Source organism: Manis pentadactyla, chromosome 3 (genome assembly GCF_030020395.1).
Source record: "Manis pentadactyla isolate mManPen7 chromosome 3, mManPen7.hap1, whole genome shotgun sequence".
NCBI lineage: Eukaryota > Metazoa > Chordata > Mammalia > Pholidota > Manidae > Manis > Manis pentadactyla.
This window is the reverse complement of record NC_080021.1, coordinates 21362375-21506553: the sequence shown is the minus strand read 5'-3', so window position 1 is coordinate 21506553 and position 144179 is coordinate 21362375. Positions and strand designations below refer to the sequence as shown.

The 144179-nt window shown below is 36.8% G+C and overlaps 2 protein-coding genes and 1 pseudogene across 5 annotated transcripts; 2 read left to right on the top strand and 1 right to left on the bottom strand.

Moving 5' to 3' along the window:
• Positions 1-27383: 27383 nt before the first annotated feature.
• LOC118922864 (transcription initiation factor TFIID subunit 10-like) lies at positions 27384-28103 on the bottom strand (annotated as a pseudogene).
• A 3259-nt stretch (positions 28104-31362) lies between these two features.
• LOC130683078 (serine/threonine-protein kinase TAO1-like) lies at positions 31363-86615 on the top strand. Its single transcript, XM_057499324.1, has 15 exons — positions 31363-31494; positions 36825-36896; positions 39513-39614; positions 40882-40927; positions 41490-41586; positions 43102-43215; positions 45348-45480; positions 57587-57754; positions 59612-59854; positions 63198-63434; positions 71463-71591; positions 74148-74351; positions 76303-76542; positions 80826-81008; positions 86289-86615. Exons 1-15 carry the CDS (start codon positions 31363-31365, stop codon positions 86613-86615), a joined length of 2427 nt encoding a protein of 808 aa, XP_057355307.1.
• A 17179-nt stretch (positions 86616-103794) lies between these two features.
• On the top strand, positions 103795-131653 carry LOC118907545 (cullin-3-like). Of its 4 annotated transcripts, none has more exons than XR_008996202.1 (6): positions 103795-108318; positions 108986-109077; positions 110294-110462; positions 110990-111097; positions 114644-114768; positions 129719-131653. XR_008996202.1 is itself a non-coding variant. In XM_036876268.2 (3 exons), the coding sequence occupies exons 1-3, from the start codon at positions 111029-111031 to the stop codon at positions 115562-115564; spliced, it is 387 nt and encodes a 128-aa protein (XP_036732163.2). In that variant the 5' UTR covers positions 110970-111028; the 3' UTR covers positions 115565-115728. The 4 variants fall into 4 exon arrangements, 1 of the variants encoding a protein (XP_036732163.2); XR_008996201.1 differs by having other exon boundaries at positions 103797-108318; positions 108901-109077; positions 129695-131653; XR_008996200.1 differs by having other exon boundaries at positions 103798-108318; positions 108901-109077.
• The last annotated feature ends 12526 nt before the right edge of the window (positions 131654-144179 follow it).

Sequence of the window (144179 nt, the reverse complement as noted above, 5' to 3'; positions counted from 1 at the left end):
CATATGCATTGAGAAATATTGGGAAAAACGAGTCTGTATTGTTTTCCCCCACTGTTGTTGGAGTAAACTCTGGATGAGCAATTTTTCCTATAAAGAACTGTGGTTTTTCTAGTGGTTTTTATGAATCTGGACAGCATATAATTGATGGTTTTTCAGTTATGAGGAGAATTAGTAGTATGTACCCAAACACACTTTATGAGGGTGAGAACATTTAAGCAGACTTAGTAGAAAATTAGGAAATCAGAAATACAATAAAGAGGGTAGAGGAAGAATTTGCCTTCTTAACATTTAATTTATGCACAGTTTGTAGCATGCTTTAGTTTTTTTATAAGACTTGATTTTTTTTTAGAGTAGTTTAGGTTCACCAAAAAAATCAAAAGGACAGAGATTTCCCTTAAACCCAGAGCTTCCACCAATGCATAGCCTCCCCCATTACCAACATCCTCCACCAAAAGGGTACATTTGTTACCCTTGTGTAACTTTTATTGACACATTATAATCATCCAAAATGCATAGTTTACGTTAATAACTCTTCATGTACGTTATATAGGTTTGGTTAAATGCATAATGACATGTAACCACCATTATAGCATCAAACAATGTTATTTTCATTGCCCTAAAAATCCTATGTTCCACCTATTCATCCTCCCTTCTCAACCTCTGGCAACCCCTGCTTGTTTTACTGTCATCATAGTTTTGTCTTTTCTAGAACATCGTATACTTGGATCAAGGATAATTTGTAGCAGGGCTCAGCCACATTAAACACTAGATTTGGGAGGAGGGTTAAGCAATCCACATGAATGCCTCTTAGAAGTTCTAAAACATGTTTGCAGTTTTTTTTACACTTCTGCATTTGAGAGAGAATTCCTTTCAATTTGGGCTACCCTAAGTGACTCACTTGTTCTAGCAAAATGTACCGCAAATGACACTGTGTAACTCCCAAAGCTAGGTCAGAAAAGGCTATAGTTTCCACATGGTTCTCTTGGAGCACTCACCTTTGGAACCCTGAAACAGTCTGTAGAAAAAGTCAGCCACCCTAAGGCCACCTGCTGTAAGGTAGCTGAAGCAAGAGAGTCCACTTGTAGGTGCCCCTCCTGACAGCCCCAGCTGTGGTCCCACTTGACAGCATCAGCCACCAGCAATGTGAATTACGATACCTCCTGATAATTCCAGCCCCAGTTGTCCAGTCACTCCTGGCCTTGAGTTTCTTCAACTGAGGCCCCAGAGATCGTGGAACCCTCTCTGAATTCCTGACCTTAGGAAGCTTGCAGTTAATAAAATGGTTGTTCTATGTCAAAAAGTTTTGGGGCAGTTCATTAAGGAACAATACCAATGGGAATGGTTGACAAACTCTCTTCCCTCCTGTTCCTAACTCTTGTTTTAGTGATAGGTTAGGTGCTTAGGGAAGTAATTAAATTATTAGCACATCAAAGGGGGATCAGTGTACTCTTAGCAGTAGATATTCAGTAAGGCCTTATTGAACTCCATAGATGCTATAGTGGATCATGGCTGACTTGGGACGTATCAAGTAAAAAGCAAGAGTTTAATATTTGGGCCACAATTTCCTTCTCTACCACATATACTTCTGATATTCTCAGGGCTGAAGAATCAGTGCAAATGACCCTTCCAGCTCTATTCTAAGGCATCTTTACTTACCCAATATTCCACTTACCATATCGTCATCAGGAATCAGTCCACACCAGTCTCTTCCAGCTTTCACAGCTACATGTTCTTCCACCTCAACCTACTATTCCTTGTCTTTCCATTTGTTTCTCTGTCTGTCCCCTCCTGCCTTCAGTTACGTTACTAGTCAGCCTAGACTTCATGGTTAATCATTGACACAGCTTGAATGCCAACTGTTGGACTCTTTTATTTCTAAAGCACCTGGTTTGCAAAATAGGACCCTAGATCAACCCACCATCTGCCTTCTCACCTCCTCCGACTGGGCTATAAAGAAAACTGCAGGAGAAGAATCACTATATTACATGAATTGGTGCCACTTTAAGTGTATGCTTTTTCAACTTCTCCCAAACCTTCATCTCAGCCAATGAGTCCATCATTTCACTATCCTTAGTCATGCTCCATTTCTTTCCCTCTGCAAATGTTCTAAAGTTCACTTCTTTCCTAAACCAAGCCATCGCACTCCCTTCCTTGGATGTCCTCACCTTCTACACCACCACTAAGATGCACAAATCCTCACTTTGATCTCCTTACTTAAAATTTCATGTCATCTGTATAACCCAGTGTCAGAGGAGGAAGTATTCTGTGTGCATGGATCAAGTTTACATTTATAATCTTATCCTATCTCCACTCATGTCCTTTGGTACTAGCTCTGTACCTGATTTCTTTTTTTTCTATATAATAAGCCATTTTAATTCTACTGGCTCTTGCCCCCTGTTCTCTAGCTTATCTTATCCCAAAAATAATTTCATAAACTTTCCCTTGATTCTGATCCTAATACATTCTTTTTCTCTCAGCAGTTCTTTTATTAAGATGTCACTGATATTCAATTTTATGAAGGTTTCACAGGAGCAGCATTGTGGTTACTACAATCACACCTATTAAGTGCCCCTGCCACCCCCTCGCAGTCACTGTCCATCAGTGTAGTAAGATGTATAGAGTCACTACTTCTCCGTGTTATACTGCCTTCTCCGTGACTCCCCTACATTATGTGTGTTAATCATAATGCCTTTTAATCCCCATCTCTCTCCCTCCCTACCCACCCTCACCCACCCCTTCCCTTTGGTAACCACTGTTCTCTTCTTGGAGTCTGTGAGTCTGCTGCTGTTCTGCTTCAGTTTTGCTTCGTTGTTATACTCCACAAATGAGGGAAATCATTTGGCACTTGTCTTTCTCTGCCTGCCTTATTTCCCTGAGAATAATACCCTCTAACTCCATCCATGTTGTTGCAAATGGTAGGATTTGTTTTCTTCTTATGGCTGAATAGTATTCCATTGTGTATATGTACCACCTCTTCTTTATCCATTCATCTACTGATGGACACTTAGGTTGCTTCCATATCTTGGCTATTATAAATAGTGCTGCGATAATCATAGGGGTGCATATGTCTTTTTGAATCTGGGATCTTGTTTTCTTTGGGTAAATTCCTAGGAGAGGAATTCCTGTGTAAAATGGTATTCTATTTTTAGTTTTTTGAGGAACCTCCAGGTTGCTTTCCACAATGGCTGAACTACTTTACAGTCCCACCAACAATGTTGTGCCCCTTTCTCCACATCCTCATCAGCATTTGTTGTTTCTTGTCTTTTGGATGTTGACCACCCAACTGGTGTGAGGTGATATCTCATAGTGGTTTTAATTTGCACTTCCCTGATAATTAGCGATGTATAGCATTTTTTCATGTGTCTGTTAGCCATCTGAATTTCTTCTTTGGAGAAGTGTCTGTTCAAAACTTCTGCCCATTTTTTAATTGGCTTATTTGCTTTTTGGGTGTTGAGGCATGTGAGCTCTTTATATATTATGAATGTTAACCCCTTGTCGAATAGTTGCTTACAAATATATTCTCCCATACTGCAGGATGCCTTTTTGTTCTAGTGATGGTGTCCTTTGCTGTACAGAAGCTTTCTAGTTTGATGTAGTACCATTTGTTCCTTTTTGCTTTTTTTCCATTGCCCTCAGGATATGTGTTCAGGAAAAACTTGCTCATGTTTATGAGCATTCTTTGCCTATGTTTTCTTCTAAGAGTTTTATGGCTTCATGACTTACATTTAGGTCTTTGATCTATTTTGAGTTTACTTTTGTGTATGGAGTAAGACAGTAATCCCGTTTCATTCAGTTTTGCCAATACCAATTGTTGAAGAGGCTGTAATTTCCCCAGTGTATATCCATTGCTCCTTTATCATATATTAATTGATCATATATGCTTGGGTTTGTATCTGGGCTCTCTATTCTGTTCCATTGATCTATGGATCTGTTCTTGTGTCAGTCTCAAAGTTTCTCGGTTACTGTTTCTTTGTAGTAGAATTTGAAGTTGGGAAGCATAATCCTTCCTACTTTATTCTTTCTTCTCAGGATTGCTTTGGCTATTCAGTGTCTTTTGATCCTATAACTTTCCATTCCCTGTAGATTAAGCCTCCTAAGAATGTCTTCTAACATCACTATCTCTGTTTCACTTACCATTCATTCCTCCACATTCATTCATTCCCATTCATTTACCCCATCTTAAAATCTGAACAAACTTCTGTTTACCATATTTGCTCTGCAAACATGTCCAGTTTCTTTAAGCCCATTTATATAAACATTCCTTGAAAGGGTTGTTTCCAGTGAGATTCTCATCACCACCATTCCAGTGAAACCTTTTTTGTCAGGTTCGCTAATTACTTCCATATTGTAAAATCCAGTTGTCAATTTTCAAACCACAGCCTGATGTCTTGATAGCATCTTACATATTGAAAATCAGTCCTTCCCTCCTTCTACATATATATAGTCAGCTTATAGACCTCCATGTTTTCTTGGTTTTCCTCCTTTCTGAGTCTTCATTCTGGCTTAGTAGTCCTCCTCTCATCTATTCTTGCCGTGTTATTGATCTCAGCTAGTCTCATGGCTTAAGTACCTTCAATAGCCTATGACTCCCAAGTTTATAGCTCCAGGCTTGGTCTGTCTCACAAACACCAGACTCATATTCCAACCACCCTCCTGAAATGTCCTTTTGAATATCTGGGTTTATCTCAATCTTAATGTATCCAAAACAGAATTCTGTACTTCCCCCTAAAATCTGCCCCTCCCTGTAGCCTTTTCCATCTCAGATGATGGTCATTCCATTTTCCAAGTTTCTTTGGCTAAAACAACTCGAATCCTTGACTGTTATCTTTCTGTTACACCTGCATATAATTTACAAGGTGATCCTATTGGCTCTACCTTTAAAATATGTTAACAATTCAATCAATTCTTAATTCCTCCATTCTTACTACCCTAGTTGGAGCCAGCATTACCTCCTGCCTTAATCGGGTTCTCACTGGTAACCCTGTGTCTGCTTTGGCCTGCCCTATAGCTTCTTGTTTCATTCCTGTGCTTCAAACTCTGCCCTGGCATCCCAGTTCACTCAGATTGAAAGCCAGAGATAAGACAATGGCCTGTAAGCATCTACATGACCCTCTACTGTCACTTCTTTTACCTTATTTCTCTCAGTCCTCCACTTTCCCACTCTATCCCAAGTGCACTGACCTTGTAGTCCCTCACACTTTTTTGGCATTTTCCAGGGGCTTTGTATGGTATGTTTCTTAGGCCTGGAATAGCCTTCTCTCAGATACTCACATGGCTAACTCTTTAAATTCTTTAGGTCTTTATTCAGTGTTCACCTCCTTAATGTGGCCTCATCTGACTATGTTATTAAAAAGATTCTCTACTCTCTTGACATTTCTGGCTTATTTTATAGGCTCTTATGTTTTCCCCTCAAGTGTTGGAGTATCTGAGGACTTCATTCTTGCCCTATTTCTTTTTCCTCTCTTCATGCAGTTTCCTGATGCCTCCCAGATACACATCTCTAGCCTGAACTTATTTCCTGTGTTTTATTTATATGCTAAGCATATGAAAAGATCTTTAAGGAGAAGTTTGAATTAAATATCCTTCTATCTTCTCTTTCTCTTTCATCTCTATTTTCTACTGCTAGACCACTAATATCTATGATTCCTCCCTCCAATCAATTTGTATCTAGCTTATCTAGCTGAAGTCATCCTTCATAATACAGAGAGCCTCTCCTGAGAAGCACTTGAGGCTGTGCATATCAAATGGGAGATCCTTATCCTTATGGATATGTGGTAATATTGGAGCTACAAAGAGCCAGAGCATGACCTTGACACATACTCATACAGCATAAGTTATTCTCAGGTGCTGGTGAAAAAGAAGTCATTAAAATAGTATTTCTATATTAAAACAGACATAGCAGGTGAATATTGTGCCCAACAATCCTCTGAAAGAAAATATTATAATCTGAGGAGTACTTCTCTGTAGAATTAAGAATAATGGAAGAATAATGGGCTTGTGCTGTTATCCCAGCTGGGGTAATGTGCACAGTAACTTGGGATTGCTATAGAATAGTACACCATGGAAACAACATGAATAAATCTCCATGGTGAAAGAATTTTAGGTGCCACAATTAGAAATGGAAGAGAAAAATTTAGAGTTTTTTCCACAAAATTTAGGACCCAATTCTTCCTCTGGGCTTATATGATTGGCACCTAAAAATAAACAGCAATAAAATAGTTTAGGAATAATCCTAGAGCCCCCTTTCTCTTTCTCTTGTACTCTCTGCTATACTCTCATCCAACTCCATGTCTTTGGTGTCTTTTCCCTGTCCTCTCCTGTCTACCCCCATTGCTGCAGTTTGCACCCAAGTTTCTTGGATTTTCCCTGAAACACTGCAATCATCTCCAACCTCTTTTCTCCTTTTCCAGCATCATCTACTCTAATTTATTCTCCACCTTGACCCAAAATAGCTTTTATAAAATGTCAATCTGACCATGTCGCAGTTCCTTGAAAGATCTCTCTACGTACAGCATAGATGCAGTCATCAGTGTCACATACGTTTGCTCCATGATCTCGTCTCTGCTGTCTCCTTCACATCTTCGACCTCAGCCACAGTGCTCTGCTTCATCCATCTGTTTTGCGGCCGGGCTTCTTCTCATTTGCTTCACTATTCACATCCTACTCATGCTGTCTAGAGGGTCCTTTCTTCCTCAGTCCTGTCATTTCACTCTTACTTTTCAGGGCTCATATCAAGCATCCCCCTTTTGTGGCATTAACGTCCCAACTGACTTGCTTTGTACCCTGACAGAATCGCATGTGTATCTTTATTATAGTAAATATTGCTCAATTCTATGGTATGTGATTTTATTTGTGCTCTCCTGGACTAGAGCTATCTGAATTTAGGAGCTACAGTTTTCAACTCTGTACAGGTAGAGCTTAGTGCTGTAATAGCCTAATAAATGCAGAGGCCATATACAAAGGCAGGAAGGTGGGAAGGAATAAAGGAAAAAAAGAAAAGAAGGAAGAAAAAGATGTCGGAAGGGGGAAAGGAAGGAGTGAACAAAGGTAAAGAAGAGTGAGGAAAGAACAGGGAAAAGTTTTATTATAGAGATAATCATGAGAGTTAAATAACTGTGTTCTCTGATCTGAGCTTTTCTGCAGATAATTCAGGCTCCTGTCACTTTACTACTGTGGCATATGGATTTTTATCTGGATAATAGAGATGCTGCAAGGAATTCTTTGGCTTCGGTAGTTGTGGTCATTTCTTTCTAAACACGTAGGAGAGGAATGTCAACTGCTACACTGTTTGAAGTCCCTGGTGAGGGGATGCTGGATTCCACAGTGGCAATTTGGGGGCCACAAAGAATTGTTTGCTGAACTTGATGTTCTAGTTGGCAAGTTTCACACGTACTCTACTCCCACATAATTGGAATTATGATCACATCATACCACTAGCCCTGCCATTATTACAGAGGGCTTTTTTCATGGTAAGAAGGCATGGGTAGCTTCCTTACAATTATAATTTGGGCTAGTTTCCCTTTTGCTTAGGCTCAAAGTAATAGTGACATGTTTGAGAAGTTTATTTCACTTAGTTTTTTTCTAGGTTTGATATTACTAGCTTCACATCTGCTTAAAGGAGAAACATTGGTTCCCCACTTTCAGCTTCTTGCTGTGGGAAATTCAGTCGACTTATAATCATTTCATTATCAGAAATATCTTAGTGATATGAAACATGGAGAGGTAACACTATTTATTCTATTTAGAGTAAGAAAACTTAAAGAAATTCTGAACATTGCCTGGTTCAAGTCCTAATATTACTTTTAAGGGATCCAGAAAGCAGAGCAGTTCAGTGACCTGCCTGTAGACACACATTACTTAGCAGAGGAGCTGAGATTAAGTTTCCCAAATTTTTGCTCTTTTCAGCTCTTTGTGTTATAGCCAAAGCTTGTTTAAAACACTCAGTGTTTTCTTTTCTTCCCAAAATAAGAATATTCCTTTATAATCCAGTGATGAAAATAATGCATGCCCATTGTAGAGAGATGTGAACACACCTAATGAATGACGATTGAAAGAATGAAGCCACTTTTGAAGATGGGTTCCAGTGATGTGATACAGGGTTCCATCCTTAGCCTTGTTCTGTTTGACATCACTGGCATTATCTTGGATGAAAGCATGGAAGGTGTGCTTATCAAATATGTACAAGATATTAACCTGAGAAAGGGAGGCAATGCTATGGTTTGCTCTAAATGAGAAGTCAATCAATAGGTAATGAGTAGCTACGATGAGCCAGGTATAAATTAATCTCCAAAACAGCCCTATAAGGTAGGTATCCTGTATCAGTCATACTCCAGTCAGGAACCAGAACCAGAAAATTACATTAGGTATTTTGATGGGAAGAATATTGGGAATTGGGAGTCTGCAACAGCAAAAAAGGAAACTCTGAGGTCACATAAGAAGCAGCTTCCATCCCTGGCTAGGAGAAAAAGGGAAGAAGTTGGAGTTTTCAGAACCTAGAAACTCAAATGCGAGGCCTTGCAGAGCCAGGATCTCCATCTCTGGGGAGAGGAAGCTAACTGGTTGGTACCACTTGTACTCAGGAGCTCACAAGAGTCCCTGTGGAGCTAAGGACTCTGGCCTCTGGGGAGGGGTACCCCCTGGCTGATGTTGATTCCTCAAGGGCTTGGAGGAGAGGCCTCACAGAGTTGGGGCTGCTGCTGTTGAGAGAAGGGTTGAATGGGACGGCAAGCTCAAGGAGGAGGCGCTCTCCCCTCTCCCCCCCTCCAGCTCCCCCTAGTGTCCCCTACTGATAAATCCTGTATGAGCCCAACAAGCAAAGGAAAAGGAAGCTTTCACAGTCTCATCTGCACAACACAGCATAAAATGTAGAAGGGAAAGGCGTTGTTGTTCACTTGGACTTTCAACACATTTTGGTGCCTACTGTGGGCCAGGAATCACCCTTGGCCCTATACTACAACGTCAGTTTCCCATCTGTGAAATGGGAATAATCATGCCTGCCTCAGAGAGAGAAAGATTAAATGATAGAAAATATTTGAGGGCTTTGCATGGTGCCTGATAACTATTTCTACTGCAGCACAATGAAATGCATCAAGTCCTTGATGTTCATCAAATATTGCTGATACTCAAGATACAGTAGACCTCTATTTAATTCCACCATGATGTTTAAATGCTGTAATTCTGAATTTCACTAAATGGAGAATTCACTCCAGTCTCTGTGCCTCCATCTCTCCACATTGCTAACATCTTGCTATTTCACACATTTAATGCTGGCTTTCAGAGGCTTTTGAGAATTGAGGATCTGCTCTAGAAAGTAATTCCATACTTTGTCTCTTCCCTCTCAGGAAACTATTTCCATATTTGAACAGTGTTGGTTATCAATTTTTAAAATTCCTTCTTACTCCATGTATATCCTTTTCAACCAGTGGAAAATTAAGGAATTGCTCCTACTCTCTTCAGTAGAATAAACCAAAATCCATTGAGTAAAAATCCTGTCAGCATTGTTTTTTGTAAATTTAGAGGTAACAAAGAACTTTAGCATTTTACAGTGTGTTTAAACATGAATTTTACGTGATTAGATTTGAGTGTGGTAATAGCTCTAGGAATATTTTTAGAAGTATACTCTTTAAATCTTTGCCATATTGTCAATTAATATTTAAATGCTGTCTTGCCAATGGGTTTCAGCCCCGGGCAAGTTTGCTATGGATTCAGTGTGACCAAAGAAATTGATAGCAAAACGTTCTTTGGGGTGAAAGGGTTTATTACCCGGCTTGTTCTCCCGGCAGTAGGTGGAGCACTGGCATCTCTGCCTCCACCCAGAGCACTGGGCCGAGCCCTCTATTTTAGCGCAATAATAGCTTCTTGCCTAAAGGTGTGGAAGCGGTAGCCTAGCAACAGGCCAGTTACATCATCTGGTGGTTTAAGTTCAGTGAGGATCCTGGCCGTAGGAACCCCAACTTCACCACAATACCCTGTGGCCCAAATATGTCATTCCTACATTGATTTATTTGGGAGCTGATCTCTAAATTCTTGGCCACTGAAATCATGCTAATAAAGGACTGTATTGAAATGTTCTGTTCTTGTATTTTTGAGAATTTTTGTTAGTTATTTTTATTTAGGAAACATTTTCTAGAGCAATGAACCATAGAATAATCAGGTGACCTGTAGTTTTAATGAAAAATAAAATGCTTCCAGATGGTGTTGGACACATGGAAAAAGATGTGTTATTCAGCCTAACCCAGAATGTTCTTAAAAAGCCAGTTCTGGTTTTTGTAAGGCAGTGTTTCCATAGTTGCTACCTGTTCCAAGCATAAGGGGGACAGGCTTATAGGGTATGAAGTGGCTAAGTATTGGGAACAGCTGGGACTAACTAGACACTATTAACAAAACAGATTTAGCAGATCTGTGTGAGAAGAATCCTGCTGTTAAAATAGGCTAACCAGTTCATAGATCAAATTGGGGGAAAGCAGGTGCAAACCTTGGTTTTGAGAGGTTTATGCCACAATGGGTCTCTATTTACCTTACAGAGGTGTCCACAATCTTGAGCCATTTCTTGAGTACCTGAAGCCATCTTGCTTCTGGAACTCTACTGGCCACAATATGCAAAAGTAACTTTTTAAGAAACAAAATGAAACTCTCATTATCAGGGATTGAAGAAATAGGTAAATCAAAAGGTGCAAAATTCTCCAATTGTACATTAAGTCTTGTGCCTTTAGGTCAGTTGACCTGTTCCCATTCCTTAAAGCCCACACCCAGTTCAAGAGCGAACCCATGCACACTTGACTTTTTCCTCATAGTCTGTATGCTAATAGTTTGCTGCCTTCCAACTGTCCCAATTTACTCTGATTCCAGAAGTTTCTGACTTTTTCAATGCCTGTTCTAAAATATATATTTTTTCAATCACAAGATATTCATGGCAAGTATTGGTAGCAAGATGAACATACCTTATGCTTTTGTAACATTACAATACTTGGATTGCAGGACTCCTGGAATTCAGGGTACTATCTATAGAGATAGGATAAGAATGAGAGAAAAAGACTGAAGTTGAACGTATTGAAAGAGATTATTGAATAAGAGGATGGCAAATGCTCAAATCAAAGTTGGCAAACACTTAAATTTTTCCAGAGCTCTCTATCAATAGGATTCTTTTTGGCCATAGCCCTGATTCGGGGTCTGTTGGAATAGATGACATCTGTGGGCAGAAAGCACTGCCATGTGCCCCAATCAGCTAGAGATGGTCTGAGATTCTTTGGGCAAGATCAGCCAAAATGCTTTGAAAAATACATGAGAGAAATGGAAAACAGTTTAACTATCCTTCTGTTAACTCTGGTAGAGGTTGCTTGTTACCCCTGTACACTGCGTTACACCCCAAACACCTCATACTTCCTATAGACTGTTTGGGGAAGAGAGTTTTTGGGTCTAATCATGCCACAGAGAGCTTTTCCACTCTCACCTGGCTACCTACCACTAACCACTTGATCTCTGGATTGATGTGCATTGTGGAAAACTCCAAAAGTACTTTTTCTTAATATGCTACTTTACCAGCATGGTGGCCCTGGTAAGGGAAGTGTGGGGATGGCTGCATGACTGTCAGTGGAAGTGGTTAACAGTGAAGGTTCAGGTTCAAATTCCAGCTCAGCTCTTACTAGCTATGTAACCATGGTCAAAGCATGCAGTCTCTTTGGCCCTTAGTTCCCACAGGAAAAAACATGGACATCATAAAAGCACTTACCTTCTATGTTTGTTGTGAGAAATATGTTGTATGTATTTACGTATGCTTAGGTAACGTACATCATAGATGAGTACAGTGATCAGCACAGCGTGAGCACCTGGTAAGTTTTAGGTATTAGAACTTGCTGACCTGTTCTGTGTGTGGACAGAGCTTGTGAAGCACGTCTGATATGTGTGATCGACTTGCTTATGAATTTGAGGATGGCGTAAGAACTTCACAAAATAGAAAAAATTTAAATGTCAGTATTATATTATCATCTCTTCCAAAGTGCAAGTCCCATTCCTCATGTAGTCATGCAGGCCATCATTGCCCCAGGCCTACTCATCTCAAACTTCAAACTCCTCTGTCTCCGAGTGTCAAATCAGTGATCCCAAGTTCTCTCTTTTTCTACCTCTCTCTCCACTTAAAATGCAGAGAAAACAAGAGAACAATAACAGAATATCTCCATGCAAGTAAAACTCCAGTTTGGTTTATTAGGTGGATAAGTTTAGCTTCTACACTTCCCAACTCCATGTTAGGTTTCCATAATCTAAAAGCACATTGATGAATTTTCCCAAACCTAACAGGACTTTACTACCCTCAGAAAATGCTGTAATTATCCTAAATGAAAGAAACTGGCAGTTTTTATGATACCTATCATTGATCTTTCATCTCCTTAGAAACTGGAAAATATAAGAAAGAAAAAGAATTTTAAAAATATTAAAATCATCCTTCAAACCTTAGAACACTATTCGTATTTTCCTGGCCTTGAGAGATTACTATGAGCTTTGGAGTTTGAGAGGCCAGAAATTGAAAAACTGGCTCAGTTATTTATGAGTTATGTGTTGTGGAGAAAAATCCTTTCCTCTTACCCTGCCTCAGTTTCTACTTCTGGGGATAGTAATTCTGACTTCACTGGCTTGTTTTGATAACCAAACAATATAAAATGTGTAATTCTCATGCAGTAGATACTCATAATATTCCTTTCCCTCTAAAAGGGAGAATTGGTTTTATTTTCTGCCCTTCAAATCTACATGTTCATGAGATCATATTTGGGTGTGTCTCAAATTTAAATTACATTTATACTCGGTGTGATTGAACCCAGTTGACATAATGACGGTTTGTTGTGTTAAAAACATATTAAAAAGAGAAACACTTCAGGGGATCAGACCCAAGATTCATCTAAATAACACTTCTGAATATTTGGATATTCAAGAGCATTCTCATTCTCCTTAAAACTCTTTCTGGGTGGTTTCCTTTACTTTGACCTCAGTAAAGTTTAGGAGAAATGTCCCATAATATAGATCATGATCATTAACTGGAGTATTCGGTAGAAATTCCATTCTATACCTTTAATTTACCTCTCTTAATATTCAAAATTTTATTTAATTCTAGTTATGTGGCATGTAGCAAAAGTCCTGGGAATCATAAGTGGTTATTGAATGGATTAATTTTATTTAGATACTTCCACAGAACCCCTTCAGTATTAGAACACAGTGGAGAAGAAATGGAGCTCTTGGCAAAAGGAGAACTGAGTTGGCATCCCTCCTCTACTGCTCACTGGCTGTTGAACAAAACCATTTTTGTGGCTTTTCCACGTATTACTTTTTGTGACTATCAACTGGAGGGAATACTAGTGCCTACTTTTCAGGGTTGTTAGGATTATGTGAGCTATGCATGAGGCAGAGAGCTTTGGGATGTTAAGTTTGTCTCCTCCTCCTCCTCCTCTTCCTTCTTTTTCAGTCATCTTTCCAAATAGAAGGGCCGTGTTATATCTTTTGGCCCATACAATGGGCTCTTTATGTTGCTGATCATTTAAGTTCTGATGATTTCTTTCTTGAAGGAAGTGTGTCTGGCCTCCGTGTGGTATTCCAGAAGAAGTAATAGGGTGAGAGAATTTTATGCAATGGGTAGATAATTTCTTGTGCTCTATTATGATCAGCTTCTCTGTTAGAATGTATAATCTTGCCATTCCTTTAAGGAGGGTATCCTGTCACGTTGCTTTGATTTTAATGAGATCTGTCCTGAAGGTAGACCCTTTTGAGGGTTGTTTTATGAAACACCAACCCCAGCTGTTTTATATTCTGCAGGTGCTATGTAAATGTCAAATATTAATGTTTTACTATCTAGTAAAAGAGATGAAATAAGATTTCTTTGCTGCTTGTTTCATAGGCTGCAAATAAGACTGGGTCATTGTCCTTTTGGTTATTCAGCTGCAAAGTCTCTTGCTTTAAAAAAGCACAGTGAAAATAACTGGCAGGAATTATATTGTATTAATGCCAAGAGTTCACACAGTTAACTTTTAGGTACCAGGACCTGTACTAAAGCCTCTATGGATTGTATCTTCTCATCATCACAAAACCCTATGGGATGAATAGGAGTATTAACTTCATGTTGAGAAAAAGAAACTCTCAGTTTAAAACATAAAAGGACTTGGTCGGTAGTATAAGCCAGTGGGTGTCTAAGTGGAGATGTGAGTCCACATCAGTTTGATACCAATATCTATCCAGTGCTGCCTAACCCGAGATCATTTTTCTACTTAGTCAAATTTAAGACCAAGAGAATTCCATAAAGTAAATTGTAAGATATTGTGATAATGGAAAAAAGGGACAGGGCATGTCTTGTAGGATGACAAGTGTATTTATGAAGATGTTGGCTCTTGGTGAGAGACAGAGTATGGCAGGGTCGCCTATGCAAAGGGGACAATTCAGACAACTGAGTGGGGGCAAGATAATTAAACTGACAGCAAATTATCCAGTATGGCTAGAGTAAGGACTTGAAGTACAGATATCTACAGAAGTTTGATAGGAAATGAAAGGGAATAAGGCTGGTACATGCACAGTCATAGGAAATGATGGAGTCTTCAGGGAACTGGAGATGGTCTGACTTTCCAAAGGGGGCCCCTGCTGCTTGGTGATACTTGCAAATATCATCACACAAGAATGAAGACTCAGTGTTACCAGACATTCTGAATTTTTTAAGGACAGAAATCCAGATGTTCATGTGCTGTCTTCTGGTTTTTAAATGTTGACAACTTAAACGACACTGAGTAGTACTAAGTAAATCAAAATACTTGAGAAACAGCTCAGTCTATAGACTGTCTATTGCTTTCCGAACTTAAGTACAACAAACTGAAAAGTCACTTGGGTCCAGATGGTGGAAGACACTGAATGCCAACCAAAAGACTTTTCTTAAATTGTGAGACAAAGAGAAGCAGCAGTTTAAGGCTTTTGAATAGAAGAGTGGATGGGGGGTGTTGCGTCAGAGAATGATTAATTTGGCAGTAGTCTACTGTGGATGAAACAGCAGGCAGGATAGCCAAGATGGCAGCAATTACATGCATTTGGGGAGCTGAATGTGAGCAAAACACAAATAATGGTGATTTTCACAAATAACACATCTATCACTAGTATCAGCTATTTAATTCTGTGTTTCAGAGTAAACAGAAAACCAAACCAAAACAAAAAGCACTTCTGTAAGAACAGGGGTATCCCACTTTGAGAGGTTCTTCCTAATCTTAATCAAATACTGGCTTATCAAAGGTCTTAGGATTCATTTCCTGCCTGCACATCTTCCCTTGGCCTGATGTGCTTTCACAGTTAGACCCTGCTCTGAAAGCCACATCCAGGCCTTGTTACCCGGGCCTGACTGAAAATCACTAAGGGAGAGGTCCATGCTCTCCATGTAGAACTTGCTATGAAAAACGGAGATACAAGAAAGACGAAAAAGCTGCGCACACCAAATTACCTCACACAAAGACAATGGGATGAGATTTTAAAATCATACCCAGAAAATTTAAGCCTTTCTTTAAAGTGGAACATGTCAGACTCATTTATAAAATTATATATTTCATCAAGTGACTGTATCGTGCCAGGCACTGTGAAAAATATGAATAAGATAGAGACCCTGCCTCACAGGGAGCATACAGTTTAATTATCTGATTGTTTTTTTGGTGACATTATGATGTGGGAATAAAGTACTATGATGCAAAGGAAGAAGTGATACATTTAAAAATTGAATCTAGATGAAATCCCGTTCCTGTGCCTTTGAGTGGAGGGACAGATTAAATATGTAGAGGAGAATTTAGGGAAAGCTTTAAGTAAGAAGAGATTATTTAACATGGACTTTGAAAGATAAGTAGGATTTAGACATTATGGGAAGATGAGGGTAACAGCATTCCCAGTAGGAGAAGCACAAGCGTGAGGCCCAAGGAGGGCATGTCTGGGGAATGTTCAGCTTGTCAGGAACACAGGCTAAGAGATGAGTAGTACTGGGATATAAGGTTGGAAAGATGGGTTGTGTCTCTAAAGTCTAGTCAAGGTTTTTTATTTTGTAGGCTTGGGGAACTCTTAAATTACTCATTCAGAAAGGTGATATTCCAGAAGCTGAACTCTTAGAGTATTAGCCCCTTACTCACTCTAACCTTGTTTCCCAAAATGTGGGATACATCTTTGGTGGTGTATGAGATGATCTCCGGTGGTTCGTGAACGAACATTTATTTAATAGACCCAGATATATTTTAATATGTTAAATTCAGAGGTACCAGGGTATTTATACATAAAAATAAGAGTAAGAAAGAATAGGAGGCCAACAATCGGGATGTCTAGGTCATAGAGGTTTGGGAATGTGGAGAAATGCAACCTCCCTGTCTCAGAATCATTCACATTTATGTCTCTTTACCTGAAGAAGTAATTTCTTTGTTGCAAGGAACCACTGCTTCTCTCTTTGCAGAAAAATGTAAGACTTTCCCTCATTTCCCATCTCATATTTCTGCTGGACCTTCAATAAGAATCCCAATTTCTATTACAGATGGTCCCTGATTTATGATGGTTCAACTGAGGATTTTTTGGCTTTACGATGGTGCAAAAGCTATGTGCATTCAGTAGAAAATGTGCTTCGAATTTTGAATTTTAATCTTTTCCCAGGCTAGCAATTTGTGGTATGGTCCTCTGTCATGATGCTGGGCAGCAGCAGGGGGATGCAGCCCCCAGTCAGCCACGTGATTACATAGGTCAAGAACAGATACACTTACAACCATTCTGTACCATATGACCATTCTGTTTTTTACTTTCAGGACAGTATCCAATATATCACATGAGATATTCAACACTTTATTATAAAATAGGCTTTGTGTTAGATGATTTTGCCCCATTGTAAGCTAATGTAAGTGTTCTGAGCTCATTTAATGTAGACTAGAATGAGCAATGATGTTTGGTAGGTTAGGTGTATGAGATGCATTTTCAAGTTAAGATATTTTCAACTAACAATGGGTTTATCAGGACGTAACCCCATCCCAAGTTGAAGAGATATTTATTTATAAAGTTTCAAGCTAGGTGCTGGGGTAAGCAGAACCTGGCATGCCCTCATGGAACTTCTAGTCCACTGGGATTAATATGCATTAAACAAAGAAATGGAAAAGACATGTTAATTTGACTCTCAGAGTGAGGCATACAAAAGAAGATGGTCCAGTGATTTTATATACAGGAAAATTTGTGTTAGTCACAGAGACAGGGAAATTTTTCCTGAGAAAGGGACCTTGAGCTGAGGTCAAAACCTGAGGGTGGAACAGAAATGTGGGAAGGAGGCCCTTAAGAGCCTTACTTGTAGGGAAAACAGCCAGTGAAGAGCCAGGATAATCACAATACTATGAAAAACTGCGGCTGGAGTTCCTGGAACAAGCAGGAGTGTGTTGAGAATGCTAAGGAGGTGGATCGGTAGGACATGCCCTCACAGGTTTTAAAGACTATGTTAAGGAATTTTTTGGTGCTAATTTTAAAAATTAATTGTAATTTTAAAAATTTAGTAGCAATGTTTTGTTTACTGTATGGTTTACTTCTACTTTTGGCTTTCTCTTTATAAGGAAAAAGTCATTTTAAACGAATTAATGACATTAAAATGATGAACTATTTAAATAAAAATGTAGTTTCACACACTTCCTGCAGGTGGCCTATGAATGACTGATATTTGGGAAACATGAAACTGTGGCTTAACTGTCTTGTCAAATGATGACATGTCACAACTGCAGTACCCGAAGTCTGGAGAATGTCTCGCCAGGCCAGTCCTCATATCAGAGGCTGTTTATTCTAGCTGAACTCTGTCACAGTCTCTTCCAAACAATGTTATCTGCCCTTTGTCAAAATGAACTCATATTAAACCTTTATGTTCCAAGTACAATGGCCTATTTTGTTTCAGGCACAATGGCCAATCTTCACCATGGTCGGTTATCAGTATCTCAGTTCTTCTAGAACGTGAACTTTATCCATTGTTATGTGGAACAAGATATGTGATCAGGGACCAGAACAACAGTGATCCAAACATCATCATACAGATAGCAATTATAGTTCATAACTAAGAAATTCTGATGTTTACACTGGCAGCTGAGAAACTTCCTCTGAAGACATGAATTTGCCATGAAGAAGAATTTTATGAAAACTATTGCTTTTTAATGTGTGGAATCATACAGCTTGAGAAAAACAAGGTTTGTCCAGTCTCAGCTCACTTAATTTACAAATGAAACACCTGAGACTCAGAGAAATGACTTGCCCAGAGTCATTTCTGGGCAAAATCATTTAACACAAAGCCTATTTTATAATAAAGTGTTGAATATCTCATGTGATGTATTAGATAGCTCAGGTCCTGCCTGAATCAGCCTTCCATTTCAAACCATATCAGGCAAAGAGAGTCTAGCAGAACCTGTATTCTGGGAAGACATGTATGGAGTCAGCATCGCCAGCCTTGCCCCGCTCACTGAATCCTGTGCTCCATAACACATGCACAGCCATGGTCTCTGGCCCATGCTTCAAAAGGCTGAAACACTGGGACAACTTCCTGGCTCCAGAAGAAGTGAATGAAAACAAAGGCATACAGTAGTTAAACGTTTACTTCTTTTCTGGAATCCCATGCACATTTGGCCATCTCCACTATCTAGCCACTGCCATTCAAGCCAGACTTCATCTAGAAAAAGGGTGACCTGTAGAAAAGCCGTCTGGCTCTACTTATTAATTATGGAGAGCTCCATTAAGAAGTCATATTCAGCTTTGAGAAGAAACCTCATTTGATTCCCAAGATGCTAATGATGTGGTCATTTAGGCCAAAAAGCAAAATATGTTTCTTATTTTAAAAAGCACAGAAGAGAGAGTCCTTTGAGATTTTTTCCTCTATAAAGTATTTAGATTACTTATCACTTGAATTATGATGCAGACACAACCAAACTCCTGTGGCAGGAAGAGATGAGCAATTGGTTTTTCCCAGGAGCAGTCTTTTGTCCTGGAGCAGAGAGAGAACACTAGCTTAATCACAGTATCAATTATTTAATTCTTCTATTTTAGGCATCTTTTTCTTAAACAGGAAATATCTAGAGCATAATGCCCTCCAATATAGTATGTAACCAGGAAAAGGCACACTGGTAATGTGTGATAATAAAAAAGAAACATCTCTTTGTAACAACATGAAGTGAGATTAATGAAGCAGATGATAAGTCATATTTACAAAGGATTCTTTGTCTAATGGAAGAAATCACATTTTCACTTAATTCATAAGCTCTCCTAGTGTGTTAAAAAGAGTCTTAGTATTCTAAATCTCCATTTACAGACAACCGTGCATTCAATAAGACTGAGCAACAAGGAGATTTCTGTGCTTTTCTGTTGGATGAAAGCAACTGCATTTTCCCCAGGCCTCTTCACTTCACCATATTTGAGGGCCAGTCTGTAGAAGTCATCTGCCTTTTGGGCAGACTAAACCAAGGAGGAGACTTGCCTGCCTCCCAAACCTACTACCTTTTCTTCCTGACTCCTTTGAGGAAGTCAATACACATTTCATGATATGATTTTGTCTGTGTTCTTGGTAATAACTGCTCAAAGGGAAAAGGCATTAAGGTTAGATGAGCAGCTGACATTTTGGAAGATCATTTCTTTGAGCTTCTTTGCATCCAGAAGGTTGGTGCCATTATCGAGGGTTCCAGTGATGAACTTGGGGCTTTGGCAACAAGCACACCTGGATCAGGGGGTCCAAATTCTGATTTCCCCACTTATTAGCTGTGTTATCATGGGTAACATACTTAACATCTCTGAGCCTCTGCGTTTTTCATTCATAAAATCATATAATTGCTTCTCTGCAGCATTTTCCTGAAATTTAAATAGGATTAAACAATGAAAGAATAGCTAGTAAGTTTGGAACATAAATAATAGTTGTGTAACAATTGATAGTAACTGTTTCAATTAAAAATATTTCTGAAATTCCAAGTTTGTCATTCCTGATAACAATAATTTAGTTTTGTATTCTCAATAGCACCTAACAAACCACTTTTGTACAAAATTGTGGCCCAATAAGAATTTGTTGCATTCAATTCGATTTCCAAGTCTGTATGAACAATAAAATTGACACATGCTGTGTCTGCCAGGAAGTACACTGGCAAGGCTCAGATTGTTCCCATGTGTTAGCTGGAAACGGCCTAAGAAGAGAGAGAAGCCAGGCATTTAAAACAGCACTTTGGAAGCTATCCAGACTCCTATTAAATTGACCATGCTGTCAGAGAGTGGAGCTGTCTATGGATTATTGTTATTATTATTTGTTTTCTAATAACCTTTACAGGAGGAAATGGGACAAGAGATCATTAAGTTTGCATGCAAGCTGATAAAAGGATTGGGCAGGAGATCTTAGCAGAAAAGCACAGGGAGGGAGACTCCGTTTCTGAGCCTTTCGGTAGCCTTCATTAAAACCAGTGTCCAGGAGACTGGTCAAGGGTCTATTCTGCAGAGTGACTAGAGCTTGTTAAGTCTAAATCTTATCACAAATAAAGAAGGCAGAGTCAAGAAAAGTTCTCTCTTTCAATTAAATAATCCATACAAAGTGTTACTGTAAATAAATGAAAATAATGATTCTTACATATTTAAAAAAATAAACATAACATGTATCTCTAAACAAGTGTCGTTAGGTACTTGAATCCTTTGGGGGATGGTAGGAGACAAATGGTTCTCTCAAAGTGGATTATTTGAAGAGGATCTAACAGGATATAGGGAAACCACAAGTTAAGAGCATAATGTCTCTAGGATGGTAACATCAAAGAGCTGTTACCATCTTAAACCAGTAGTCACGGAAATCTGGAATGAGTCACATGGGGAGGGCTACCTTGACAAGAGCTGTGGCTTTCAGTTGAGAGATACAGTCAACCCCTTGGCAATCATTCAAGAAAATGGTTCAGCTGGGGGGACTATGCCCTGATCTCAATTCCCTTCCAGTCCCTGTCGGTGTTCCCATCTGGAGCCAGAGGACGGAGCACCCATCAGTGTTATCCATACAAGGTCACAGGGTAGGGAGGAGAAAATGGAATGCAGGTTTGGAAGGGCATATTAATTCAAGCTGGTTCTTCTACAACTGACTATGGAGTGGCTTGAGAGGATGCTATAGACTGAATGTTTGTGTTCCCCCCAATTCATATGTTGAACCCTAATATCCAATGTGATGGAATTTGAGGTGAGGCCTTTGGGAGCTGGTTAGGTCATCAGTGTGGAGACTTCATGACTGGGGTTAATACCACTTTAAAAGAGGCCCTAGAGAGCTCCCCTGCCCCTTCTAGCATGTGAGGTTACAGTGAAAAGACAACTGTCTGTGTGCTAGGAAGAAAGCTCTCACCAGGCACTGAATCTGGCAGCATCTTGGTCTTGGATTTCCCAGTCTCCAGAGCTGTGAGAAATAAATGCTTGCTGTTTGTAAGCCACCCATTCTGTGGTATTGTGTGATAGCATTAACAAAGGTGGTAGTGAACAGCTCCCCTTTAAAGTGAAAATGCCCTTGTTAGGAATTCTGGTGTATTTTCTTTCCTTTGCCTCCTACTGCAGAGATTCAGAATAATGGCAAGTTGCTTTTCCTTCTACAACCCTACCTCCTCCCCATCACCAATTCTGTACCCACCCCTACTCTGCCAAATGTGAATTTCTGATACTTATTACCCAAGCTGAGTTGGCCAAGTTGGAATCCTTCCCTGGTATAAGTTGACATCATGTCCATATTTGCAGGGTACATATCACCTACCTTTTTTCTTTTTGCTGCACATAGGTATTAATTGAGGTAAAGAAAAATGATTATTAGATAAAAAATTACTTAATAAATGGAGAGAATGTGATTTAACTATGTGGTTAGTCCTTAGGAATGCACTACATAGTAATAATACTATTTCATAGCATTTTAGAGTTTGTAAAATGCCCTTCATACTATTTTTGCTTCACTTCTAAAACATGAGGACCCAAACTTAAAGAGGTTAGGTGGCTGGCCTAATATCACAGAGCTACTATGTAGAAGCATCAGGACTTGAAGTCACATACATATGCAAATGCAGAACTGTGTCTACTACACCATATTGGTGTACATCGTGTGGACTGAGGATGGCTGAGCATCTTCTTGCAGTCTACAAAATCTCTCACTTTCATGTGTCCACTTATATGTTTCTTTGAGATAAGGTCTTGAAGACTCCTATTAAATTGACCATGCTGTCAGAGAGTGGAGCTGTCTATGGATTATTGTTATTACTATTTGTTTTCTAATAACCTTTACAGGAGGAAATGGGACAAGAGATCATTAAGTTTGCATGGAGGCTGATAAAAGGATTGGGCAGGAGATCTTAGCAGCCATAGGATGATTTTGTACCCAGACATCTTGGGGAGCTTTGATCAATGAAACCAAAGGGGATCGACTCATCCTGGTTTATCTGGAACCTTTGGATTTTAGACTGAAAGCCCCACATCCCAGGAAAACCCTCTTACCTAGGTAAACAGGGATGTTGGTCACCCTACAGCTACGTTCTCTATAATTTGCTATTTGCAGAGCATTACTTTCATGAAGGAATCAGCACTTCTGTGTGCATTTCCCCGCACAAAGCATATCACATGGACTCACATGGACTTCATATGCTGGGTTCAATAATGTAGAAATAACAAGATCATTCCACTGGGACCAGCAAAGGTGAATTTGGCTAAGGGTAATACAATTCACCATGGCTGGTAAGTTGTACATCTCATGAACCAACCGAGAGGGAGTAAGGAGAAAGCATGGAAAAAGCCTCAGAGCTCTAACTTCTACCTGTCACGGAGTCCCAGGTTATTAGTCACCTGCATCCTTTACCAGAATGTAGATTTGGTTTTAGAACTGAAAGGGACCACAGAGAACATCTGGTTCAACCCTGTCTTTGGACTGGTAAGGTGTGACTATCACTGTTTTAAAGGTGAGACATCTAAGGCCCAAGCAGGTGCATCCTTAGGGTGTTCTTGACAGGGAGTAGTAGAGGTAAGGGGGTGGCCCAGTCTTTTTTTTTTATAATCCCTCTTCCTTTTTCTGTATTTACTTTTCCATGGTTTTGAATTTGGCTCAAGGTCCTTTTGTTACTTCTCCAAATTTATTCAATAGTTTTCACATTTAAAGTGAGGCCAGCAATATCAAATCTCATCAAAGTAAATAGCCCAAATTATTGCATTCCAAGCAAAGCTGTTTTTTTGGCTTACTTTTCTTAGTTATCCTAGAGATTTTACATGTGAAAACATGACATGATTATGTCATTGGGGTCATCTCCTAGTTAGTATAAGACACATTGCCCCCAAAGAAATGATACCAACTATTGCCCTGATGTCATAATTGGCCTTAGGCATAAAATTAAATATTGGATATTGCATGAATGTTTTGTTTAGGTATCTCACTTTTTATTGAAAAAAGTTCTCCAATTGTATTGCCTTGAATTAGATCCAGGGAAGGAATAGGAAACTCAGGTCGTCAGGACAGAAAGCTATTGTGAATTTCTGAATATAAAAGGTCAGGAGAGAGAAGAAAGGCCACTCTTCCATCCTCTGGGCTAGATCTTCAAGCCAAAATAAGATAGCATGCTTACATAATTGGCCTTCAATGTCATCCAAGAACCATGGAAGATATTTTCAAAGATAATAGCTAAGAACTGTATCATTCTTAAATTAGTTCCTTTTTGATCAATTTGGAAGCTACAGTGACACAGCGGGAATAAATGACAAACTATGTACTAATAACAGCCCCCAAAGTCTTCTGCCTGCTTACATATTACTGGTTCTCATACCCTTCTACCTGCTCTGATTCCAATTCGTTCTTTAGTTTTCTTAAAACATTCCCTTGCCAAAGAGCCTAATTGGCTCTTGATTTCATTGTACAATAAAAATAGTATCTATTCTTTGTGGGCTTTGAAACCCTTATAGCTTAATCTCACCCTACTTATCTATCCTTTATCTTGGTGTAGGTAGGAAAGAGTGTGTGTGTGTGCACGTCTGTGCTTCATCCTGGTCTCTCTGTATCACTGCCCTCCACACTAGGAGAACATAGCCTTACCTTATTTAGTGAGGTTTTGGAGGGTCTGGCATTTATTGAGCTGAATTCCATGTGTGTTCAAGGCCTCAAAGCCAGTATGGTTCAGGCAGTATCCAGTCATTACATCTGGGAATAGAGACGTGGAAGCCTCCAGCTGCAATCAGGAAGTCCACTAGAGGTGTGCTGAACACCGTCGGCCTCACTGCAGTGTTGAGCAGTGGATAAACCCCATTAGACACGGCCCCCTCTGAGGATGCCGCACCTCCCAGTGACAGCTTCCCCGCTCAGCTCAGCCAGCTCTCCAACCTATGCCGCCATGCGTCCCATGCCCCCTGCTGCGCCTCCAGCCACAGACACGTGTACTGTCACTGTGCCTTGTTCTTTGGTCAGCAGTGCACTGAGGGCCGTGCTGCAGGGGCTGAGGCAGTGGAGGCCGGTGCCTCCTTGAGGTCTGAGCCTGAGGCGCTACAGTTTGTCATCTGGGTGGAGAGGCAACTCTCTATTCCTTCGTGAGTGACTTCTGGTATTTTATAAGTACCCCAACAAGTAATTTACCTATTTCAACTATTTTGTCAAATTTATGAGTTTAGAGTTGTTTATTGTATTTCCTTATTCTTTTAATGTCTTTAGGAATATAGTGATATGCCCTCTTTTAGGGTTATTTACTCTTGTTTTCTTTTGTTAGCTTGGCAGAGTTCTTTCAGGTTTATTGATTTTTTTTCCCTACAAAGAACTAGCTTTCAATTTAACTGATTTTCTTGTCTAGTTTCATTGATTTCCATTCTGTTCTTTAGTATTTCCTACTATATTTAGCTTTGGTTTTATTTGCTTTTCTCTTTCTAGATTTTTAGGATGGGAGCTTAGATTATTCATTGGAGTTTTCTTTCTACTATGGTTTAGTGCTTTAATTTCTGTGCGAGAATCCTGTATATTTCGTTATATTTCTATTTTCACACAAGTCATATTATTTTCTCTTTGCCCTTGAAATGTCTTTTATCGACCCATGGGTTAACTCAAGGTGTATTTAATTTCCACACTTGAGGTCCTGTTTTTTCTTTTAACTGTTTTGTTACTGATTTTAAGTTTATTACCCTTTTATCAGAAAACATTTTGTATGAATTGAAATTTTTTCACTTGTTAAGTTTAGTTTTATGACCCGGTATATGATCTCACAGTGTATGTCATAATGCACCCTTGAGAAGAATGTACATTCTGTGGCCAGGCTGCATACTGGAATGTCACTAGGACCTGTTGGTTGGTAGTGTTGGTCTGTGGTGGTGGTGTTCTAGTTACAGACTTTTCTCTTTTCAGTTGTATCAATTTTTGCTTTGTGTAATTTGAAGCTCTTTTGTCAGGTGAGTATACATTTAGAATTTGATGAATGGAATCATAACATTATGTAATGTCCCTCTTTACTCCTTGTAATTTTCCTAGCTCTGAATATTTTGTGTGGTAGTAATATAGCCTTTAGCTTTCTTTTGTTTAGTATTTGACAGTTCTGTTAATGGAGGTCAGATTCTCTTAGCTTTCCATCATCACGTAAGTGTCTCTCTCTCTCTCTCTCTCTGTCTCTCTCTCTGTCTCTCTCTCTCTCTATTATTTTTGCATTCATTTCACAAAACTTTTGCTTAGATAAAGGATTCTCTTCTGGGTTGGCAGTTCTTTACTTTCCTCACTTTAAAGATACTAATAAACATTCTGTGACCTCTATTTTATTTTATGAGAATTCTGTGCTCATTCAAATTTTAGTTTATCTTCGCTCTTTAGCATTATGACATGTTTAGGCTTATCATGCCTAACTGTTTGTTACTGATTTTGAGTTTCCGCCTTATTGGGCCTAAACTCTTTGAATTTGCCGTGTTTGGGGCTTGTTGAGCATCTTGAATTTCTTAATAACATTTTTGTCAAAGCTGAGATATTTTCTGCTTTTAGTAAGAATTCTTTTATCTAAAAAATCAGATTTTGTTTTCTTTTACAGAACACCTATAATGTGAAATTTAGACAATTTGATACTGTCCCACAAGTTTCTAAGGATGTATTCATTTTTCCAATGTTTTTTCCTGTCTTTCCTTCAGTGTAGATAATTTCTGCTGCTCTGTTATCTTCAAGTTCACAGATCCTTCTATCATCTCTGTTCAGTGGTTGAGCCCATGCAATGTCTATTGTAATTTTTGGTAATTATTTTTTTCAGTTCTAAATTTCTCGACATGGCTCTTTTTTTATAGTTTTTATTTTTCTGCTAGAACTTTAGTCTTTCCAATTTTTAAGAGTATTAAGCATTACCATATTTAGTATGGTTATAATAGCTGCTTTAAAGTCTTTATGTGATAATTACGACATGAGACATCTCAAAATAGGCATCTGTCCCCTTTTCCTTGAGATTTTGTCACATTCTTCAATGGCGTGTGTATGTGTGTGTTGTTTGCTTTAGCATGTGCAGTAAATTTTGGATTTTATTCTGGCCATTTTGAATATGATCATGTCATTTCTGAGTCATGTTTGTGTAAGTGCATTCAGACCATTTATGTTAAGGGTGATTATGGATTGGTATGTACTTATTGCCATTGCAGGCTTTAGATTCATGGTGACCAAATGTTCAAGGGTAGCATCCTTACTATCTAAGAGTCTAATTTAACTCACTTAGTATGCTATTACAAACACAAGCTAAACGTTCTTTTATCTCTCTCTCCTTTTCTTCCTTCTCCATTCTTTATATATTGGGTATCATATTCTGTACTCTTTGTCTATACATTTTTATTACCTCTGGTAACAGCTATTTTACTCTAGGAACACTTCCATCTATAGGAGTCCCTCCAGAATACACTGTAGAGACAGTTTTGTGGGATGTTAATTCTCTCAGCTTTTGCTTATCTGGAATTGTTTAATCCCTCCTTCAAATTTAAATGATAACCTTGCCAGGTAGAGTATTCTTAGTTCAAGGCCCTTCTGCTTCATCGCATTAAATATATCATGCCACTCCCTTCTGGTCTGTAAGGTTTCTGCTGGGAAGGCTGATGACAGCCTGATGGGTTTTCCTTTGTGTGTGCTCTGTTTACTCTCTCTGACTGCTTTTACTAGTCTGTCCTTATCCTGGATCTTTGCCATTTTAATTAGTACACGTTTCGGTGTGTTCTTCCTTGGGGCCCTTGTGTTTGGAGATCTGTGCAATCTGTGCACCTCCACGGCATGAGAGACTATCTCCTACCCGAGATTGAGGAAGTTTTCAGAAATTAGCTCCTCAAAGACACACTTTGCCGTTTTCACTCTCTTCTTCCTCTGGTACCACTCTAATAAGAGTGTTGTTCTGTTTGGATGGGTCACACAGTTCTCTCAATATTCTTCCATTCCTAGAGACCCTTCTTTCCTGTTGCTCTTTCAGGATTAGTCGTGTTAATTATATTTTCATACTATATGTGGTTTTGGGAGGAGGCCTCTGTCTCACCTCTCACACTGCCATCTGCAAACCAATCCTGTCAGTAGTGTGGCTTCTTTACACTGATGTCATACTCACTGAGGGCAGCGGTCAACTCCTCCATGGTTAAGTGTACTCCCTTCATTTTGTGGTGTCGCAGAGCATCATGGGCAATATCTGAGATGAATTTATGGGCAGCTAGGGAGATGAGCTGAATTCCATGTGTGTTCAAGGCCTCTCTCTCTATTATTTAAAACCAAATAAATAGAATAAATAAAACCAAAGCCAGCATGGTTCAGGCAGTATCCAGTCATTACATCCGGGAATAGGGATGTGGAAGCCTCCAGCTGCAATCAGGAAGTCCACGAAAGGTGTGCTGAACACCGTCAGCCTCACTGCTCCATGGGCAGTGTTGAGCAGCGGGTAAACCCCGTTAGGCACGGCCCCCTCAGAGGATGCCGCACCGCCCAGTGACAGCTTACCCGCTCAGCTCAGCCAGCTCTCCAGCCTACGCTGCCATGTGTTCCATGCCCCCTGCTGCGCCTCCAGCCACAGACACTGTGCCTTGTTCTTTGGTCAGCAGTGCACTGAGGGCCGTGCTGCAGGGGCTGAGGCAGTGGAGGCCGGTGCCTCCTTGAGGTCTGAGCCTGAGGCGCTACAGTTTGTCATCTGGGTGGAGAGGCAGCTCTCTATTCCTTCTTGAGTGACTTTTGGTATTTTCTAAGTAGTAATCTACCTATTTCAACTATTTTGTCAAATTTACTAGTTTAGAGTTGTTTATTGTATTTCCTTATCCTTTTAATGTCTTTAGGAATACAGTGATATGCCCTCTTTTAGGGTTATTTACTCTTGTTTTCTTTTGTTAGCTTGGCAGAGTTCTTTCAGGTTTATTGATTTTTTTTCCCTACAAAGAACTAGCTTTCAATTTAACTGATTTTCTTGTCTAGTTTCATTGATTTCCATTCTGTTCTTTAGTATTTCCTTCTATATTTAGCTTTGGTTTTATTTGCTTTTCTCTTTCTAGATTTTTAGGATGGGACCTTAGATTATTCATTGGAGTTTTCTTTCTACTATGGTTTATTGCTTTAATTTCTGTGTAAGAATCCTGTATATTTCGTTATATTTCTATTTTCACACAATTCATATTATTTTCTCTTTGCCCTTGAAATGTCTTTATCCACCCATGGGTTACCTCGAGGTGTATTTAATTTCCACACTTGAGGTCCTGTTTTTTTTTTTTTAACTGTTTTGTTACTGACTTTAAGTTTATTACCCTCTTATCAGAAAACATTTTGTATGAATTGAAATTTTTTCACTTGTTAAGTTTAGTTTTATGACCCGGTATATGATCTCACAGTGTATGTCATAATGCACACTTGGGAAGAATGTACATTCTGTGACCAGGCTGCATACTGGAATGTCACTAGGACCTGTTGGTTGGTAGTGTTGGTCTGTGGTGGTGGTGTTCTAGTTACAGACTTTTCTCTTTTCAGTTGTATCAATTTTTGCTTTGTGTAATTTGAAGCTCTTTTGTCAGGTGAGTATACATTTAGAATTTGATGAATGGAATCATAACATTATGTAATGTCCCACTTTACTCCTTATAATTTTACTAGCTCTGAATATTTTGTGTGGTAGTAATATAGCCTTTAGCTTTCTTTTGTTTACATTTTACATTTCCCTTAATGGAGGTCAGATTTTCTTAGCTTTCCAACATCATGTAAGTGTCTCTCTCTCTCTCTCTCTCTCTCTCTCTCTTTCTCTCTCTCTATTATTTTTGCATTCATTCCACAAAACTTTTGCTTAGATAAAGGATTCTCTTCTGAGTTGGCACTTCTTTACTTTCCTCACTTTAAAGATATTATTGAACATTCTGTTTCCTCCATTTTATTTTATGAGAATTCTTTGATCATTCAAATTTTCACTTATCTTTGCTTTTTAGCATTATGACATGTTTAGGCCTTAACAGACCTGTTTGTTTTTGTTTTGAAGTTTTCACCTTATTGGGCCTAAACTCTTTGAATTTGCTCTGTTTGGGGCTTGCTGAGCATCTTCAATCTCTAAATTTATGTTTTTGTCAAATCTGGGATCTTTTCTGCTTTTAGTAAGAATTCTTTTTCTAAAAAAATAAAATTTTCTTTTCCTTTATATAACACCTTAATGGGAAATTTAGACAATATGATACTGTTCCACAAGTTTCTAAGGGTGTATTCATTTTTTGCAGTGTTTTTTCTCTCTTTTCAAAATTTTTACAAAATTTTATGTAAAGCCATGCTTGTAATAAAGGTACTATATTTTGATAATTCAAAGTTCTTAAATAAGGTCTTAGGTACATAGAAGGCTTTTTGTTTTTGCAGCTGTGTAAGTTGAATAGGAACACTTAATATAGAATTTAGTTCGATCTCCTCATTTTAGGAGTGATAAGTTAAATGACTTTCCTGTTGTCACATATTCTTGCAAGAATTGTAATTGAAGAATTGTTCCAGGGAACTAACTTCCAGAGCAGAGTGATTGGTAAAATTGAAGAATGTGGTGCAGCCTTGAAAATGTTAGAAAAGGAATACAAACTAGTAATTTGAATTTTTAGTGCAATTTAGTATTAATTTAGGGAAGTGCAAAAGATATGTAAATGTGTTTTATGTAGTTCGAAATTTAATAACAAGCATTATAATTTGTTCAGTTGACTTCACTAAAAATGAGACAAGCTCAAAAAATTCTCTGTCATTTAAAAAGTTTTTGAAATTAATAAAATTAGAAACATTCAAAAAATTTAAAAATATTATTTGGTCATGGAAAAAACTGGCTAGAGCTTTATTTTCCCTTATGAGTTTAATGAAATCTATTTTTGGAGTTTTTAATTTTAATTGGTAAATTTGAGGAGGTCATGATAACTAACATTTAATGTACTGCTTACTGTTCCTGAGTACTAGTCTACACTTAACATTTATTAACTCATTTAACCCTCACAGCTACTCCGGGAGGTAGGTTATTTCTTTCATTTTATAGACTTGGAAAATGAGGTTACCCTAGTTCATAGTTGGTAAATAATTGTTGTCAGGTTTCCTATCTAGGCATTGTCATTCTAGAGCCAGGTTCTGAAGCCTCTCATTTATAGCAGCCATTTTTGAAATTTGGTAATCTGATATAAAGGAACTGATACCAGTACCACCAGGGAATTCTGTAGTGTATCTACTGACATAATGAAGCAGATTTGATAAGGCCATATTTTAATATGAATCAGGTTATGGAGGAAACAGTTATCTATCTATCTTAAATTCATTATTTTCTCCCATTGCATTTTTCTTAGGAATGTCTGTGTTGGAGTTGATTAAACACTGCCATGTGGTATCTGAAAGGAAAAGAAATCTTACTGAATTAAATCTATTATCTCTTTTCTTGCATTTGAAAGTCATTAATAGATGGGAATCTTCCTGTTGTTAGAAACATATTATGGGTACATTTTGAGTTGTTGGGCATGTTTTTAATGGTCTTCCTACTGTATTATCTCTTTTGTTGATGAGCTTATTGCATCAGAGTTAGATAAATCTTTGAGTACTGATACAGAAAGCCTTCCAGTACATACAGATTTATCTAATTTTTAGAAGTGTATGTATAGTATGTACTTACATACTATGTATAGTGGGAATCTATTTTTTTAAAGCAGCTCACGTGATTGTGATGATGAGCTGGGTTTAAGAGTCCTACACTGGTAGGCAACACTTTTTCAGTGAAATTCCACATCTAAGATAATTTTATATATGCAGTCAGAAAATGATATACTAATTATTCTTAGCAACTTTTGCTTTTCCTTTTTTCTTTTCTTATTTCTCTACAATTGTTTATGCCAACGTGCCTTCATTCATACCGATTTACCAAGGATTGGGAGAGCACTATAAAATTAGAATCAGACAGCTGATTGCTCAGCAGGATGTCGTCAACTATCCAAGCACAGAGCCTAAAGGACCCTGAGATTGCAGAACTCTTCTCTAAAGAAGATCCAGAGAAGCGCTTCACAGATCTCAGAAAAGTTGGCCGGGGAGGCTTTGGAGCAGTGTTCTTTGTAAGTGTTAAAGGCTTAATGTGAGTGACCAGCATTTATTTAATATCCAGTCCTCGCAGAGTAAAAATCAGTAATACAAAAAGACATAGGCAATAGTCTATTTTATAGTCACTTGCATTAGGTGTATATAAAAAGAGATCATTTTATTTATTGAACTTCTTAGATCATTGAAAAAAATGGGAAAGATATTTGGCTTTAATTTCCACATTGTTTACACTACTTTAGCAGTTTTATGACTTACATTGTTATTGAATCAAATATTGCAAAAAACACTGACTTACGTAAAGTCCCATACACACATTTCATTATTATTCATTCATTATTTCTTCCTATTAAGATTGCTTTTTTTTTTCTCAGCAACAAGTTTTGTATAGATGTTTAATGTTTTGGTAGTATTACAGATTTAGTTTTTTCATTTTAATGGGTACCTTAAGAATAAAAGAGAAAATGTGTTCCAAATTCTTAACAATTTGAAGTTTTTGCTTATTTCCCATTTGTAAATTAGAGGTAAAAATAAGGTAGTAGAAACTCCCTCTACAATTTTCTGACCCAAAGACGGCTGCTGTTAACATTTAGATAAACATCCTTGCAGAATCTTTTTGTCTACACATGCTTTATGTGTGTGTGTGATGTAGGTTATGTTTGTTTGATTTCTGGATTGGACACAGAATAAGGGAAGAGACACTCAGAAAACAGGTATTTCATAAACAACCTTTTTTCTGTCTTACAGTTTTGTCTGAATGTAAGCTTCTCCCATTGTTCTCCTTAATACTACTGTGGAGAAATATAGAATAAAAAAGGAAAAAAATATACAGACTCTTAGAAATGGGCCCAATAAGAGAACCCTGTTGAAAAAATCCCTGTCATTTAGCCATTCAATGTGTGTCAGTAGTATTTTTTAGTTGACTTATTTTATTAAAGTGTAACTTATATGCAGTAAATGCAGATATGTTAAATGTACAGTTTGATGAAATTAGACAAGTTATATGCCATACAACCAACAATTCAAGATACAGAATGGTGATAGTTGTGGGGAATAGAAAGAAGTAGAAAGAGGATAGAATGATAACTTGTTTTACCTCTTTTGATAATAAATATTTAGTATATTTAAAAGTTAAAGTTAAGTCATTATGTATGGGGAGAGTCAATAATAGGCAAGCAGGAACAATGAATCCAACTGTATTTGGGCTATAACCACATTGGAGTAAAAACCAAAACTAATACAAGTAACTTTCATACACACTATTTTAAGTGTATACCCTCTGTCTGGTTGGGAAGAGGAAACTGCAAACAAATCTTGAACTTTTCTCCATAAACTTGTTTCATATTGGTATGGGTGTGACAGTTCTGAAACTGTGTGTTAAAATATTGAGCAGTGAATAATTTTGATGTCATTTTGGACTCAGATCCTAACTGAAAAGAATGATAGAAATAGGAAATTGGCAAATGTAAGGAAGAACCACATGGGACTGGATAGGTATTGGGTAGGAATTTGTGGCATTAACATGAACTAATTACATGACATATACATTTCCCAGCTCTCTCTTCTGTAAGATCCTAGTTGCATTGATATCCTAGTAGCAAGCAGCACACTGAGCATTCAGATCTTGGATTCCTCACTACATGGATCAAGAGCTCTTGCAGTAATGGTTCATTCTACTGTGGGGACAAGAATCATAAAAGATAAGCTTTAGAATAACTTGAACCAGAAATTTAAAAAATGCTTTTAAAATGAAAAATAGGACCTTGCAAGAGGATGCTAGAACCAGCTTGAAGATGCTCCCACTGGCCCCATCTGGAACAATTTCAGCATCAACATAGACATCTATTTATTATAACCCATTGAATAAAATAGGAATTCCTAATTTCCATGACAGATATAGGATGGATAGATAGTTAGAAAGGGAGGGCTTTTCTTTATAATAGAATGCTGAATGATAAATGTGAAAGGAATGGTAGAGTTGGGAAAAACCAGCATTTTGAAATCATCATTGCAAAGATTGTTTGGGGCTAGAATCTTCAGTGGTTGCTAAACCTAGGGGGAAAGTTTGATGAGCAGAATATTTATATAGTTTAAAAGTATCTCTCCACAGATTGCTTGTTAGATGCAAAGTAGGAAACAGTGGTTATAACTATATACATTGGAAAGAAAGTCAAACACCTTGAGTGGGTGATGAAAATTTGTAACCAGTGATGAACAGACATTGTATGCGTCCAGATATGATACCCTGAAAAGGACACACTATTACTCATGTAGTATTTCAGCCAGAGATATGTAACCAGAAGCTAATCTTGAAGAAGCTTCAGAAAAACACATAGTAAGGTAAGTACTGCTGTGTAGTCTCAAAAAATGCCAGTATCATAAAAGACAAGGAAGAGTTGAGGAAATTGTTCCAGATAAGAGGATATGAAGAAGACATGATAAGTAAGCACAACTCGTAATCCTGAAGGGACAGAGAAACATGACTGTGGACATTAAATATTTTTCTGTTGGTTTTTGTGTGTGTGTGTGTGACAGGCAAAAGTAATCTCATCTTAATCTGATTTAATTTTAATGTAATCATCATTACTAATGAGTTTGGATTTTAATAAATTAGAATCACTTTAACTTACTATTGTAAAGTAATACTAGAGCTGCAGATTTTGCAATAATAATAGAGTTTACCCTATAATCTTCACCCAGATCCTTTAAAGTTTACAAGTTTCATAACCACAGAATCTTTATCAAAACTAAGAAATCAACATTGATACACTGATACTATGAACTAAACAACACACTTTATTCAGATTTTCCGTCTTTGTGCTCTTTTCTGTTCTGGAATCTACTCCAGGTGACCACACTGCATTTAGTATACCCACTTTTGAACTTTATCTTGTGTTAATTAGAAATGCAGGTCTTTAGCAGAGCAATGAAATTGGACCCTTACCTCATACCATATGTGAACATTAAAATTATAAAACTCTTAGGGTAAAACTGCATGACCTTGGTTTTGTCAAAGGATTCTTAGAAATGACAACAAAAGCATGAACAAAAGAACAGCATAGATATTGGATTTGATCAAAATGTAAAACTTCTATGCTTCAAAACTGAAAAGGCAACAATAGAATAGGAGAAATTATTTGTAAATCATATGTCTGCTAAGGGACTTGTGTCTAGAATATATAAATAACTCTTACAACTCAATAAAAAAAAGGCAACCCAAATTTTTAAACGGGCAAAGGATCTGAATTGACATTTCTCCAAAGATGTACAAATGGCCAGAAAGCACATAAAAAGATGCTCAACATTCACTGGTCTCAAATCTTGAAAACATTATACCAAGTGAAAGAAACCAGTCACAAAAGAACATATATTATATGGTTCCAAAGTTTACAGAATGGGCACATCTCCAGAGACACAGAAAGTAGATTAGTTGTTCCTTAGGGCTGAAGGGGTGAGGAATAGGGATAAGAGAGTGATAGCTAAAGATAGGAGAGTGATAGCTAAAGGGTGTGGGGTTTCCTTTTTCTTTTTTTTAATGGGGAAAAAATTTGAGGTAAGGTACACATAATATAAAATTTACCATTTTAACCATTTTTAAGTGAAACAATTTGGAGTTTCTCTTTAAGGTAATGAAAGTTCTAAAATTGTAGTTATCGGTAAATTGCATATATCTGTCATATCGATCAGTATTGCCATGCATCTGTCAGTGTACTAAAAGCTATAGAATTACACACATTCAAATGGGTGAAATGTGTGCTATGTAAATTATATCTCATTAAAACTGTTAGAAAAGAATATAGCTGCTTAGACCTATTGACTAAAATCAAGGGGCTCACAAATTGATGAGTAGAGAACATTCTGGAAAAATAAATTCATATTCAAGATCTTATGCAGATAGATCCACTTCACCCACTATGTTAAGTGATGCACGTTTTCCTTAACCAGTCTGCTAGTAATTGAAATTGGAAGGTCATTAGTTGTTCCAAGGACCCACTTAAAATAATATAAATATATATATTTTAAGGAACTCTATTTAGGTATAATTTACATACCTGCTTGTCTAATTTTTTAACAGCTTTTTTTAGATTTAAGTTACATACTCTCAGTTCACCAATTCTGTGTGCATTTCATAGATTTTTAGTAAGTTAGATTTTTGTAGCCATCACCATAATCTAATTTTAAAACATTTTATCTTTGGGAATTCATTAAAGACTGAATTGAAGATGAATTCTTCCACAGATGACTAGAGATGATGAACCCTTCTTACTGAACTCATATGAAATGTTCTGCAGCTATCCTCTTGTGCCTTCTTTATATATCATATTTTTTTCTTAAAACTCATAATGAGAATTTGGCTCTTACTTTCTGAAGGGTCAACTTTCATGTTTCTGTTATGCTTTTATTTTTTTATCAAAATTCCACAGCAGTGGTAAATAGTAATGGTGATAGCATTTTAGCTGTCTTGTCTTAATTCTAGTTAATAGTTGTTTACAATAGACATGATTTATCATGTGGAGCAATTACCTTTCCCGTGTGGGTTTTCTAAGAGTTTGGTCTTCCCTGCATTAAATACATTTAGAGTTGGGCTCTTTCTGCATTTTCAGCATTTATTAAGCATTTATATGTATAAGTATATATTTTTCCCCTTTGATTGGTAAAAAAATATGGCAAATTATGAAATGTTTTCCTGTATCAAAAGTTTGCATTTCTGTGGTAATATATTTTATCCAAATGAAATATTCTTTTAATGCCCTATAATATTTGGTTTTAAAATTTTATTTAGAGTTCCCTTGCCTACATTTATAAGTCAGATTGGTACCTAACTTTCTATTTTGTGCTGCTTGTGACGGTTTAGTTGTTGGGTTAGACTGCCTCCTTACAATTAATGGGATAGCTTTCCTTTCCTCCCCTTTTATCCTGGGAAGTTCCTCTGGTGAAACTGTTCCACTCACAACTATTTTAAAGATGATTAGTATTCTTTTCAATCTTCCACCACTGTTTTACTCAAATTTTCTTCTCTAGATCAATTTTAGTAGTTCTTTCCTAGAGAATTGTCCATTTCATTGAAATTTTGACATTTACAGGCCTACCATAGATTGTACTAGTCATTTTTGTTTGTTTGTTTATAGTTCTATTCAAATTTCTATATTTTTTCTCTCAACTAGCTCATTCAAAGATATACATGCATTATTTTTATTTCTAAAGTACCAGCTCCTTGATAATTTGATACGCTTTTTGTTATCTATTTTCTTATGTTTTTAATGTTCTTTAAAAGCAGTTTTGGTATCTTTTTGGACATGGTAGTTTATAAATGTTAATTTTTACAGTGGTCTTCTGTCTTTTTTAGGCACGAGATGTGCACACCAATGATGTGGTGGCTATCAAGAGACTACCTTATAGTGGAAGGAAGGCTATGGAGGTAAGTGAAATATATATGTTTGTATTGGCACGTTAAAGAAAGCCATACCATTTTTAATTGGGGATAGGTGGGAATTTTTTCAAAAAATGTTGAAAAATATACAAATACTAAGGTTTATCTCAGTGAATTTTCTTCCACAGACTCAATGTGCCCATTTAACCTGTACCTAGAGCCATAAGCAGCATTCCTGACATCCCAGAAACCTCTCAACTGCGTCCCTTACTTTTAATTTTTTTAGATATGTGCTGCTGACAGGAGTTAAATTTTTTAAATTATTGTTTAGCAGATTATTCTATAATAGAGGGATTATCATGTCTGAGAAAGTAAACTAGAATAAGGTACATTTGGCAGTAAGTATACTGGATATAAATTTTTAATGGTTGAGAAATTATTTAACGGCTGTTTCAAATAATCATCGGCAGCTATATATCAAGTCTGAAAAATAAGGCAGTGGGTAATAATCTGAAAAATAAAATTACTGATACTGTATTGCTTGTACTTTAGTTCATCAGTATTCTGATTAGTTCTTCCTTAATTTCATAAGTTTATAAAATTACTTTCTAAGTCTGTTCTCTTTGTCTTTAATTCTTTAAAAAATTTATTTACTTTTAATTGTGGTAAAGTACACAAAACAAATTTACCATCTTAACCACTTTAAGTGTAAGTTCAGTGGTGTCAAGGACATTCACATTGCTGTGCAACCATCACCACCATTCATCTCCAGAATTCTTTCATTTTGCAAAAGTGATATTCTCCGCCCATCAAACAGTAACACCTCATTCCCTCCTCCCCGCAGCCCTTGGAAATCACCTCTCCACTTTCTGTCTCTATCAATTTGACTACTATAGGTATCTCATGTAATTGAAATTATGCACCATTTGTCCTTTTGTGACTGGCTTGTTTCACTTAATATAGTGCCCTCAAAGTCCATCTATGTTGTAGTGTGTCAGAATTACCTTTCTTTTTAAAGCTGAATAATATTCCCGTGTGTGTGTGTGTGTAAAAACACCACATTTTGTCCATCTACCATCTGTAAATGGACACTTAGTTGCTTCTACCCCTTGGTTATTGTGAATAATGCTGCTGTGCACATAGGTACACAAGTATTTCTTTGAGTTCCCGCTTTTAAACTTTAGGGTATATGCCCAGAGGTAGAACTGCTAGATCAGTCTTTAAGTTTTAAAGGTTTTGGCTTTCTACATTTCTGTAATCTCTGTTTTGTGGTAAATATTGCTTTTGTGATAATCATACTTATGGGTATGGTAACACTGTTGTGATTGATCACTGTTCCATTATGTCGATACCTAAAAAAACTCTTAATAATTTCTAAAACCCCTAAAAAACCTCCATTATTACAAGTTTTTTTAAAAATTTAATTTGCCATTCTACAGTATAATATTAAAACCAGCTTTCATAGCAGACTTGTGTTGGAGTCTGTTTAATTAGTCATGCCTAGAACAAAAAGTTTCACCTAGGGCATTACCTTCTCTCATCTAATATTGTATCCTTCCTGGAAGTTTTTTTTACTTTGAAGAATACAGGTTTTAGCTTGGTTTTGTTTTGAGAGTTTGCCTCCCAGAGCACTCAAATTTGAAATGTAAAGCCCATAAAACACTTTCTGAAGTTGGCATCTTACAGCTTACACATTTTACACTGTGAATATCTTGCTCTATTTTCTTGAGGGCTTATGAAATAACATAGGAGATATAGGATCTTAAAATCCAGTGCAAAACATTTTTTAAAGTTCTGTATTCTAGTTCCCCTACCTTTAGAAATATGATACAAGTCAGCGGTAAAGCTTGGAAAAACTGAAACAAGAACAAAAAACAGATTCCAAGTTCCCATCCCACATCTACTAAGCCTCTAGAGTCTCTGGGTGTGGACCCAAGTACCTGTATTTTCAGAGTTCCCTGATTGCTTCGGACAAGTAATTATATTTAGGATATGGCCTAAGTTTCTGAAGTTGTCATAGAGTAGCTTTTATTGCTGAAGGTTTATCTGTTATTTACTAGTAGGCATCAATGGGAAGGCTCTTCGGGAAATCCTGTAGGAAAATGTTTCCATGCTGCTTGGTTTTTCTGTGAACTTCCCTCTGTTATAACCTAAGTGTTCACTAGTATTTTAGAATATGTGCATTTAGGAATTTAGGTAATTAGTTGATTTGAGTTTAAACAGCAGAAAAAACATAACATTTGGTAGACAATATAAGCCAAACACAAAACAGCTGAACTTTAAGGTATGTAAATTATACAACAATAAAGCTGCAAAAAAAGAAGGGGGAGGTTGAAGTTTTGAAGAAAACCACTAAATATAGTGTATGGTTTTCAACAGGCTTGGTGTGTAGTTGTAAAATTTTTATAAGACTCATTGATAATAAATTTTATGAAAATAAAAATATGTCCTACCTGGAATGAATTTTATGTTATTGAGTTGTAAACTATATGAATGTAATTTCTTTAAAATATATTAGTTTGATATTTAAATATTACAAATGAAGCAAAGTTGTATGTTCTTGTTAACTTTTTAATCTAATAATTACTTTTGTACTTATATAGTTTTCTAAGGAAAGGCAACTGTTCCTAATTCTTTCCTTTTTTCTTTTTTTTCTCCCCACAGAGATGGCAGGGTATTATTAAGGAAGTCAGGTGCCTACGAACTTTAAAACATCCCAACATTGTAGAATACAAAGGCTGGTATTTACGTGAGCACAGAGCATGGGTAGGTATCTGCTCTCCCCTTGCTGTAATTTTAGTAGGTTTAGTTTATAATTAATTCAAAAATGTCCCTAAATAGTTGTGTAAAGCCACGCACAAACACCTTGAAATGTTAGCTCATACTGAGAAAAGAGGAGCAGCTTTTCCTGAGATTCTTAGGCAGTAAGAGATAACAGAACCTTTGCTGGTTGACTCCAGAGATTCAGCTGACCGTCACGTGCACGGGAAAATGTTCTGATGTATGTTAGCGGTATCATTCTTCAAATGCTTTATCAAACATTTGCTGAGAACAATCCTATCAAAGGATGAAAATCAGCCTTTATTTTTGACATAAATGTATTGTAAGCTATTTAACCACAAGGATCTTGGTTGGAATACTGTTGGTGAATCCTGGTGAAATCTGAGCTGATTGTGATTCTTTGGCTGAATAATATTAAAGGTAGAAAATTGGGACATTTTATTGCAGAAAATGGAAATTAATTTTGCCCCGTTGTTGAAACTAAGATAAGGTAGTAATCTTACAACGGTATAGGCATAGTAATTATGTCTTTTCAGAGAAAGGCTAAATTTTCTTTAAACAGGAATGACCTTTTATTTTTAATAAGCTACAGCTGACTATCATTTTAGTATACAGAACTTAGATTTATTTAGATTTGTAATGTTTGGTTTAATTTGATGGTGATGGTACTCCTAAATTTGAGGCTGTGGTAAAAGAAAAAGCAGTGACAGAGAGGGTAGGCTGCCTCTCTGTCTTTCAAGTTTCTCCATCTATAAAACAAGGATGGTAATAGGGCCTACTTCCAAAGGTGGTTATGAGTATTAAATTAGTTAATATATATAAAAGACCTGGCACATAAGAGGTGCTCTGTGTTTGCTTTATAGGAAAGATTTAAACTATAACCTAAACTTTGTGTATATAGTACCAGAGGATGATTTTCTGCTTCCTAACAATACCAGTATTGCTACTATAGGTTAATATTAATGGAATATGTATATTCCTTTATAGCTTTATTAGTAATTATATGAAACACACATCTTCTACAAGCAGTTATATGTTGGCATTATAGAAGATTAATGTAGCATTGGCTTAACTTCATGTATGCATTTAACAAGTTCCAAAATGTATACTTATATTTAAAGGTAATTGATAACTAGAGTTTGTTTCACTTCAAGCTATCTTCTTGATCTCCTTGGTGAATTTATTTTATCTCATATGGAATCTTTTTATTTTAATAGTGTATTTTAATGTTTTTATCATTTTCCCCCTGTAGCTTGTAATGGAATATTGTTCAGGATCTGTTGTAGATTTGCTGAAAGGTAAGTTTCCTTTATTTATTAAGAAAAGAAAAGTATTAGTATAATAAAATGAGAATTCATTCACTAAGAGATTTTTTTAAATAATGTTAATGGAAAGTTTTAACTTTCTCATTTTATTGTACTAAATTCTAGAGCCTCAGTGTGGTATGCACTGTCCTCATTAAATATTATGTTTTAGCATAACAGATGAGTTTTCTTTCATTATGATCTAACAGGCATTTTTCTGCATTCTTTATCATTAAACTTGATTTGTTCCTTCTGTTCAGAATGAACATATGTAGGATTATAAAAAGGGAAAGCTTCTCTTTCATTGTTTTTATAATCATGAAATACTTGTTAAATGTTAACTTAGAGGAAAATTAGCTGTGAACTATAATAACTAGGTACAACTGCGCACTTATTAAGTTCAATTGCTTTGTTTTATTATCTTGGAAAGCAAAAAATTCCTTCTTGCTAAATGTTAGTTTTTTTTAATTTGCCCATATATTAGATATGTGTATATATATTTTAAAATAGAAGTGTTCTATAGAATAATTATTTTCAAATAAAATCTTATTTTAAGTTCACAAAAAGCCATTACAAGAAATGGAAATAGCAGCAATTATACACGGTGCTCTTCAGGGATTAGCCTACTTACATTCTCGTGCCATGATCCATAGGTAAGTACTTTAAAAATTACCATACATTAATAAGCAAATTTATCAGACCTAGAATTTATTAATCCTGAAAGCTTTGTTGGTTTTTGCTAAATAAAAGTATTCTGGAGTTTTACAAATTCATATTTTTTAAGGTTATCCATGTCTTAAAATAAATATACTAATTTATTTGATCTCTTTGTTGAGAATAATTTTTATCTTTTTCTACACATGCTGCTGGGCTTTCCGAAGTATGTGCACTTTATAGATTTGTGATAGAAATTTAATTATAGAAAAAGTTTAATTTGTGAAGTGGAAAAGATGATAGGGATTATGTATTCTTGTTTCATTTTACAGATGAATAAACTGATGCCCCAATTTGTGACTCACTTCTCAAAGCTCATGAAGCAAGATAGATTAGACTAGAACTAACCTAGATCTTTTGTCCTCCTGGTGACTCATAATGCCAGATTTGTTCCATTGATTCCATGATAGAGACAAGTAAAAGCTACTTAACACTCTATGCTTTTGAGATAATCCTTGATAATCCTTTATAATGGATAGTAATTTAAAAACCATCATAAACTACATTTTTAGCATTGGTATTGGTTTTGCCTGTTTTCAGAAGGAAGCTAGCATTTTTAACATTATCTATGTGAACCAGACAATACATAGTAAACTTATATAGTAGAGTCATTGCAAATTAATGGGTTATCAGTTTTTTAGATGAGGATAGTAAGGTCCAAGAGAAATCCACATGCATAGTAAATAAGAGAATGAAAGAGTTGGAAGCAGAACCTAAGGTCTTCTCAACTTCAAAGAACCTTCCATTTTTTAAAAAAACAAATGGAAGAAAATAGATTGACTTAGTATTATATCCATTATAAAACTATATAGTATGAATTGACAAGTGCTTAGAAATTTCTTTCTTTTTGAATGTTATGGTGCCCATTGGGCATACAATGCCATTATAATTTTCTTAGTTCACATATACATTGCTGATTTATAAAAGAGCTTAAAAGTAAATTTGGGATCGTTGATATTACCTTACCCATGTGTTTCAGTTTTCATTTCACATTTAGGTAGGAGAACTATGCTAAAATTTGGAATGATGTGAGTAATTTTTAAAAAGTTGGGGCATCAGGTTCTTTTTTTTCCATTTTCTTGTTAAGGGTATACTCAGAAATCTTACAGTCATATAAGAATGTTCAGCTAAATTTTTAAAACCATTATTTGTACCAATAAACAGGTACTCAAATTTTAAGTATGTGCTATTAATTACCTAATTTTTTTCTTCTGTTTCTGCTGCTATTTTATCTTCTCTTTTAGAAAATTGTTACTATATACTTATAGGAATTCTGTGTAACTCATTTGTTAGTTTGGATCTTAATTCTCATTATCCCAACTGAGAGATTATCCAAGGCCTTAATTATTCTGATTTCTCCTTCCCTATTTTATAAATTTTTATATGATTTTTATCATTTTCAGTATAATCTTACAAAGGAAAGACGAATAATTTTCTATGTTCCTTAAACGCAGAGACATCAAAGCAGGAAATATCCTTCTGACAACACGAGGCCAGGTGAAACTTGCTGACTTTGGATTTGCTTCCATGACCTCTTCTGCCAAGTCTTTTGTGGGAACACCATATTGGTAAGCTTAGTCCTATCTGGTATTCATCCTCATAATTGGAATAGGCAGTGCGTTGTTGTACTTTTATCAGCTTTATGGTTCTCCTGGAAATACAGTGCTGCTTTAGATATTACTCTAAGCACTGTAGTTTCAGATACAGATTTGGAGTGCTGCGTTTGTATCTCCTATTGTATTATTTGTCCCCTCTACGTTTCTTTCCTGTTGTCATCCACATCATGTATTGGGGGTAGGAGTGAAAAAATTTAAATCTTTAAGAAGGGAGAAGATAGAAATGCTAAGTGGAAATTTTCTTTAGATATACACTTACTGTGTGTCAGTATCTTCTGAATAAGAGTACCTGAAGACTGGTAGCTGATTAGGAACTTTTGTTTTCATTTTTTATTGTGGAGAATTTCAAGTATACAGGGAAATAGACAAAAATATAATGAAGGCTCACACAGCGGTCAGCTCAGCCTAACAGCACTACCCCAGGGCCTGGCTGCCCTGTGTACTTGACCTTCTTGCCCTCCCTCCCACCTCCAGTTATCTGAAGTGACTTCTAGACATCATCTAATTTTATTCATAAATAATTCCATATTAATGTCAGCAAGTCTGAAGGGAATTATTTTCCACACCTTCAACTTCCATAGATGTCCTCTCTCTGTATATGTTGAGAAGTGACTTAGGTCTACTGCATCTTCTTTTCCACCTACCTTTCAAATCTCCCAACTCCCAGTTTGTTAAAGAAAGGCTTCTCACCCATCCTGACGAGTAGAGTGATGTATTGTTCTGAGAATTAAAAGCCTCAAACCATCACCAGAGGGACAATCTGAGAACATGTAACATCTAGAATATATAGCATCAGAAATATTGAAGAGTTAGGACACCAAGTTTTGGCAAAGGGCCTTCTGCCTTAACAGTCACCTCTCTTCAGTTCCTTTTACTCCTTACTTTTTCTTTTCCCCAATTAACTTTCCACCCATCTTCTTTTCTAGTGAATCACAAATTATCTCATTTACAACTGGGACATTTGTCGTGAGGACACATTAACATGTTATTTACAATGAAAAATGAAGTTTGGCATTTCCTGACAGAAAATAATTCTGATTTGAATGGTTGATATGACCGTGCAGACTGGGATTGCTAATTAGGATATTATACAGCAGTGTTTTTAATGAATGAGTGAGGTCCTCAGCTCCAAGTTGTATATATCTGTAAAGCACATATACAAAATAATGTATATACATATGTGTGCATTATATCCTTTGCAATTATTAAGTTTATAAAATTTAGATACCAACTCAAAAATGTACAAGTGGATACATTCTTTTAATAAATTCATTGGAAGTAAGAAATTAAAAGGTTTGAAGACTACTGTTCTGTATGACCAAAAATTTTTTATGTAGAACCCTAGTTTAGATAGAATCCTCTTCCCCTGTATAAAAAAAGGGTCTTTGGACAAATAATGCTTCTAAATGGTCCCCCTCTTTATAAATCAGTGATCAATATTAGATACTAGAAAGGAGCTAGAAAGTTGTGCATTAAAAACAAAACTACTTTTTTAACTTTGTTGAACTTAGGGCTTCCCAAGCTTACTTCAACATCTTAACACATTAGAATCCCTCTATTATTGGCAATTGAAAATTACATATGTATTAATTTGTATATGTATATTAGGAACACAGCACTATGTACATATTTACGTGTTTTTACACACAGGAACACACATACGCCTGGTGACAATCTTATTGAGCAGTCAGAAACTGTTCTAAATGTTTGTCTGTGCTTAACAAGTACAAAGGAAGTATAAGGTGAAGCACCAGTGAGAACATTAGAGTCTAGCTGAAGATGCGAATTAGCGTTTCATTTTATAACCAAGATGCCTCCAAAGTTAATAATTGTATGATTTATTTAGTTATGAGTGGCGGTCCTAGCCACTTTTATCACAGAACCCTACTCCTATTTGCAAAAAAGACTGACAAACTGCTTATTCATTGTTGCTTATTGTGGCAGATTTTTTCTCAGCTAAATGTAGTGAGATTGTTTACTTCAAGAAAACAAGTGCCAGTGACAAAATGCCCTCTTTCGAGCAAAATTTAGACTTTTGTAATAAGATGCTGAAACCAAAATGTTTGAGAACCGCTGGCATAAAGGATATACAATATTACAATCTGCAAACTTGAACTGATGCAGAATGCACCCGTGCTCGGGGGAGTCTTTCCTCCAGGATGCTGGTACGTGATCATGACAACTGGTGAGAATAAGTCTAACACTGTGTACGCAACGGTAAATATTTACCTCACAACCCGTAATGCATTTATTTCCCATTATAAGAATTCTTATGTCCAGACATATCATCTGGAATTCACTCAGGTATTCTCCATGTGGACGGTCATTATGTTTTTAAAGAATAGTATACTTTTCTTTTCTTTTTTAACATTAAGTAATATTTTATGTTTTAAGATAGCTCCAGAAATAATTTTAGGCAGGAATGAAGAACCATATGATAGCAAAGTAGATGTATGGTCTCTGGGGATAACATGTATTCAAATAGGTAAGCATTGCTCTTTATTACTGTGTAGTAAGTTTTCATCAATGTTTCACCTCAATTTCTGTACCAAATAACAGATTTTTATTTTTATGTCAGTGTTTAAGGGGAGCAATCAATCTATGAAGGTTGTCTCTTTGGTTATTTGGCAATTTGTGTATATATATATATGTTACTTTAGGTATATTATATTTGCTGTATTAAATTAGGTCTAAAATAGTTTCTACTGTGGTATTAATTTTGAGGTATCTGTGTCTAATATTTAATGAGTATTTGTTAAACACCTAGAATATGTCTATGGTTATAGATTTCCCATCTATGAAGGGTCTCTAAAGCATTCATGAATTACTTACCGCTACTAAGGTTACTTAATACTTTGTGTTAGGTATGAGGATTAGATTATCAGGCTGCATACCTTATTGTACAGCTTGATTTTTTTTTTTGGTATCATTAATCTACAATTACATGAAGAACATTATGTTTACTAGGCTCCCCCCTTCACTAAGTACCCCCCCTCATACCCCTTCACAGTGACTGTCCATCACCACAGTAAGATGCTGTAAAATCACTACTTGTGTGCTCTGTGTTGCACAGCCCTCCCCCTGCCCCCATACACTCTACATGCTAATCGTAATGCCTCCTTTCCTTTTCTCCACCCTTATCCCTCCCTTCCCTCACATCCTCCCCAGTCCCTTTCCCTTTGGTAATTATTAGTCCATGCTTGGGTTCTGTGATTCTGCTGCTGTTTTGCTCCTTCAGTTTTCCTTTGTTTTTATACTCCACAGATGAGTGAAATCATTTGGTACTTGTCTTTCTCCACCTGGCTTATTTCACTGAGCATAATACCCTCTAGCTCCACCCATGTTGTTGTAAATGGTAGGATATGTTTTTTCCTTATGGCTGAGTAATATTCCATTGTTTATATGTACCACATCTTCTTTATGCATTCATCTACTGATGGACATTTAGGTTGCTTCCATATCTTGGCTATTGTAAATAGTGCAGTGATAAACACAGGGGTGCATATGTCTTTTTCAAACTGGAGTGCTGCATTTTTAGGGTAAATTCCTAGAAGGAGAATTCCTGGGGCAAATGAAATTTCTATTTTGAGGATTTTGAGGAACCTACATATTGCTTTCCACAATGGTTAAATAATTTACATTCCCACCAGCAGTGTAGGAGGGTTCCCCTTTCTCCACAACCTCGCCAACATTTGTTGTTGTTTATCTTTTCGATCATGGTGATCCTTACTGGTGTGAGGTGATATCGCATTGTGGTTTTAATTTGCATTTCTCTGATGACAAGCGATGTGGAGCATCTTTTCATGTGTCTGTTGGCCATCTGAATTTCTTCTTTGGGGAACTGTCTATTCAGCTCCTCTGTCCATTTTTTAATTGGAGTATTTGCTTTTTGTTTGTTGATGTGTGTGAGCTCTTTACATATTTTGGATGTCAACCCTTTATTGGATATGTCATTTATGAATATGTTCTCCCATACTGTAGGATACCTTTTTCTTCTATTGATGGTGTCCTATGCTGTACAGAAGCTTTTTAGCTTCATATAGTCCCGTTTGTTCATTTTTGCTTTTGTTTCCCTTGCCCAGGTAGATATGTGCATGAGGAAGTCACTCATGTTTATGTCCATGAGATTTTTGCCTATGTTTTTCTCTAGGACTTTTATGGTTTCATGACTTACATTCAGGTCTTTGATCCATTTTGACTTTACTTTTGTGTATGGTGTTAGACAGTGATCCAATTTCATTCTCTTACATGTAGCTGTCCAGTTTTGCCAGCACCATCTGTTGAAGAGACTGTCATTTCCCTATTGTATGTCCATGGCTCCTTTATTGTATATTAATTGGCCATATATGTTTGAGTTAATATTTGGAGTCTCTATTCTGTTCCACTGGTCTGTGGCTCTGTTCTTGAGCCAGTACCAAACTGTCTTGATTACTGTGGCTTTGTAGTAGAGCTTGAAGTTGGGGAGCGAGATCCCTCCCCCCCACTTTATTCTTCCTTCTCAGGATTGCTTTGGCTATTCAGGGTCTTTTGTGGTTCCATATAAATTTTTGAACTATTTGTTCCAGTTCATTGAAGAATGCTGTTGGTAATTTGATAGGGATTGCATGGAATCTATATATTGCTTTGGGAGGGATGGCCATTTTGACGATATTAATTCTTCCTAGCCAGGAGCATGGGATGAGTTTCCCTTTGTTAGTGTCCTCTTTAATTTCTCTTAAGAGTGTCTTGTAGTTTTCAGGGTATGGGTCTTTCTCTTCCTTGGTTAGGTTTATTCCTAGGTATTTAATTCTTTTTGATGCTATTGTGAATGGAATTGTTTTCCTGATTTCTCTTTCTATTAGTTCATTGTTAGTGTATAGGAAAGCTACAGATTTCTGTGTGTTAATTTTGTATCCTGCAAATTGGCTCAATTCCGATATTAGTTCTTGTAGTTTTGGAGTGGAGTCTTTAGGGTTTTTTATGTACAATATCATGTCATCTGCAAATAATGACAGTTTAACTTCTTCTTTACCAATCTGGATTCCTCGTATTTCTTTGTTTTGTCTAATTGCCATGGCTAGCACCTCCAGTACTATGTTGAATAACAGTGGGGAGAGTGGACATCCCTGTCTTGTTCCCGACCTCAGAGGAAAAGCTTTCAGCCTCTCGCTATTTGGTATGATGTTAACTGAGGTTTAATCATATATGGCCTTTATTATGCTGAGGTACTTGCCCTCTATGCCCATTTTGTTCAGAGTTTTTATCATGAATGGATGTTGAATTTTGTTGAATGCTTTTTCAGCATTTATGGAGATGATCATGTGTTTTTTCCTTCTTTTTGTTGATGTGGTGGATCATGTTGATGGATTTTCGACTGTTGTACCATCCTTGCATCCCTGGGATGAATTCCACTTGGTCATGGTATATGATCCTTTTGATGTATTTTTGAATTTGGTTTGCTAATATTTTGTTGAGTATTTTTGCATCTATGTTCATCAGGGATATTGGTCTGTAGTTTTCTTTTTTGGTGGTGTCTTTGCCTGGTTTTGGTATTAGGGTGATGTTGGCTTCATAGAATGAGCTTGGGAGTATCCCCTCCTCTTCTAATTTTGGAAAACTTTAAGGAGAATGGGTATTATGTCTTCTCTGTATGTCTGATAAAATTCAGAGGTAAATCCATCTGCCCCAGGGGTTTTGTTCTTGGGTAGTTTTTTGATTAGCGCTTCAATTTCGTTGCTGGTAATTGGTCTGTTTAGATTTTCTGTTTCTTTCTGGGTCAGTCTTGTAAGGCTGTATTTTTCTAGGAAGTCCATTTCTCCTAGGTCTTCCAGCTTCTTAGCATATAAGTTTCCATAGTATTCTCTAATAATACTTTGTATTTCTGTGGGGTCCGTTGTGATTTTTCCTTACTTGTTTCTGATTCTGTTGATGTGTGTTGACTCTCTTTTTCTCTTAATAAGTCTGGCTAGAGGCTTATCTATTTTGTTTATTTTCTTGGAGAACCAGCTGTTGGTTTCATTGATTTTTTTTCTATTGTTTTATTCTTCTCAATTTTATTTATTTCTTCTCTGATCTTTATTATGTCCCTCTGTCTGCTGACCTTAGGCCTCATTTGTTCTTCTTTTTCCAATTTCGATAATTGTGACATTAGACTATTCATTTGGGATTGTTCTTCCTTCTTTAAATATGCCTGGATTGCTATATACTTGCCTCTTAAGACTGCTTTTGATGCATCCCAAAGAAGCTGAGGCTTTGTGTTGTTGTCATTTGTTTCCATATATTGCTGGATCTCCATTTTGATTTGGTTGTTGATCCATTGGTTATTTAGGACATGTTGTTAAGCCTCCATGTGTTTGTGAGCCTTTTTGCTTTCTTTGTACAATTTATTTCTAGTTTATACCTTTGTGGTCTGAAAAGTTGGTTGGTAGGATTTCTGTCTTTTGAATTTACTGAGGCTCTTTTTGTGGCCTAGTATGTGGTCTATTCTGGAGAATATTCCATGTGCACTTGAGCAGAATGTGTATCCTGTTGCTTTTGGATGTAGATTTCTATAGATGTCTATTAGGTCCACCTGTTCTAGTGTGTTGTTCAGTGCCTCTGTGTCCTTACTTATTTTCTGTCTGGTGGATCTGTCCTTTGGAGTGAGTGGTGTGTTAAAGTCTCCCAAAATGAATACATTGCATTCTTTTTCCTCACTTAATTCTGTTAGTATTTGTTTCACATATATTTGTGCTCCTATATTGGGTGCATATATGTTTATAATGGTTATATCCACTTGTTGGACTGAGTCCTTTATCATTATGTAGTGTCCTTCTTTATCTCTTGTTACTTTCTTTGTTTTGAAGTCTATTTTGTCTGATACTAGTATTGCAACACCTGCTTTTTTCTCCCTGTTGTTGGTATGAAATATCTTTTTCCATCCCTTGACTTTTAGTCTGTGCATGTCTTCGGGTTTGAGATGAGTCTCTTGTAAGCAGCATATGGATGGGTCTTGCTTTTTTATCCATTCTATTAATCTGTGTCTTTTGATTGGTGCATTCAGTTCATTTACATTTAGGGTGATTATTGAAAGATATGTACTTATTGCCATTGCAGGCTTTAGATTCGTGGTTACCAAAGGTTCAAGGTTAGCTTCTTTGCTACCTTACTTTCTAACTTAACTCGCTTATTAAGCTATTATAAACACAGTCTGATGATTCTTTCTCTCCCTTCTTATTCCTCCTCCTTCATTCTTCATATGTTGGGTGTTTTCTTCTGTGCTCTTTTTAGGAGTGCTTCCATCTAGAGCAGTCCCTCTAAAATACCCTGTAGAGGTGGTTTGTGGGAGGCAAATTCCCTCAACTTTTGCTTGTGTGGGAATTGTTTAATCCCTCCTTCATATTTAAATGATAATTGTGCTGGATACAGTACATATACACAAAGGAATATTATTCAGCCATAAGAAGAAAAGAAATCCTGCCATTTGCAACAACATGGATCAACCTAAAGGGTATTATGCTAAGTGAAATAAGCCAGGCAGAGACAAAATACTATATGATTTCACTTATTTGTGGAATCTAAACACAAAACAAAAGGAACACAGTAGCAGTAGACTTATGGACACTGAGTAGTGACTAGAGGTTACTGTGCGGGAGGGACTGGGGTGAGTAGTTGAGAGTGAGGGCAATAAAAGGGCACAAAAATTTTCAGTCATAAGTTGGTCACTGGGATAGTAGTAAAGCATGGAAAATATAAGCACCGCTTCTGTAACATTTTCCTATGTTGACAGTAACTGCAGTAGTGGGGGTCCGGTTTCAATATGGGTCACTGTAGAACCACTGTGTTGTATACTTGAAACTAATATAAGATTGAATATCAATGATACTTCAATTAAAAAAATATTTGAAATGGAAAATATCCTTTGAATCCACTGAAGGCTACCGCAGTCTAGATTTAGTAAATCTCTATGGTTTTTAGCTAAGTTCAGTGTTCTTTGACTAAATAGAGATGTTCAGCTTTATAGTAAATGACAGATCAAAAATCACACTCTGGTTTGATATATTGATGGTACACCACTTAGAATTTTTGAATACTTAAAAAATCACAGTAGAAACACGAGTTATTTTATTCATTAAGAATTTGTTCAGTAATCCCTTCCCCTTCCTGGATCAAACTACTCATTCTTAAAGCTGTTGGGAGGACAGTGTAAAGTAGGTGTCCATGTCACCTGCTGAGCCATGGTAGCCCGGCGTGGCGTGTCAGGGTCCTGTGAGGAGAGGAGGGAGTTCCCGCAGTCAGAATGCCGTGTATGTGGAAGCAGAACCTGTCCAGGGAGGGCGGCAGTCAAGTTTGGAGATTCAGAGTCGTGGTGGGGTAACCAAAGCATTCAGACCTGGAAGTAGCCCAGCATGGGGTGTCAGAGGCCAAGGAGCACGTCCACATTTGGGGGTGGGTCACCTGACACAGTGGCAGTGCCTGATTGAAAGGAAGGGGGCTTCCCTCCTGAGGGCTGATGAGGAGGGCCTCACTGCAGAAAGTGATCCAGTTTAGATGGGGTGTCAGAAACTGAGTGGATGAAGTGGCCATTCACACTGTAGACAGGCTGGGAATGGGGTTTGAAAACTTGATGGGGAAAAGGGGAAAGGGTGGTGGCCAAGATGGGAGACTGGCTATGTACAGGGGCGAGTCATCAAGTATACTAAGAATAATGAGAGTGAGGTTTCTTACTGTCAGAGAAGGGTGCTACAAATAATGGGAAGAGAAGGCTCGAATAAATAGTACTATAGCATTGGATTTGAGATATTGTAGTGAACTCAGTTGTTTTCAATAAACAACTAAAGATATTTAATGTGCAAGTATGAATACAAATATATGAGGGACGTGTGTGTTCCCTTCCTTTATCCACTGACAGGATCTAAGGGAAGTGACACGGGCAGTAGCAGTGAGCACACTGCCTGCCACAGCTCCTTGGAGCCGTGTCTACAGTAGGGAAAGCATAAGATGATCCTGGAACATCTTAGTGGGCCAGAGAGCAAGGAGCTGAGCAGGGAATGATGGAGCCATGCCGGAAAGGCAGAAGTCGGCTAAAATGATTCTCAGCTGCTCAAAAATGAAAGAATTTCAACATCAAAATAAATGATAGTTGCAGGTTATAAATTATTAAATGAAGAATGTAAATCTATACAAGAAGAGAATAAAATTATCTTTATGCAAAACAGAATATTTATATAGACTCAAGCACCTTTTCACAAATACTTAATAATTACAAAGGAAAAAAGTGAAACCACCATGAAACCTTGTGGAATGGCCTTAAGTGATCAAAGTGAACACCATCAATGACAAGAACTCTGAAACCATGGACCTGTTCTATAGGATCATCATAGAATACACTGAGAAAAGCGTGACACTTGCTTCTGTGATATTCCTTCCAGAGATGTGGAAACTTAATTTAATAACAGCACAAAGCCAAACTGAGGGATATTCGAGAGTCAAAATTGTATACTTGTGAATTGTCAAGCTCATGTCTTCAACTGTCACCTTAAGACTAGAAAAAGAAGGGCAAATTCAATCCACAGTAAACAGAACAAAGAGACCCAGAAAAGATCAAAACAGAAATCAATTAAATAGAAAGTGAAAACAATAGAGAAAATCAGTGAGATCACAAATTAGTTCTTTGGGAAAATTAATGAAATTAATAAACCTCTAGCTAGATTGAACAGAAAGAAGACACAAACAACCAATATCAGGAATGACAGTGGACATGACTCCAGATTTTACACATATTGAAAGGATTATAGGGATATTTTATGAACAATTTTATGTAAGTTCAAAACTTAGAAAAAATGGAGAATTTCCTTTAAGGATGCAGATGATCAAAGGTCATTTTTGCTACAAAGGACATTATTGGGACATTTGATTGAAACTACAGTGGAGCTTGAGATTAGATAATAGTCATGTATTCATATTAATGGTCTGATTTAATGACTGTATTAGGTTCTCTTAGAATGTTCTTGTTTATTGGAAAAATACACTATTTAGAGATGTGCATCAGGGCAGCAATTTCCTCTCTATCGACTCATTTAACTAAATTCTCTGAACACTACTTGCAACTTTTTTCCTAAGTTAGGGTTTATTAAAAAAAAAAAACTAACAGTGCTTCCATGCTCCTATATAACAGGCCCATATTTAACAGGAAGTTTTCTTTCTTTTATAGCGGAAAGGAAGCCTCCTTTATTTGCTATGAATGCATTGCGTGCCTTATATCACATTACCAGAAATAAACCCCCTACACTACAGTCTAATGAATGGTAAGTATGGCTGAGAGATATATTGTTCAACATGGTAAAATTTAAATACTTTTTCTTAATGTTATCAAAATGATTTCATGTCAATGAGGTGAAGTGTATACAACCTGAAGAAATATTAAAATAGCTTTATTTTATCCTTACATCATGTTTGTCCTTTATTATCTCTACTTTTCATAGCATATATGTGACTCAGTTCAGTAATAAAAGATAGATGATGCTACATGGGAGCAAAAACTATGGCTTTTGTATAAAAAGTAATATACTGTTTGTACCTTAGTGACACATACAACCCTGATTTTATAATAAATAGCATGATTTAAACATTCATATTTTAAAACTGCAAATACAGATTGCCACAACCTGTACAGATATTTAATTGGGGAATGGTTTATAATTGATATGGTATAAAACTTAGGTAAAAATGATTTGATAATTTATCAGAATTACCAGATAATTCATAATTTTTGGATGATTCTAATTGTTATCATTTATTATTCAGAATGTGCTTTGATGTTGCATCTCCTAGTGCTTCTTTGATAATACTGTTATTCATGTAAAGAAGTTTATTGAGAACAGATGGACAATTTTAGGAAAGAAGGATTTTTATCAGTGATAGAAAATTTTAATGGGAAAGTCTTCAGGTGTATCTAGCATTTGAAACTTTCTAGGGGACTACCTACCGTACTTAAATACTTAACAAACACTTTAAAATTCACAAGTAACATGCATAAATTAGCAATAATTTATTTTTTATCATTACATTATTAAGGCAAGTTCACAGGTCTTTGCTGCTTCTGTAGAGATGTTTTGAAGAAATCTTGGCTCAGAGTTTATTATGGTACATCTGAATAATAAATACACGAAACACAGGCTGTCTTTACACTGGTTGATACTTTTGGGATTCAAAAAAGAATTATTGTATAAAAGAATTAAATCTTATTTGAATATTGATGACAAACATTGATGGAATATTTTTTACTTACTGCCTTACTGAACTCTCATCAGTAACACTATGTAATAGTATGTTACAGAATTCTAATCTTTAAAAACATTTTTACTGTTTTCTGGAACTTTTGTCCATTTGCTCAAGGACACTAAATACTTAGGTATAAAAAAATGTTCTTTTCAAAACAAATATCGTGATGTTCTGAAACATGCTATATGGAAGATGATTCAAGGGTCAAGCAAGAAATAGACGTGGCTAGAGAAAAGAAAAAAATATATTAAGAAGAATTTATCTTAGATTTGAATGCAAAAAGGAAAATGATTGACTTCCCTAATTTACCGCAACATAGAATGAGTTGTGATACTTAAGTATGTGAGAGCAGGATTTTAAAATAATGTGTGCAAATCTATCTTTGGAAAATGGTAAAGATTCATTAGTTGCTTTGCATAGCTTTTTATAGACTTACATGATGAAATATATAGTGTATTGTGTCTGCTTTTTTTTTATGATTTCTATTCTCCCTCCCACCCATAGGGACATGCCTTGATTTGTGGATGTGTTTTTAAAGGAAATAGCAATATGTTCACTTAATACTTTCCTTTACAATAGGTCCAGTTCTTTTCGCCACTTCGTAGAGTCTTGCCTCCAGAAAATCCCTAAATATCGCGCTACATCAAAAGAACTTTTAAAGGTCAGTTATACTCTGTTTTGTACACCTAAGAAATTATTTTAAAGAATGTGTTTTATTCTTCTTTGATTCTGAATCAGTATTAAGTACGCTGTACTGGGTTTTGCTAAAATACTAATTTCGTAATACCATTCTTTCTTGGAAATTTTCTTAGTTGCTAAGTTTTTTCGTTTGTTTTTCAAAATTAACTGCTTTTACCATGTCTGAATAGAATATATAGTTAAATATTCAATATAGTAGTACTAAATGACTTAATTTTTATATGAGCAAGAATATATTCATGAGTTACAACTACAAATTTTAACTCATGTGGAACAATGTCATTTCAGAGGTGGCAAAGTATAGTTTAACTTTAGATTTAATTTTTGTATCTACTATACTTTATATATTGATCTGTCCTATATAAAGTAATATGAAAGGAAGAGAAATGATGTGTAATACATTTACATAAATACTGTGGGAGAAAAGAGATTTCAAAAGAACTGTTAAAAATGGATATCACATTTTTGTTTCCTTTTGAGAAATATGTTTTTCTAACTTAGCAATGAAAATATTTTAAAAGTAATGTGAATTCTATTCATTTTTCAATAGGTTTGGTTATCTAATTTAAATAAATTATTAGTATATGCTTTCTGTTCTCAAAAATGTTTTCATTTAGAGGTTTGACATCTTATTAATAGCAATAATAGTATTGTTCAATTTAATATAGTTCTTAAAACATCTAGATAAAGCATTAGTGAGTAGCAGTTGACTATCTTTTTGTGACCCTAAGGAATTTTGTGGATGTTTCACTAGAAAATTAGACTTTCAGCATGAATGTTTTAGAATTTCAAAGAAGTTCAGTTTATTTTCACCAACACGCACTTCAATATGCAAGGATATTGAAAGGATCATGTACATATTCAGTAGGGTTATTTGCAACTACAGTATGTAGAAGAGCAGTATAAAGTTTCAGTAACACTTAGGGAATTCTAGGCCCTAAGCACACTTACAGTCTCAAATAAAAGCCCAAAAACTATGTATTCACAGTAGCAACAAAAGGTTTAGTATAGCTATGAATTATGTAAGTGAAAAATAAGCAGGATCCATTTGTAGAGAACTTTTAAATAACTTAGAATTACAAGATATATTATTTTCGGATAAAAAAGACCGAATATTATAAATAGTGGTACATACCAAGCTAAGGCTCAGGAAAAGGAAGAATGTGACTGGCTTCTTACATTTGCCTAATGAAAGCAAAAGAAGCTCTTTTGGTAATAACCCAACCCACCAGGAGTGGATACTTGACCTTGGGTGATCCCAAACCTGCATATGTATTCATGTACCTGGTCCATTTTGTATATTGACATTATGGGAAGTGATAGGAAGAATCTATCAAGTGCATCCTTCCCTTTGGCCTAATCACATTTCTGTTGCAGTCTGTCATAAGGAAAAAAAATAAAATGGAAAAAAGTGACTTACTGTATGGGGCTATTTATCTCAGAATGAAAAATTGATAATAATTATCCAGAATTAGAATAATGGCTATGTAATTTTGGCATGAACATTTGATGAAATAGTCTGTAGGTATTATGAGTTCAAATAACATAATAGAGCAATAAAAGGAGAATAATGTATAGTTACAACTCTTCAGGGAAGAAAGAAATTGAACTAATAAACGAGGTAAAAGTCTTAAAAGAATTCAAGATCATCTCATGAACTCCAGTGCACAAGGCATCTTTCTGCAATCTGTGTGCTAACTACAAAACAAAATATATACATGGAAAATTTCTGAGAAGAAATAAATATCCAAAAAATACCAAATGTAACAATGATAATCTTATAGTAGAATTGTTCTTTCTACTTTTCTGTATTGGATAATGTTAAGCTTTATTAAATATTAATGGTAAAAATCACTAATACATAACGTCTTTTAATCAACTGCTAGTGTTTTATGAAGTTTCATTTAAGCAACATAAAGGAACCCATTATACCCAAGTAGTATGTTATGCAATTCACCATCAGTAAATACATACATTCCTGTTGAAATCTAATGTAATTCAGAACTGATAGTGTCTCCTCTGTGAAACCAGTTCTAAGAATTTGTAAGCGTTTACTTAGGGCTCTAATTGGACTTAATTCTTAATGTTTACTAACACTCTGATTATTTCAACTCTGTATTTTCATTTGGCCAACAAAGGTGTCATGTTCAAAGTTTTCATGAAAAGTACAAGGGAAGTTATGTAGGCACAGAGTGTATACATGTAAATTAAATTTTATAAATATAAGAATTAAAAAGCGTAGCAGAATTAGATAACTATAGATTACATGCATTATCTATAATTATTTAGGATAGTAACTCTAGGGTCCAGGAAGGGATTCATTTGTTCTGAATGAAAAAATATATAGGTCTCAACCTGACTTTTGCCTTCTACTCTTAACCAGCACCCATTTCTTCTTCGGGAGCGCCCTACAACAGTGTTAACAGATCTCCTTGAAAGGGCAAAGGAAGAAAAAAAAAGAGTCCTGGACAATCTGCAGAATCAAAAGACGAAGAAAGTCCTTTCCCAGGAGGCACATAAAGGGCCAGCAGTAGGAGCACAGGAAGAAAAGGTAATAACTTAGAAACGGCTCAAGTATTGGGGTCTCTTTATTGGCTTCTCTCCTTATGTAACTTCTCTTGCCAGGAATCTTTTACATCCGTGGTTTCCAGATTGTGTCTTCACAGTGATTCTCTAAGGTCCAAGGTGAAGAAAAAGGTTTTGCATTCTTTAAACCAACCTCTTGGTAGTGTACATTAGCTAGTAAAGCTCTGTGAAGTCTTTTATTAGAGAAACCTGTTCAACTTTTATTTAATCTAGTCCCTCTCAAAATTCTGGTCTACTGAACAGTTTTTTGCCTGATTGTCTGATGGCATGGGACACGCTTTTGGAAGTATTTGAAATTACAGGCTTTGGAAGTTGACGGTGCTCACAGAGAAGTCATTAGCATTACCACCCATTCTCCTTATCTTGTTTATTGTATAAACCTTTCCCCCAGTGCCTTTTGTGTAATGTTTGATAAATGTTTATTAAGTTGGAAATTTCTTGCTTTTTTAAAAATAAATAAATAAATAAATAAAATAAACATGTGACTTAGCTAAATTTATCCTGGGAAAAAAAATTTCCAAGAATTCTTATTCTGTTACTAAGAACACTTCATTCTTTTCAGTTGTGTATAGGGATTCATTCCTCTACACGGTTCTAAAATACTCATTTTGTAGGTGAGTAAAGTAAGGCTCAGGGTGATTAACTAACTTACTGTAGAAGCATATGGGTTCGGATTCATATATTACTCTTGAGACCAAGTTGTTTCCATGTTGCCATGTTTCCAAATTTGCAGTAGAAATGTTACAGAACTTCCTCAAAGGAAAATATAAAGCTTATGATTTGTGGAGCTATCTTTTTTAGTCTAAGTATTTTCTGTTTTCTTCTTTGCTCATGTCCCAATGCCAAAGCTTTGATTCTTTTTTATTGCTTTCTATTGAGAAAGATCCCTGCATTCTGAAAACAGGAGTAGTAGTTACTTTTCTTTTTCATAACACTACATAATTAATAAACTATAAAATACAAGACTTTCTTACATACAGTTTTGGTATTTTTGATATTGTTTTTTTAGTTCTAACAGTAGTCCCTAGAAAATTGGGGCTATTTTAGGTATATGAAATGCTTTAGTGAAGTGAAATTAATAAAATTCTAATGTCATTAAGCATTAGAATAACAGCAACTTTTTAAGGCTGTGGATGTAAGAAAAGATCCTCCATATACCATGGGTCTGTATTTATTATTCTGCTTATCTTAAAGAGGTTTGGTATGGTAAGACTATAATATTGGTGCCCAGACACCAAAGTTTGCTGGGTTTCTTGGGAAGAACAGTCTTCTAATTATGATTAAATATATATGCAATTTTTAATTTTACATAAAAATAGATAGGAATTAATATTAAATTACTTAATGAAGAAGTTTAGGCTAAAGACTATATTCTGAGAAGAAAAGAAATATAAAAGGCTTCAATAAAAAATTACTAAAAGGGATGTTTATAGGATTAAAAGAAGAAAAGTTTGGGGTTTGTTTTCACCATTGGAATCATTGAGAAATGAGCAGCATCTCTGTGTATACCCCATGAGATGTGTAGGAGAAATGGATTTCAAAGTAATGTCAAAAATTTTAGAGAAAAGACTACACTTTGGAAATAACTCTGAATTGATTAACTTTTTCACATAGTTGGTTGGGATTTTTGGTATTTACTTGGTCATTTTTTTAATCTGTCAGCTAACAACTGATAAACTTTCTGGTGTTGGCAAATACAAGGAATTTCTCAAAATAGACCACTAACATTCTGAAGACTGTGTGTGCCAAGCGGTGTGCTAGGTGCTAATAATCAAGAATTCAGGAGATAAAGATATTTGAATCTAATACTCTTTTCCCTCAGGACCAAGATCACGGTGTTGGACAGACAGGAGCAGTGCACAACATTGGAAGTCATCAGTCTGTTCCCCGTATGTGCAACAGGACCAGGAGTCAAAGCGGTGGGGTTGACATTCTTCAGGATGCCTCGGGTAACAAGGATGAGCTACCCGTGATGGAGGGAATCGAAACAATTACGTCTAATGATTCTGCCATCCGTTCAAGACCTTTGAGTATTTGGATTTCAGTGAAACAAATTTCAACTTTGGTAACTAATTTTCCTAGTCTGGTTAGTTTAAGAGTTTGGGGTTTTTTTCCTTTGATGTACCAGAAGTTTGGAACATAATTTTAGGCAACTTATTTTAAAATGGCAAAAGGCTTTTTAATTCCCAGTTTAATGGCTGCATTTAGGAAACATGTTTTGAGAATGCAAAAAGAATATTTTTTAAATCTTAGAATAAATAAATACCATATAATGTATTATTTGAAGTTACTTAGATGAAAATGAAGGTATTTAAAAATAGTAAGTATACAACATGATATTAATGATAATGGTTGCCTTTGGGACGTGGAGAAAGGTTTAAGGTGGGTGATAATGAAAAGTGATTTTTGCGTTTTCCATAATGTTTACATTTTAAAAATAAAACTGGGTGTAATTATAGAAAATTACAACTTCTCAGTTTAGGAAATGTGGATGTTTGCTACACTTTCACGTGTCAGATTTTAAATTTTCTTGAAAACATTGGAAGGTCAGGTTAACTCCTTTTCACAATTGATAGGAATGCTTCCTTTTTAACTTCACTGCTTTCAGTATTACCAAAAGTTACTAGGCACAATATATATATACACAATGGAATATTATTCAGCTGTGAAAAGGAACGGCATTCTAATATATGCTACAATGTGAGTGAACCTTGAAAAAATGCTAAGTGGTATAAGCCAGACACAAAAGGACAAATATTATTAGAATTCCACTTATACAAAATATCAAAAATAGGCAAATTCATAGAAAGTAGATTAGAGGTTGCTAAGGGGCAAGTGGAAGATGAAATAAATACTTTTATTTATTTATTTATTTATTTATTTATTTTGGTGTCATTAATGTACAGTTACCTGAGCAACACTATGGTTACTAGACTCCCCCTATTACCAAGTCCCCACCGCATACCCCAGTACAGTCACTGCCCATCAGCGTAGTAAGATGCTACAAACATGTATATGTCTTTGAACATGATGTTTTAATTTCTGTGACAAATACATAGGATAAAATGGCTGAGTCATAGGGCATATGTATGTTTGACTTTCATAAGTAACATACAGGTATTTTATCTCAGATATGTCCTGCAAATATTTTTTCTCCATCTGTGATAAATTAAAATTTTTAGTTTTAAAATCCAATTCAAACAACCCACTAAAAATGAGTAAAAGCCATGAGAAAGCTAAAAACTTTTCCTCTAAAATCAGAAATAAGACAAGGATGCCTACTCACAACACTTTTATTCAACAGAGTATTGTAAGTCCTAGCTGCATTATCAGGCAAGGAAAAGAAATAAAAGGCACCCACACTGATAAGAAGTGAAATTGTCATTGTTTGGAGATGACCTGATACTACATAAAAAAAGCCCTAAAGACTCCACCAAAAACCTATTCAAATTAATATATAAACTATGCCACAATTTTTAAAAATGTGTTAAAAACTTGAATAGACATTTATCCAAAGAGTATATTCAAATGGCCAACAGCACATGAAAAAATACTCAATATAATTAGTCATTAGGGAAACGCAAATCAAAACTAGAATGAGTACCACCTTACAGCTACTAGGATGGCCAGCTATTTTGTTGTTGTTGTTGTTAGGTATCATTGATATACAATCTTATGAAGGTTTCACATGAGCAATACTGGTTACTACATTCACCCATACTATTGAGTTCCCACCTAACACCCCATTGAAGTCACTGTCCATCAGCACAGTAAGATGCTATAGAATCACTGCTTGTCTTCTCTGTGCTTTTACTGTCTTCCCTGTCTCCCCCCTCTACACTATGTGTACTAATCATAGTGCCCCTTAATCCTCTTCTCCCTCCCTTCCCACCCACCCTTCCCACCCCTTTCCCTTTGGTAACTGCTAGTCCCTTCTTGGACTCTGTGAGTCTGCTGCTGTTTTGTTAGATGGCTAGCTATTAAAAGAGAAAAACAAAAACAAAGATGGAAAATAACAACTAGGGAGCACGTGGAGAAATTGGAACTCCTGCTGTATATTGCTGGTAAGAATGTAAAATGTCAGCTGCTGTGGTAAACTGTTGATGATTTCTCAAAAAGTTAAACATCACATTTCCCCATGACTCAGCAGTTCTACTCCTAGATATATACCCTAAACAATTGAAAACAGGTACTTAAACAAATGCGTATACACAAATGTTCATAAAAGCAGTATTCACAATAGCCAAAAGGTGGAAACAACACAGAAGTCCAGCAACAAATAAATGGATAAAAAATTAGGGTATGTGCATACAATGGAATATTATTCAGCTATAAAAAGAAATGAAGTACTGTTATATCCTGTACAATGTGGATGAACCTTGGAAACATGCTAGGTGAAAGAAGCCAGACACAACAGGTCACATGTTATATGAAACATCCAAAATAGTAAATCCATAGACAGAAAATAGATTGGTGGTTACCAGAAGGGGAGATTAGGGAGCAACTGCTTAAAACATACAGGGTTTTCTTCTGAAGTATTATATATGTTTTGTAACTAGATATGAGCAGTCTTGCAGAACATCATGAATATACTAAATACTACTGAATTGTTTACTTTAAGTGATTAATCATACATTATGTGAATTTTGTCTCTAAGAATCCAGTTTGTATATTTTTTCTCTACAATGGGCAGTGGTTGCAGAATATCATGAATATACTAAATACTACTGAATTGTTCACTTTAAATGATTAATCTTACATTATCTGAATTTTGCCTCTATTTGAGAATCCAGTTTGTACATTTTTTTCATTATAATCAGTGTTTTTTGTGTCCTACCCAAGAAATATTCGCTGACCCCAAGGACATGAGAATATTCTGTGTATTCCTCTGCTCTGTGATTCTGGATTTTAGGTTTAGGTCAAGTGACTCTTTTCAAATTAATTTCTGTGTATAGCATGATTAAGCATTTATTTATTTTGAATACAGAGAACCAGTTGTAACAGCAGCATTTGTTAAAAACACTTTCCTTTCCTCTTTGAATTAACTTGACTTTTTGGTAGCAGATCAATCGACTGAATATATGTGGGTCTGTTTCCAGATTTTACTGTGTTCCTTTGCTCTATTCAGCCTGTTCTTCTACCAGTACCACACTGTTTTGATTACTGAAGTTTACATCTACCAACTTTTCATACCCCCTCAAAATTTTGGCTATTCTAGGTCCTTTACATTCACATTTAAATTTTAGAACCAGCTAGCTTGTCTGCTTTTTCAGATGAAATTTTATTAGAAGCTGTTGACTGGGATCTCCTACATGAATTACCTACTTAGTTGATAGTAGACTGGTCTAAGATGGTTTTGAAAGAAAAAGGTTTTGCTTTACTTCATTCTTTCCTCTCCATTGTTGTAGGTTACAAGGGAAATGCCAGAACATGAGCAGGAAACTCAGCTCAGAGAACAAATGTCTGTCTGTAAGAGAATTATACAGCAACATCAGAAACAGCTCATGAATCTGGAAATGAAGTTAAGGGCTAAGATGGATGAGCACCATCTCAGATTAGAGAAAGATCTTGAAACTCAGCGTAACACCTTAGCTGCAAAAATGAAGAAACTTATCAAGAAACATCAGGCTGCAGTGGAAAAACAGGTAGCTGACCAGTATTACTAATGTGTTTATTCTCACTTGTGACTATTTCAAAATTAACCAACGTGGCATTTTGATGTTAGGGTATCTGTTCCCCAGAATTAGCAAGTCAATTGGGGATAGGGAGAAATATTTATATAATAGGTAAAATAACAAGTGCCGAGTCGGGAACCAGTAGATATGGAATTATGTCCTGATAACTTGATAGTTTTATCATGTAACAGTGGTTAAAGTCAGGTAGATCAGATTAAAGATGATGACATGAGAGGTGAGACAGAGGCCTCCTCCCAAAGCCACATATAATATGAAATTATTGTTAATACAACTAACCGTAAAAGATCAACAGGAAAGAAGGCAGCACCAGACTGCTTACACCTGGAGAAAAGAACAGACCTCAAAAAATGTAACATACCAAAGCTGTGATCTGGGGGGACCCACGCTCTTCTCCCACCCCAGCTCACTGGCAGAAGGAAGAGAAATGGAGTGGAGATGGGGTGGAGGCCTAGGACCGCTGAACACCCAGCCCTGGAGATCTGCTGTGGGAGCAAGAACCTATATTGCATGGTGCTCGAGATTAGTGGGGTTGGAAAGCTAAGACAGGAGGAATAGTTGGACAGACTGAGATTCCAGCTGTTGTGGAAAACAGGGATTCACATCCAGCTGCTCTGGGACAAAAGAAAGGCAGGCAGTATGAGAGACTTCCTAACAGTGAGAGGGCTACTAAATGGGCAAGTATTTCATAGGGCTTGCTGCTCAGGAAAAAGGACATGTAGACAAAATTGTCCAGGTGCACTCAGCCCAGCAGGTTGGGAACTTTTCAGGAACTTCAGGCACACCATCCTCCTGGCTGGCTAAACAACTCCGAGGCCTTCCACCATGATATGCAGCTTGCTGCACCTTCCGGTAGGCTGACACTGGCTTACAAACCAGCTGCCCCTGCTCTATTGTCAGTCCATCCAGAGGGAGGTCCTGCCTAAAGCAGCTACAAATGCAAGGCATAGAGGGTTACACCTGTGTGTTTGGCTGACTAGTCTGGCTGTGGACAGATGCACAGTAGCCAGGAAGCAGGAAACATCTTTTCCCAACCCCCAGTCACCAGCGCCACTCTGCTGAGACCCCTGACATTGCTCCATGGGCTAAGTAACTCCAGGGAGTACGCTTTCAGGGTCTTAGAGGGTGCTACATACAAATATGAAATGCCAAAGGAACCTGGTTCAAACCAAAATCTCCAAAACCTCAGAAAAGAGGTCAAGTGAAAATGAACTCATCCATCTTCCTAAAAGAGATTTAAAAAAATCATAAACACATCCATGTAGGTACAGAAAAATACTCAAGAATGCAGGAACAAATCCAGAACAGAGATCCATTCATTACGGAATACAATGCGGGGATTTAAAAGCAGATTAGATATGGTGGAGGAGACGATAAATGAAGAAAAATTAAAGAAGAGGAATGCAAAGAAGCTGAGGCACAGACAAAAAGATCTCTAGGAATGACAGAATATTGAGAGAACTGTGTAACCATTCCAACTGGAGCAATATTCGTATTATAGGGGTATCAGAAGAAGAGAGAGGAAAAGGGAAAGTGTCTTTGAGGAGGTAATTGCTGAAAACTTCCCCAATCTGAGGAAGGAGATAGTCTCTCAGGCCATGGAGGTGCACAGATCTCCCAACACAAGGGACCCAAGGAAGACAACACCAAAACATATAATAATTAAAATGGCAAAGATCAGGGATAAAGACAAAATATTTAAAGAAGCCAGAGAGAGAGAAAAGATCACATGCAGAGGAAAACCCATCAGGCTATCATCAGACTTCTCAGCAGAAAACTTACAGGCCAGAAAGGAGTGGCATGATATATTTAATGCAATGAGGCAGAAGCAAGAATACACTACCTGGAAAGGTTATCATTTAACATTGAAGAAGGGATCAAACAATTTCCAGATAAGCCAAAGCTGAGAGTATTTACCTCCCACAAACTGTTTCTGCAGTGTATCTTGGATAGACTGCTATAGATGGAAGAGTTCCTAAGGCTAAATAGCTGTCACCAGAGGTAATAAAACCACATTAAAGAAAGCAGAACAAATAATTACTAAGCAAATGCAAAATTAAATCAACTCTCCCAAAGTAGGTTAAGGGATAGACAAAGAGTACAGAATATGATACTTAATATATAAACAATGGAGGAGGAAATAAAAGGAGAAAAAAAAGAATCTTTAGATTGTGTTTGTAATAGCACACTAAGTGAGCTTAGACTCTTAGATAGTAAGGAAGGTTCTGTTGAACCTTTGGTAACCACGAATATAAAGCCTGCAATGGCAATAAGTACGTACCTATTGATAATCACCCTAAATGTAAATGGACTGAATGCACCAATCAAAAGACACAGGGCAATAGAATGGATAAAAAAGCAAGACCCATCTATATGCCACTGAAAAGAGACTCACCTCAAACCCAAAGACATACACAGACTAAAAGTGAAGGGATGGAAAAAGATATTTCATGAAAACAATAGGGAGTAAAAAGCAGGAGTTACAGTACTTGTATCAGACAAAGTAGACTTCAAAACAAAGAAAGCCACAAGAGCAAAGGAGGACATTACATAATGATAAAGGGGTCAGTCCAACAAGAGGATATAACCATTACAAATATCTGTGCACCCAACACAGGAGCACGTACATATGTGAAACAAATACTAACAGAATTGAACATGGAAATAGAATGCAATGCATTCATTTTAGGAGACTTCAACACACCACTTACTCCAAAGTACAGATCAACCAGACAGAAAATAAGTAAGGAAACAGAGGCACTGAACAACACATTAGAACAGATGGACCTAACAGATATCTACAGAATGCTCCACCCAAAAGCTGCAGGGTACACATTCTTCTCAGGTGCACATGGAACGTTTTCAAGAATAGATTATATACTAGACTACAAAAAAGAACGCCAGTAAATAAAAAAATATTGAAATTGAACCAACCAGCTTCTCAGACCACAAAGGTATGAAACTAGAAATAAATTACTTAAAGAAAATGAAAAGACCCACAAACCCATGGAGGCTTAACAACATGCTCCTAAATAATCAATGGATCAATGACCAAATAAAAACAGATCAAGCAATGCAAATCTGTGGGATGCAGCTAGGGCTGTGCTAAGAGGGAAGTATATTGCAATACAGGCCTGCCTCAGGAAAGAAGAAAAATTCGATATGAACAGTCTAAACTCACAATTAACAAAACTAGAAAAAGCAGAACAAATGAGGCCCAAAGACAGTAGAAGAGGGACATAATAAAGATCAGAGCAGGCTGAAATAAAATCGAGAAGAATAAAACAATAGAATCAATGAGAGCAGAAGCTGGTTCTTTGAGAAAATAAGCAAAATAGAAAACCCCTAGCCAGACTTATCAAGAAAAAAGAGTGTCTAGAAATGAGAAAGGAAAAATCACTATGCGCACTATGGAAATACAAAGAATTATTAGAGAATACAGTGAAAAATTGTATGCTGAGAAACTTGATAACCCAGAAGGAATGAACAACTTTCAAGAAAAGTACAACCTTCCTTGGCAGACCCAGAAAGGAACAGAAAATCTGAACAGATAAATTACCTGCAGCAAAACTGAACTGGTAATAAAAATCTACCTAAAAATAAAACTCTTGGACCAGATGGCTTCACTGCTGAATTTTATCAGACATTTAGTGAAGACCTAATACCCACCCTCCTTAAAGCTTTCCAAAAAATAGACAAGGAGGGAATACTTCTACCCTCATTCTACGGGGCCAGCATTACTCTAATCCCAAAATTGGGCAAATACACCGCAAAAAAAGAAAATTATATACCAATATCTCTGGTGAACATAGACACAAAAACACTCAACAAAATCGTAGTAAAAAATATATCAAACAGATAGTCTATCATGACCAGGTATGATTTATTCCAGGGATGAAAGGATGGTACAACATTTGAAAATCCATCAGCATCATCCACCACATTAACTAAAATAAGGACAAAAAGCACATGATCATCTCCATAGAAGCTGAAAAAGCACTTGACAAAATTCAACATCCATTCATGGTAAAAAATCTCAACAAAATGAGTATAGAGGGCAAGTACCTGAACATAGTAAAGGCCATATATGACAAACCCAAAGCCAACATCATACTTAACAGTGAGAAGCTGAAAGCTTTTCCTCTAAGTCGGGAACAAGAGAAGGATGCCCACTCTTTCCACTTTTATTCAACATAGTACTAGTGGTCCTAGCCACAGCAATCAGACAACACAAAGAAATAAAAGGCATCCAGATTGGAAAAGAAGAAGTTAAACTGTCATTGTTTGCAGATGACATGATATTATACATAAAAAATCTTAAATATTCCACCCCTAAACTACTAGTACTAAGAACTGAATTCAGCAAAGTGGCAGGATACAAAATTAATACACAGAAATCTCTTGCATTCTATACACTAATGATGAACTAGCAGAAAGAGAAATCAGGAAAAAACAATTCCATTCACAATTGCATCAGAAAGAATAAAATACCTAGGGATAAACCTAATGAAGGAAGTGAAAGACCTATACACTGAAAACTACAAGACATTCAAGAAAAAGAAGATACCAATAAATGGAAATAACATCCCTTGCTCATGGATAGGAAGAATTAATATTGTCAAAATAGCCATCCTGCCTGAAGCAGTCTACCGATTCAGGGCAATCCCTATCGAAATGCCAACAGCATTTTTCAGTGAACTAGATCAAATAGTTCTAAAATTCACATGGAACCACGGAAGACCCCAAATAGCCAAAGCAATCATGAGAAGGAAGAATAAAGCAGGGGGCGGATTATGCTCCCCAACTTCAACCTCTACTGCAAAGGCAATTTGGTACTGGCACAAGAAAAGACCCAAAGACCAATGGAACAGGGTAGGGATCCCAGATATAAACCCAAGCAAATGTGGTTAATTAATATACCATAATGGAGCCATGGAAATACAATGGGGAAATGACAGCATCTTCAACAACTAGTGTTGGCAAAACTGGACAGCTACATGCAAGAGAATGAAACTGGATTATTGCCTAACCCCATAAACAAAAGTAAATTCAAAATGAATCAAAGACCAGATTGTAAGTCATGAAACCATAAAATTCTTAGAAGACAACATATGCAAAATCTCTTGAATATAAACATGAGCAACTTTTTCCTGGACGCAACTCCTTGGGCAAGGGAAACAAAAGAAAAAATGAACAAATGGGACTACATCAAGCTTCTGTACAGCAAAAGACACCATCAGCAGAACAAAAAGTCATCCAACAGTATGGGAGAATATATTTGTAAACAACATATCCGACAAGTGATTAACATCCAAAATATGTAAAGTGTTCATATGCCTCAACACCCAAAAAGCAAATAACCCAATTAAAAAATGGTCACAGGATATGAACAGATGCTTCTCCAAAGAAGAAATTCAGATGGCCAAGAGGCACTTAAAAAGATGCTCCATATCACTAATTATCAGGGAAATGCAAATTAAAAGCACAATGAGATATCACCTCATGCCATTTAGCATGGCCAACATTGAAAAGACTAGGAACAACAAATGGTGGCTAGAATGCAGAGGAAGGGGATCCCTCCTACACTGCCGGTGGGAATGTAAACTAGTTCAACCATTGTGGATAGCAATATGGAGGCTCCTCAAAAAACTAAAAATAGAAATTCCATTTGACCCGCGAATTCCACTCCTAGGAATTTACCCAGAGAAAAAAAGTTGTCAGATTCAAGAAGACATATGCACCCCTATATTTATCACAGCACTATTTACAATAGCCAAGATATGGAAGCAACCTAAGTGTCCATCAGTAGATGGATGGATAAAGAAGAAGTTGTACATATGCACAATGGAATACTATTCAGCCATAAGAAAGAAACAAATCCTACCATTTGCAGCAACATGGATGTAGCTAGACGGTATTATGCTCAGTGAAATAAGTTAGGGAGAGAAAGACAAGTACTAAATGATTTCCCTTATTTGTGGAGTATAACAACGAAGCAAAACTGAAGGAACAAAGCAGCAGACTCACAAACTCCAAGAAGGAACTAGTGGTTACCAAAGGGGAGGGGTGCGGGAGGGTGGTTGAGGAGGGAGGGAGAAGGGCATTGAGGGCTATTACGATCAGTACACATGGTGTTGGCGGGATCATGGGGACAGTGTAGCACAGAAAAGACATGTAGTGATGTGGCATCTTAGAACACCAATGGGCAGTGACTGCAATGGGGTATGGGGGGAACTCGATGATATATGTGGGTGAATGTAGTAACCACATTATTTTTCATGTGAAACCATCATAAGAGTGTATATCAATGATACCTTAATGAAAAAAAGTCATTAAGTATTCTGTTCTAGGCCTTGGGTACTTTGGTTATCTGAGAAGTTTGATAAATCAGTTAGTAGGTGATTTAGGTGTCAAAAAAACATTCATCATTCTCTATGTACTTTTTGGAAACCTTAAATTTATAGTAGCATTTTTATATCAGAAGAATTGAAGAGTACTGTAATATACAGAGAATGTTAAATTAAGAGGAATTAAGAGGGTTTCAGATTCAGATTTAGCCCATTTGTTTGCTACAAATAAGTATCATTCTACTGTATGATAAAGGTGCATTTTTTAGGAGTCTTTTGTGAAAACTGGTTTCTAATTTCCTAGGTGTCCCATTAGTTTCAATTTATTTTGATAATCACAGTTGTCAAGTAAAATGTGAACTTCTCAATAAATTTACACCGTATCTTCAAATATGTCTGGCTAGTCTGCCCTGGGGCATTTATAGCTACCCTGTTCACCCTTCCCTGCAAAAAAAAGAAGAATCACTCTCTCACAGGAACAGAGAATTTAGCAAAATAATTTCTGGTGTAAATGATTATTTGATTTTGAGATAATTTGGTGAAAGAATGTAGAAATATTTAGAATCCTGTTTGGTGTTGTACTTTCTTGAATACTTCGTAAAGAGGTAGATACTAACATTTTTAGGAAAGGAATTCATGAAACACGATGTACAATATGATTTTAGATTTGTTTTATATATTTATATCAATATCTATACATGCCTAGAAAAAATTAGGAAGGGTATGCACCAAAATGTTTGTATTGGTTATCTCTGGGTGGTAAAATCATGCAAGATTTTTCTTCTTTGTGTTTTTCTGTATTTCCTAATGTTCTACAATGAATGTGTATAGTTCACCCTTGAATAACATATGTTTGAACTGCACAGGCCCATTTATACACATTTTTTTTTTCAATTAAGGTCTTGGAAAATGTTTTGGGAGACAGTTTAAAAGATCATTTTCTTTTTTCTAGCTTTCTTTGTTGTAAGAATACAGTATAGAATTTATACAACATACAAAATATGTGTGAGTATCTGTTCATGTTGTTAGTAAGGCTGCCAGTCAGCAGTATGCTTTTAGTAGTTAAGTTTTTGGGGAATGAAAAGTTATAGGAGTATTTTTTTGCTCTGTTGGGAGTCAGCACCCGTAATCCCCACGTTGTTTAAGCGTCAACTATTGCATGTATCATCAGAAATAAAATAATAATATACAGGTATTTAATATTAACATTTTCATATTATTTAAAATACAAATTAAAAGTCAGGGTTTAATTTGAAGATGAACGTATTACATTGTTTAATACACAAGTCAAGCTAGATAAAAGGTCATAACTTAATTACATTTGTTTTATTTTATTAGTGGGAAGGTCGGGCAGCATACTCCACTTAAATGGGGGGAAAAAGGTGAAGACACTGACCCTGTAAAAGATCAGCATTTTAAAGATGAGTTCCATTTTAGTGGTTCTCTGAAATTCAACTCATAATGATGCTGAGTAATACTTGTTAATAATTTGTTGGATATTCTTGTTTTGGTAATGATTATACTCATTTTATATTCTTAGGTGGGAGGAAATATCCTTGCTAATGTGTATTAAACTGCTGCTTTGAAGCTTATCTACTTAGCTAATTTGATCCATTTAAAAATTTTCCTGTAGGCTAAAGTGATGTGCAACAAGGTGAAAAAATTTCAGCAGCGTATCCAGGATGAGCAGAAGAAAGAACTGGATAGCCTTTTGAAGACCCAGAAGAGAGAATACAAACTTCGAAAGGAACAGCTTAAGGAGGTATTTACTTTATAAAAATTTTCAAGCCACTTACCTGCTTACTGGTTATATTCAGTATTGATCTACTCATAGAACCATTAAGATAAATTTTTCTTTTGTTTGTGGCCACTAACAATATATCAGTTTAAGTGAGGACATTGATTATAACCTATTACTTTTCAATGGCTGAGATCCTCAGTTGAGTGGGATCTAAAAAGAGTGATCTCTTGAAAATGTGAATTACTTTATAAAGCTATTATTTGTAGTAGCTTTCCTAAGCACTTCTTAAGTAATTGAGTCACTAGAAATAAAAATATTTTAGCTGTGAAAAAGAGCCATTCATCTCGTCCTTTAAAAGTAAATCATACCTTCTTACTTTGGGCTCAGATTACGATAATTTGTTCTTATTCTCATTTTAACACAGAAGAAGAATAAGAGGCATTTCTTCTCATCCCATTTTCTTCAGTAGGAAAGCATGCTAATTATGTCTTTATGGCTACAGGATTTCATGTGTGTTTTCCCTTTATGTGCTGCTTCTTGAACTTATTTTTATCGCAGATCTAGTCTAACTGTGAGGAAATCCATGTTGTCCAAAGGCAATTTCTGAAAGGGGATTATTATTCAGGATAGTGGTCAGGACAGGAAAATGGTATGTGTCAACTATAGCATATTTATTACATTGCAGAGAATATAAACCAGCCATCTTTTGTAGGTATAAGATGATTTTTCAGAGACTATTGACCTTATGGTTCTTCACCTGTTATTCAAGAAAAAAACCAATTCTTTATTACTTTTGTGGATAAGATACTCAAATACATAAATATAAAAAGCACATAAACTTGTAGTTCTCAACTGAAGGATGTCAATGAGAAGACAGAGATAATACAGGCATATACACAAAGAATCATTTGGCTATGTTTTTAAAAATCTTTTGCCAAGGAAATTCCCCATCCACCAAGACTTCCCCAGTTTACACCCTCTTTTACAGACTGATGGACTGAAATTTTTAGTCCATGTAATTAATTATTAGCACACAGATAAATTAATCTTGATGAAATAACTATAATCTCTTTGGTATAGTGCTTTTTTGTGTGTAGGAATTTGACCTATAATTAGACATATAAGTCTTATTAAGGACATTGGTGGCACAAAGCCTTGCTATAAATACCCTGCCGAGTGAGGTTCATTGATAAGATTTTTCCAACTTTAAAGAGTATAACCTGCTATGTATTCCCATTACTGTAATCTAAAAGCTAAACTCAATACTAGAACGTGGGATTTGAAAAGATGGTAAATAGGATTCCCAACTGTACATAAATATCCAACAAAATCTAGTTCTATAGTTGTTTCCTAGTGAAATCAGGTTTTAGTTTTAGAAATGAATATGTTTTAGATAATCCTTTAAGCATATAATTCATAGTCTAACTAATAAGTCCATTTTCTTTTCGAAGGTAGTTTTGTGTCTGTGTATGTCTGTGTGTGTGTGTGTGTGTGTGTTCATTTAGAATGATTATTATCAGTATAGAGGAAGGGACATACTATAGTCTTAGTGGGTGGAAATTTCCTTTTCCAAAAATTTTGAAAAACATAGCCAAGTTCTTTCTGTATATGCCTGTATTATCCCTGTCTTCTCATTGACATCCTTAAGTTGAGAACTACAAGCTTATGTGCTTTTTATTTTTATGTGTTTGAATATCTTATCAATGAAAGGAATGAATAATTGGTTTCTTTCTTGAACAACAGATGAAGAACCATAGGTTAACAGTCTCTAAAAAATCATCTTAGACCTAGGAAAGATGGCTGATTTATATTCTCTGCAAGGTTGATGCATTGTAGGTTGAAATATACTAGTATTAATTAGCATCCTTGGGTTTGCGTCATTGAATGTATTGTCAGCATCCTCGGGTTTGCATCATTGAATGTATTGTCAATATTCTCATCTTGTCCAGTATAAATACATTTTTTTTAGGTAGTTTGTGAGATGATATTTAAAATGCTGTAGAAAAACATTGGTCTTGCCTTGTTCAGTGGTTATAGTGCTGAATATTAAATCTATTCTAAAAGGTCTCTATTTTCCTGTGGTTTTGTTGATTTTCCATTTAATTTCTGATCTTTTATACTGAACCCATCCTTAACTTTGCCATAAACTTAGTATTTCTATTGTTGAAAACAGAGGTGAGACATAACTATATTTTAACCTTAATTTTAATTCATGTGTGATTTTTACTTGAAAGCACTGTCTTCTTCCCCTTTTTGGGAGGACTTTAAAGAAAGATGTTTTACTTCATTCACCAATCATTGCGTGCTTTCAAAGCTACGAGCCATCCTAAATATAGCTGTGTAAAGCTAAAAAGTATGCATGTTTTCTAGTGTATGTTTTCTCTTTCCTTGTCCTACTTCATGGATAACTCCAGAAACAGAAAAATACTACCTACCTCCTTTAAGGTCATTGCCCTGCCTGTCTATGAGAGAGGGCACAAATTAAGTACTTTTACTGAAGATTACCAGCCACCAAATAGTATATTCATGCAGTTAATTTTTATGTATTTTGAACTCAGTTGTTTTTTATCTTGCCAGGAGCTGAATGAAAACAAGAGCACCCCAAGAAAAGAAAAACAGGAATGGCTTTCAAAGCAGAAAGAGAACATACAGCATTTCCAAGAAGAGGAAAAGACCAATCTTCTTCAACATCAGAGACGGTACCTAGAGCTGCAATGCCATCTCTTCGAAAGAAAGTTGTTACTTGGGTGCCATAACTTGGAGCAGGACCTTGTCAGGGAGGTATGTGTAAATGGTGTGAAATCAGAATCTTCCTGAAAATATGTCAGTCACATCCCACCCTCAGGGCCTTAGAGCGCCTCTGCTTGCCTTTGCCTAAGTCCTTCTTCCCTGGAAACCCAACCCACACAGTTCACCTTCTCCCTCACTTCATATCTCCTCAATTCTGATCTCCAAATCCTCCTCCCTTCTTTAAATATTCTTGCACTCCTCTCTCTCTCTCACACACACCACACATACACACACACACACACACACACACACACACATGTATGTGCACACACTTTTTATGGGGATCTCTCTCTCCCCAAGTAGAATGGAAATTAGATGAAGTCCCAGGTTCTGTTCAGGGCTTTTATATCCAGTGGCTAGATATATCCAGGCCTTGTAGCTAGTGGCTGGCTCATAATAGGTATTCAATAAATATGTATTAAGTAAATATTTAATAAATATTAAATCCATGAATGAAAGAACTGTTAATTTTTAAATATGAAAAAATTAATTGGATAACTTATGGGTGCCATGAAGATATATACTACCATTTAACATAATTTTATAATCATGAAATTATTCATTGGGAATATGTAGAAACTTATGCCAATGAAAACAACAGTTCTCATTATCAGGTATACCTATGAGCATAGATCAATTTATTTCCAAGAGTGGCTTAAAATAAACTTCAAGTATAACATAATTATTCAAATTCACTAATAATTAAAGAAATTCAAATTAGAACAATTGCATCAATTAGATAAGATCGGTCTAAAAAATTGGTAAGTCCTAGTAGTGGCATGGGAAAGTGGTCAATGCTGGTAAGAATATAAGTTGACCCTGCCATTTTGGAGCATAATTCAGCAGCTTTAACCATTTAATTTGCATGTGTCTTCTACCCATTGAATTCGCTTCTAGAATTCTATCCTAAAGAAATAGTAACATAATTATATGGTGTATCATGTGTAGATGTTTATTGAAAATTTGTCATAAAGCAAAAAATAGAAAAACTATGGCATCAGAAAGTAGAAGCTTCCTATAAAAATTATTTTAAAAATCTGTATTTGTCTATTATATTTTTAGGTAAAGAAAGCATATTATATGCCTATAATATATATTGTTATTAAATTTTAAAACTGTATATTTTTGTGTAATAGTTGTGTCATGATAAGTGTGGGGAAGGTTGGGAAACATGCACCAAATGTTGGCCCCTCGAGAAGGGGCAGCAGAGGCAAAGGGGGCACATCTGACTTCCTTCTACATAGAAAAAGAGAGAGAGTGTGTGTGAGTGTATGTGTGTGTGTGTTGTACATTTGATTTTTAAACTGAAAAAAATTGTAGTAACATTTATTGATCATGAGGTAGGTATTCTGACAGCTTTCCACTTATGAACTCATTTTACCCTCACGTTAATTTTATGAAACAGCTATGTTATGGTCTCCATTTGAGAAGTAATGAAATGGAAGCACAGAGAGTTTAAGTAATTAACCCAAGGACTCACTGCTTGTCAGTAACAGAGCCAGGATTTAGAAAGCAGGCAGCCTAGCCCTGGAGTCTTGTGTTCTTAACCACTGCACTATACTGGGTATACTGCATGTAATAGAATTGAATGTATACTCTGAAGAAATTCACAGGATGACTTAGAAATCCTGTTCAAATACAAAATTAGGAAACATAAATGATGGAAAGAGAGTAGAAAGGACATTAAGTCTCTTGGGACAGATTTGATATGTCTTAATCTTATTGCTAAAAGTAGTATAAATAGTAAATGAACAGATAAGGCAGTTGTGTTACTAATTGCCCATTTTCTTCAGTTCCAGTAATAAAATTCTAATATTCACTGTGCAGCCATTATTAAATGAGAGGATTACATCTATATCCTGGTTATTCTGTTTCTTAGGATTTTTTTTCTCCTGGCATTGTACATCAGCAAATTACGCCTTTGTCTTTTTTTATGGGATAGGAATTAAATAAAAGGCAGGCCCAGAAGGAGTTAGAGCATGCAATGCTACTGCGACAGCATGAATCCACGCAAGAACTGGAGTTCCGTCACCTCAACACAGTGCAGAAGATGCGCTGTGAGTTGATGAGTCTGCAGCATCAAACCGAGCTCACTGACCAGCTGGAGCGTAATAAACGGAGAGAGCGAGAACTAAGGCGGAAGCATGTCATGCAGGTTCGTCAGCAGCCTAAGAGTCTGAAGGTACCTTTAGCCTAAGCTTCTTGGCAAAGGAGAGCAGATAAAAGGCATCATGTAAACAGTAAAAGTCTAAGCCAGATGTCTGTCATCAAGAAATTGAATAAGCTTTTTTTTCTTTTCATTTTAAGCATGTTTGGTTAGTGTTGGTGTAGAGGGTCTATGGCTACAGACTTCTGCTTGTGTATTTCTCAGCAGAGTACCAAAAAATGGCCAGAACTTTTTAACTGTGGAAAGTGTCATAAATAAGATTCAAAATTCTCATTTTAAGTGCACCCAAATGTCCAGTGTTGATACTACAATCTACATATCAACATACTAACCTGCTGGCTTCTCTCTGTTCCAAGTTTTATAGTTTTGGAATCTTATTTCCTCTGAATGTGATTTGTATCCAAAAGAGGCAGTAAGTTCTTAATTAGTACAGAAACCAGTGAATGAAAAATGCCTTTTTACCCCCTCTCCCTTCATTGTCAATAGTCATCTTTAGAGGAATAGTGGAATTATCACACTGTTACTCCCATTCTTTCTGTGTTTGGTAACATAGGTAAGACCAGGGCATGTGTAGTTGGAGTGTATTTTTTTAATTAGTACATCAGAGTGAAACAAGGTTTTATATCCTCTCTTGTAGACAAATAAGGAAAGACAAGTGTTAGTGATATATAATATCAAAGGACTTTAAATTTTGTATTTGCTTTGATAGAGAAATTTATTTGTATGATACAAAATTCAAAAGATGCCAAAGTGTATTTATTTAAAGTTAAAGGTTTCCCTCTCCTTGTTCTTTAGACCACCTGGTCCAGCCCCCCCTACCAAAATCAACCATAGTTAACAATTCCAAGGAATTTTCAAATTTTATAACTTGTAATAAATATGTGAAGTATAATCGCATGAATCTTAATAAACAAAAAACCAAAATGACCCATTATATATGTTGTCACCCACAGTAGTACCTCAGTTAATCTGTACATGTCTGCACATTGTAAACTTGTATTTACATCCAATAAAGCCCGGTTCCACAGTATCTTCTTTACCCCCTTTTTCAAACTCTTTGACCATTTAACTATAAAACTATCAGGTAACAACACTTACCTGAATAACTCTCCTGAAGTGAAGTGAAATTCACTTACAGAAGTAATCGGTGTCCAAACCAGAAGCTAAACCACACCTAGTGGTATCTCTGATTCCTATTCAACTCCATTCATACAAGTTGTCCTGAACAAAACACAGAAGCAAAGCTAAGATTCACCCTTTCCTTGTGAATCAAAGTAAAATTTTATACTTTGCTGTATCTTCAAAACAGCTAATGAACATCGTTTACAGTGTGGCTCGTACGTTGACTATCCTCATAACCGTCATTAGTTAATGCTTATCACAATCAGAATTCATAATGATTTTCCAGATTTATTTTGTGTTTGCAGTGGTTACATAGTAGGGTTTCCCACCAAAAGATATTTAAAGCATGTCTATAAAATGAATTACCGTTTTAAAGTGAGCAGCACTGAGAAGTAAACCAAACTGAAAGCTTGTTTAGTTTTCTTTGGTCAGACCGTAAATCTGATACGACTTCATTTCTCTGGGGCTTGGAAGAGGTTAGTTGTTTGCTGTTTAGCCCTTCCTTTTTGTTCCCTGTTGTGGCACCCTTCTCAGTTTGAATGCTTGTAGACACTGGTCTGATTTTCACAGATACTGTTAAAAAATCAAGGGGAAAAATAATGTCTCACTGTTGTAGTCAGATTTCAGATAGAGAGCGTCCTTCTCATGATACATAAGCTCAAGATTTTCCATAAAAGAAATTGTTCTGTTACTTTAGTGGGAAAGAAAATCACCATGTTCCTCTTAGTTGTATATATCTGTCTACTTGCACAATTTGAACAAAACAGACTCTTTTTTTTATTTAAGGTATCATTGATAAACAATCTTAAGAAGGTTTCACATGAGCAACATTGTGGTTTCAACATTCATTCATACTATCCAGTCCCCCCCAACCCACTGCAGTCACTGTCAATCAGCGTAGTAAGACACTATAGAGTTATTACTGTCTTCTCCATGCTGTGCTGCGTTCCCCGTGACCCCACTATATTGTGAGTGCTAATAATAGTGCCCTTAATCCCCTTCTCCCTCCCTCCCCTCCCATGCTCCCCAACCCCTTCCCTTTGGTAACCCTAGACCCTTCTTGGAGAAAACCGACTCTATTTTAACATCATGTCATTTCATTTACGTAAGTAATAGTTGCAACTTTTTTAGGTAAATTTGTACTTACTAAGTAGTAGTTCAACTTCAATAGTTGCAACTATTCCAACTTTCTCCAAGACTTTAAGGGGGATAGGAGGACTTCAGTTTGCACACTTAGGTAAGCTGACAGTATTTGTAGACATTGGGTAAACACCTATTTATCTGCCATTTCTTCATCTGCCATTAGGTGACGTTTTGTCAGTATTAAGTGATTAAGAAACAACTGGAACATGTTTATCCTGCTTTCACTTGAGTGAAACATTGAGGAATATAGTTTGTTCTTGGTATAAGTATTAATCGTGTTGAAAAAATTTTTCAGGGCATTCCTTTTTGTCATTAGCTAGTGATATGGAGGGACTGTAGTTTTCTTGGCAATATATTTGAATATTTAAAAGTTTTTTAAAGAATGGAGGCTATTACACAAAGTCAGAAGAGAATTCTAAATTTCATTGTTCCATTTCTGGCTAACTTTGAGGTAATTTATTAACCAAGGGCAGTATTTAAGAGCAGTGCTAAGCGTAACTAAACCAAGAGTTTGTCTTTCTAGCTAGACATTTCTTGACCCTTCACTGAATAAAGGTACATGACTATGATTTAGTACCTCAATTAGTGTAAAATGCAGAAAAGGATATTTATTTGATTTTGTAGTATTGGAGCAAAGAGTGTGAACTAGTTCCTTGAGAAGAGTGTTTGATCATACATGCATTTGCACACTTAGTCAACCATTCAATATCTGGCATTATATATATTGAGGTAAATAATTTCGACTATAGGTTCTGCCTTTGTGTAGCAAATGAGTGTTGTTAACTTGTAGGCTTGATGGGTATACCTTATAAAATATATCTCATCTTACTAATTTTTCTTGAAACTTGAGTTCATATAATAATTAACTTGTGATTTAAAGCCAGAGTTATTCTGTTTCTGAACTCAAATTATTTTATCTCATTAATGTTTATGTAGTTCATGTCTGCTATCATTACCACAAGAAGAGTTGTCCCTTCTCTTGCCTCATAACTTTTCTTTGACCTTTGAAAGATTAGTTAGCAAACTTTCAGGTTTTTGCTCATGGTGCTAAAGAGTAAACCCTAAGGAGAAGCAGACCCAAAACTTAGCCATCTTAACTGAGCAGTATGACCACAACACTAATGAAATGCTCTCCACTCGAGCTGTAAGTTTACTTTACTTAGGCAAAACCAATTTAGTGCCCCTTTCCTTCCACCGCCCAAATAAAATCCCAACAATTGAAATATTAAGTTGGAAATGAAAACTCTGCTGCACCTTGGGAAATAGTGATGGTGGTCCATATTCTTCTTGTTCTCAGCATTGCTTGGAAATTGCATGATGCATATGTAATTCTCTTTGACACATTTGGACATGAGGTTCCACGTAGGCTCTCTGCTGGTGCCTTGCAGAGGTTTAGTACATATACCAACAGTGTATCAAGATTGGAGAAGCAACTTTGTTAAGCAGTGTTCAAAAAGTAGTACTTTATTGGGAATCCAGATGGTCACATTTGAGTGCAGGTACAAAATAGTTGCTATGTAAGTTTACAGACTTTTTCTTAATGGGCCAGATAGTAAATATTTTAGGAGGAAAAATTGAGGTTATTATATGTGTGTTTACATAGCCATTTAAAATGTGACCATCTCAGAATGTTAAAAACCATTCCTAATTAGTGGACTATTGAAAAACAAAAACAGAAAATCAGGTAGCTGTTCAGATTTGGCCCATAAGCTGTGGCATGCTTGTCCCTGTTCTGTAGTTATTTCCATTGGAGAGAAGAGATTCACAGTCTTATATCAATCAGATATTATGTTTTTCTTTAGAAAATAATGATTATTTAGGCATCATCCAAATAGCTTATGATAGCTTTGTTCTTATAATGCCGTCATTGGTTGCTGTGTTTTCCTTTTCCAGAGATGTTTACTCCAAGATGTAAAAGAGAACAGTTGTGCCCTATAGAAGAGTAGTCTGTCTTAACTTACACCTCCTCCTTTCCAAAGGTCATGAAAAGATAGCTCACAGGAGGATATATCTGTTTTCTTTCTCTCTTTCAGCCGCATTTGGATGAAGCACAGGAGGCAGAGTGCCAGGCTTTGAAAACGCAGCTGCAGCAGGAACTGGAGCTGCTGACTGAACTTCAGAGCAAGATCAAAATGCAGGCTGAGGCGCAAGACGCTCAGGAGCTTCGGGAGCTTGAACAGAGGGTCTCCCTTCGCAAGGCACTCTTAAAACAAAAGGTATACGTAATAGAAAAAAGTAATTGTGCCAGTATTTACTTTCATCAAAATCATTTCGTAAATATATTTTCATGATGACAGAGGTGGCATTAGATTGTTTTCACACTACCATATTTCCTTAATTCTAGTTTTGGTAGTGTTTTCTTTTTCTTTAAAATTACTGATTCAGTAATGAACCTTAAAATTAATGAGTGTGATATATTAAAGGAATATACTTAAGTAGTAATTGCTAGAGGAATGATGTGGAGTTATGTGAAGACAGTTGAATTGTAAAAGGATAGCTCTGGCTCCGTCTTCCTCACTTCTTTTGTGTACCTAGTTGTACCTACAGAAATTGGAGAGAAACTTGGATAGTGAAGGAAAAAACTTTAGTAATTGCTTGAGAGAGACAAGGAAAAGGGATCAGGAATATACTTTATTCATTCATCCCTGGTCTGAAACTGTACAGATTGATGCATTACTAGAAAAGAGAAGGTGAAACCAGTTTTACACAGTTGAAGAGTCAGGCTGAAAATATTATTTCTAGCTGTAGCTCTATTTATTTTACTTATTCTTTGTCATGTATATTAGAACTAGAATCCCTAAATTCACTTGTGTCCTTTAAGGTACTGAGGCTGTGTGTGTGTGTGTGTGTTGGAGAAAGAACAATGGGTAGAAGCTTTTGAGAAAGAAGGAGAGGAAAGGCATTTGTCCTGAGTAGCAGCAGGATATCAGTTGTATCCAGGATGGAACGCTATGTTCCAGAATTCCTGGGCCATAAGTTCCCAGCAGCTGGCACGGTCTTAGGTCCCCTGTGAGTTAACACGTGCCTAATGGTTTTGTCTATTAAAAATTGTCATTGCTTCTGGACCACTAATTGGCCCATAGATTTTCCTCTACTTTCTACAGTTCTTGTGATAAAAATAGAATACCTCATTTCTATTAAAAAAAATATGTTCTTAAAAACTCCACCTAAATAAGGTGTTGCTATTTCTCTGGCACAGCTGTCTTTATTACTGGCTCTTTAAGAGTTACTTGCCTCTAAAAATTATCTCAATGGGAACACAGAAACACATATAAATTTTTAGAAAAATGTAGTCCCATGTACAGAATTCGTAAATCTGCCTGATTTCAACTTGCATACTTAAAATTTAATCTAAAGTTCCATCTCTTATGCTTCAAAATTATCACTAAAAGAGAAACCTATAGTATTTCAGTAACAGTGTTATGAGAGAAATATTGGTACTGTTTTATTTGTATTTTTAGCTCCACCTAGTGGCTGCGAGTTAAAGAGAGCTAATTAGTATCTTAGGTGTAGTCTTATTTCAATATATGAACTAAGGCCTTTATGTTCTACAAAATCAGGTAAAATGTTGGCATGGGGCTGATACCATTGCTAGAAGTGCAGTGGCACTCTCATCCATTGTTAATGCGTTTTGGAAAGCAATTTGGAAGTATATATTGATCTTTGAAAATGTTAAGCAAAGAATTTAGAGAATTTAGAGAAAAGAAATCCTGAATACAGGAAAAGCAATACACATAAATATGTTAATTATGGCATAGTTTATAATGGTTGAAAACACCTAACCATCTAAAATAATTAAGTGCTTATGACCAAGTCACTTAATAAAATCTTACTCAACCATTTAAATAATGGCTATAAAGATAGTATTAATGTGGAAAAATGCTTATGAGGTGTTGAATAAAATAAAGACAAATCACACTTAAAGTGAGTTGCACTAATACTTATAATGGCTATATTAATATGGTAGATTGGTTGTGGTGGTTTGTATTTGATAATAGACATGCATAAAATTATTTAGTATTAAAAATAATAAAAGAAACAGTGGAATAAATCTACAGTGCTTTGAGTTGCTACTTGATTTTTAGGGCTTATGTTTATATTTCAAGTGAAGTGCATGACTATAAAGCAGTTTGGGGTCAGTCAGTTGGCAACTACCAAGGCAGTGATATACCCATGCTATGATTTGAAAACATCGTAACATCCGTATTTTCTGTACTTTGTGCCTACTGGTTGTACAGCTAAGAAACAGTCATCTGAAAATAGAGGTGGAACCAGAGAGAATGTTAGTTGTTTCTAGATGAATAATAATTCTGTTTGAAGATTGCTTTCAGCCTCCAAATGAACCAAGAATTGTCCTCCAGGTCGAGACACCAACAGAGGACGCCTCAGTTGAGGCTCACATGAGGTCTTACTGCAACTTTCCTTGTGTTTCATTTACATTAAAGTTTCAGCAAAATGACAACATAACTATGTGCATTTCATACATGCATAAAAAGTGGCACTATTTCCAAAGTATAAATGGGCTTTTTTTGTCTTAATATTTCCTTTAATTTTCCCTGAATATTTCACTTAATATCAACAAGATGGTTGATAGTTTTTAAATAAGAATTGACAATTGGAATATCTTACAGGACCTTCCAAACTGAAAATATTCACATATTTGATTTCAGAGAAGATAGGTTAGGAGAGAAGTCTCAGAAGTCTTATATCCAGTGAAACCACCTTTCTTATTTACAGTAATAAATAAGATATTTTCAAAGAAATGGGAGTTAATATAACCTATCACAAATCTTAGTTTTAATTTTTATTGAAAAATATTCTGAGTTTCTTAAATGACAAAACTAATTCAGCAACGAAAATTGAAGCTGTGCTTACTGGATGAAAGTGGATAAGCATTAATGTGTTTAATATTTTTATCATGAGTTTCCTTCAAATAATATACAGGGCATTCAAATTAGTTAAATACTCAGTACAAGCCTATCCTTTATTAGGCCCTTTGAATGAAATGTTCTTAATAAATGGATTTTTGAAATTTTAAAATAGAAAAGATTTAAAAGAAAAATTTGAAGTTATTTGAATCCTTACAGATATATAAATTTAATTCTATATGATTTGGTTATTTTATATGTAGATATTAAAAGAGTGGAAAAGTTATTTTACAAATACATATTTTTTTAAACTTGGCAATTATAGAGAAACAAATAGAAATTAAAATGTCTTTAATCTCATCACTCAGAAATCACCAGTTAACAATTTGATATCTTTTCCTTAGAAGAAGCATTGTGTCTAATCTAGGTTCTCTTTCAACCTTCATTAGGAAGTGCCCTCTCTAAACCTTTGTAACACTTTAGTACTTAGAGTTTAATAATTTTCAAACTCACCCTACCAAAGTCCATTCTGGCCTATTTGTAATTCCCCACACACATTTTATCATTTTGCATGTCTTTGCCCATGTTCCCTCTGCTGAAAATATCTTTCCCTTCCCTTGTCTTCTGGTAAACTTGTGCTTTTCTTTCCAAATCCAGTTTCTGTCACCTTCTCTGAGAATAATTCTTTGCTCTACTCCTCTTCCCCTATAGAGTGAAGTACTCCATCCCTTTGTATTTCTGCTTTACCTTATAAATCTGTTATTACATCTTATCATATTATGTGGCAGTTTCTTATTTGCATTTGTTTCCATGCTAAATTGTGTGTTTTTAAAAGGGCACTTTAAAAAACGATACATAAGAGGGGACTTGATAATATGGGTGAATGTTGTAACCACAATGTTGCTCATGTGAAACCTTCATAAGATTGTATATCAATGATAACTTAGTAAAAAAAAAGATACATAAAGATTAAACACATTTGTTGAGCTAGATTTCTGTGTAGAGAACAATGACTATTGGCTTAAGTCCTCAAGTATCTTGAAACCTAATTTAATACTTCTTTACAAATACTCTTTATTTCCTATTTTTTAAAAACTTTGTATCATGGAAATTTTCAAACATACAGAAAAAGTATTAGTGAAATTATTAAGAACTAGTACGATGAAGTCCCCAAATACTCATTACCCAACTTCAACAGTTATCAGTATCTTGTTTATATTTCATCTGTTTCCCGACTCCACATGCAGCTTTTTAGGGGAGCAGAATAGGGGGCAGAGTATCTGAAATATTTTAAAGCAAATCCCAGCACAGAATCATTTCACTCCCAACACAGATAAGGAAATAAGGACTCTTTTACTTCAACATAGTCATAATTCCATTGTGTTAACTAACAAAATTAAAATAAATGTTTAAGATTACCTAATACTCAGTCCATACTTAGATTTCCCTTTGTATCTAAAAAAAGGTCTTCTTGGTTTATTTAGATTGGGGCCCAAACATGGTGTAGACAGTGCATTTGATTGTCTTTTAAGCCTTTTAGTCTCCCGTGCCCTTTTTTTTATTATTGTGGACTGGGTCATTTGCTTTGTAGGAATTCTCACATTTGAATTTGGCTGATTCCATCCTCATGGTTTCATTTAATGCATTCCTCTTTACTTTACATTTCCTGTAAACTGGTAATTAGATCTAGGGGCATGATTATATTTACTTTAATTTTTTTTCTTTCAAGAATTTTTGCGAGGAATTTTCATAAGGATTACTGTGTTACACTTCCTTTTGCATCACATCAAAAGATATATAATGTCTAGTCCCACTTTGAAGTCATATTTGATGACTGGGCTCAGATATTCTCATTCATTAACAATTTCTCAATCAACTTCTTCCCATTGTCATTGACTTTATTTTGTATTTTTTCACACTAAAAACTATTTATAGTCAGCTATATTTATTTGTAAACTTTTGAGTTGTCCAAAACTGATTATGACGGCTACCCAACCACTGATTTCTAAGTACATAGAGTCTCCTAACTTTCTAATGGAAACTTTATGGTTTTTGTTTGTTTTTCACTTAATGCTCTGATCTTTCTGGAATATGATATCAGATGAGGTTCCATTTTTATTTTCTTCCAGATGGTTAGCTACTTGTGCCTGTGTTGTTTTTCCCATTAAATTAATTAGTGCTTTTGTCCTGCATTAAAAACTTACAAACTTCATTCTGTTTCTATGTTACTAATTACTGGTTCCTACACCAATACCATATTTATTATATAGAGTGACCTTATGGTGTATCTAATAAGGCTAGATTCTCCTTACACATTTTCTTTTTCAGTCTTTTTACCTAATGGATTTGGTAGCCATTGATGATAATCACCAATTGCCTTGATTTATTATTTCAATAGAGATTATTACCTTTGCTTTTAAGAACTTGATTTTACACATTTTAGCAATATAAGTTATATATGAATCCTACAGTACATCTCTTTGATTTTTAAATGTACATCCTTTAAAATAGCCAGAGTGGACATTTTTATGATTCACTTTAAACCAGAATAATTATTGTTTCTGTAGTTTATAGATTTTTTTAAATAAATGAGCTTTCTTTTTGCTTCCCCCCACCAACCCATAACAGATGGAAGAAGAGATATTGACATCACAGAATGAGTGCACTGAAAGGATACGAAGCCTGCTGGAGCGTCGAGCAAAAGAGATGAATGCTTTCAAATCTGAAAGCGAGGGACTAGGTTTTAGAAACGTCCTTTCTAACCTTGCCCCTGAGGCATTCAGCCACAGCTCCCCCACAGCTCCTCACAGGGGGCATCCCATAGGTGGCCTACAACAAGCCTGGGGCCATCCAATAAAAGGTGGGTCCCCAGTCATGCAGGTCACCCTTCTGAGCCAATGCATGGGGTACCCTGAGGTAGCAGTATGGGAGTTCGCAATAGCCTTCAGGTTCTGAGGTGGACAGCTGCCGGAGGATGAACGGAACACGGCATGAACTGAAGCACCAGTGTCACTTGACAAATATCCAATGGGTCACACGTCTTACACGTAACTTAATAATTGAGAATGGCGAGGAGGAGCCAAGATGGCGGCGTGAGTAGGACAGCAGAAATGTCCTCCCAAAAACATATATATTTTTGAAAATACAACAAATACAACCATTCCTAAAAGAGAGACCAGAAGATACAGTACAACAGCCAGGCTACATCTACATCTGTGAGAACCCAGTGCCTCACGAAGGGGGTAAGATACAAGCCGTGGCCAGGCAGGACCCGGGCACCCCCCACCCCAGCTCCTGGCAGGAGGAGGAGAGTCAGAGCGGGGAGGGAGAGGGAGCCCAGGACTGCTAAATACCCAGCCCTAGCCATCCGCACCAGAGCACGGACACACAGTGCGTGGTGTGCTGGATACTAGGGAAACTGAACAGTAAAACCTGAGAGCAGGTCCCTGCAGCTGGCGCACCTGGGACAAAAGAAAAGCAAGTGCTTTTTGAAGGTCTTAAAGGGACAGGGGCCTCACAGCTGGATGGAGGCGTCCCAGCACACTCAGCCGAGCAGCTGGGAATCCCGGGGAAGTCCAGGTGCCCCGACGCCCTGGGCGACAACGCAGCTCGGAGCCCCTCACAGTGATAAACAGCCTCCCACCCATTCCCCCTCTGGTGCGGCCCCACCAGCGCAGAGGAGCAGCCTAAAAGTGGCCACGCCCACAACAACCATGCGGAGCTTACTCCACAGTAGCGGGGCAAGAATCAGAGACCCGTCTGCACGCAGCTGCCCAGTAAAAGCCGCTGGGGGTCACCGTTCTCCCAGGAAAGGAAGGCCAGGAGCGAGTGGATAGGGACTTTGATCTCCCAGCAGACACACATGCCAACTGCCTACGACTACCTCTATCACCATGAAAAGGCAGAAGAATTTGATACAGACCAGACTAACCCAGACATCCTCCCCCGAGAGGGAATCTGAGGAGATAGATTTAACAAATCTTCCTGAAAAAGAATTCAAAATAAAGGTCATAACCATGCTGATTGACTTGCAGAGAAATATGCAAGAGCTAAGGAGGGAGAATACAGAAATAAAACAATCTCTGGAAGGACATAAAAACAGAATGGACGAGATGCAAGAGGCCATTAATGGAATAGAAATCAGTGAACAGGAATGCAGAGAAGCTGACACAAAGAGAGATAAAAGGATCTCCAGGAATGAAACAATATTAAGAGAACTGTGTGACCAATCAAAACGGACAATATCCACATTATAGGGGTACCAGAAGAAGAAGAGAGAGAAAAAGGGCTAGAAAGTGTCTTTGAATGATTAATTGCTGAAAACTTCCCCACACTGGGGGAGGAAATAGCCTCTCAGACCATGGGAGCACACAGAACTCCCAGCAAAGGGACCCAAAGAGGACAACACCAAGACACATAATAATTAAAATGGCAAAGATCAAAGACAAGGAGAGAGTATTAAAGGCAGCCAGAGAGAGAAAAAAGGTCACCTACGAAGGAAAACTCATCAGGCTATCATCAGACTTCTCAACAGAAACCTTACAGGCCAGAAGAGAATGACATAATATATTTAATGCAATGAAACAGAAGGGCCTTGAATGAAGGATACTGTATCCAGCACAATTATCATGTAAATATGAAGGAGAGATTAAACAATTCCCAGACAAGCAAAAGTTGAGGGAATTTGCCTCCTACAAACCACCTCTACAGGGTATTTTAGAGGGACTGCTCTAGATGGAAGCACTCCTAAGGCTAAACAGATGTCACCAGAGAAAATGAAATCACAGCAAAGAAAGAGGACCAATGAAATACTAACTAAAGGCAAAAAATAAAATCAACTACCCACAAAAGCAGTCAAAGGAAACACAAAAGAGCACACACACACACACACACACACACACACACACACACACACAAACACCTAACATACAAAGAATGGAGGAGGAGGAATAAGAAGGGAGAGAAATAAAGAATCATCAGACTGTGTTTATAATAGCTTAATAAGTGAGTGAAGTTAGACAGTAAGATAGTAAAGAAGCTAACCTTGAACCTTTGGTAACTAAAACCTAAAGCCTGCAATGGCAATAAGTACATGTCTTTCAATAATCACCCTAAATGTAAATGGACTGAATGCACCAATCAAAAGACACAGAGTAATAGAATGGACAAAAAAGCAAGACCCATCTATATACTGCTTACAAGAGACTCACCTCAAACCCAAAGACATGCACAGATTAAAAGTCAAGGGATGGAGAAAGATATTTCATGCAAACAAGGAGAAAACAGGTGTTGCAGTATTAGTATCAGACAAAATAGACTTCAAAACAAAGAAAGTCACAAGAGATAAAGAAGGACATTATATAATGATAAAGGGCTAAGTCCAACAAGAGGATATAACCATTATAAATATATATGCACCCAATACAGGAGCACCAACATATGTGAAACAAATACTAACAGAATTAAAGGAGGAAATAGAATGCAATGCATTCATTTTAGGAGACTTCAACACACCACTCACTCCAAAGAACAGATCCACCAGACAGAAAACAAGTAAGGACACAGAGGCACTGAACAACACACTAGAACAGATGGACCTAATAGACATCTATAGAACTCTACACCCAAAAGCAACAGGATACACATTCTTCTCAAGTGCACATGGAACATTCTCCAAAATAGACCACATACTAGCCACAAAAAGAGCCTCAGTAAATTCAAAAAGATTGAAATTCTACCAACCAACTTTTCAGACCACAAAGGCATGAAACTAGAAATAAATTTCACAAAGAAAGCAAAAAGGCTCACAAGCACATGGAGGCTTAACAACATGCTCCTAAATAATCAATGGATCAACAACCAGATCAAAATAATTGAGAATGGCCATTCCGCTGGGAAAGTCCACCGAAAGAAACTCCCCATAGACGTCATCACAAGCGGACTCCTCACTTGGGTGCTACCATGTGGAAGCTGAGTGCATGTGGTATATTTTATTCATTTTTGTAAAGCGTTCTATTTTGTGTTTACTAATTGGGATGTCATAGTATTTAGCTGTCAGGTTTTGTGTTTTGTTTTGGTTTTAACTTTTGGGGAAATTTTATGTAGAGGGGAATTGGTGTGTGTGTGTGTTTATCAAATACACACACACACGCACACATATAGTGCATGTGGTAAAAAGAAACTGCTTAGATGGGGGTATTTTCTGAAAACTGCAAAAACAATTGAGCAACGTGGCTTGAGTCATCACTTTTGGACAACTCTATCCTAAGAAATTTGTGAAAAGATCTAAAGCCTTTCTCTGTATACCCCACGTTCTTATGCGCCACTCACAGCAGGCAACATATGCTAAAACAAGTTATTATGGAAACACACCTGTATCCCCTCACCAATGTGTTTTGTTTATTAAATAAATGTATTTTGTCTGACTTTTGTTGATTAAATTGGCCTCATTTGGAGTAGGAAAAAAGTGGAAATACATGAACACTAAAGGGTTGCATTGACTCTTTCAGAGAGTAGAAGACAACCTGATTCTTTTTCTGAATGCTGCAAGCTTGTCAGTGATTGTTTTTTTTTTTTGTCCATTCAATTGTGCCTTCTTTGTGGCATGGTGAGATGGAGGTGCTTCAGGAGACCACAGGTTTTGTGGAAATTGCATCATCAAACCTGTGAGCCTCCAAAGGGGAAGACAAAAAGGGTGAGAGTGGCCCCTGAAAGCTCATATGATGGGTATGTTCAATAGCAGAGTGAGGAGATGAAGCCTATATATATCCTGACGTTTTGTTGCTTATGCTGTGATATGTCATCCTAGCTGAGCTAAGCTCTGTTAACTTCCAAGACCCCAAACAGTACTTTTACTTTGTTTATACAAAAACAAAGACATATAGCCAATACAAATCAAAGGGCAGAGGTATTTGAATGATGCCGTATTTACAGACCGCCATCTCCTGGGATTCTCATCACACTACTTAGACATAATTCGATGACCCCTTTTGGTTTATGGGGTTTCCTGTTTACAAGTAGAATAGCCCGTTATTTAAGTGTTTAGTTGCCATAGTGAGCCAGGAGTCACTGAGCCTGTGACTTTACCAGCTGCTGACTAACCCTCAGCATGACTGTAGGTTTTGCTGCATGTGCAGGTCCTCTTCTTTTTTTTTTTAATTGCTGTTTTTGTTGCTGCAATACTTTACAAACTTCCAGTTCCTTGAGACTTAGTGATTGCTTGTCATCATGTTAACATCACACAACAGAAAACACCACTTCCAGAAGTCTAAAGCCTCGGTGCTAAAGTACTACTGAAAAGGAACCAGCAAGCTTGGCAAATTAAAAAAAAAAAACTAAAGTGAGTTATGGTGGTCAGGAAATCTCTTGACAAAAGCTAACTTCTCTTTTCCAGAGAGGGGTATGTTTTGTTTTGTTTTATTTTGTTTTGTTTTGCAATGAAGAATCCACCCGATGCTGACAGTCAGGTGTGACTTGGGGTCCCACCGCCAGTGTGGAGACTGAGCTGCAGGCGGGTGGGGAGCCATCAATATGACTTGAAGGGAGAAAATGTCCTTCCCAGTGAGCGCTCAAAGTTCCTTTAGGTTACTGTCCTGCCCTCTCCCCAGTTGTCTTGAAGAACCAGGAGCCCTGCTGCTGACAGGTTCCTGCTGTTCCCAGAGGGCCCCAAGGTCGGATTCTCCAAGGCCCTCTCAGTGGTACTCTCCACCAAGACCAGACTAATCACCATGGAAATCTTGGTTTTCTCAACCAATTTAAGTCTTCTCCAGGCACGTCAGTCCAGTCTGCCTGAATCCACCCCATTAGGAGTTTCTAGCATTCCTTTAAAGGGAACTGGGAGAAAAATTAATATTTTAGTGTAAATATTTTTAAAGCCAAGATCACAATAGAATTCACACACAGTCATAGGCAGTGTTTCATGTAACGCTCTGGTCTGTCGTCCTCTTGGCCATGGTTGAAATCACCAGTTTTCAGGTGGACATAACATGTACTTGATTCTACTGAAAAGGACTTTTAATTATTTCAATATCTCTTCTGCATTCAAATATTGTACAGTATCTCAGACAAATTGAGATATCTACATGTTTAGAGGAAAATGATGGGACCAAGCTTTAGAATTTATAAAATGTCCAAAAATATAATGGAATTTGATACCTTTTAAAAAATTCTTACTAGATCTGGCTCCTTTATACTACTGAAGCAGACCAGTTTTGCATATAAAACTCTAAAATTGAAATGGACTTAAATTAGTCAACCTGAATTACTGAGTTCATGCAGACTATATGTACTTGTAAAATCATGATTGAATACTGACTCCAAATGTCTGTCCAGTAGGGCTTTGTTTTTGCCACACAAATCAGATTGAATTGTGTGGCAACCAGTTTTACATCACTATACCTGGATTATTCCATTAAGTTAATTTCAATTAACATATATATAGTTTGCAAAAAGATTCAAATTAGTTCAGATTGGTTTGTGTGTGTTTGTAAGATTAACTTCTGAGGAATCTCAATCATGGTAGGAATCATCAGAGTAAAAGCAGGAAAATTTGAAGGATTTTGAAAGATCCTGAAGAAAGAAGCAGGCACTTTCTCCATCAGCGTACAAATGTCAGCCTTAGTTTAAACTAATACTACCTCCTCCCCGGTGTTGGTGTTCACTTAATATATATGTGTTTAAGAAAATAAAGAATATGGGAAATTTGTCCAGCATATCAGAAGTTTTAAATGCTACATCTGGTATCCAGAACTTGGCAGTAAAAAGTTTCCTGTGTTCACTATCTCTCCCTTTTTTTAAGTTAACATTTTGAAAATGTAAAACCTCATACCTTGAGATATTCCTTAATTGGGTTCCCTTCCTTTCATACATATTTTTTTCTCCCTTTATTAAAATCAGCTGTATTCCCAAATTACAGTGTCTATAGGTATTTTCATTGGTACGTAAGGTTAACTGGAAAATGTATTTATATTATTTTTATTCAGAGCTGCCATTCATTTTTAGTAATTTCTATACCTGGAGATGAATAGTACTGCATTTAAAGCCACACCCACAGGTATAATATGCTTAGTACTCTAAGCCAAGGATTTACCAGTAAATTGAACTTTTTAGCATAATCATCATGATGTTCAGCTGCCTAGACTTCAGGTAAACACCACTCAGCACACTAAGAAACTGTCCTTGACACTCCTTACCTCTCTCACCTTTTTCCTCACCCCCTTTTCAAAAACCAAAAACTCTGTTATGAGTGTCTTTTTCAGACCATAAGGCAGACTTTAGTAACTTTCTGCTTTAAGTACTAAATGTCTGGCATTTTAAACATTCATAGAGTACATTGTGTTGGACACTGGAATAATACTCTTTATTTTCATTTTCACCTGTGAAATATGACTTTATTGTACTTGAAACACCTCTTTTGCATTTCTCCATATGTGCCATTCACTAGTGGAAATAAATTGTGTTATATCATGATCTGGCTTTTTAAAAAGCTGTTAAGTATGCACATTTTTGGTATAACTATTATCATTTGTATGTATATATTGTATATACACATGAGTGCCTATATGTGTGTATAGATGGGTGGATGTGTCTCATACTGTACATTTCCATCAGGGCACTTAAGGTTCTGTTGGTTATTTCTGTCCTCAGTTAAGGCAAGAATGCATGTGTTTCTTAAGAGTGAGTACTCTGGGTTGATATTTATGAAAAGATGGTCATTAGATGCTATCTTTTCTTTTTTAATACCCTCTTTGCACTTGTGTGGGTGGAAAGAAAGTTGGGTAAAATGTGGATCCATAAGTTGCAATGCAGTAAAATAGTACTGGGGATGGAGCCAGTTAGTGTTTCCATGGGTCTGTGTCGTGATAGAGTAAAAAATAAGTGATGCAGAGAGAAATGAACCATGGAAATTGAAAAACACTGGTGGTGATTCCTCTGCAAAGATGATAACCAATCACATAATCTTCATGTATGCTATCTACACATTTTTCTTAGTGATGCCATTGATCCTTGTACTTTATGTGCTCCATTAATACTAATAACTATTAATTTTGCTAAGGACCAAAACAGCCAAGAAAGGAATTACTGCTATGGCATCTAAGGTTCTCCTAAACTAAAATCAACAGGCAATGGCCACTGGGAAAGAGGGATATGGTATTGGCAAGGGGTTTTCTCTCTCTAGCTGCCTCTTCTTGCTTGCTAATAGTTCTTCATGCACCTTCTGCCCCTTCTGAGCCACTACCATATAAGCACAGATTTGGCCCAACACAGCATCCCTTTCCTAGGAATTTTATATGGTCCTGCATATTTTTGTCCCATTCTCCCAATGTAAAGTGTCTAGTGTGTATTCAATTCAGGAAATTATATGTTTAAGTATATAAGTATGAATCTCTATCAGTGATGTAAGGAGGTTTCTGTTCTTTAGATAAAACTTCTTCCTCTAAGTGAAAAAGTCACATCTTGGGTTGCCATCTTTGAGGTGCTTACCAAAATACAGATCATTATTAAAGAAAAACAAATTCGCTATTCTGTTTTTCCTCATCTAACATGATAGTGCTCCCACCAGTTTGTAGCATTGTCTTTGAAAAGGCCCCCTAAGTTGGTAAGAACTGCAAGTTTCCCATGCTCAGATTCCTTAAAATGATGAAGAGTGTGCTGTCCATTTAGCAGACTTGCCTCTAGTGCACAAGGACTACTGATTGAAGTCTATTTTGCCGTGTGTCTGGTTTTGTTGTCTGAAATTTTATGAAATCAGTACAATAGGTCTGCATTGGAAATGATTCTTTGTGAGAAACTAATTTTATTGAACACTGTCTAGGAAAAGAAATTGAAGCTGAGAACTCTTCCTTTATTGTGCATTTATAATTTCTATGAATTCTGGTAGCCCTCTTTAAAGTCACATTGACTAATTTTTCCCTCATTTATATTCAGATTTACAAAGTCTCACTCATACAAGGGAAGAGAAACCATTTGGCCTAATGGTAGTCTTCAGATCACAAGTTACCAAGAAAGGACTAACAGTTACCAAAGGGGAAGGGACTGGGGAGGATGGGTGGGAAGGGAGGGATAAGGGGAAAAAGGGGCATTATGATTACCACACATAATGTGGGGGGGGCCACAGGGAATGCAGTATAGCACCCACAATGTTGTTCATGTAAGTGTATATTAATGATACCAAAAAATAATAAAATAGAAAAAAAAAATGTGTGAGATGGGGAACTGAAAATCATTACATTGCTGATGGGAGTGTAAAACTGTACAACTATTTTGGAAAACTAACAGATGCTTATCAAGTTAAATAAACATTTACTATGAAAAAGCAAGTCTTTAACTAGTTATCATTTACTCAAAAGAAATTATAACACTCGCACACAGGATCTAGTAGACAGCAGCTTTATTCATAATTGCCCAAAACTGCAAATAATACAAATATCTATCAATAAATAAATGTATTATAGAATTATGGTATATTCACACAATGAAATACTATTCATCATAATAAAAAGGAGTAGAGTACTGATACATGGCAGCAACACAGGTGACTATGGAAAGCATTATGTTCAGCCAAATCCAGAAACAAAATAGTACATACTATACAATTTCGCTAAATTCTCTAACAGGTAAAATTTGTCTAAAGTGATAGATCTCTGGTTGTCTGCGGCTAGTAGGGGACAGAAAAGGGGATGTGAATACAAAAGGAGCCACAGGAAATTCACAGGATGATAAAATATTCTACATTTTATTGGGATAGTGAATTATACAAGTGTAGACTTTTCAAAACTCCAAATGTACACTTGTGGATGCATTTACTGCATGTAAGTCATACCTCAATTATATATATATAGTGAAAACTTATGGACAAAGTATGGAAGGATCTGTATGAAATGCTAATATTGCTCTCTCAATGTAATTAGGGCTGTGAAGAGCATTACCTGTTAGCCCAGACATCTGTATTACCTAAATTTTTGTATCAATCACTTTCATAAATTTAAGAAATTTTGTTCTAAATTTGAGAAAAATAAAACAATATTTTAAAAACCACAACACATACTCTGATTAGGGAGACTACCCAAATGGCTATTAGCAAAGTTTTTAAATCTACAAAAGACTTAACACATTTAAAAATTTTCTATGTCAAAAAAATTGAATCAAACACAAGAATGCAAAGATTCTGATTAAGGGTTAATTAAGGGTTAATATTCCTTAAATATATACATATCATTCAAATCACTCAGAAAGTACCTAATCCACCAATATATAAATGGCCAAGGGATATCAACATTCCATAAACAGGTAATATAAATAATTGGGAGGAGAAGTCAAAACCTGAAGCATAATGGGTGTAGTCATGAGTTTTCTTATTCCATTTTCCTCTATCTCCTGGCTTTGACCTAAGAGTTGCCTGAGTAACAATTTGATGTGCTGATGACAAGAAAACCTTTAAAAGGAGTCCCCTTCTTCTGTCCCACAGGGGACCCTGTGATCTGGAGATGGTGAGGAAATATGCTAGAGTTTTTTTCCTGTTCTTTTTACTCTTAGCCCTAGACTTGCAGTGCCAGAGGAACAGGAAAAACCTTTCTCTCTGGCCAGAAAAGCTAGAAACAGGGACTCTGTCATCCAAACAGTATGAGGGGAATTGCCATTATGGTTTTTTTCCCTTTCCTCTCTTCTTTCTGCACTTTATGCAAGGACAGCCCCAGGTACGGGGGAACTGTACAATGCAGAAGTCCAAAGGCATCTGTGTCTTTCTGATCAAAGTAACTGGGAAAAGGCCGCTGGAAACTGAAGAGAATGGGGGAAATCATGGAGAAGAAAAAACTGGAAAAGACATCCCTATTCTGGGTATAAAGTAATACAAATAACAACTTGTGTCTGTTTAAAATAGACTCAGAAAGTATAGCAAAGGCTATGAGAAAGAGAACTAATAATGTATGATATATACTACTGCCTAAGTCCTAGACTATCACTGAGAGACATAGCACAGGGCAAATGCAAAGAGCACAGGGAAAGTTTTGAAAATAGAACTGGTATTAGAACCACCACCCACAGAAAGTGAGACAGAACGTGTCATCTACACTGGTTGGTGTCTGCTAAAACAAACAAATCAACCTTCTCCTGAAGATGCAAACATGACTCAGAAATGACTATCATATTCAAAATGACCAGAATAAAATCCAAAATTTACTGCACATGCTAAAACAAACAACACACACATACACCACTGAAGAATGTGACAAATTCTCAAGGGAAAGAAAGGACAGATGCCTATTTTGAGATGCCTAATGTTGGAATTATCACATAAGACTTTAAAGCAGCTATTATAACCATAGTAAATGCGATAATGGTTAACACTCTTGAAATAATTGGAAATACTGAAGTTCTTAGCAGAAAAATAAAAACTATAAAAGAAGATCCACATCGAGAAATTTAGAACTGAAAAATATGATTACCAGAAATTACAAAAGAAATTGCATGGGCTCAACCACTGAACAGAGATTATAGAAGGGTCTGTAAACTTGAAGACAATAGAGCAGCAGAAATTATCTACACTGAAGAAAAGAGAGGAAAAAACATTGGAAAAAATGAATACATCCTTAGAAACTTGTGGGACAGTATCAAATTGTCTAAATTTCACATTATAGGTATTCTATAAAGGAAAAGAAGATTTTATTTTTTAAGAAAAGTATTCTTACTAAAAGCAGAAAAGAGCCCAGATTTGACAAAAACAAATTTAGAGATTCAAGATGCTCAGCAAGCCCTAAAAAGAGAAAATTCAAAAGAGTTTAGGCCTGATAAGGCATAAACTCAAAATCAGTAACAAACAGCTAGGCCTGATAAGCCTAAACATGTCATAATGCTAAAAAGCAAAGATAAACTACAATTTGAATGATCACAGATTTCTCATAAAATACAATGGAGGCCACAGAATGTTGAATGATTAAGATGAGGAAAGGAAAGAACTGCCAACCCAGAAGAGAATCCTTTATCTAAGCAAAGTCTTAGAGAATGAATGCAAAAAACAGAGAGAGAGAGAGAGAGAGAGAAAGACTTAGATGAAGGAAAGCTAAGAGAATCTGACCTCCATTAAGGGAAATGTAAAATATTAAACAAAAGACAGCTGAAGGCTATATTAATACTACATGAAATATTCAGAGCTTCAGAACTAGGAAAATTACAAGGAGTAAAGAGAGACATTACATAATGTCATGATTCCATTCATAAAATCATTTAGGCCTGCTCTAATCCTTATTATGTCCCTCCTTCTACTGACTTTGGGCCTCATTTGTTCTTTTTCTAGTTTTGTTAATTGTGAGTTTAGACTGTTCATATCATATTTTTCTTCTTTCCTGAGGCAGGCCCGTATTGCAATATACTTCCCTCTTAGCATGGCCTTCGCTGCTTCGCACAGATTTTGCAGTGTTGAATTAGTGTTGTCATTTGTCTCCGTATATTGCTTGACCTTTTTTATTTGGTCTTTGATCCATTGATTATTTAGGAGCCTGTTGTTAAGACTCCATGGGTTTGTAGGCTTTTTCATTTTCTTTGAGTAATTTATTTCTAGTTTCATAAATTGGTGGTCTGAGAAGCTGGTTCAATTTCAATATTTTTTAATTTACTGAGGCTCTTTTTTGTGGCCTAGTATATGGTCTATTCTTGAAAGTGGTCAATGTGCACCTGAGAAGAAAATGTATCCTGCAGCTTTTGGGTGGAGCATTCTGTAGATATGTGTTAGGTCCATCTGTTCCAGTGTGTTGTTCAGTGCCTCTGTCACCTTACTTATTTTCTGTCTGGTTGATCTGTACTTTGGAGTGAGTGGTGTGTTGAAGTCTCCTAAAATGAATGCATTGTATTCTATTTCCATGTTCAATTCTGTTAGTATTTGTTTCACATATGTAGGTGCTCCTGTGTTGGGTGCATAGGTATTTATAATGGTTATATCTTCTTGTTGGACTGACCTCTTTATCATTATGTAATGTCCTTCTTTGTCTCTTGTGACTTTCTTTGTTTTTAAGTCTACTTTGTCTGATACAAGTACTGTAACTCATGCTTTTTTCTCCCTATTAGAGGCATGAAATACCGTTTTCCATCCCTTTACTTTCAGTCTGTGTATGCCTTGGGTTTGAAGTGAGTCTCTTGTAGGCAGCATATAGACGGGTCTTGTTTTGTTATCCATTCAGTGACTCTATGTCTTTGGATTAGTACATTCAAACCATTTACATTTAGGGTGATTACCAATAGGTATGTACTTATTGACATTGCAGGCTTTAGATTCATGGTTACCAAAAGTTCAGGGGTAACTTCCTTACTATCCAAGAGTCTAACTAAACTCACTTAGTATGCTATTACAAACACAATCTAAAGGTTGTATTTTTTTCTCTTCCTTTTTCTTCCTCCTCCATTCTTTATATATTAAGCATCATATCCTGTACTCTTTGTCTATCCCTTAAACTATGTTGGGGTAGTTGATTTAATTTTGCATTTACTTAGTAATTAATTGTTCTGCTTTATTTAATGTGGTTTTATTACCTCTGGTGACAGCTATTTAGCCTTAGGAATACTTCCATCTATAGCCGTCTGTCCAAAATACACTGCAGAAACAGTTCGCGGGAGGTAAATTCTCTCAGCTTTTGCTTATCTGGAAATTGTTTGATCTCTCCTTCAATGTTAAATGATAATCTTACTGGGTAGGGTATTCTTGCTTCTGCTTCATTGCATAAAATATACCTTTATCATGCCACTCCCTTCTGGCATGGAAGGTTCTGCTGAGAAGTCTTGAGGATTGCCTGATGGGTTTTCCTTTGTATGTGATCTTTTTTCTCTCTCTGGCTTCTTTTAATACTCTGTCCTTACCCTTGATCTTTGCCATTTTAATTATTATATGTTTTGGTGTTGTCTTCCTTGGGTCCCTTTTGTTCAGAGATCTCTGCACCTCCATGGCCTGAGAGACTATCTCCTTCCCCAGATTGGGGAAGTTTTCAGGACTTACCTCCTCAAAGACACTTTGCCTTTTTCTCTCTCTTCTTCTTCTGGTACCCCTATAATATGAATATTATTCCGTTTGGATTGGTCACACAGTGCTCTCAATATTCTTTCATTCCTAAAGATCCTTTTTCTGTGCCTCAGCTTCTTTGTATTCCTCTTCTCCACTTTCTTTTTCATTTATCATCTCCTTCACTGTATCTAATCCACTTTTATATCCCCCAATTGTACTCTGTAATGAATGGATCTGTGTCCTGAATTCATTCCTGAGTCCTTGAATGTTTTTTCTGTACCTCCATGGTCATGTTTATGATTTTTTTTTGAAATCTCTTTCAGGAAGGTTGATGAGTTCATTTTCATTTGACCCTTTTTCTGATGTTTTGGGGATTTGGGTTTGAACCAGGCTCCTTTGACATTTCATATTTGTATGTGGCACCCTCTAGGACCCTGAAGGTCTACTCTCTGGAGCTGCTTAGCCCATGGGACAATGTCAGCAGTCACTGGGGGTTGTGCTGGTGACTGGGGGTTGGGAAGAGCTGTTTTCTGCTTCCGAGCTACTGTGCCTCTCTCCACAGACAGACCAGTGGGCCAAGCACACAGGTGTAACCCTCTGTGCTTTGCCATTGTAGCTGCTGTAGGGAGGACCTCCCTTGGCTGGACTGATGCCAGGGAAGGGGCAGCTGGTTTGAAAGCCAGTGCCAGCTAGCCAGAGGGTGCAGCAGGCTGCATATCATGGTGGAAGGCTTCAGAGCTGGGTAGCCAGCCAGGGGGATGGAGCACCTGAAGTTCCTGAAAAGTTCCCAAACTGCTGGGCAGAGTGTACCTGGACAATTTTGTCTATCTGTCCTTTTTCCTGAGCAGCAAGCCCTGTGCAATCCTTGCCCATTTAGTAGCCCTCTCACTGTTAGGAAGTCTCTCATACTGCCTGTCTTTCTTTTCTTTCAGAGCAGTCAGATGTGGATCCCTGTTTTCCACAAGCAGCTGGAATCTCAGTCTCTCCAAGTATTTCTCCTGTCTTAGCTTTTGAATCCCACTAATCTCCAGAGCACCATGCAATATAGCTTTGTGCTCCCACAGCAGATCTCCAGGGCTGGGTGTTCAGCAGTCCTATGCCTCCACCCCTTCCCCATTCCATTTCTCTTCCTTCTGCCACTGAGCTGGGGTGGGGGAAGAGCATGGGTTCCCTCGGATCACGGCTTTGGTATGTTATGCTTTTTGAGGTCTGTTCTTTTCTCCAGGTGTAAGAAGTCTGGTGCTGCCTTCTTTCCTGTTGATCTTTTAGGGTAAGTTGTATTAACCATAATTTCATATTAAATGTGGTTTTGGGAGGAGGCGTCTGTCTCATCTCTCACATCGTCATGTTTAATCTGATCTACCTGACTTAACCACTGTTGGACAATAAAACTATCAAGTTATCAGGACATAATCCCAAATCTATGGGTTCCCAGACTCAGCACTTGATATTTTACCTATTATATAAATATTTCTCCCTTTCCCCAATTGATTTGCTAGTTCTGGGGAACAGATACCCTAACATCAAAATGCCATCTTGGTTAATTTTGAAATAGTCACAAGGGAGAATAAACACATTAGTAACACTGGTCAGCTACCTCTTTTTCCACTGCCGCCTGGTGTTTCTTGAGAAGCTTCTTCATTTTTGCAGCAAAGGTGTTATGCTGAGTTTCAAGGTCTTTCTCTAATGTGAGGCAATGCTCATCCATCTCAGCCTTTAACTTTTTTTCCAGATTCATGAGCTGTTTCTGATGTTGCTGTGTCATTCTCTTACAGCCAGACATTTGTTCTCTGAGCTGACTTTCCTGCTCATGTTCTGGCATTTCCCTTGTAACCTACAACAATGGAGAGGAAAGAATGAAGTAAAGCAAAACCTTTTCTTTCAAAACCATCTTAGACCAGTCTACTGTCAACTAAGTAGGTAATTCATGTAGGAGATCCCACTCAACAGCTTCCAATAAAATTTCATCTCAAGAAGCAGACAAGGTAGTTGGTTCTAAAATTTAAATGGGAATTTAAAGGACCTACAATAGCCAAAATTTTGAGGGGGGATAAAAAGTTGGTAGATGTAAACTTCAATAATTAAAACAGTGTGGTATTGGGATAAGAACAGACTGAATAGAGCAAAGGAACACAGAAAAATCTGGAAACGGACCGACATATATTCAGTCAATTGATTTGCTACCAAAAAGTCAAGTTAATTCAAAGAGGAAAGGAAAGATTTAACAAATCCTGCTGTAACTAGTGGTTCTCTGTATTCAAAATAAATAAATGCTTTATCATGCTATATATAGAAATTAATTTGAAAAGAGTCACTTGACCTAAACCTAAAATCCAGAATGATAGAGCAGAAGAAAACACAGAATATTGTCATGACCTTGGGTCACCAAATATTTCTTGGGTAAGACACAAAAAACACTGACTATAATTTTAAAAATGTACAAACTAGATTGTTAGAGACAAAATTCACTTAATGTATGATTAATGATTTAAAGTAAACAATTCAGTAGTAATTAGTATATTCATGATGTTCTGCAAGACTGCCCGTATCTAGTTACAAAACATATATAATGCTTCAGAAGAAAACCGTGTATGTTTTAAGCAATTGCTCCCCCATCTCCCCTTCTGGTAACCACCAATCTATTTTCTGTCTATGGTTTATCTATTTTGGATGTTTCATATAATATGTGACCTGTTGTGTCTGGCTTCTTTCACCTAGCATGTTTCCAAGGTTCATCCATATTGTATAGGATGTACCAGTACTACATTCCTTTTTATAGCTGAATAATATTCCACTGTATGCTCATACCCTCATTTGTTTATCCATTTATTTGTTGCTGGCCCTCTGTGTTGTTTCCACCTTTTGGCTATTGTGAATACTGCTGTTACCTTAAAGATACTGAAAAAGGAGCCAGGTGTTGAGGCTATTATTATTGCTTTTTTTCTCCCCATACATTTACCTCTCCATGTGATTTTCTCCCATACTTTCTTCTGTGATTTCCCCACTCCAACCATGTGGATATTTTGCCACCATAGCCCTCCCTTTTTATATGCCTAAGAAAAGTTAGTACACACACAAAATTATAAACCAATCTCTTTGGAGAGCAAGAGTTAGATGAAATAATAACAGCTCCAATCAGTCAATATATAATAAGAATAACATGAATTATCAAGAAGGATGAACTTCAAAAAGACAAGGATAATGTAACATTAGAAAACTGGTTAATATTAATGAAGTATATTTCATAGATCAAAGGAGAAAAATAGGACCATCCTAGTTTTTAATGTCTTAGTAAACTGATTCTTGAGGAATACTTCCTTTGCATGATAAAAATTTATATTTAACTAACACTTATTGAGAAACAAGAAACAGCATATGCAAGGCATTGTATTATGTTTTAGTGATTCAAACATTAAATAAAGCAAATCCCTGCTCTGAAGAACCTAAAACATGTGGTAGTACTCACAAAACATTCACAGTCTCCTTTTCTGCAGCAGACTATCTCACACCCGGGAGTTAATCCAAAGGAAGTAATTGAAATTAAGATACTTTCATAATGTTCATTGCAGTGTTACTTTTAGGAGCAAAATCTCTTAACCTTAATGTCCTACAATAGGGGAATAGCTGTGGAAATTTCTTCACATTAACTCAATGGACTATGATGCATCTATTAATGTTTCCTTCAGTACCCACAATGTGCCAGCAAGCTAGCACATAGACTGAATTAGTTCAAAGGCCCTGCAGTAATATTGAACTCTATATGTGAAGTAAAATAAGTTGCAGAAAGTTTAACAGAGTTTTTCAATATTTCACAGCCTCCTTGACTTTCACCAGTGGGCCAGCACACCCGCCTGCTCGGTTTTGGTAACTGAAACCATCCCCACATGTTGCCACATGTCCCCTGGGGGGCAGGCTTGCTTTGGTCAAGTATATTGTGTATTTGACATATAACACAATATTCTATATATTGTTTGACTACAACTTTATAAAAACCAATATTGAAAAGAATAAAAATTGGGAGAAACAATGAGGAAGTATTGCTTGCTATAATTATTTGAGGTAGGGCAGAAATATGGGACAAGCATCAAAATTAAATTTCCTAAAAATGCTGAGATAGAAATAGTATAGGAGGAACAGGAGGAACCTTTTAGTCCCATGAGATGGAAATCTGTGAGGTGGATACCATGTAGGCTGTGCTGACCCAGGCAGGCAGCGGGCTCTGGGGAAGATGTATCGGGCAAGGATTTGGGGCTTCTGCCTCATCTGTCTCTGATTATGTGATCTTGAGAGGATCACCGCCCCTCTGAGTTTCAGATTCTGTCTTTTGCTGGCATTTAGTGAAACCTGAACTTGTCTTAATAGTTCAGAATTTCTACTTTTTCCATAATTATCCAGCCTCTATACTCGCTGTCTCCTAACACTAATATACTGGGTGTCACTTTATGCTCAGGAAAGTGCCAAGTGTTTTAAAAGATACAATTAGTGGAAAATGTAATCTTTGCTCTGGATGCATTTATAATTTGGAGAGGGAGAAAACAAGCCTTAGGAAAACAATTTAACACATTTCACATCTTACACTAACTGTTTCACATGTGTTGGTCTTGTTGGCCCAATTATATGCTCGAAAAAAAACAGCCACCCCAGAATGGCAGTACACATGCCCAAGGCTGAGAACCTCAGAGGAGGCTTCACGTTCTAGGGGTAACAGTCTTCACTACAGTGGTCCCTTCAGTTACTAAACAAGTAAGCAAACAATAGCAAGCTTAGGAGAGGGGGGATTCCAGAATTTTTATAACATATTGCCTGAAATGCCCAGTTATTAACAAAGAAATATGAGACACATAAAGAAATAGGAAAGTGTGACCCATACCCAGGAAAAAGAGCTGGCAGCAGAAATAGTCTGTGAGACGGACCAGATGTTAGATTTAACAAAGACTTCAAAGTAGCCATTATTAACATGTTCAAAGAACTGAAGGAAACTATGATAAAAGAGGTAAAGGTGTGATGTCAACATCACAACAAATAGAAACTATCAATAAAGAGCTAGAAATTATAAATGAAATGGAAATTCTGGGGATGAAAAGTACAATCACTGAAATGTATCATTTATTAAAGGGGCTCAACACTATCTCTGAACTGAGAGAAGAAGAAACAGCAAACTTGAAGATAATTCAGTAAAGAGTGTGCAATCTGCAGAAGAGAGAGGAAAAAGAATGAACAAACGTGAACAGAGCCTCAGATTACAAAAGGTTGAAGAGTAACTTGGAAGTTACTCCTAATTCCCTGTTCGGAGAGGCCAGCAGATGCCACCCTGACCAAGTGATCTAAGTGAACATCAGCAGGAGCAGGACAGACGAAAGTCGCGCCTCAGCTGACAGCAGCAATGAGAGGAACACAGCAATACTTCCATGATATTTCCACCCTAGATACCCCGCCTGATTCATATCATGAGGAAACACATGAAACCCAGATGATGGACATTCTGTGCACTAACTTGCCTGTAATCTTTAAGGATACCAAGGTCATGGAAGTCGAGAGAACTGTTCCTCACTGAAGGAGATTAAAGGGCCTTGACAACTAAATGCAGTGTGTGCTTCTGAACTAGATCCTTTGGCTGGAATCACTGACAAAACTTGAATGAGTTCTGAGGTGGTAATGGCCACTGCCAGGTTCCTGATTTTAACATTTATATTTTGGCAATTGAACATAAGTAAATGCTTATAATTCTACCAGGTTCTCAGTAACTTTTTTTATTTTCCTATAATTAAAATTATTGTAAATGCCCTATCATTAATTTCTCACTATTGTTACTTTGATAAGTTTTAAGAGTAAAACTTTATACTTATGAGAATTTTAGGTATTTCTTGTGAATTGAATTGGTGCTTTTTTTTTCTTTTTTTTCATCTTACATTTCCTCATTTTTCTTTTTAATCCAGAGGTAAGTCTAGTATTGTTGGTGAGGCCCACGAGCTCCTCATCTACTCTGTTTTCATAGGCCATAGGGTTTGAACCCTCTCCATTCCTGTATACGCTCCTGTAATTTTTGTGATTCTTTGAAAATCTGAATTTCTAATCTTAACATTTTTGTTTTCTTTCCTTTGGGAGTTAGTTGTGATGAGATCACCAAAAATGCTTCCATGTCAGTGTATTTAGATAAATTTGTGGATTGGTTTTGGGAACCCTGAAGAAGAACTCTGAAGTCACTGACTAAAAAAGGAGAAAAGAGAATTACATAAAAATAAACATTTGGAGTAACTGTAGCCTTTACTCTTTGGGGATATTTCCCTTTACTTTCCTGAAAACAATATTTTTGTGGCAAGTACTTCAGAAGAAATTGCAACTAGAATAATTAACAGTGATGTCTTCATTCTTAATTTTCTAAAGCTTTGTTTTAAAACTGTGGCTCTTTAAATCACTGATGTATAGTATTAAAAAATAAACATGATACTCTTAAACTCATCTCCTGCTTCTTAATGAAGTGTTACTGTTTTAGCCACTCACTTCTTATAAAAGAAATATACCTAGGGAATGAAAATAAAAATGTTAAGTGAGAAAGAGAGAAGTATATAAAAGAAGGGAAAAGAAAAATTGTGGAGAGGTTGTACCTCTAGTGGAATCCTAGCTTTGTGTTTTGAAGACTACTATTTATATATTTGTGTTAAGTTCCTGACAAGTTGTATATAAATTTGTTGCTTTATTAAAACAGAGAAAGTTACATTTTCAAAGACCCTTCTGCTGTTTTGTAAAGCAAACAAAAACAAAAATCAGTCATTTTTAAGTGTGTTTGTCATGTTTTCTTCTAGTCGTCTAAGGTCTAAGTTGGGTTAGCACACAATTTTTGCAAAGGGCCGGATTGTAAATATTTTAGTCATGTGGGCCATACGGTAAACTACTCATCTCTGCTGTAATAGGAAGGAAAGTAGGCATACACAATAACACAAATGAATAAATCTTCACTATGTTCCTATGAAACATTATTTGATTTCTTCTTTCAACCACTTAAACATGTGAAAACTATTTTTAGTATTTGAGCTGTACAAAAACAAGCAGTGGGCATAGGTCCATGGGCTGTATAGTTGACCTCAGTCTAAGTGCTTGCTGGCAGACTAGGACTTTATGAAAAGCCATTTCCTCCAATTAAAGAATTAGAGAATCAGTAAATTTTCTAACATACTTTTTAGTTATTGAGTTAATGTTCCCTTACATACTTTAGAGAGCTGGGTGGGGAAAGATTAAATGGGTTGAAGATTAGGAAACTAGGTAATGTTTGATGGAGAGGTTGTTGGGCATGCCTGAATTTACAGCATCTCTGTAACCTGTATGGAGACTTGTGCCAAAGGCACTGAGTTTGCCTAACACATGGCAAGCACTTAGTAAGTGCATAAATGTAGAAATAGCAGCATAGCTACTTACTATAGTTCTCTATTTAGTACTAAATATTTTCAGCAACTAACCAGTTGCCTGTGATTCTAAATTAAAGTTTTAAATCCTAGTTCCAGTTGTCCTAACTTTCCACTAGCAATCTAAGTGCAAAATGTCTTAGTTGTGCTGGGCCATGCTCTTGAGCAGTGTGTCAAGGTATTACTACCTAGTACTTTATAGAAAAAATCCTTGATCTGGTAACCACTGTTCTAACTCACATTTTCAAAAGTTCCTGATTGTAAAACTTTTTTATATGATTGTCAAGTTCTGACACTATAGTCTCCCAGTAAGCTCTTACTTTAGAGAAACACTAGACATATAGAAAAGTATTTTAACTCCATATTTTAATCTTGTGAAAAATTTAAAAACATGGACAGAGTCCAGAGTTTTCATTTTAAATAAAAACAATATAGTGACATAAACCATTTTTTAAAACACAGATGTTACTGGCTTAGGCCATTACCTGGGAAATAACTAGGAATTGCTCTGAGGAACATATTAAAGAATAGGAACTTATGCTTTAATTTATAATTTCATATAGACTTTACCATGATGTATAATGAAATAAACCTTTGTATATTTTTATTTGTTTGTTGTCCTGGTTGGTGTTTCAACTTGTGAGATAGGAATGTTGAAAAATATCTGTAAGATTTTAAGTTGGTTTTTAAATTCTTCCTTATTAGGTTGACTACCAGTTGTACCATAATTAAAGTTGTCTTTTTGATTGATATTTTGTAGAATAACCAGGTTCTAGATTAGAATTATATAGGATAAACTACATAGAAACTCAAAACAGTTTTCATTTATTTGTGGCTTTATTGTTTACATTCTTTGGGCATCATCTTTTCCATGTAAAGAAATTTGTTAATTATATTTTAATAATATTTCAAAGCACTAATCTGAAAGCTGCATTTCATGAGTTGAAATAATAATCATTAGCCCTGATTTTCTTTCCCTTTCCAGTTTGGTGGAGGTTTTTTTTTCCTTTTAGTAGTTTTTCCTGTGCCAAGGCCTCTTCAAGTATCACAGACCAGCATGATGAGAGATTAACATATTTTTCCTAATCTTTAATGTAGCTGGTTTTTGTGTTTTCTGATTACAGAACTTGCTTGCATGTACAAGGTATTTAGTCGTGTGCCCAATGGTTTGAAGACCATGTGTGAGTGTGTGAGCTCCTATTTGAGGGAACAAGGTAAAGCCCTTGTTTCTGAGGAAGGAGAAGGAAAGAACCCCATTGATTATATTCAGGTCAGTAAATATAGAAGATTCTCTATAAGTTTATGACAAAGTGGTCTTGACAAGTGCTAAAAGGTCACTTTTAATAAGCTATATATTGTGAATTTTTTACTTTGTCCCAAGGGTAAATTAATATGTGTAAATTATCCTCAATATTTTAGAATTTTGCAAAGTAGGCCTATTTATACCGGGTAGCAGGATGCAGCTGCTCTTTTCACTTACTGACCTATTTGATGAAGCCCTTACATGCCTTAGTGGCCATACACCTCCTGTGTAGGGAGAAAAACTGTTACTGTTTGTTTCAAAATGGTTTTGCTTTCAGTTAGTATTATGAATAAATTATGCTGCAGTTTTTCCATGTTTTAAGTATAAATAAGAAGTTGTTTTGAATATTTTTAAAACTCTTGTTAGATTCACCCATTAGTTGAGACAATGAAATGAAAAGAAGTTGAAAACAAGACATAGAATCTATGAGTTTAACACTGAATGCACACATTTATCAGCAAAATGATAATAATCATACATGATCACAAGTATATTATTAATAGAAATATTATTAATAATATATCCTAAATTTCTTTTGTTTTTTGAAAGGGCTTATTGGATCTAAAGAGTAGGTTTGATCGCTTCCTCCAGGAATCATTTAACAATGACCGGCTCTTTAAACAAACTATTGCAGGTGACTTGGAGTATTTTTGCAAGTGCAACTCCAGGTCCCCTGAATACGTCTCATTATTTATTGATGATAAGCTGAAAAAGGGAGTAAAAGGGGTAAGTATAAATGTGTGTGAAAACACATTAAATTTTATTTGTAAATACAAAATTACTGTATTTTGTAAGTCTGAAATTAAGCATAAATTATTCTTTGCTGTACTATGTACTTCACTTACATGTGTACTGTGATCTTTGAAAAGAATTGTTTAAGTATTTGAAGTGGTAAGAAGAACTTTGCCATTTCCCTTAATGTGTTCTTGACATAAAAATAAAGAACTACATAGCCATAGTTACTGACCAGTCCACAGACAGTAAGCATCAGATATGCTATAGAGATGTAACTAGAAAACAGCTATCTGCAGCACAGAATGTTGTTTGCTGTCATCTGGTTCTGGGGTCTGTGTATCAAACAATACCTAGATGCAGAGAATTTGAAGGCATAAACTAGAATGGCTATCAAAAAATAGTTTGAAACCATATACTGAAGCTCATTTTTAAGCCTTTATTATATATATACTGGGATCTTGGAAGCTCACCACAGCATAGAAAATCATATTAAGCTTATTGTGATCACACATAAAATTTTTTTTTAACTTCATTTTGGAACTTATGAAGGAAAAAGGAAAAACAAATGTCTGTAGGTTCTCAAGCAGGCAGCTGCAACAAAGAAACAGGAAGAAGACGACCATGGACACAGAATAGAAAAGACACATCTGTTTTGTCTTCCATAATTTTTAATACAAGTTTTATACCACCTGCACCAGTATCATCTTGTCCTTCCTTAAAAGATAAGGGCAACGGGCAAGGGGTCTTCTGACTCTTTTAATTAATAACAAATTATTACCCTTTGGCAAAATTTAGGTTTTGATTGAGCTTATATGAAAATAAGCAGTCTTTTTGGCTATGGAAGTTTCTACCCAAGTATTACGCAGTCATTGCAAGATTTTTGTGATTAAAATTTCATTGCATCTGTTTAAGTCATCCTTTAATCCTGCTGCGTATCACTGCATGCCTCCATTTCAGTGGAGCCCTGGGGCCTGGAACTCCACTCTGTCCCCGGATGAGGGCTGTGCTGGGCGAGGAAGTGGGAGCTGTTCTGGGGCTGTCTGAAGCAGGAGGCCCTCTCTCAGGCTGGTTCCCTCCTCCTTAGAGTTCTCAACCCGATGATTTGTTACCAAACAGTACTGGTTTTAAATTATAGATGAACTATGGTGCTATTTTGGTAGAACTGAAATGTTTTAATTGTTAAATCTTCTTTTCATTGATTTTTCAGCAAACAGAACAAGAAGTAGAAACAGTATTGGGTAAGGCAATGGTCCTTTTAAGGTTTATGCAAGAAAAAGATATATTTGAATGTTATTATAAGCAACACTTGGCAAGGAGACTTCTCACAAATAAAAGTGTTTCTGATGACTGAAAAAAATATGATATCTAAGTGAAAGGTAAGGGGTACATAAGATGGAATGGAGTCTGTCCAACCAACTAATGTTTACCACATGATTAAACACTAGTAGCATATGATTAGAAAATACTTAATTTAGTTAAAATATTTTTTAACTAGCAAAGGTAGATTTTTTTTTTTTTTGAGCAGGCTATACTTTTGTTCAGGTTCTGGGGCATTCACAGTTGGCTGTTATTTGTCATGATGTGACAGGATAAGTTCATGGAAATGGGGAGTATCACCGTATAGTTCTGTTTCACAAAGTGTGGTCCGTACTACCTGTACCCATTACCGCCTGAGATGCTTGTTAAAAACAGAGTTCTGGGCCCTACCATCAGGGAGGTATATCAGAATCTGAAAGAGTCTGGGAATCTACATTATAAAATAGAATCCTTGGGTTATTCATAGAGCAACTCTTGGAAAGATTTAGAAAAGATGGCAGTAGTGTGGAATAGTTTATTTCTTTGTACATTTTCTCATCAAAAAATCCCTCATTTATTTATGTGTATTTGTGTTTTTCCTCCATAGACTGAATGTGGATGTCAGTTCACATCAAAACTGGAAGGAATGTTTAGGGATATGAGCATCTCAAGCAGAACTATGGATGAATTCAGGCAACATCTACAGACAACTGGGGTAAGATTCTCCACTTATTTCTACTTTTAAATGAAATTCATTCATGTAAAGTCTTTTTGTTTTTAATTAAAGCACCGTTGATAACAATATTACGTTGGTTTAAAGTATATGACACTGTTATTCATCAGCTCATGTAGTCTTCTGCAGTGGGCATTTTCATCCATTATCGGAACTGAATTGCTGGGGTTGGTTCCTTAAATGTCATGAGAGACAACATATGTATTGTCTGAGTGCTTTAAAAATCATTTTCCCCCATATAAGCTCTTCTTCTAACTATCAATGTTAAAATACTTATTTCTTACTCTTCTAAAACTAAGTTTATCCTCCCTACATGAAGGAACGCACTGAAAATTTAATGAACAATGATTCTGCTGTTGTAACCATTCTAGATCACGGAAAGAATCACGGGCTGAGGCAGGCGTCCTGAGTTTTAGTGCTCTTGCTTTCACTCACCCTCAGCACCCAGCATTGTGCTGTGGAAGACTTGTTGCCCCGCTATCCTATGCCTCAGTCTCCTCATTCACATCTGTAAGAGCAGCCTAAATGGGCCTGACGTCTGACGAACTGAATATTAAACACTGACACCAGTGCATTTTAAATGTGATTGTACTGTGACTCCCAAAAGGCAGTAAGCTAGAATCTGTACAGCTTTGGAGTCCAGCGGGAGTTTTGTGAGGATTCAGTGAAGTTCAGAATTTTGTTTCTTTCTTACTGTTTTTCAACTTCACCTTTAACCTTAAGTTTTAGAGAACTCCAGCTTTTCTTTGACATTTTCTCTCTCAAATAGTATATACTACTTTGTAATTAAGACATGTCACACCCATGAAAGAAATTTGGAGATCTTTCCTCTGATATTTAAATATGAGATCACTTCTGCTGGTTCCACAGTCTCTTCACAAGTAAAATATATGAAAATACTTAATTCTATAGAAATGGGCATTTATATATATTAAGGCATTACTGGGACTTCTGGTCCCTCTCCATTTTAAATAGTTGTATGATTTGCCTCATATTTGTAGTGTAGAAGGGCTGAGGGCAGAAAAGATAAAAGTCTATGGTAAATAGAAATTCGGGTGGGGAGAAACTGAATAATGTGATGATCCTAGATACTTTTGTCTTTTTTAGATTGTTTAGGGATTTGTAACTTTACTCTAATACATTGATACATATTTTCATGTGATTCAGTTTTTTTTTCTGTTCATTCTTATTCTTCGACTAACTTTACATATATTAAGAGCTACAGGGAGACAACTAGTCGGAATAAATACTCTGTTGAAACTACCTGTAAGGAAAGGTTCAACACCCTTACGGTTTTAGGTATTGTTGAAAATTACCTGGCCTGTGTTCTTGAAGGCCCCTTGACAAGAAAATTAGGTTCTTGGCTCTTGACTACTTTGCTGGGGTTGTCTCATTTAAAAAGAGGGAGAGAATGATTATTCAACATAATGATTTCATCAGATATGTTTGCCTTTCAGTTTAAAGTTTGTGAGTTTTCCAGACTTAAATCTTGATTGTTCAGACATATCTTTCACTCTGGTAGAGTATTTGTTTGGTAATTTGTTAACTACAGTAAGGAGAGTACTTATCAAGATGCTCCGTTTTTTCTGTTAATTTGATTGCAGCTTCCACTTAAATATAAAGCCACTATTTACAAGGAATTATTGGCTTTTTTACAATTGTTTATCCTAAGGACCTTAAGCTCTAAATTTCCTATGCCTTAATCTGCATTAGACAGATTTGCTGAAAAGTGACAGATTAATCAAAACAGATCTTGAGCTTTCTGAAATCTTTGAGCCCTTTTAAAATATCACCAATCTTGCAGCTGATGATTCTTTGTAACTTTCTTAAAGGTTCTTGGTCTGTTGAAATATACCAAGACACTGGTTCTTCACTTTCTTTTAGAAGTCATAAAATAAGTACTTTCTTGAAATTCTAATAATAATTGTGGCATATTTTATTTAGCTAAATCTTAAGCTGAAATAAATTTAAATATTTGTCCGTTTTTTCCTCTTTTTATTTTTAAAACAGGGACAGGGTAAGGAAAACCATCTTACAATCATTTTTTGTTTATATCACAAATCACATCAGATCCTAACAGACTTTTCTGGTACCTCTGTCTGTGTAGTTGCCCCTATCATGTGCTATCTGAATATAGGCTGAGTGGCCTCAAACTATTGCTAAGATAGTTAGAAAGAGACGATACAAACTTCTAGTAATAGTTCTTTAAGGTTTTTTTTTCCTTCTATTTAACAAGTAATTCATCAAGTGTTTTCTGTGCAAAGCATTGTTGTAGAAGTGGGTATACATAGCAGAAAAAAATAGACACAAATCCTGCTATGATGGAGCTTACATTCTGATCTGGGAGACAGATAATGAACCAGATAAATAAACATAGTACCTTAGCTGCTGATAGGAGCTGCAGAGGAAATCTGCAGCAGGGAAACGTGGTTAGGGAAGGCCTCCTTTAAAAAAAATGACATTTTGAGCAAAGACTTGAATATTAAGAAATTGTGTGGATATATGGGAGAAAGATTAAAAGACTTCATTGTCTAGGATGTATCGAATCAAGCTGTGACCCCCCTACTCCCAGTCCCCAATTTTGACAAATACAGACAGTTGTCCAACCTACTCTTTTCATCCTCTGAGAATCTCTGCTATGATCATCTCTCCTATGCATCATCTAAGATTTCTAGTTGCAGTTTTTCTAAAGTGGAGTAAACAATTAGTAGATATGTGGGGAGAAATCTGACCATGGAATACTTGTTTATATTATTCAATTCCTCTCTTTTAAGAATCTGTTATCAATAAATCATGAAGGTTAGATAAAAATGGAGTAATGGTTTAGAACAAGCTGTGAATATCAATAATAAAGATAATACTTCCCCCTTAAAAATTCCTATTGATACACTTTATTGTTTTCTTAAAAATTAAATTTGTTCAAAGAATAAATAATTGTGACAGTATTTCTAACGTATATTTTCTAGAGGTAGTTATACATTATACAAATATTTAGATCACCTACTGTGTAGGACTGGATATATAGTGTCCCGTGGAGAGGTTGTTAAAATGTGAACTACATGTAAAAAACAAGTTTTGTCAATGTAGTTGAAATGTGAATGGGATACTAGAAATATGTTGTTTGTATGTTAAGGTGGTTTAAAAGATTTAACAGCTGAGGTAAAAGATACTATCATAGAAATTTCTATATAATGATGGTGATATATGGTCCCTTGATATTTTATCTGTAAATTAGCTTACAAGCCAAAATTTTACACTTCTCAGTGACACCAGTAAGTCTTTGTTCACATGCATAGTTATCCTTTGATTAATATTTTATAAAGCCAACAATGTAAGCAATAATTATAAATATTTGCCAAGATAGTTAAAATTTGGAATACACTGGGATGGGTCTAACCTTTAAGAAGATTTATGTGCTAGATATTGGACATGGAGCTAACTACTTTGATAACTCTAACACAGTGTCAATGTGGAATGGGTAACAAATCCTAGTTAATTGGGGGGCATATGTCTTTCTCTTCTGCACAGGTATCTTTAGGTGGTGTTGACCTCACAGTCCGGGTGCTAATGACAGGATACTGGCCCACTCCGTCAGCCACACCGAAGTGCAACATCCCACCAGCCCCAAGACATGCTTTTGAGATATTCAGAAGGTAAACAGAAATACAACTTTGCTTTTCTGAGTGCAAATAATTGTTCAAAATTGGAATAAATTTGAGCATTGGTAGTGTCCCTGATTGAGGCTCTACTCCATTTTTAACCTCATGTTCTAAAGAAGTTATTATCCCTATGCTTTTCAACTTGTAAGAAAGAGCTGTATACATTCTTTTCAGAGGAATATTTATTAATGTCTTTTCTTCAGCATTCAGTGCATGGTTAGGAGTATATTTTGTGTTGTTGATGTCTGCCAGTGGCTTATGGTGAATTGATTATGAAGAAAGGTGGTCTTTAGAACAGCAGTGACTGAGCAGAGGCCAGGGGCAAGTGCACCAGTAGAAATTATTTAGTATGCTGCGTTTATCATTTAATGCCTTGTGGAATCACTTAGGTCTTTTTCCCTCTATCTCCGTCTCCCTCCCCCCTCCTTTTATTGTTTCCTTTTCTGTAAGTTACTGGAGCTGAGCTTGATTCCTGAGATTTCCTTTAGCTTTGAAAGTCTCCCTTCCAGACACATTTGTTTAAGTTGTTATCCTGTGGTTATAATTTCCCACGTATAAATTGCATGATTCTCTGAAACCTTATTTGATTTGCTGAAGGTTTTACTTAGCCAAACGCAGTGGCCGACAGCTCACGCTCCAGCATCATATGGGTTCTGCAGACCTCAATGCAACCTTTTATGGACTAGGTAAGAAGGTAAAAATTGGTAGTTTGAACATATTTATATTAAGTAACTTAAAAGTAGTCTGTAGAAGTGATTTGTGGATTTTTTGGACATGCATAAATTTTTAAAAATAATTTTTAGTAATTATCAACTAGGGTATATTTTTCTGTTTCAAATATTAAATGGGGGGAACATAGCTCTTTGATTCATTTACTTCTATTCCTTCAGTTGTTAACTTAATTTGACAGTATAAAGACTGCACCAGCAATCTTCCTTAAGGAAAAAATAATAGATACTTCACATTTTATTTATGTGTAAATTATTAGACTTGAAATAGTATTGCATAAAATAAAATGGAAATTGATTTGATGGATACAAAACTGTGAGTCTTTTTTAAATTCTCAGTATCCTGTAATCCTTACTGCCAATAAATAAAAATCAGGAAAGTTAACACTTGGGATTTGTGAGATGTTCAAAATGTTACTAAAGTGAATATTTAAAAATTAACAATATTCTACTGAATTGCCTTACTTTTACAATGTGATTGCTTTTTCATATCTAAAATCATGAGATTTAGAGTAATGATTTACTTGTATTATTTGATGTAATCAGTCATTGACCATAAAAATAGAAAAATAAAAAAACTATTAAAACATTAAAGAAAAACTTGTAAGTTGTCATTTAGGCAGAAAATAAGTTTTATTCTATATTTGAAATACAGCCTTACTAGTTTTACATGACATTATTGGAAATGTCTATACATATTCTAATTTTTATATTTAATGAAAATGGGAAATATTCCTTAAAATTCATTTAGGTGAATAATATTTGACAGTATTATATATTCAAGTGTAAATGGGAAGGTCATACTGAAGAACTTAGCTTTCAATTATTGCTTGTTTTTGTTTTAAAGGAGAGATTTTTTTCCTAAACAATCATGTTATATTTGGAAACTTTAATAACAGATCAAAGGGTCTTAAAAACAATTAAATTGTTAATTATTGAAGATGTAAATTTCTACTTTCTACTTCATGAACTATAGAGCAGAAACAGACTTTAAAGAGGACAGTTTTTTTTTATTTCCCCTGTCTTCTGTGGTAATTTGATCTCATCCTGTTCATTTTATGTGCAATATCATGTCATCTGCAAACAGTGACAGTTTGACTTCTTCCTTACCAATCTGTATGCATTTTATTTCTTTGTGTTGTCTGATTGCTGTGGCTAGGACATCCAGTACTATGTTGAATAAAAGCGGGTAGAGTGGGCATCCTTGTCTTGTTCCTAATCTTAGAGGAAAAGCTTTCAGCTTCTCACTGTTAAGTATAATGTTGGATGTGCGTCAGTCATATATAGCCTTTATTATGTTGAGGTACTTGCCCTCTGTACCCATTTTGTTGAGAGCTTTTATCATGAATGAATGTTGAATTTTGTCAAATACTTTTTCAGCATCTATGGAGACAATCATGTAGTTTTTGTCCTTCTTTTTATTGATATGGTGAATGATGTTGATGGATTTTTGAATGTTGTAACATCCTTGCATCCCTGAGATGAATCCCACTTGATCATGGTGTATGATCCTCCTGATGTATTTTTGAATTTGGCCTGCTAATATTTTCTTGAGTATTTGTGCATCTATATTCATCAGGGATATTGGTCTGTATTTTTCTTTTTTTGTGGTGTCTTTGCCTGGTTTTGGTACTGGAGTGATGCTGGCTTCATAGAATGAGTTTGGAAGTATTCCCTCCTCTTCTAGTTTTTGGAAAACTTTAAGGAGAATGGGTACTATGTCTTCTCTAAATGTCTGAGAAAATTCAGCAGTGAACCCATCTGGACCACAGGTTTTGTTCTTGGGTAGTTTTTGATTACCAGTTCAATTTCATTGCTAGTAATTGGTCTGTTTAGATTTTGTTTCTTCCTGGGTCTGTCTTAGAAGGTTATATTTTTCTAGAAAGTTGTCCATTTCTTCTAGGTTATCCAGTTTATTAGCATATAGATTGTCATAGTATTCTCCAATAATTCTTTCTGTGTTTTCCATTGTGATTTTTTTCTGTCCCATTTCTGATACTGTTTATGTGTATAGATTCTCTTTTTTTCTTAATAAGCCTGGCTAAGGGTTTCTCTATTTTGTTTATTTTCTCAAGGAGCCAGCTCTTCATTTCATTAATTTATTCTGTTGTTTTATTCTTCCCAATTTTATGTATTTCTTCTCTGATCTTTATTATGCCCTTCCTTTTGCTGACTTTGGGCCTCATTTATTTTTCTTTCTTCACTTTCAGTAATTGTGAATTTAGACTATTCATTTGGGATTGTTCTTCCTTCTTTAAATAATCCTGGACTGCTATATACTTCCCTCTTAGAACTGCATTCTCTGCACCCTACAGAAGTTGGGGCATTGTGCTGTTGTCATTTGTCTCCATATATTGCTCAATCTCTGTTTTAATTTGGTCATTGATCCATTGATTATTTAGGAGCATGTTGTTACAACTCCATGTGTTTGTGAGGCTTTTTGTTTTCTTTGTACAATTTATTTCTGGTTTTATACCTTTGTGATCTGAGAAGTTGGTTGGTAGAATTTCAGTCTTTTTGAATTTACTGAGGCTCTTTTTGTGGCCTAGTATATGGACTATTCTGGAAAATATTCCATGGGCACTTGAGAAAATGTGTTTCCTGCTGCTTTTGAGTGAAGAGTTCTGTAGATATCTGTTAGATCCATCTGTTCTAGTGTGTTGTTCAGTGCCTCTGTATCCTTACTTATTTTCTGTCTGGTTGATCTGTCCTTTGGAGTGAGTGGTGTGTTGAAGTCTCCTAGAATGAATGCATTGCATTCTATTTCCTCCTTTAGTTCTGTTAGTATTTGTTTCACATATGTAGGTGCTCCTGTGTTGGATGCATATATATTTATAATGGTTATATCCTCTTGTTGGACTGCCCCCTTTATCATTATGTAATCTCCTTCTTTGTCTCTTCTTACTTTCTTTTGAAGTCTATTTTGTCTGATACTATTACTGCAACACCTGCTTTTTTCTCCCTATTGTTTGTGTGAAATATCTTTTTCCATCCCTTCACTTTTAGTCTGTGTATGTCTTTGGGTTTGAAGTGAGTGTCTTGTAGGCAGCATATAGATGGATCTTGCTTTAATATCCATTGTATTACTCTGTATCTCTTGATAGGTGCATTCAGTCCATTTACATTTAGGATAATGTTGATAGATATGTACTTATTGCCATTGCAGGCTTTGGATTCATGGTTACCAAAGGTTCAAGGGTGGCATCTTTATCCATCTAAGTTAACTCACTTATTAAGCTATTATAAACACAGTCTGATGATACTTTATTTCTCTCCCTTCTTTTTTTCCTTCTCCTCTCTTTATATATTAGGTGTTTTATTCTGTACTCTTTTGTGTTTCTGTTGACTGATTTTGTGGATAGGTGACTTCATTTTGCATTTAGTTAGTATTTGGTTGGTCTGCTTTTCATGCTGTGGTTTTATTTTCTCTGGTGACATGTATTTAGCCTTCAGAGCCCTTCCATTTAGAGCAGTCAATTTAAAATACACTGTATAGGTGGTTTGTGGTAGGTAAATTCCCTCAACTTTTGCTTATTTAGAAATTGTTTAATCCCTCCTTCAAATGTAAATGATAATCTTGCTGGATACAGTATTCTTGGTTCAAAGCCCTTCTGTTTCATTGCATTAAATATATCATGCCACTCCATTATGGCCTGTAAGGTTTCTGCTGAGAAGTCTGATGATAGCCTGATAGATTTTCCTTTGTAAGTCATCTTTTTCCTCTTGTTCGCTGCTTTTAACACTCCATTCTTGTCTTTGCTCTTTGCCATTTTAATTATTATATGTCTTGATATTGTCCTCCTTGGGTCCCTTTTTTTTGGGAAATCTGTGTAATTCCATGGTCTGAAAAAATATTTCCTTCTCCAGATTGGGGAAGTTTTCATCAATTATTTCTTCAAAGAGACTTTGTATCCATTTCTCTCACTCTTGTTGTTCTGGTACCCCTATAATGCAAATATTATTCTGTTTGGATCGGTCACACTGTTCTCTTAATATTCTTTCATTCCTAGAGATCCTTTTATCTCTCTCTGCCTCAGCTTCTCTGTATTCCTGTTCTCAGATTTCTATTCTATTAACAGTCTCTTGCACCTCATCCAGTCTGCTCTTAAATCCTTCCATTGTTTGTTTCGTTTGTTATCTCCCTCTGGAATTCATCTCTTAGCTCTTGCATATTTCTCTGTAGATCCAACAGCATGCTTAAGACTTTTGTTTTGAATTCTTTTTCAGGAAGATTGGTGATTTTGGTTTCACCAGGCCCTGTATCTGGTGTTTGATGGATTTTGCACTTAACAAGGTTCTTCTGCATTTTCATGGTGATACAAGTGATTGCTGGTGAGTGGCGCATATGTCAGCTGGGAGAACAAAGTCCCTTCCTGCTTGTTGGTTGCTTTGCCCATCTCTGCTGCCTGTGCCAGTCAATCTCACACAGTGAGCAGCCTCTGGGTTTATCCCCTGAGCTGCTGTGGGTGGGGTGGCTATTGGGATGCCCAAGGGCATTGGCGGGGGTTGCAGGTGAGTGGCGTGTGTTCTCTCATGAGAACGATGCACCTTTGTGTTTTCTGAACTCTGAGCCCATCTCTGCTGCATTTGCTGGGCAACCACACACAGGAAGCAGCCTCTGGGTTAATCCCCTGAGCTACCATTGGCAAGGAGGCCCTCAGGATGGCCTAGGGCACTGGTGGTAGTTGCAGGCGAGCAGCGTGTGTTTGCTGTGAGAACAGAGCCCCTATGTGCCTTCCGGATTCTGTGCTGGCTTCTTCTGCTTGTTTCAAACAACTGGGTGCCAGAGGCAGCCTCTGGGTTAATCCCCTGAGCTGCCATGGCCAGGCCAACTCTTGGGATGGCCTAGGGCACTGGTGGGGGTTACAGGCAAGCGGCACATGTTTGCCATGAGAATAATGCCCCTTTGTGCCTTCCAGATTCTGTATCAGTCTCCCCTGTCTGTGCCGGGCAGCTGCGCATGGCGGACAGTCTCTGGATCTGGGCTGGTTAGCTTCGTGCTGGGAGAAGACTCTGCATGGTTGCTGTGGGTGGGCCTACTCCTCAGCTCCTCCACAACAATGGCCATCAGCCAGTTTGCTTCCAGTGCTGGTGGTGGTGGGGAATGAATGGCAGTCTGCTTTTCACCATGAGGGGTTTCAGAGCTGTGTTGCCACCCAGGGGGTTAAGGTGCCTGAATTCCTTAAAGTTTCCTGCCTGCTGGGCTGAGTGTGCCCAGACCATTTTGTTCACCTGTTGAACCCTTGTCCCTTTAAGACTTTGTAAGGACCCGCTTTTCTTTTGTCCCAGGGCAACCGGCTGTGGGGACCTGTTTGTAGTCTTAGTCTCAGATCATGATTTTCTCTTCCTCTAATATCCCGTACACCATGCAATGTGTGTCTGTGCTCCCAGTACAGATTAATAAGGCTGGATATTTAGCAGTCCTGTGCTTCCACTCCTTCCCCACTCTTTCTTTTCCTCCTGCCAGTGAGCTGAACTTGGGGGAGTGCTCAGGTCCTGCAGGTTCATGGCTTTGTACCTTACCCTTTTCTGTGAGATGCTGTGTTCTTGCCGATGTAGATGTAGCTTAGCTGTTGTACTGTAATCTTCCAGTCTCTCTTTTAGGAATAGTTGTATTTGCTTTATTTTCAAAATATGTATGGTTTTGGGAGAGATTTCTGCCACCCTACTCATGCTGCCATGTTGAGAATTCTCCATATATTTTTTCTTGAAAGTAAAATTGTTGGAGTTTTTATATTCTTAGTACCTCCTCTTCTTTTTTATTAACGTATTTTTGATATATGCTCTTACGAAGGTTTCCCATGGAAAACAATGTGTTTACTACATTCACCCATATTATTAAGTCCTCCCCATACCCCACTGCAGTCACTGTCCATCAGTGTAGTAAGATGCCACAGAGTCACTGCTTGTCTTCTCTGCTACACTGTCTTCCCCATGATCGCCCCCACACCATGTGTACTAATCATAATACCCCTCAATCCCTTTCTTCCTCCCTCTCCTCCATCCCCCCACCCCTCCCCTTTGGTAACCGCTAGTACTTTCTTGGGGTCTGTGAGTTTCTGCTGATTTGTTCCTTCAGTTTTGCTTTGTTGTTATACTCCACAAATGAGGAAAATCATTTGGCCCTTGTCTTTCTCTATCTGGCTTATTTCACTGAGCATAATATCTTCCAGCTCCATCCATGTTGTTGCAAATGGTAGGATTTGTTTTCTTCTTATGGCTGAATGATATTCCATTGTGTATATGTACTACATCTTCTTTATCCATTCATCTGCTGATGGACACTTAGGTTGCTTCCATTTCTTGGCTATTGTGTACCTCTTCTAATGTTTTACTAACTAGCTGAGTCCTAGAGTCAGAGTGATCTTGGATTGAACTCTAGTTCTGCCAAACTCCATTCATATGACCTTGGGTAAGGTGCTCTTTCACAATCTCAGTTTCTTCCTCTGTAAAATAAGAATACTTTTTTCTGTCCAATAGCATTGTGTGTGGGAAAATCAAGTAAGGATATAGACTATCTAGTGGAATTTTTGGTACATAATAAACCTCATACATGGTACTTATCGTCATGGTTAACATAAAAGTTTCTCACGTAACCTTATTTGTTAATTCAGTCCTACAAGGTAGGCAGAGGTGTTGTTACTGCCACTTTTAATGTTTTTAAATGAAGAAAAAGAAAATGGAAATAAAGAGACTTACCACGTATTGTATCCCAATTTGGTAGCAGAACTGACGCTCCAACTTCTCGAGTTGAACTCCAGACCATCTCACTATACCACTGACCCAACTTGCCCATGAACACCAAAGCCTAAATTCAGGTGAATTTCAAAACCTTCATTAACAAGGAATAGGTACTGAGTATGGTATTTCACTAACAGATATGAAAGTGTTTTGCAATTTTAACTACTGCCAGGTAGTGTGGCCATCTAAATATCACTTTTACATATATCATTTTTGATGAAGAGCTTCATGAATTTTAGATAATTTCCATTTTCAAGATCTCTGAGTCTCTGGCAAAAGGGTTAATTTCAAGAAATTAGCCTTTAGTACCAATGCATTATTGGAAAGTGAAAATAAGACAAAACCACAAGATACTTTCCTTTTTCATTTCATCAAGTTTGTCCCATAGAGTGAGTCACAGCCAACACTCTCATCCTCTAGGGCTCTAAGTCACCAACCTACATAAAGGTATCCATTCTTTGTCTATATCCTGTTGCAAAATAAATTTGTGGACTGTTATTAATAACCTTTAAACTTCTCAGAATTATCTGTTTGGATATTTGATCCTTTCACCATTCCTAGTTTTATAGTAAATTTTATAATATTTAGTCCTTAGATCATGTGAAATGGCTAAGAACGATTATGTTTTCTCATGGTGAAAGTAGGGCTCTGCTACTAATGGGGGTACTGGATAGGGATTCTAAATAAAAGCAGAAACAGAGAAATAGGGAAGGCTATCCATGTTGGTATTAAAAATAGTTCAAATGTTACCATATGTTCTTCCATATTTTTACAAAGATAAGTGGTACGATTCCTTCCTTTCCTCTTTGTGTGGACTGCAAGCAAACCTTCTTTGGCTTGGTCCCATGTCAGTCCCTCCTTTCTGTGATACTGTGATTTATAACAAGAAATACATATTTGGTCTTTGTCCCCATTCCTGGCACAGAGTGCCTAAAACCCTTAGGATTTCCTAAATGATAAAAGTGTCTTGATATTCATAACAACAACCTTTCAAGCGCACCTGAGTTTATGTTAATGAGGTGACTTTTGGAAAACACTTAAGCTTGGGGGTTGGTTGCTGGGGGAATTAACCACGTGATTAGAGCGTAGGAACTTTCAGTCTTATGTGCTCCCACTCTGCTCCCCCTCACCCCGTAACTCCAGGGTAGAGGGAAGGGCTGGAGTTTGAATGAATTGCCAATGGCTAATGATTTTATCAATCATTCCTATATAATGAAGCCTCCACAAAAACCCCCAAAAACAGCACTGGGAGAGCTTTGGGTTGGTGAACACGTGGAGCTCGGGGGAGTGGTGTCCTCTCAGAGAAAGCATGGATGCTCCAAGCCCTACCTCCACTGCTTGCCCTCCACCTTGCCCTTTTCATTGTATCCTTTATAATACTCTTTATAATAAACTGGCAAACATGAGTAAATGTTTTTCTGAGTTCTGTGAGCTGCTTTAACAAATGAATTCAACCCAAGGAGGAGGCCATGGGTAACCTCGGATTTGTAACCACTGGTCAGAAGCATGGGTGACACCTATATTCGTGACTGGCATCTGAGGTGGGGAGTCTTGTGGTACTGAGCTTTGCATTGTGAGAACTGACACCAATGCCAGGTAGTTTGTATCAGAATTCAATTACTTGCTTGATGGTGTTGGAGAAAACATACATATAAGACTTTCACATAGGGGCTTTGAGGTTAAGGGTAGAATAATACAGGTTTAAGAGTAAGAGGAAATAGATACAGAGTCTTGGCCATAGCAACACTCAATAATTGCTGGAAAAGTATATGGATCAGATTTAAAGAAACTGCTCTGAAATACTGGTAAATGCACAAATCTTGATATTTCAGTAGCCATTGAATTATCCTAAATCCACGTGTGAATTTTGAGTGTCTTTGTTTAGTGCATGTAGAAGATTATACTATTGTTCCACATACATATTGTACCTCTCTGGGAGGTTTTTTATCCCCACCAATTTCTACCTCATTGATGTTGAACTTGGCCATGAAACTTGTCTGGCCAAGCTATATTCCTTGTGTGAGTGGAAGTGATGTGAAACTCCTGGCAGAACATCTCAGAACGATTCATAGTTCAGCATTCATTCAGCTTAGACCATGGGGTGAACAGAGCTGCTACCAAAGCATCACCAAAATGTAAGGCAAGCAAGAAATAAAATTTTGCCTTGATAAAGACTGTCATTTTGGAGCAGTTTGTTATTTCAGCAAAACCTAGTGAATGCTGACTAATACACTGAAAGTAAGAATGAAATAAAAACTTGGAATGTTTCCATTTTTTTCCTGGACAGTTTTTTAAAGAAGACCTGTGCTTTCACATCATCTCCTATCCAGACTGTTGCATAAATGATTAGATCACTTTAAATTTATGGCTCTCTGAGACTGGGCAGTCACTGAGCTTATTTCATGAACAAATGATTGGCCGTTTGTCTTATTTTCCCTTCAGTGTGGATCCACACATGGTGCAGTAGAGTGATGAGAGCCTTATTACTCAGGATATTAAGCCTTGTTAATTGTGCTGTGATCTTGACTTTGATGGGGCTTAGAACTTAACGATTCGCAAATAACATATCCTCACTTAGCCTCAAGTTCATCCTCTGTAAGATAAGTATAATTATACATTTCCTACCTCAGCTCTTGGCAGAGGCTGTTCCTGTTGCTTGGCATGCTCTTATTTCAGTGCACCCCTGGCTGGCTTCTCACGCTCAGGCATCACCTTGAGGTCCCATCCTTGTCTGATTCTGACCACCTTATTTAACCTAGCTCCCCATGCCTCTTCTGGCTTTGATAGCCCTGTTTGGCTTCTTTACAGCACATATTTCATTTGTAAGTATTTTTTGTTTCCTTAGTTTGTCTGTTTTTCCAAGGTTTCATGCTCCTTGAGAATAGATGTGAATTTTATATTGTGTATTACTGTAATCGATGCTCAGACCAGAGTGCATGGCATAGAGCAGGCACTCAAATATTTTGAGTGCATAATTAATGACGCATAGTTATATCGTGCTTAACACATGTAGGCACTGGTCTAAGCATCTTATGTACATTACCACCTTTATTCTCAAAGCACCCCTATGAGGCAGCAACTGTTATTATCCTCATTTTAGAGATGGAAATAGAAGCCCAGAGATGTTATGTAACTTTCCTGAGATCACACAGCAGGGCAGTGGCAGCGTCAGGAATTAAATCCAGTAAGTTAGGTTTTGGAGCATGTGTGTGCCCATTGAATATATACTCCTTGTTTCATAGGGCATTGTGAATTAACATTAAAGAAAATAAGTATATGAGAGTGGTTTGCATAAAGGCTAACCAAGTATCATAAAATACAGTTATTTGTAGCCAACTTATTTTTAGCTCCTTTACTGTACCCCAGCTAAAAGCAGAAGATGCTATCTAGAGCTCTTCTTTCAACAATTTGTTTTTAAACTTTCTGAATCAAAAATAAAAAAGCTATGGTTTACTTTGAATGAAGTAGGAATTGTATTGATGCCAACACAGGAAGTAGTTTCTGGTAGCCCTGTTCAACATTTAAAAAAAAACGAATGCTAGATATGACCCAGGATCAATTCATCTAAAATGTTTCTTTGTACATTAAGTGTGTTGGGTTCTAGAAATTCAGAGCTGAGGAAGTGATAGGGTCTAATGTTAAGAGTTCACAGTTGAAAACAAAATATTCAAGAATAATACTCTTCTTATTCAAAGTGTGGTCCATGACCAGCATTATCATCATGACCTGGGAACTTACAGGAAATGCATATTTAGGTCTCACCATCCCAGGCCAAGTTAATCAGAGTCTGAATTTTACAAAATTCCTAAGCACTGTGTATGAACATTAGACTTTGACCAGCTCTGAGTTTTAACTGATCTGAGAAGTGGAGTATTAGGACATATATGTAAATTATTACAGAAGCACAGAGATTGGAAAACCAACCCAGGGTTGTGGGTTGTGGGTGTGGGTTTGTCCAGAGAAGGCTTCCCAGAGGAGCTACAGTGTGGCTGAGCTTGAAGGATGAAGAGTGATTATCCAGGGAGACTGAAGAGAGAAGTGCATCCTCAAACGAACTGCAGAGCTAGGCGGCTTGGCAGCGGGTGTTCATGGAGTCGTCAGGACTTATGAATAGTTCAATACATTTGGAGGTCAGGGAGGATGTCTGGTAGGAGCTGAAGAGGAAACAAACAAGGGGCAACTTGTGAGAGTCCCTGAGTTCCATGCTAGGCAAGCCATGTTTAAATTGTGTGTGGGTGGAGAATAAGATCAGATACTGATTTTAGAAAGATCACTGGTTGCCATGTGGTAGATGGATTGGATAGAGGCATACAGAAAGAGAGGATGTTTGTGAAATTTTCACATGACCTAAAGCTGGGTGGAGTAGTTGGAATAATAGATGACAGAAGCAAATTTCATAATGATTTCACCAGATTTTGAGATTGAATCCAATAGGATGAAATTCAACTGGAAAAAATCATAAAGTTCAGCATTTGAGTTAAAAAAAATCAGTTGAGAGAGTGCAAGAGGGAGGCAAAATGGTTTTGCCATAGTTTGTAAAAACTTCTCTAGAACTTTTGGAGGTTGATGTGGTCGTGATTCAGTTGACCACAAGTTAAACCAGCACCAGCAGTGTTACCAAGATCTGAGTCTTTGGCTTTATGGCTAGAAACAAAATGTCTGGCCTTTGGAAAGTAACTGTTTCTCTTGCTTGACAACCTTCCCTCATTTGTGCCTTCTCCCACCCTCTATTCTACCACTTTCTCTAAAGGCAGGTCTATGATTCTCTGATGGTTAAGGAGCCAACATAAGTTTACACTTGGACTGGGTGTCAGGAAAATGGAAGTTTTCCTCATAAAGACTTTTTTATATATCAATGTTCTATACAGGCTTGTCAAAATGCATCCTAATTACATGCTGTCTATTGTCTGCCACCATTGGAGGGAGAACAGAGGACCTCTTAAGAAATATATTCAATTCTTTCTTACATATCTAGTTCCCAGCATAGTGCCTGACACAGTCCACACTTTTACGACCAATGAGGGAATCAATGAATGGATGAATAATTGGAATGAGTGAACAAGGCTAGTTAAACAGAACATTCATATGAAAGAGTTGAAGAGAAACCTGTAGATATACATTCCACGTAAGGGTATGGAGAGCCATTGTAACATGTCTTAAAGAGAAAGTGTACAACCTGTTATTGTCTTTTCTGAGAAGTGAATGGTTCATTAGCAACCCTTTAGTTCTTTCTATAATCTCAAATCGTATGTGTACACCCAGGACAATTTCCTTACTGAGCTCCCTTGCAGCCTTGGCTGCCTTTCTCTGGAGCCTCCCTCCCCTGGGATATGGGAGGGACTTGTGTCCCTCCCTGGGGATTGTTCCCTCAGAGAAGTCACTAGAGCAATGCCTCCAGAGTCCATTCACCTGGTGTGGTTACAGCTAGGCATCAGATGTCACAACTCCAGGATGGATAAACATGCGGTCGGTCTCTGTTCAGGTTAGAAAGCTGTGAGTGCCCCGTCTGGCAGCCAGAATAAGGGACTGTAAACCAAATATACATGATGAAGGCTCTGGTTAAGGGATGAGCCCTGTGGTCCATCCTGAGAGTCAGTGGCATTGCTGTCTGAGAGGCCTTCTCTGCACAGCTTTGTATGGAAGATAAAAGAGGCCTGGAACTGTCTGCTCTCCTGTGAGGGGCAGCCATTGCTGTATTCTACCATCTTGTCTGAAAAGTGCTTTAATACCAGTCTAATTTCTTATGTTTACTTGATGACATAAAATGAAAGTAGGGAAACTAAATATATTTTATGTGACATTTTAAAAGCCATGCAAGCAAAATCATAGCCAAGCAAGAGATAATCTCCCAGTGGACATGCAGTGAATTCCTGTTGGTACCAAGAACTGGTATAAAATTCCTTAAGGTTTAAAATGATACCTTTTCTTTATGAGTGTTTTGACATTAGAGTGTCCCTGCCTTTTTTGCATAGAGGATTAAGAGTGAGGCATTTCTTGGCTTTTTAAATAAGCCAAGCCGTAGACACCAGTACCCCCAGGAAGATGGGTTTACTTTGTCCTAAGAGAGGCTAGAAAAATCTAGAACTACATTTTGGGAGGATGAATAGACATAGCCACAAAATATATTCTCTACCCTTTGACATTGGAGATGTCAGGGAGTTTGTTTTCCTTTTTATTTTTCCACTTGGCCTTCATTTCATTATTTTTTACAGCATGTTTTTGCTCATTAGAATAGTAAATATAACTGGTCTCAGTTACCGTATTTGCTGTTGGCAGTAGTAGCAACAATTCCCTGTATTGGGTAGTTACTCTGTGTAAATAATGTGCTGTGAGACTTAAAACAATCTCACATGACCTTACAAAAATCGTACACTTAGAATCTGACCTATTCATGATCAGACTTACATCATCACAGTACCTCAGTGTGAATCTTTTCTACCATCATGTCCACTAGTAGCACAGCAACAGGAGTTTGAAATAATGGGTTTTGCTTGCATCTAAGTAGGATAACATATTGGTTCTGAGTCATCTCTATTTTCTTTACAGGGACTATGTCAGACAACTGCCTGCTGGCAGTCAGCCTCAGAGCAACTTTGCTTTACTCCCCTTTGTTCTTCCTGGGATGGAAGCCTGAAAACTACATTTCCTAGATTCTCTTGCCAGTGAGGTATCAATAGTCACAGTTTGCCTGAGACTGCAGGTTTCCAGGGATGCCAGAACCTGAGAAGTATTTGTCATGTGGGGATGAGTTGGTCTCTTTATCTGACAACTGTATTGCCATGTGGTATAAGCTGTTGCATGGCATTAGAAGGCCTGAGGAAGATTGATGCTATTTCTACTACTGGTATTGGCATTGACACGTGTACGGACTCGGGGTCTTCTGAGCTGCAGCAGTGTCATGAGTGTTATTTGGCGGGCCAGCTCCTGCCATCTGTAGTGAAAGCAGAGGCTCCCTGCAGTTACAGACATCTGGGTATCATTCACTTTCTTCTTGTATTTCTCAGCCCTTCTAATATTTTATAAATGAACCCCTGTATTAAATTCCTCTCTGCCCAAAATAACTCAGCCGTTTCTGTTTCCCTGATTGAATACTGACTAATAGACAGCCCCAGTGAAAGACTCCTCCTGGATGAAGGGGAAGACAAGTATAAGGAGGGAAGGGAAATGCTAATCAGAGAAACTGTAGCCCAATAAAATGAATTTCTCCAAGATGGCAGAAAGTCAGGAAATAGGAATGATGTAACTTGGAGAAGACATGGAGAACTAGGTTCCAGCACTGTAGCAGCAATCTATTCCAGTCTTCTTAGGTCTCTAACATAAGCTTTGGGTGTCCTGAGATTGACCACTAATCTAAAGGGTCTTAGACTGATTATTGGGGCCCTCTCACAATTAGAGGTGTGAGAGTAAAAAAGGAATATTAGGTTGATTCCACATCTCTGCTTCTTCCACAGTTTAGATATCATTTACTCTGACAGGTCAGTGGCCTTCTGAATTGCTCCCTGGAAATAGCCTTAACACAGATTCGTCATATGCAACAATGTTTTGACAACATGCCTGTCTCCAATACTGGACTGTCTGTTCCTTAAGAATGCGGTGTTACATCTTCACGGCCAAATAGTGCCTGCCTGGCCTTCACACCAATGGTATGCTGTTCAGTGGTTTCCCATTTCATTCAGAGTAAAATCCCAAATTCTTACCAAAGGGCCCACATGACGTGAAGTCTGACCACTGCTCTAAACTCATCTACTATTTTTACCTTTAATCACTTGGCTTCAGCCACACGGGTCTCATTGGTATTCCTCAACCACGCCAACCTTGCTTTTACTGTGTGGTCTGTGCACTTGTTTTTGTGGTCTGTGCACTTGTTATCTTTTTATCTGCCTGAACTACTTTTAAACCAGATGTTGACATTGCTTTTTTCTTACTTCCTTCTGTACAAATGACATCTTTGTAATGGGTCTTCCCTGACCACCCAGTATAAAAACTAATTAACTAACCAACTTAACCACAATAACACTTGCCCTGCTAACTCTCCTGGGGCTGTTTCATTTTTTTTTCTCCCTACCACTTTTCAGCATTCAACAGAATAGACATTAGTTACTATTGTTTCTTCCTTTTAGTAGCATATGTTCTGCCTCTGAAAACAGGTAGGAGATAATTATATAGGTTGGCACTTGGGGGTTAAAGGCAGCTAATTTCCAACACTGAATCTTGTTACAGATAAAAGCAATTATAACTAACCACTTCTAAGTCATTTAACACTCAAATACAGATTCCTGGAAAGCGCAGTTTAAACTTAAATTCTAAAGAAATCGTAAGTACTCTTGATTAAATGCAACTTTCCTTGACACACTAATACTCCTGGCCCCTTAGGTTTTACAGAGATGAGGTGGTATATCCATGCATTCATACATGCATTCTTTCATTCATTCCACAGGAATCTAGTGAGTGCATAGTGTGCTGTGGGCACTATACATGCTGAACAAGAATAGATGCAATTCCTTCCCATAAGTCTAGTAGGAGAGACTACTGATCAAATCATCATACAGATAAACAAGAAATTGATGTTCTAAGAAGTACACTGATGGTGAAATAGGCCATGACACCGAAGTAGGAAAGGTGTCCCTAAGAGAGTGACATTCCAAGAGATGAATAAGAGATAACTAGATTGAAACAAATCTGACAGCCACTCTCTAAGACAGCAAACACTGGCAGAAAACCAACTCATGTGGAATGATCATAAGTTTAATGGTTTAGATATATGGGGCAGGTTCTGAGCTATATTAGTTAGGGTGAAAATTAGTGCTCAAATGTTTTAAAAAGCATAATGTGTTAACAAAGAACATCATGCTTTGAAAGAGAAAATACTAGAACAAGACAAATATAAGATTTAGACTATGATGGTTGGAAAAAAATCCAGTTAGAGGGTTGTAATTTAAATCAATGAAATTTGCAAGAATATGGAGCAACAAAATAGACAAGGGATATATGAGAAAATATCAGAATGAATTAGTCTATATACCATAAATATAGTGTAAAGAAAATGGAAGTGAGACACTTATTAAAAAAAACTCTGGAAGACTTTCCCAGAGTTAATATATTATGATACTCTTCTTCAAATGCCTAACATCTACTTCAGGACTATTAGGAGGGAACTCTTCTCAATTTTTGATATTTCTTTCTAGGCTAAGAAAAATCCTTAATGTTACTTATTTATGTCTTCTTCGTATCTCTTCCTCTGCTCCGGAGGACATGGAGTGATTTACATCATCTATAACTTTGTAATGATAAAAGTCGCCAATAAGGTAGACTTGGGCTCTAGGATGCTAATGGAATAGGCTGTCCCAGGGAAGTTCTGCTGAGTAGGTCCTTCTGATTTTGGCTACAGAATTAAGAAGCTGTTTGACTCTGAAATTTGTTTGACTCTGACATTGAGTACATACTACAATGACTCCATAGTAGTGCGGCTTCAACATAGACTTAAAAAAATTTCTGTGTCCTGAGAATCTGTATAAGAAGGTATGCTATTAATGAGCTTTCTATGAGACTGCCACTGTGCCGAACAAAATAAATTGAAAAAAGGTTCACATACCTAGGCATATTCTCATTATTTATCAGAATTCCAAAAGTTAAGAGAAGCTCCTAAAATTTTCCAGACTCAAACAAATCACTACTTCCACAGAACATTAATCAGACTAATATGGTTCTCATCAACAATACTGGATACAGAAATTAATGGAGCAATTTATTCAAATTTATGAGAAAAAATATTTCAGTGTTGGCACTCTATGCCTATAAACTTTTTATCAAATTGAAGAGTATAATAAAGGCATTCATGATTCATATAGCTTACTTCTCATGCATCCTGTCTTAGGAGGTTACTTCACAAACATGAGAGAGAAAAAAATATGATGGATGTCTGAAATAAAACTATGAAAAAGGGAGATAGGTTATTTTCAGTTGAGGGCCTCAGAGAAAGTATCATGGACAAGGCAGGAACACTGGGCTATACCTGAAAGATATGCAGACAGAGGTTTGGATTGTGGCCAGACATTCTGAGTATGGAGAACAGTGTGGCAAAGATGACACATGCTACTAGAAGGGAGCGGGGAATGAAATGTTGAAAACATAGGCCTCACTCACAGATGAACTTAAGTAACAGGTAAAGTCAGTGCTATTAAAAAGTTTGACACAATCAGACATTGATGTGAGGAAAATAAATTCACCATGATGTGGAAGAAAATTTCTGTAGGAAAACTAGTAGTTGGGCAAAGAAATTACTGGGTATGCTATTGCTCTAGCGAGGTCAATGTATAGATCAGTCAAACAGAAAGGATATCCAAAAATATTTAATTATTTATGTAGGAAAGTACAAATATTTAACTTTGTTGAGAGAGAGAAAATAGAAATTACCTTGAAAATCATTGAAAGCAGTCACTCTAGAAAAGTAGGTGAGGGTCTTATAGTTCTTTGGGTCATCAGCCCTATTAAATTATAAATCATCTTTGAAGTACTGAGAATGGCATCATCAGAATGATGGATGGGAGCATGACTTGGTCACTGAGAGTAATACCAGTCAGTGGTATGTGTTAGGTGATATTTCTCCTGTGTGTGTGTGTGTGTGTGTGTGTGTGTGTGTGTGAGGGGGGCAGAGGGAAGGTGGTGGGGTGGGGGAGAGATAGAGAGACTATATAAAATAAAAAATGGCCAGATACCAGAATCATGGTGAGATGGCTAAGGGCAGGTAAGGGTACACAGTGGGGGTATATTAGTTTGTACTTAAGTAAGCTGTTCTAACAAAAAGACTGCAAAATATGATTTCCTGGATGCCAGGAGGCATCTGGGTCAGGTAAGCATCTCTGCTCCCTGAGATCATCCGAGAGCCCAGATTTCCTCACCCATGCTGCTATACTATCTCCTGTGGTACCGTCCTCATCTGCATGGTTGAAGCTGGCTCACTGTTGTTTGCGTGGTCTAGTTTATGAGATGGGAAGGAGAGGAAGAGGACAAATGATTTCCTTTCCCGGAATGGATGCAGAAATTGCCAGTATCACTTGTGTTCATATTCCACTGGTGAGAACTTAGTCATAGGGCCACACAAAACTGCAAAAAAGACTAGGAAATAGGTTCTCTATCTGGGAGACATGTGCCTTTAGAGATCTCATGTGTGCCACTATAGGAAAGGTGGCCAGGACTCTGGTTTCTTCAGGTGAAAGGCCTCTCTTGACACCCTGCTCTAGGCTGAATTCTGTCCAAGAGCCGGGGCCTATGGATTAAGGAGAGGACAGCTGTGAATGGGCACTGTGCAAGGTCTGGAAAGGTTAAGGGATAAAGAAACAAGCCAGCACTGTTTCAACATAGGTCTTTCTCAGTTTAGCTGCTTTCTGCAATTTCATCCTTGCTCCTTCTATATTTGGAGACAGTATTGCTAACACTCCAATGGTTGGTTATTGCAACATAACATACCTCAGCAACACAGAGGTGACCTTTGGACATTTGCGTCTGAGGTCTATGCATCTCAGGAACTTGGGGTGGGGCATGCATAAGAGAGATGAATGGAACTAAACTGACATTCCAGATAGACAGAATTGTAACTTCTTTTTATATAGGAAATATTTGTATCTGGAAGAGCAATAACCAAAAGCAAAGGGGAATAGAAGGGTTATGTTATATATTAAGAAATTACAAACCACCAATTTTGAGGGGAAAATGAGCCAAAACTTACTATATTCTCTATTTAGTACTTATTTACTGTTCCTCAACTTGCAACTTTTCTAAATTGGGTAATATATTATAATAAATAGTGATTATGTTAATGATATTTATGTGATTATATTTAATTTGTTCTAATAAATAATACTTATAATAAGTATATTCATTAGTATGTTCATATTTATTATGTATGCATACATATAATTTTAAAAATGTTAGACCTCCTAAATGTAGGTCTCTTAGGGTTGGTTCTGCCCATTTTTGTTCACAAAAAAACCCCACATATGATTCTCTGCATTTATGGAATATGACCACAGATACCTCAAAAAAGCTACAAATGGATTAAGGAGTTAAGTATAAAGTAAAATGAAATCATGGAGTAATTAGTAGAAAATAATTTTGAGTAGTTATTAGATCCCTGGTGAGGCAGTATTTTAAGCAATAAAGTAAAATAAAACAAAGACCAAGTGATCCAGTCACAAAACTTTTAAACTTGCAAGTAACAAAAAGCAATACCATGTAAATTCATGTAAAATTATAAAGGTTTTGGTTCTGCATTACACAAAACATTAATAAAATTCATTAGACTAAAAGACAGGATTTTGATGGTTAAATAAAAAACATGTATGAGGAATTTATAAGGAGTATATACAATTTAAAAATTTCATTGAAAATATGTCATGCTTTTGATTTTTTAAATATAGCTCATGTGCTCACACATTTGAAATGCATACATTGATGCAACAGTCTGACATGCAGTTTGGCAATTTATATGACAAATCCTGTCCTCTGACCTACTACTGTTGAAAGAAGACTCATGAAAAATTATGGTCTGTTATTTTTAGTAACAAAAACTTAAAACAATTTAATTACCCAATAATAAGAAAGCAGGTTAAATAAAAAAGGATACCTTAACCTTATGAATAGCATACTACCATTAAAAATGAAAATTATAAATACCATGCAATCATACATGGCAATGCCTAATATAATTTTTATATTACATACCATTTTGTATAAAAATATCTAGTCAAAATGTAGAAAAACAGTTTGATGTGTATGAGCTAATTATAATGAAACAGTTATGAATATACATTAGAATTGGTAAAGGACTTGAATGAGTGCTGAGATGTTTGGATAGTAAGATAGAGATAGATTTTCCTCCTTAAAGTATTTTATGATTGTTATAGTTTTGTTAGAAAGCCAGAAAAATAGCTAGAGATATTTGTTCAATCGTGAATATTAGGGCTCTAATCCAGCTACCTTTTTAAAAACAGCAAAAAGGAAAGTCTATTAAAAAATACAATGAAATCCTAATCTTGGATCAGGGAGAGGGAACGAGAGTGACAGAAAGAGACTGGGTAAGACTCCTATGGTAAATGTGTAGGGAGGGGCAGAAGGGTTCAAAGGTGAGTGAAGATTTGAGCACACTGATGGGAGAATAGAGGCACCGTTCACCAGAAATAGGACTTCTTAAAGACAAAGGCCTGGTGTAGAGGTAGTTGTGGTCTCTGCTGTGGTTTAATGGGCCTTTTCACCTCTCACCATTCCAAACCAGTATCTACAAGTATGGTTGCTGCACAAGTTCATTGTTATCCACAGAACTGAACTAAACGTTTCTGCTTTGAAATTTGGTCTAGAAATCCTATGATACATCTGCCAGCAATTACCATGGGAGTTAACTGATGTGCACACAGCCCATTGGCCCTCACTAGCATCGTTCTCAAACAATAATGCTGGAAGAGGCACTTGCTAAACTTTCAAGTTATCTATAATCTCTTAGACAACTTTCATAGTTGGCTTTTCTTTCCTTTTTTGCTAAATATATTATTGCATTTTTGGCCTTTGACTAAAAGGCGGGACATTGCTGGTGAATCTGTAGCCCTTCAATTTTATATAAAGCAATATCTGAGCAGGGATTTCACTTTCTTGTTTTGATCTTTGACACTGAGCTGCAAAATGTCATCTTTAGTTACCTAGAAAAAAGCGACCAGCTTAGAAAAGTGAATGTGTTTGTGTCCAGTCTGAGTGTCTGATTTCTTCGGCTGACGCACTGGAAGCGGCAAGAGCAGCCTCCTGCAGGGCTGGGGGGACATGCCTCTTATTAGCACAATGGCCTGAATGTCCTTGTTCATAGCCAAACACTTGTTTACTCAGAAGGAAATGTTAAAAATAGGAGAACTAAAATGTGCAATCAGTTGCTCTAAACAATGTCTCAGGTATTGATTCTCAAAGCATAGCTGGAAACATTACCTAAAGATTAGAAACTGTCTATGTATCCACAGACTGGATATCATATAAAATTTATTGCAGCCAATGATGCTGTCAGAACTATGCTAGTTGGATGTCACAAACTGATTGATAATTTAGTTGTTCTTACAAACCCATTTACCTTGGCTCATTGTACTGCAGCAGGCTCGTCACAAAATGTGTAACCTAAGCCGGTGTTGTGTCATCATTTGGCCAGCCCACTAAAAGCATCATAAAAGTATAAGAGAAAATAATACTAAATTAAGTGGGAGAGCCCCCAATTGTCAGTCTAAGAAAAAAAGCTTGTGTTTTTCCCCATAGATGAGAGGAAGCATTGTATTATGGAAATAACAAAGATTTTGGAGGCAGACCTCTATAAACCCCAGTTTCCTGTGAAATTTATGTAATAATACCTACTTCATAACATTGCTTTAATAATCAAATGAAATGGAATGGAATGCTTGTATTGGAATTCAGTGAAAGTGTGTCAACCATATGACTTTGGGTAAGGTACTTAACCACTCTGTGCCTCAGTGTTCTCATCTATAAAATGGATTTCATGCTACCTGCCTCAGAGGGTTGAATGAGAATTCGTGGCTTAAAAAATGGCACACTGTTACAATAGTACTGTTAATAGTAAGTGCTCAATAAATGTAATTATTGGTCTCATTATTACTTATTTGTGTGCTAATAGGATATTCCACATGAAAAGAAGGACATAAGCTCAGAATGATTTAAGACATTATGCACATTTTTTTGTTTGGGGATTCAGAGATACAGAGAAATACACAATACAAAAGAAACAAGAGATGAACAGTTACAGTTTTAGGAATATTTAATAATCATTAAGAGAAAGGTAGTCTGTCTGTAGCATTTTACTACACAGATAGGCAGTGACCACAATGGAGGGGAAGAGGACTTGATAATATGGGTGAATATTGAAACCACAGTGTTGTTCATGTGAAACCTCCATAAGATTGTATATCAATGATACTTGAATAGAAAAAAAGAAAAAGGTAGTCTATTCAAAATGTTTATCAATGCTGAAAATGTGCCAGCCCCTCCTCTTTCTTTCTTTCTTCATTTTGTTTTTTTTCATGTTCTTTCTCCCTATTCCTCAAACACATAGGGTGTTTAGTGCCCTTTGCATTCTCTGTTCTCTGCCAAGCCCTTTGGTTCCTGGATGGTAGACATATGATCTAAATGTTATCAAAGGCAAGTTAGAATAAGATGGGTAATGTATGTGTGTCTGAGTCTAGTGATCCCTGCCCATAATGATTCAGAACAGATCTCTGCTGTGTTGTGTTGAATATCTGCACAAAAACTGAAAAACACAATCCTGTATCTAGAAATGTTTTTCTATGTTATAAGCCATTTAAAATAAGAAAGAAATATTACATGGTCACTTCAGTGAGATAAAGGCTTGGCGAAATTTTATGCCTAAAAGTGATAGTTTTATAATTTGTCTTTTATCTAACTTGCTTAACACTCTACCTATTCTCTGGTTACTTGCATTAATATTATTATTAGTGGCAAACTATAAAATCCTATATACCCTAAATGTCCCTACCCTTTCCAGTTTTGGATTCACATGTAGTCACGTTAATATTAACAACCCAAAGTTTCTTAACTCACTCCGCACCACTCAGCTTCCTACCTTAGCATGTAGGATTTACTTACTCCTTAGCATGTGGTCAGCAGGCAGGAGCTACTTAATCTTTCTCTTTAATTCAGATTTGGTGTGGGCTGCTTGACCCATTGCCACTGCTTTTCATGCCCATATGGGAATAACAGTGTCTATGTCTGGGGTGCCATCTCTTAAGTTTTGAGGCCACCAGTTCTTGGAATGGCAGAGTGGTCCTATGTCCTAAGCAGGGGTGAGAAAGTTGTCTTTTCTTCCGCTCTGTACTAAGATTTGTCAACTTGGTTCCAGGTGTGCATTGTTTGTGACCAGGGTCTTCAACAGAATATCTCACCCATGTGTTGGTCCACACCCTTGTACATACCAGGGAAGAAGGATGGGAGCACAAGGGATTAGGAATGGGGCAGAAAGTATTCCATACTTCTCATTATCCTTATTTACTCTTCCTCCAACATGGCCCCTACTCAGATTCCTCCTCTTCCCTTGGTTTTAAAATAAAAGGTTTATGTATTTCAGTGGTTTAAAATAAGATTCTGGGATGGAGCTCTCTACACTAGAAATTTGTTTAAATGTTCTGTTATCCTTGCATAAGTATAAAGAATTTTAATACATAGATACTGGTATATCTCACTTTCCACCTGAATCACCAAAGACCAAGAGAAATTCAATAGCTGCCAAGAGCCATTCCTAAAGCCGAGTGCTTGACTGCCTCTTCGTGGCATAAAACTAGATTGCAAACCAAGTTCTGCTCGATCTTATCCCACTATCCAATTCTAGGCTGATATGAAGCAGCAATGTGACTCTTTTGAAAAGTGGTGCTTTTATGCTTTCTTGCTGTTCTATATCCCCCCACAGGAAAGTGTTTTTTTATCTTGCCTTAAGCCAATGAAAAGAATTTTAAGGATATCAGTTAGAGTGATTCACACAGTTGGAGTTTGATGAATTTAAGTATTAATGAGTCAGGCTTAGAAAGTCTTCATGTCTTAAACTGTGACTGCATTGCTCTAAGGGCAGCCTGGAGAGCAAACTGCATTTCCACCATGGAAAGGAACTAACCTGGGCCTGGGATCAACTGTCCAGTTTCACTGTCTGGAGGACCCTTGTGACCCCAACAGAGGGGAGGAATGCTGGATCCCCAGGGCTGTGAGGGGAGTTGTAGCAGCTACCTGAGGGGGGGCACTGACTATGTCATGGAGGCTACAGGTGGAGGTTCCTGGTGGGGGATCTTCAGGAAGCCCACACAAGTAGCCAATGAAAGACAGAGCCAGTAATTGCATCTGGCCTGAAAGGGCACCATGCCAGAGGTTCAAGCTCATAAAATAGTGCTCTTCCTCCATGAGCCTGGTGAGATGGAAAACAACAGCTATTGGTATGGGAAGAGGTAGTACAAAAAGCAAGTTGAAATTAATCATATACCTGTTTGGGGGGGCATTGTTTATTTTCCTGGTTTCTTGTCCCTGCCACAACAAAGTTAAAGAGAGAAAAAGTGTGGGTGACTTCAGAGAGGAGGTGTATCCTGAAAGATTGAGAGAAAGTTTTGTTTAAGGCAAAAAGGTGCACACTCGGAGAAAGGGGAGTGTAGGCTACCCCAGAGGAATGCTGGAAGATTGGGGGTTCCCCCTCTCAAGGATTTTTCAGGAATGTGACAAAGGGCTAGGGGTGTGTGTGGACTTGTCAAGTGGTCCCAAGATGTTTTGTCTTTGATGAGAGACATTACGTCTCTTCTCTTCTATTACCAGTCCTCCAGGTAATTCTGCAAAATTAACTTAAGACAAGAAATTTACTGATCCGGTTCCTCCCCAGGATAGCAGCTTCCCTCTGGGAACAGATCAATCAAGACTGCCTGCCCTGCCCCCATGGTGGGCTGAGTTATTGTCTGTTTGTTAAAGAATATGTGAAGAATCTTACTTCTTAACATCCTGGGTTTAAAATGCAATCTTAGCTTTAAGACAGAATCTTTCCTGTTTTTACTATGATGTTTATATGTGGGCTTCTCTGGAAAATTAATCATGATGCTTTTCTCCTGCCCAGGTTGCAAATTACTTGATTAGGGGCTGGAGGAGTAGGAATAAAACAGCACATAAGTTAAGTTAAAGAACAAGCTGGGCCTTCGTTGTAGCAGGCTAAGGTAAATCTTACATGGCATGATGTCATTGACACAATGAGGACACGGGCTGTGCTGGGCCCTGCTCATACCTATTTTTCTATTTAACGCACCTGCCTCCCTACCCAGACTCCAGATTTCCAGGCCTGTGGTAGGACTAACTGGGAAGATAGGAGTGATTAAAATTGAATATCTGTTAAGAGTGGCGAAAATATTCATGGGTGGGGATACTTTTTAAAATTACCAAGAAACTGGAAACTATGTGATTTCCAGCCCTGTGTCAGGACTAACCTAAGGGAGATAGGAGAAGTTAAAATTGATTGTCAGTTAGGAGTGGTGAAAATATTCATGGTGGTGCTTTTTAATATCTGCTAGAACAAGTGCACTGGCTGTCTGCAGACAAAAATTTTATATAGAGTTGTGCTATTAGTCACACTAGCAAAATGTACTATTGAGCACTTGAAATGTGGCTAGTCTGAATTGAGATGTACTATAGGTATAAGACACCCAATGAATATTAAAGACCTGCTACAAAAAAATCAGAATGTAAAATATCTCATTATTTTTAAACTGCTTATATTGCTTTGCTTATATTAATATTTTGGATATGTTGGGTTAAATGACATTTATTGTTAGAATGAATTTCACTTCTTTTTACCTATCAAATGTAGATACTTGGAAATTAAAGTTACATATGTGGCTCACATTATCTCTCTTTTGAACAGTGTTGATAAAGAGAAACCCTCTGGGAATTTTACAATTATGCTTTATATTTGTATGCTCTGTAGCACTTTATACATTTCTCTTATGTAATTCTGTAAACTTAATTCTCTTAGCAATCATGTGTGATGAGTAAAGTATATATTTTTTTATTTTGATATCATTGATGCACAATTACAATTACTTGAAGAACATTATGGTTACTAGACTCCCCCTATTATCAAGTCCCCCCCACATATCCCATTACAGTCGCTGTCCATCAGCGTAGTAAGATGCTGTAGAATCACTACTTTTCTTCTCTGTATATACTGCCTTTCCTGTGTCCCCCCCTCTGCTACATTATGTGTGCTAATCGTAATGCACCATTTTCCCCCTTATTCCTCCCTTCCCAGAGTAGGGTATATCTTACCATTCCTAGTTTTTAAATGTGAAAACTGAGTCAGATAATATAAAAGAACTACTAAAAAATCACATAAGTAGCAAGTGACAGAGCCAAGACAAAAGCTTGACGCATATTTCAAGTCAACCCTTTTTCCTACTATCCTGCTGTCCCATTCTGGCAGGTCCCAGCGCCTAGCCTAGAGTTTTCGTTTTCTCCAGGGAAGAGTTCCTGAAGGGAAGGAGTCCAGAGAATTTGAACTTATGAGAAAAGAGGGCCTTCTGTCTAGCTCAGCCTGCTTCTAGGAGAGCACTCACAGAGCTGGACCTTCTAACCCCCTGTTCCTCACAACCTATTAATGATGACCCATTATAAAAGCATTCTGTAGTCATGTGGGTTTGTGAAGCACTGGCTTTAAAGTTGATTTCTTTTAACTTCAGGGCATTTGAATGCATTATTAGTCTCTCAAAGGGAGTAAACCTCAGTTCCAAAACTCATTTACACAGATTGTGGTGCTCTGAAACGGGCCATTTTGAAAATCTGCCCAATGATAAAAGGCCGATTCAAGGACAGGTCTGACTTTCAGCTCCTCACCATGTGCAAACCAATCTCTGGGGTTGAAAGGGGATCTGAAGAAAGAATTGGCAGCTTGTTCCCCAGATGAGATGCATTTGCTGGTTTTGGCAACTGTCCATGACAAAGATGGATGTTTAAAAGTGATTTTTAAACTATAGAAAATTAGAATCTGTTCAATAAATAATTTGTTTAGCATCTTAATAAGATTTAAATACAGAGCCAGATATCTGTTCTTTTAAGCCACAAGAACACATTTTCAGTGCTTGGAAGTATTCCTTGACATTCTAGTGACTTTCTAAATGAAATTCTCATAAAATGGGAAAAGGACATGTAATGACCAAATGTTCAGGGATAAGTTTTGATATTTGAAACTGTTAGGTTTGCCAGTATTTAGGACTTGAGTCGGTAATAAGAAATATGGATTTTGTTTTCCAAAGCAACTTTTCATCAATTAAGTGATAAAAATGTACACCAAAAACCCATATTCATTTACTCTTTTAATTCCTTCAGACTAACCAGAACCAGATACAAACACCGGACACATTAGTAAGAACTGAAGAAGAATCTATCCTGCAACATTTGTGCTGGGTTGATTTTAGATGCTGGGGATTCAGTGGTGATAAAATCTACACCTCCAAGGGAGCCTAGAGTGTTGAGAATTCAAGAATGAAAAAGTATTATTGTATATTTCCAAGTCATTCATTCATTCATTCATTCAGTATTAAGAAAATGGATGAGCAACCCCTTTGGATCAAACACTGTGCTAGGTGCTGTGGATGTGAAGAGAAAGAAGATAAAGCTTCTGTCGTGGAGGAGTCTACAATACATAGTGCAGAAAGTAGACAAGAAAACAGTTAATTACCAAATCCTTCCAGTCACATTCTTCCCTTGCTCAGTAATTGGACACTCTATTCAACCATCTGCCCAGCCTAGGATCTTAGGATCCTTGACTAAGACGGTTTCTCATAATCCTCATCCAAACCGTCAGCAAATCCCATTATCCTTCCAAAAAAATATATTAAAAAAAAAATCCAACCTCTTCTAATTATATCCATGACTGTCAGCATGGTTTGAGCCTCTATTACCTTTTGTAATCATTTCCTGACTGGTCTGTCAGCTTCCAGTCTTTCCTCCTAGCATCTGTTATCAGAAGGGCAATAGAACATCATTAAAGAATATTATTTCTGTGTTCAAAAGTTTCCCTGTAGTTTAGTTTGCCTCAAAGGATTTATAACAACCTGCTATGTTCATCTGTTATTTGTGTGCTGCCTGTATCCCTCCTCCTGAATGTGAATTTTTAAGGGGAGTGTGTCTATTTTTAATATTGTAAGCCACCATTTACTTTATTCTGTTTAGTAAATTATACTGTGTGATAAATATTTGTATGACGTAAGCAACAGTGGACCACAGATGAGGGTTTGATCAGTTTGCTTTGGGTTAGGATGGTAGGAAGATCAAGGGAGGTCTTGCAAAGAAATTATAGCTTGTGTACGATGCTATCCTCTATCTTCTTTCTCTCCCTTCCGATACATAACCAACAATAACCTCCTAATTCATAAATGTTTCCTTTTATCCTAAACAGCTTCTTCCTTAAGTCATCTTCCTTGATTTTTATGTTCATGTATTTCCTCGTGTGCACACCATGTAGAATGGAATCATAGGTGAGATAAACATGGAGGCCATTAGGATGCAGTAGGGTAAGGGCCATGAGAAGGCAAGTGTAAAGAGGGCCTTCTATTTTCTTTTTCCCCTCCTCATCTGCCTTCTGCTTTCTGCCTAAAGTTTTGTGTTTCTCCAATATACTTGTGGCCCCATTTCCAGTAGCATCAATTATTCTCATGTACGTAGATTCTGAGTGTAAAATATAGCTGTGCCACATATCCCTGCTCAGCTCAGTCTATTTCAGCTGCCTGTGCTAAAGATCACAAACCTATAGGCTCTATTTTCCTGTTTTTAGGTCCTACTCACAAGAGGTTGGAGCTGGAACCATTTTGCTTCACTACCTAGCAACATAGATTGGTTATTTGTGTGGTGTGATGACCACATAGATACCTCACAGTACTTATGTTTGCAAACAAATGTTAGTGGAGCAAGGCAGGTAATGTAAATGAGTGAAGCAAGCTGGCTATGATAGGAACAAGTAGCGGGACGTATGATGACGTGAAAAACCCAAGCTCAATGACCACAGATTGGGGAGCTATTGTTGCCACATGAGGAACAGGCCCATGGGTAGACAGGGAACCTCTTTCCCCTTTTTCTAAGTGGAGGGACCTCCTGACCTCTCTCCATGCTGTCATCCACTCCTATGCAGAGATAAGTGACTGATGAAGTTAGTTAAATTTGGAGGAGGACCTGGACTTGACAGCCCAGCCTCTTTCTTGCCGTGTGTCTCTGGCATTTGCCTGTGTGAGGAGGTGCATGCTTTGACTTGCTCCTCCACGTGCCAAGTGTTACAGAGTCAGGCCCCACGTGAGAAGGCCTGCAGCAGTCCGGTGCTGCCTGTGACGGTGTAGGGACCTGACATTTCTTGGGGTTTGTTAATAAGAAGCCTGT

Bases quoted from the DNA above. Each gene is read 5' to 3' on its own strand.
- LOC130683078 (XM_057499324.1), top strand. From the start codon at position 31,363: ATGTCGTCAACTATCCAAGCACAGAGCCTAAAGGACCCTGAGATTGCA. The intron at 36,897-39,512 runs GTAAGTGAAATA...TTCTCCCCACAG, and splicing joins GTGGAAGGAAGGCTATGGAG to AGATGGCAGGGTATTATTAA. The intron at 57,755-59,611 runs GTAATAACTTAG...CTTTTCCCTCAG, and splicing joins TAGGAGCACAGGAAGAAAAG to GACCAAGATCACGGTGTTGG.
- LOC118907545 (XM_036876268.2), top strand. From the start codon at position 111,029: ATGTTTAGGGATATGAGCATCTCAAGCAGAACTATGGATGAATTCAGG. The intron at 111,098-114,643 runs GTAAGATTCTCC...TCTTCTGCACAG, and splicing joins AACATCTACAGACAACTGGG to GTATCTTTAGGTGGTGTTGA. The intron at 114,769-115,371 runs GTAAACAGAAAT...GATTTGCTGAAG, and splicing joins GCTTTTGAGATATTCAGAAG to GTTTTACTTAGCCAAACGCA.